Source organism: Girardinichthys multiradiatus, chromosome 11, assembly GCF_021462225.1.
Source record: "Girardinichthys multiradiatus isolate DD_20200921_A chromosome 11, DD_fGirMul_XY1, whole genome shotgun sequence".
In the NCBI taxonomy this organism is placed as follows: Eukaryota; Metazoa; Chordata; class Actinopteri; order Cyprinodontiformes; family Goodeidae; genus Girardinichthys; species Girardinichthys multiradiatus.
Window position 1 is genome coordinate 137,439 of NC_061804.1, and position 142,561 is coordinate 279,999.

Below are 142,561 nucleotides of genomic sequence, written 5' to 3' on the forward strand. Positions count from 1 at the left end.
ATTTGATGCAGGGTTTTATGGGGTAGTTGGGTCACTTTGTACACTCCACAGTATAGACAATAAATGGGAGGCTTAAATCAGGTTAGCCGAGCATTGGTAGAGAGACAAGGTGTTTTTTTAAGTGTCCCAAAATCTGCTTGGTATTGAGGGGCTCAGATGTACTTTGCCTCTCTCCATTTTAGAGCACTAAGTGGTTCAGTTAACTGAGAAAATCTTAGCGAAAAGCGATGGTACCATCCAGCAATTCCAAGAACCCGCTGTAGCTCTTTTATGTTCTGTGGAATCGGAAAGTCCCAAACAGCCTTTGTTTTTGGCATCCACTTCTATTCCAGCAGAGGAGACAGTGTGATCCAGAAACATCAGTGAGGTACAGAAGAATTAGCTCTTTTACATGTTTACTGCTAAGTTTAATGGCCACATATTATATTAAATGAGTCTCGACTACGGTGAGGTGACAGAACCCTCTTCCCCTTCCAACAAAGCACTTGGGATAATTTTCATATTACATATTTAAACGACAACACACAGGCATTCAATGCAAAGGTCATTGAGGACGTGCATTTTTTAACCCATTTACAGTCCAAGAACTGTATATTATTTCAAATAGTACAATTTCTGAAATAAATACTGGATACACACATTGACTTTACTTGTGATGCTTCACCTGAGCTGGTAGCTCCCTCCGGTCCAATGTCATCAGCCATCTTTGTAGCATGTAGCATTCATGGAATCACGGTTTGATTACTCGCCCCTGTGACGTCATTTCAAAAATGTCTACTTGCACCCACAAACTTGACTTCTTGGCCACAGCGGTGAAGACTTTGTAGTTATAGAAATTAGAGTTGTATTCACAAGACTTTGCACTCACAGCTTTTAGATTCATGCTTGCATAAAAACAACCCAGCACAGCAGACTTACATATATGAAAGCAGAATTAAGTGTCCAACATTTTTATTGATATACAAATAAGAATACAAATGGTTAGAATCATCCATACATCTTTTTGACAGTTCTGTCACTTCGTAGTTCTGTAGCCAGTTCCTCCACAGCAGATGGCTGAGCTCAACAGGATGGGGCCTGGATCAGTGGCACCACGGGCCTCGGTTGCAGAAGGACATCCATCCAGCCGGGTGCTCACCAATGTTGTGCTGCAGTCACAGATAGACATTGTCTACAACATGACGGATATTTGCACTGAATAACAGTGAACCAACTTCTTGAGTTACATCAGTGACTTCTTAAAGGCTGAAAAATAAAAAGTTTATTGGCTCATACCCCTTTTATTCTACAATGTTTACGTCAAATTCATATAGCAGTGTCTAGCTGCTACTTTGATCTCACTTATAGGTGCTTGTGGCTTATGGCGTGTCATTTGTAAAGTTACACAGTAGAACATTTAAATATCATTTAGCTTGTCATGAGAGAAAACAATGCGGGTTCATTTGTCAAAGCAATATTTTCACCGTGTTATTCATACATTTATAAATGTCACAGTTCCAAACTAAATATTTAACTTGAATAAAAATGCTGCTTCCTCAGCAGATGATGGCAGAAGAGATCACACTTGCAACAACAGACTTATAGAAGATATGCAGCATCTTGCTGCAAACACCAAAGGACCTAAGCTTCCTCAAGAAGTACAGTCTGCTCTGTCCCTTCTTGTAGATTGCTTCACAGTTGCATCTCCACTCTAGTCTGTTGTCCAGGTGAACACCGAGGTATTTACAGGTCCTTCTCAAAATATTAGCATATTGTGATAAAGTTCATTATTTTCCATAATGTAATGATGAAAATTTAACATTCATATATTTTAGATTCATTGCACACTAACTGAAATATTTCAGGTCTTTTATTGTCTTAATACGGATGATTTTGGCATACAGCTCATGAAAACCCAAAATTCCTATCTCACAAAATTAGCATATTTCATCTGACCAATAAAAGAAAAGTGTTTTTAATACAAAAAACGTCAACCTTCAAATAATCATGTACAGTTATGCACTCAATACTTGGTCGGGAATCCTTTTGCAGAAATGACTGCTTCAATGCGGCGTGGCATGGAGGCAATCAGCCTGTGGCACTGCTGAGTTCTTATGGAGGCCCAGGATGCTTCGATAGCGGCCTTTAGCTCATCCAGAGTGTTGGGTCTTGAGTCTCTCAACGTTCTCTTCACAATATCCCACAGATTCTCTATGGGGTTCAGGTCAGGAGAGTTGGCAGGCCAATTGAGCACAGTGATACCATGGTCAGTAAACCATTTACCAGTGGTTTTGGCACTGTGAGCAGGTGCCAGGTCGTGCTGAAAAATGAAATCTTCATCTCCATAAAGCTTTTCAGTAGATGGAAGCATGAAGTGCTCCAAAATCTCCTGATAGCTAGCTGCATTGACCCTGCCCTTGATAAAACACAGTGGACCAACACCAGCAGCTGACACGGCACACCAGACCATCACTGACTGTGGGTACTTGACACTGGACTTCTGGCATTTTGGCATTTCCTGATCCCCAGTCTTCCTCCAGACTCTGGCACCTTGATTTCCGAATGACATGCAGAATTTGCTTTCATCCGAAAAAAGTACTTTGGACCACTGAGCAACAGTCCAGTGCTGCTTCTCTGTAGCCCAGGTCAGGCGCTTCTGCCGCTGTTTCTGGTTCAAAAGTGGCTTGACCTGGGGAATGCAGCACCTGTAGCCCATTTCCTGCACACGCCTGTGCACGGTGGCTCTGGATGTTTCTACTTCAGACTCAGTCCACTGCTTCCGCAGGTCCCCCAAGGTCTGGAATCGGCCCTTCTCCACAATCTTCCTCAGGGTCCGGTCACCTCTTCTCGTTGTGCAGCGTTTTCTGCCACACTTTTTCCTTCCCACAGACTTCCCACTGAGGTGCCTTGATACAGCACCCTGGGAACAGCCTATTTGTTCAGAAATGTCTTTCTGTGTCTTACCCTCTTGCTTGAGGGTGTCAATAGTGGCCTTCTGGACAGCAGTCAGGTCGGCAGTCTTACCCATGATTGGGGTTTTGAGTGATGAACCAGGCTGGGAGTTTTAAAGGCCTCAGGAATCTTTTGCAGGTGTTTAGAGTTAACTCGTTGATTCAGATGATTAGGTTCATAGCTCGTTTAGAGACCCTTTTAATGATATGCTAATTTTGTGAGATAGGAATTTGGGGTTTTCATGAGCTGTATGCCAAAATCATCTGTATTAAGACAATAAAAGACCTGAAATATTTCAGTTAGTGTGCAATGAATCTAAAATATATGAATGTTAAATTTTCATCATGACATTATGGAAAATAATTAACTTTATCACAATATGCTAATATTTTGAGAAGGACCTGTATACTCCTGCACCACCTCCACTTCAAAAGTGGTCCACCACCTTCCTGTACTCAGCTTCTTCTCCATCTCTGATCCACCAACGACTGCAGAATCATCCGAGTATTTCTGCAGATGACAGGAGTCTGTCTGGTCCTGGAGGTCTGAGGTGTAGTGTGAAAAGGAATGGTGAGAGTACCGTCCCCTGTGGTGCTCCTGTGCTGCTGACTACCTGGTTAGACTCACAACCCTTCAGTCTCACAAACTGTGGTCTGTTTGTCAGGTAGTCTTTGATCCAGGAGATTGTTGAGGCCTCCACCTGAGTCTTCTGGAGTTTCCACAGCGATAAGCAAACTGAAGGAGGTCCTGATGGTTTATTGTTTGCTTACTCAGGTGGGCCAGCAGGAGTCTCTCTAGGACCTTCATGATGTGGGATGTCAGGGAAACAGGTCTACAGTCATTGAGGGCTGATGGTGAGTTTTCTTTGGTACCAGAACAAGACAGGAGGTCTTCCACAACACTGGAACCTTCTTCTGGGCCAGGCTAAGGTTGAAGAGGTACTGCAGAATCCCACAGAGCTGCTCTGCACAGACCTTCAGGACTCTAGGGCTGACATGATCTGGAGCTGCAGCCTTATTCTGATTCAGTCTCTCCAGTTGTCTCTTCACCTGACTTCTAGAGACACACAGGTGGAAGGAGGAAGCAAAGGAAGCATCAGCATCTTCTGATATGGTTGAAGGCAAACATGTAGAAGCAGAAGGGTCTAGGGCTGAGGTGGAAGATAAAAAATGTGAGGTGTTACTGGACAGCTGTGGGTCCTGTGGGTCAAAGGAAGGTGGAATGTCTGTTTGGCTGTGAGCAGGAGAGGAGGATGCTGATCATGTTTCTGAACTGAACCTATTGAAGAATGTGTTCAGTTCATTGGTTCTGTCCAGACCTCCATCGGTCTGATCTTCCTTCTGCTTGAAGCCTTTGATCTTCTTCATCCCTGTCCACACATCTCTGATATTGTTTTGCTGGAGCTGCTCTCCAGCTTCTTCTTGTACACCTCCTTGCTGTCTCTTATGTTGACTTTAAGTTGCTTCTGTAAACTCCTCAATAATTATCTGTCTCCCTCTCTGAAGGCTCTTTTTTTTCTTGTTAAGCAGGTCCTTCAGGTCACTGGTGATCCAAGGTTTGTTATTGGGGAAGCATCTCACGGTTCTGGTGGGGATGATGTTTTCCACACAGACGTTTATATAGTCGGTTACACACTCAGTCATGGCATTGATTCAATTCAGTTTCAATTCAATTTTATTTATATAGCACCAATTCACAACACATGTCGTCTCAAGGCTCTTCACAAAAGTCAGGTTCATTCATTCCAATTAATCCTAACTATCAAACAGTCAGATTCAGTTATTTATTCAAATTGGATAAAAAGTTTTTCTATCTAAGGAAACCCAGCAGATTGCATCCAGTCAGTGACTTGCAGCATTCATTCCTCCTGGATGAGCATGTAGAGACAGTGGACAGTCACTGGTGTTGACTTTGCAGCAATCCCTCATACTGAGCATGCATGTAGCGACAGTGGAGAGGAAAAACTCCCTTTTAACGGGAAGAAACCTCCAGCAGAACCAGCCTATAGCAGCATAACTACACAGATAGTTTCAGTTCAGATTATTTAGTTAAACGGCGTTTATTTACAACAATGTCGTCTCAAGGAACCCCACAAAGGTTCCCACTGATGGTCATTGTTATACTAAAAACCACAAGGATTGGGATACCTCTCTCTGTCAGACTGATTATAACCATTGGAAAAGAGAAGGGGTCATACAGGTAGCAGAAATGGAGGGTGTGTTTGCACCTCAACCATAACTGAGCCGGTTTAGGCTAAACCTGACTCCCCCTTACTCCATCCAACAGGGAGGGAAGAAGACGGAGGTAAAAAATAAGGAAGATAGATCAGGATAAACTAAACCACTCTAACTATAAGCTTTATCAAAAAGGAAAGTTTTAAGCCTAGCCTTAAAAGTAGACAGGTTGTCTGCCTCACGGACTAAAACTGGGAGCTGGTTCCACAGGAGAGGAGCCTGATAACTAAAGGATCTGCCTCCCATTCTACTTCTAGAGATTCTAGGAACCACCAGTAAACCTGCAGTCTGAGAACGAAGTGCTCTGTTAGGAACATATGGACCAATCAGATCTCTGATGTATGATGGAGCTAGATCATTAAGGGGTTTATATGTGAGGAGAAGAATTTTAAATTCCATTCTGGATTTAACAGGGAGCCAATGAAGGGAAGCTTCATGTCCTCTCCATGTGGCTGGCACAGTGCGTCCCAGTCTGTAGCCTCAAAGCAACCTTGCAGAGCTTCTTCAGCTTCCTGTGACCATTTTCTCACAGTCCTCTTTATTACAGGTTGCCTCTGAACAAGGGGCTTATATTTCGAGCAGAGAAAAACAAGATTGTGATCTGATTTGCCTAGAGGAGGTCTTGCTGTAGAGATGTACGAGTCCTTGACATTTGTATAAAACAAATCCAACGTTTTGTTTTCTCTGGTAGAGCAGCTGACAAACTGTTGAAATGTTGGAAGTGTAGCAGAGAGTGAGGCATGGTTAAACTCACCAGATATTGCCACAAACACAATGGGGTGTTGTGTTTGTAGCTTAGCAACAACAGAACTGATGACATCACATGTAGTGTCAGCAACACCTAAAGGTGGAACGTAAAGTGTTGCTAAAATAACACTGGTGAACTCTCTGGGTAAATAATATGGATGAAAACTTACTGCCAACAGTTCAATATCTGGACTGCAGAGATGACACTTCACAGTTACATGTCCTGGATTACACCATCTGTTGTTCACAAGTACTGCCAGTCCACCTCCTTTACATTTGCCGCTCCTCCTTAAATCTTTGTCTGCTCGTATGGTTAAAAAGACCGGCAGAAAGACGCTGGAGTCGGGGATATGATCCTGCAGCCATGTCTCAGTAAATCACATAATACTGCATGCTCGGTACTCTGGCTGGGTCCTTTGTAGGGCTTGGAGTTCATCCAACTTGTTTCCCAACGATCTCACATTGCCCATCATAATCGACGGAAGAGATGGTTTGAACTTCCTCCTTCTCTCTTTTCTCTTCGCTCCTGCTCTGCATCCACGGCGTCACCTTTTCAACTCATCAGGGATTTGGGGTTGTAGCTGAAGTACTATTTAAGCTTTTGAGATGGTGATCAGCTGCTCCCAGTTGTAAAAAAAAAAAATCAACCCGTTGCCATGGTGACACATCATAACAAATGTCCCAAAGCAAAAAAACACCAGCAAGAATCCCTACACCTGCACAGCATCCGAAACCGCAGAGGACAGTCGTCCAAAAATAAACAACCCTCTTCCACCACAAGAGGAATTTGATTTTGATTTCTTGTAATTAAATAATTAATGAGAATGAAAAGTAACAGAGCTACTCCAACCTGCGGCCAACTTGAGTGAGGCAATTTTAGAATGAAATATTTAGTTTGGAACATTTATAATTGTATGAAATGGCATGGTGAAAATGTGACTTTGAAAAATTAACCCCCATTTTTTTCTCTCTTATGTTTGCCTCAGTTAATGAAAATACTGCTGTTAATTTTTGACAGTGTAACTTTACAAATGGCACCCCATACTGGACGGGGTCCAGTTCCTCATTGTTGACATCCACAAACAGAGACACACCACAAAGGTTTGCTACATTGTGCAGCAGGCCACATGCTAGCACAATGCAACATGGGGTATGTGGGGTGTACAGCAGGCACCACCAGCAGCCTTTGAACTGCCTATTGGTATGTCCAATAACAAACGCAGGCATGTCTTATGGAAATGTTAGAAAGTAGCTTCTCTTTTATTGTTTGTATAAACTAAAAATGTATTCACTCTGTCAGCTCCAGGTGCAGAGACAGATTTATGTTATGCTCATTGTATTCCATTCTGCTAGGCCTTAAGGAGGGTTTCAGAGATGCCAGGAGGTACCACATACCATACTCAATACTACCATAGGTTCAAGGTCAAGGTTCAACCTTTGTTTCTTTCTAGTTACAATACTGCTCACCCTAGCCAGGCTGAAGTTTCCCAGGCCTCTGTTGAGATACTGTGATGTGACACTATTACAGATAACACTGGTATAAGGATAGTTAAAACAGACACTGAACTTGATGGCACATTCTGCATTTTGTTTTTCATTTAGTACGTAAACATTCCTAGTTGTTTTGTTAAAGTCATACCTCCTGCTGGTTCAGTCATGGCCTCATAAGTTGGGATAACAGAGCACATCAGCCCCTTTCACAGAACACTCTGCAGGCATCTTCTTCCTGGATCAGTGTAAAGTGTGAAGAGAAACTGTGGAGGTGGGCATTGATTCATCATCCCTGACCTGGCGTTATGGTCCCGCTGATGCAGCGTTTCAGATGGGTGTTCTCTGGTTCTGCGATGCTGGCTTTATTTGTGAGCTGCCTCTTTTCACCATGAATAATTCCACCAACACACATTTTGTTTGCAGATATGATGGACAGGAAACTGTCACACTGACATATACCTGAGGTAATCTTCCTCTGAATGTTTTTATTATTCGTTTTGTTATTAACATCTTAAAGTTATTTAATCTGATTTCTTTGTTTCTCTGGCAAAATAAGTCTGAGACCCTCTGGACAGCAGGTAGGAAACATCATCAATTTGTCCCTGGTCAATAACCCACCGACTCTGCAAACTGTATCACACATGCAGTATTTTTATTGCATTAACCATCTGTTTGTAAACAATACTAGAATAACAATCTTCTGTTTGCATCATTTTCAACTCGAACAAATAAAAATATCTGCAAGAAAAAAATCCAACCTTCAAAACATTCTCGTGTAACCAGATAAGGCCAGTTCATCCTCAGTTAACTGGTTCACAAAGGTTTAGACCAATTCTGACCACTTTAAGCTAAATCAAACCAGCTGAGACCCGTTCAAACTATATCAGACATTTTTTAACTACTTGAGACTGGTTCAGAACCAATTACACAAGGTCAAACCAGTATTGTCCAGTTGATGATCCTCATCCCAGTCCAATTCAAAATAGTTCACACAGGTTTTAACCATGTCAGACCTGTTTAAATGAGTTGACACTAGTTTAAGCCAGTTTAGAGTCGTTATGACCAGTGTGGACACATTCTGACAATGTCAGGCACATTTAAATTACTTCAGACCCGTTCAGAAGGTTAACAGGTTATGGCCCAATGAAACTAGGTGAAACCAGTTCCAACTTGCTTAAACTACCTCATACCAATTTTAACCAATTAAGACTAGTTTAAACTCATTCAAGCATATTTGAACAACTTAAATAAGTTTAAACTACATTATAGCAATTTAATCATATCGTAAATATTTAAATAAATTCAGACATAAAAACTACCTTGGACCAGTTAAGACCAAATCAAACCAGTTCTACCCAGCTGGCGATACTTCGGTTTAAACTAGTTTAAACCAGTTCAGATCAGTTTAAACTACATCAGAGCAGTTTTGATCACATCATGCATGCTTAAATAATTCAGACTTTAAAACCGCTTCAGACCCTTTTCCAACATCAAACCTGTTTTAATTACTTGTGACTGGCTCAGACCCATTTACACCAGTTATTCAAAGCAGTTCCTGCCTGAGCCATTTAGGCAAGTTTTTCATTTCAAGCTGTTCAGAGCCAGTTGATCTTGTTTAAAATATTAAAGCAGTCTAGCCAATGTGAACCCGTTTAAAAATGTATTCTGACTCCATTAAATCAATTAGTATCCACTGAAATAGTCTGGACTGTTCACTGAAACAGGAACTGAGCCCATCTGACTAGTGGTGAAAAATCAACTGGCAAATGATTATCTTTACATTTTCGAAGAAAGTTCCAGACCTGATAGGTTGCTCTGGAACCAGAACTTCAAAGGTACCATACTCTACATCATGAAATCCAAATTAATCTGTTTTTTTCACCAAGCTTTGAGTCAATGTTTGAAGTTGGAAGATAAGATAGAGAAGAATGACCCAGGGCTGGACTGGACCACACAACGTGGAGCGGGAACAGACATAACTGGACTGAAAGGACTTAGATCCAACCGTACCAGAAAAACTGAAGCAAACAAAGGAACCAGTATAAGAATAAAACGGAATGGAAAGCAACAATGGGAAGACAATAAGAGCGGTGAGATGAAGTGAGAGCAGACCAGAAAAGGGACGCAAAGGAACAAGAAATTCCATGGTCACATAATCTGAATTGTCCTATACATACTAAAACTAAGGAACACAGAAAAGAGGAGGGTGCAGACATGATTCTTCTGTTTCTTTCCTGAAACTCCAACACTAGGGGTTAGGTGGGCCAACCAAGCAGAGATATCTGACCATCAGTTGGTCCGTTAACTGTCCTACTGGGCGGAGGAGCCAAAACTCAACTGTTCCCTACCTTGGCAGCTGAAAGTCCTATTACAAGTGAATCCCTGACCTCACACCAAGGTGTATGCATGGGGGCGGGGCTTCGCCTGTCAGTCCTCTACCAATCTGACAGTGATCCCTTACCGCACACCTAGGTGTGGAACTAACATGAAAGTCATCTATCAGTCTGACTCCAGAAGCCGTTCTACTTTCCTGTAGCAGCTGTCTTCAGAGATTTCGGCTGTAAAAAAAGTTTTTATGCATTCGCTTCAGGCACTGCTGTTCTTATTTTAAACAGTAGGCGGTAGTGTAGTTAATATTTTTCTATATTCATCAACCAGTTGCAGAAGAAAGGTCTAGAAAGGACATGCATTGCTAATAAAACTGTAACTACAAAGTTGGCCTCATAAGAGTTACTTCAAGGCGCTTTCAAACATTTTGCAATATTTATTCTGTCCGTTTTACTAGTTGGCGAGCTCCACCTGCACTATGTTCTGAAAATGACAAAAATGGGGATATGCACAGCCGCTCAAATGGACAGAGTGTGATTTTGGGGGCGGAGCCTCCCCTGTCAGTCTACCTGACAGGGGTACAGACAAAAGACAATGTTTTCCGGTTAGCTGCAGGTCAACAGGTGAGTAAATTCTCCATAGAGATCAGCTTTGATTGATCACTGGTTGACTAATCAAATTTGTGATTGAAGGACGCAAGAAAGTATAATCTGAACCTGGTATCCATGGAAACACATCAATACAATCATTACATTTATTTCTCTTCATAAATATAAACTCTTCATTTAAATATTGATTATTGATGTCCATGTGATCTATCTCCACATGGTCAGACCCCACCAACTGCATCAAAACCAATCGTTGTGCAGGATTTCCAGCATCAGCAGCTCTTCAGTGGTGTGCTGCAGAGAGACAGAAAGTCCTGTTTACAATGCATCCACAGATCAATCAAATAATCAATAAATTAATTAAATATTCGATGGGTCATTTAGTCTGAACCAGGTGTGCTCCTGAAGCTTTCTTTTACCTGTGTTACTTTAAGGTAAAGCTGCTCTCTATCCTAAGTAAGACAGAAACTAAATAGCTGTTTCGATGGAATGACATCAACAACAGGTCAGGTAAGTTTCAACCGTTCAAACAATAAAGCTCCTCCCACACACACCTGCCTTCTCGTATACCGGTAAATATACATACACAATGCTGTCAAAAAGCATTTCCCTTTTTTTGCTGTTTTGTTCACTTAAATGTTTCAGATCATCAAACTAATTCTAATATCAGACACTAATAACCTGAGTAAAAACAAAAAGCTGTTTTCAAATGATTTTATTCATTAAGGATTAAACCCCTGGTTCTCCGTGAAAATATAGTTGCCCTATTTAAGAATGCATTCAATAATTGTGATTAACCACATTTTTTGGAAAAACGAGTTTTGTTTCACTATCCCCAGCCAGGCCTGCAAGACCTCTTGAACCAATATATCACTTAAACAGAACCTGTCTAAGAAAATGAAGTAGGCTAAAAGAAGAAGCACATCTTGCTCTTGCACTGATATTATGGACTGTAGATGATGATATCCCTAAATTCCTTCAATTGCACATTGAGAAACGTTGTTCTTAAACTGTTGGACTATTTGCTCACGCAGTTGTTCACAAAGTGGTGAACCTCACCCCATCCTTGCTTGTGAACTACTGAGCCTTTTATGGATGCTCATTTTATATCCAATTATGACCTTCACCTGTTGTCAATTAACCTGTTCACCTGTGGAATGATCCAAATAGGTGTTTTTGGATCATTCCTCAACATTCCCAGTCTTATGCTGCCACTGTCCCAGCTTAGCTGGAATGTGTTGCAAGCAAGTTTTTCGGTTTGAACATTAAATATCTCATATTTGTAGGGGATTCAGTTGCATTTAGGTCGAACAGGATTAGCATATCATTGGATTCTGTTTTTATTCAGGTTTTACAAAATGTCCAAACTTCATTGGGCCTGGTGTTGTAAAAACCAAAGGAGTGGTTCTTTATTTACATCAATAACAGCTGAAGTTTGTCTTAAGCCCTTGTTCACCTAACATTGAGCTTTTGACTGTAAACTGCAGACCATTCTATCTGCACAGGGAGCTTGCTGTAGTTTCCATTGCTGCTGTGAATGTGCCCCTGGTGCTAACACAAAGATGGTTATCAGTGTTCTCTACCAGACAATCAGTAGCCCATTTTATACCATAATTCTGCTAAAACATTACAGATCACTTTGACCTTTCATGCCATACAAGCTGATCTGCTGAGACCATGGGCTGTGAGCTTTGAGATCATACAGCCGGGGTTGTGGAACCAAAGGGACTTGGCCTACAACTTGCAGCATTCTTCTGGACACCATGTGGGAGACTTCCACTTGAGTAAACCCACTGCACTGCGCTGAGATCTCCAAATGCATTCGGTGCTTTAAATACAAGCAAAGCTTTGTGCCATTTTTCAAGATTCTGCAGATGAAAATATATTTCCGATCAGACGACACTGAAGGATGGTAGACTATCTACGTGTTGTGTGCATCCACAGAGTGAGCTGCTGTCATACTCAGTCCTGAATCCCATTTTATTTTATAATTCATGGAGGTTCCAGATTTAATGCTGTCTTCCGAGGAGGATCAGGGGTGTATTACTGGTAAGTTGACTTTAACTCCCCAATCAGTTTTAGGACCTTTCAGATGATCTTGAGGTATATTAAACATGAAGACTAGAAGGGTGCTGCAATCAAGTCATACTGAGGGCTTTGTGATAGATCCATGCCAACATGAAGACAGTTCTGCCATGTTTCCATCACCATAGTGTAAAGCGCTTTGAGTGGTTGGCATAACACTATACAAGTTCAGACCATTTATCTGCTGGCCTGGGTTCTAACAGACATTTTAACACTTTATTCAATCAAGTCAAAGTTCCCTCATGTTTTAAGACTGCCACATTCTTCCCAGGGCCCAAACGCTTCAATCACATCATTCAGTGACCGTCTGCTTGGAGCTTGGAGAGGCTGGTAAAGAGGCACATCACCTCCAGACTAGCTCCCATATTTGAGCCTTTCCAGTTTGCCTTAAGAAAAAAACTGGCTCCACTGAGGACACGATCTCCTCCATTGTTCATATAAGACTGCAGACCTTGAGAAGAACATTCATGTGTAGCTGTTGCTCCAGAACTTCAGCTTAGCGTTTAATACCATCAAACCACAGCATCTGGTAGACAAAGCGGGACCCCTGGGCTTCAGCGCCCTCTGTGCAACTACCTGCTGGACCTCCTCTTTGAGACACCAGAGTCAATGCAATTCGGTTTGAACTATGTTATAATCCTGAGCAGAGGCTCCTCTCAGGGTTGTGCCCTGTGCCTACTGGTGAGTTTGTGTAAACTTGATCCTTAATGTGGACCAAACCAAAGAGACCATTCAGGATCAAACCACATCCCACTTCTCATCAACAACACTGGTGTGTAGGTGGTCGGCCGCCCCAACATCCTGGGGGTCAACATACCAGACAGTCAAGACAGTCGTCTTTCACTGAAATCAAGAAATGTGCTTACGCAAAAAAGAATCCAGATGTCTGAAACTGTTCGAAGGCCATAGTCCAATCATATTTCCTTTGAACATTCCAATCAACGTAGGATTGATCAAAGATGCGCTCGCTTGACACGCCTCCAGTAACATCTGGATTTAGAGGTTAATAAAGACTGCAGGTGTAATTCTCCTGTCTTCACGCTCAGTTATCAGGTCTTCTCACAGGCTGGAGAGGAACTTAATTGGACGTGACTTGGAGATGTTCACAGATGAGGCATAAAATCAGACTCATCTGGTGATGTGCAACACTTACATAGATCACACAAACTGTGATTGTAAATTTTGCAGTAGTGAACTGAGAAGGGGGGTTGCTAGAAAGCTCTGAAACTGCAGTTTAACCAGCAAAACAAGAGATGATGACATGAAGACCAGATGATGTCCCGGCCTCCTGATGCCTAGAGTCTATGTAATATTGGGTCAATTAAATAAATGTACTCACCCAGACGCCACCAACCCCACATATCCCAGATTATAATCAGTCGAAACTATACTGTTACTTAGAATGAATCGATGAGTTGGGCCAGGACACTTCATCATCATGTTGGTCCATAACTTTACAAAATAAATTGAAGACAGATTAGATAAAAACACTCCCTGTTCAGGTGGATGGTTCTTTGCTGGCAACATATGTGTTTGATCCAATAAATTTCCTGGTTCAATCAGAATTGGTATTTAAACAGTCCTCCTCATCATGCTGTCCACATTCTGACATCATGAGACCAAGACGACACCCAACATCTGATCATCAGAATCTCACCATAAACAGGGTGTTCTCAGTGGCCACTGAGCTTAAAGTCACAGAGTGTCATCAGCAGGTTGTAACAGAGATCCAGAGACTGAAAGTCATAGAAGTGGACATCCTTTGAACACATTCTTCACTGATGACCTCTTCTTTGTGAATTGTGACCTGCAGAACCAGATGATGAATACCACATTTAAGGGAGGTGAGAGGACCCCACGTGTCACATCAGACCAGTAGAAACTGTTTACATCAGCGTGGTCCGCATGCTAGACAACCTGAAAGGGTACCTAATTTAGTGGTGTGACCCAATACTTTTGGCAATATAATGTGCATGAGAACATCTAAACCTTTGCAGGCCTCACTGCCTCAGTTGAGGTTAACCAATGCTGACCCAAACAAAGCCCAGAAAAATCACCAAGGCCCATCTTACAATTTACCGAAAAACATCTTGATGGTCCTGAAGGCGTTTGGGAAAATATTCTGTGGACTCATGAGACAGAAGATGACCTTTTTGGAAGGTGTGTGTCACATCTATGGAATATCTGGTGTAAAACCAGCACAGCATTTTGGAAACAGAACATACCTGCAGTCAGACATCATGGGGGCAATGTGATGGTCCGGGCACTCTTTGCTGCTTCAGAACCGGGATAACTTTTGTACTTGATGGAACCAAGAATTCTGCTCTCAAGCAGAAAATCCTGCAGGAGAATGTCTGACCATCAGTCGCTGACCTTAAACTTAAGCTCGCTTGGGTTCTACAGCAGGACAATGATTCAAAGCACAGCACCAAGTCCATCTCTGAATGGCTTAAAAAAATGAGGCTTACCTAGTGGCCTAGTCAATGTCTGATATTAAAGCAGATTGAGATGCTGCTGCATGGCCTTACACATTGGAGGTTTTTAAAGCACCAACCTGTTTCTGAATTAAATTAATTGTGCAAAGCAGAGTGGGTCCAACCTTTCCCCACAGTGTTGTTAAAGACTCAGTTACCACAAACACTAGAGGGCAGCTGTGGCTGCACAGGTTGAACAACTAGCTATTAGGTTCAAGGTGTAATTACTTTTTCACACGGGTCCAGGTGGATTTGGGTAGATTTTTTACTTTTGAAAACCACTTTTTTGTTTTTACTCAGGTTATCTTGGTCTGATATTAACATTTGATGATGATCTGAAACACCAACGAGAGAAATCTGTAAGGGGTGTAGATACTTTTTTACAGCACCAGACAGAATATGATGGCCCCACGATTTATCCAGTGCCTGCAGGTATTTTCCCACTCTGAAGGTCAGAAGCAGCTCTGCAGACCCATTTACCATACATCTGTTTGCAGGTGAGAAAGTCTGAGGGCTGCAGCCAGGCGTGCCGATGAGCAAGGCACTGGCAGCACTCCAACAGTCAAACAGCACAGAGAAAGAGTGAAAATGATGACGACCACGAGGATTCAAAGAGCAGCTTGACAGTTTATTAACAGATTTAAAACAGGAGAAAAACATGTACACTGGTTCAGAATCTCTGATCTGCAAACAGACGGTAAAAAGAGTCCGACAGTAACACAGCAGAGAGAGAAAATCCACCTTCATCACCCTCGTCTGTCTAACAGTCAGTGTGTCCTACCTGTCCTACGTGCCCCTCAGTCCATGAACTCAAGCTCAGGGCTTCCAAACACAGAGTGAGTGAGAGAGAGATCAGGCCATCATCTGCACAAAACATCTCTGAACTTCAACGTTATCAAAACAGGAAGAAATGTAAAGACCGTTGATCGTAGATAAATCATCTGTGGGATCAGCACACGACACCCTGCTTACAGAGGGCTGACCTGATTAATAAGAACCCGACTCTGTTTACAGAGACCAGGTCCAGTTTATGGATACCTGACCAGACTTACTGGGACCTGACCAATTAACTCAACTGATTTTTGAAGCCAATCAAAGAGCAGCTGTGATGGTGTATGGAACACCTAGGACAGGTATCTCCGTCTCTCAAACACGTTTTGGACACCCAGCCTCAGTTTGGACCACACTCATTTTCACAGTTAAATGTCTAAACAGAACTTCAAAAGAAAGTACAAATATTTTCAGTCAAAACCCAACAGGAAGCGATGTCAGCGTGCCAGCATTTCAAGCCACAGTTGACCCAACGAGCCTCCCTGAAGGGGGCGCCACAGCATCATCGAAAAATAAAGAAATTAAACTGTCAGCCATTTTGATCAATAACCTCAACATTATGGAGACAGATGAGTTATTAGTGTTTGTATCAGGAGGTCTGATAAAAGAGTGAGGTCATTATGATGTCAACTCTGTCGGCCTATCATCAATGAGAATCTCCTGAATTAGAGTTAGAATGCAACAGGTCAACGGAATGATGACATCAGTTTACAAAACGAAATGTGAAGCGAGCTGAAATGCTGCCACCTGACAGGTGGAAGATACAAGCACCGCCCCCTGCCATGTGAGGCTCCTCCCCTCCTCTCCACACAGGAAACAGTCTTTATCAGTCTGGGTTTGGCTCCTCCCACCTCATGTTAGGGGCGGGGGCCTGTGTAATAGGGGCGGGGCCTATGTTACGTCTCGAACTGCGTAAGCAGCGCGCGGACCTCGGGTGTAAGCTGTTTGGCGGCACTGGCGGCCTCTGCAATGGCGCGACGGTACGGCCCCTTCCTCTTCTTGTCAAAGCGTGACTGAAATGTCTCGAGGAATGGCGAGAGCTGAGCAAGCGGCAGAAAGGAGGTGGTCGGAGAGCCAAACCAGGAGACCCGCGCTTCCTGCCGCACTGCCAGTCCCGTGTCACCGCGACGTGCCACAGTGATACCCAGCACGCGCGCCGGCCACCAGGGGAAGCCGTAGATCTTGGCCCAGACGATGTCACCGACACACACAGTGCGGCCGTCTGGCAACAGACACTTGGATACTGATTTGGAGAAGACCGACGAAGAGGATGAAGACGAGGAGGAGGAGGACGTGGACAACTTCCTACGCCGCTTCATGTCACCTCCTTCCTCCTCGTCCTCACCTTCAGCTGTAGGTGGAGCAGGGGACAAAGATGGTTGGCAGCGAGGAACTAACTTGGTGGAGGAAGAAGGAGGTGTAGGTGTGGGGCCGGAGGAAGAGGAGGGCAGGCCTCCAGGAGGAGGGAGGTCATAGGTCTCTGTGGAGCTGCACTCTGAGTGGGAGGAGTCTAAGGAATAAGAGGAGGAGGAAGGTGGAGGGGGCTCCACCTCCTGCCAGCCAGCTCCTTCCTGCACCCCTTCGTTCTCATTCGTTTCTATAGTGACAGTGCCTGCACACGGGGGAGGAGGTGCTGTAGGAGGAGCTGTGACAGGAGATGGAGGTGTGTGGGTGGGGCTTGTGGCAGGCTTAGGTGATGACTCAGAGGTGGCGCATGGTGCTGGTTCTTCGGTACGGTACCTTTGAGGTTTGAGGCGCATTCTGGGCGGCAGTGGTGTGCTGATAGCAGTGCTGCTCAGGTGTTGCAGGCGACGGGTGAAGTGAACCTTCTGACTGTGGTTTTGCAGTGCAGCAGCCCGAGTCACTGCCTTGCTGTGGTCCTGGTTCTGGTCTTTGGGCCGGTGGTGTGGTGCCAGCTTCTGCAGAACCTTGCGGTTGTTGGGGAGGTCAGAGCCTTTGGTCAAGACCTTCTTAGAGTTTAACTTCAGGCGCATCTGGCTGGATGAAGCTGCTGAGGATGAAACCACACGGCGAGAAGAGGATGTCACTTGTATCCCTGACGAGCGTTTGTCAGCAGCGCTGCGTCCTGACTTGTCGTCAATCTTCAGACGTTTCAACTCAGAGGACATCGGAACGTCTGTGGGTCGCCGCCGTCGTGATGCCTCCTCGCTCCGCAGGTCCACCGAACCTCGCCGTGCCTCCCTGTGACTCCCTGACGCCACAACACCTTTACACTTGTCACACAGAACCTGCCGTGGGCGGAGCTTGATGGCGTTCATGATGGAAGTGGGCTCTTCACAGCGGTAGCGACGTTTTGGCCGTTTGATTTTGCGTGGTGGTGGCTGAGGTAAGGCCTGGTTGTAGGTGTCCCTGATGAACAGAGGAGGAGGGTATGGCGCCCCTTCCTGGAACAGTGGAGGTGGTTTGGAGCTCCATGGTTGGGGGTGGGAAGGGATGACAGAAACGACAGAAGCCTCTTCCTGGTTGGTGGACAGCTCGCTGCCAGCGGTAACTGTCTGCAGAGACACTAGAGGACGACCGCGGTCATTACGTCTGGGAAACATGGTGATGGGTATACCGTACGGTCCGAACCTGCAGACACATAGACAGACACTATATCAGTGGCTAAATCAATTATCTTGAGCATCATTACTATACTGGTCAGTGCACTGATCAATGCTAGTACTTTGTAACATAGTAAGTAAACAGTAAAAGTTTCTGATCAATAATTGACTGGATTAGAACCCTTAACAACAGAGTTCCCTCTGACAACTGACCAAGAAACAAACACCAAGGGAAACTTGCAGTGAAGGGACAGAAAGATTTGGAAAGTTTGGAACAGCATGCTTTTGTGGATCAAAACCAGAATTGTCCTGAACCCAACCAGGTAGACAGGCTACAGGAATGACTTAAGACATTAAAACCTGGATGACTTGTCACCTGTAAAACTTCTTAGTCTGACTATTACTCTGAGTGGCTCTACAACCTGTGCAACCTCTGTAGGGTCCAGGTATCCTCCTGTGACCTAAATCCAATAGAGCATCTGTGGGACATCACGTTTAGGTTCATCTGATGCCACCAGGTTGCACCTCAGACTGTCCAGAAGCTCAGTGATGACTTGGTCGGGATGTAGGGGATACTATAGGACACCATGTGTCATCTCTTACGGAGCATGGCCCATTGTTGGCGGTGGGGTGGGGGTTACCTTTCAGAGTCAATGCAATGACATTTCAGTTTACATTTCTCTGACTTATCAACCTCTGAGGGTTGATAGTTTTCATTTTCATTAAATGATCTGGCATCCTTTTGTTCTGAACGCATTATCCTTTCCAAATCAGAATGGATATCCAGCAGGACTGAGATCTGATATGTTTTCAAAGTTCCTTTAATTTTTGGAGCAGAGTATGAATCTACATGAAGCAACTAAACACATCAAGCTAAACTGTCTCATATACAGGTCCTTCTCAAAATATTAGCATATTGTGATAAAGTTCATTATTTTCCATAATGTCATGATGAAAATTTAACATTCATATATTTTAGATTCATTGCACACTAACTGAAATATTTCAGGTCTTTTATTGTCTTAATACGGATGATTTTGGCATACAGCTCATGAAAACCCAAAATTCCTATCTCACAAAATTAGCATATTTCATCCGACCAATAAAAGAAAAGTGTTTTTAACACAAAAAACGTCAACCTTCAAATAATCATGTACAGTTATGCACTCAATACTTGGTCGGGAATCCTTTTGCAGAAATGACTGCTTCAATGCGGCGTGGCATGGAGGCAATCAGCCTGTGGCACTGCTGAGGTCTTATGGAGGCCCAGGATGCTTCGATAGCGGCCTTTAGCTCATCCAGAGTGTTGGGTCTTGAGTCTCTCAACGTTCTCTTCACAATATCCCACAGATTCTCTATGGGGTTCAGGTCAGGAGAGTTGGCAGGCCAATTGAGCACAGTGATACCATGGTCAGTAAACCATTTACCAGTGGTTTTGGCACTGTGAGCAGGTGCCAGGTCGTGCTGAAAAATGAAATCTTCCTCTCCATAAAGCTTTTCAGCAGATGGAAGCATGAAGTGCTCCAAAATCTCCTGATAGCTAGCTGCATTGACCCTGCCCTTGATAAAACACAGTGGACCAACACCAGCAGCTGACACGGCACCCCAGACCATCACTGACTGTGGGTACTTGACACTGGACTTCTGGCATTTTGGCATTTCCTTCTCCCCAGTCTTCCTCCAGACTCTGGCACCTTGATTTCCGAATGACATGCAGAATTTCCTTTCATCTGAAAAAAGTACTTTGGACCACTGAGCAACAGTCCAGTGCTGCTTCTCTGTAGCCCAGGTCAGGCGCTTCTGCCGCTGTTTCTGGTTCAAAAGTGGCTTGACCTGGGGAATGCGGCACCTGTAGCCCATTTCCTGCACACGCCTGTGCACGGTGGCTCTGGATGTTTCTACTCCAGACTCAGTCCACTGCTTCCGCAGGTCCCCCAAGGTCTGGAATCGGCCCTTCTCCACAATCTTCCTCAGGGTCCGGTCACCTCTTCTCATTGTGCAGCGTTTTCTGCCACACTTTTTCCTTCCCACAGACTTCCCACTGAGGTACCTTGATACAGCACTCTGGGAACAGCCTATTCGTTCAGAAATGTCTTCTGTGTCTTACCCTCTTGCTTGAGGGTGTCAATAGTGGCCTTCTGGACAGCAGTCAGGTGGGCAGTCTTACCCATGATTGGGGTTTTGAGTGATGAACCAGGCTGGGAGTTTTAAAGGCCTCAGGAATCTTTTGCAGGTGTTTAGAGTTAACTCGTTGATTCAGATGATTAGGTTCATAGCTCGTTTAGAGACCCTTTTAATGATATGCTAATTTTGTGAGATAGGAATGTTGGGTTTTCATGAACTGTATGCCAACATCATCCGTATTAAGACAATAAAAGACCTGAAATATTTCAGTTAGTGTGCAATGAATCTAAAATATATGAATGTTAAATTTTCATCATGTCATTATGGAAAATAATGAACTTTATCACAATATGCTAATATTTTGAGAAGGACCTGTAGAAGGAGGATCCTTCCAATCAACGGTAAACAATTTTGACATGTCACTCATTTTTCATATTTGATCTCGATTTTCACAATAAAGCCCCATATGCAGAAATTAATACATAAACCTATAACTTCAGCCCAGTATAAAGTTTAAATGTCACTGAAAAAGGTCATAACCCTAACCCTAACCCAGCACCTCTAGATGTCACTCCATTCACATCTGATGTGGAAATTCAAAATTACAATCTCTGGAATCCACCAATATAATCTTAATTTATCTCTATAATCACACCCTAAGAGGAATTATGATGTCCTGTTCAGGTTGAGAGTAGACCATCTATGTCACTAAAAATGTCACCTTTATATTCCAATAATTCTTAGTATATTTATAACCCATTAAAATGAAAACATTTAGTTGTCACAGAATATCTCCAGACTTTAAAACAGCTCATCATGAGCTTAACTGACCACTTTTTAGCAGACTGCCAACATGTGACAAATAATCCTGAAGCTGAAAGGAACTGGGCTGTAGACCCTTTCCATAAACATGTCAAATTATGCTTATTCAACTACTAGTTTAGATCTCAGGAAACTTTCTGAAACAACCTTGGACTCATTTGCGAAAAGTCGTCATTTTCTTCCCTTCTTAATGGATGCAATCCTAACGGCCCCATTATTGTGGTTGTTCTGTTTATAAGAATGTTACCTACAACCATATTCAGAACTGAAGAAGCTTTTTGGATGAGATAAAACATCTTCAAGAAACAAGAGAAGAAGTCCACTTGATTCTACTGAAGCACTTAGGATGGTCATGTTCTGGATGACAGAGAGCCTACAGCAGCTTCATTAAACACAACATGGACCTTAAAGTTCATGAAGTTCCATGTTGGAACACTGAACATGTAAGCAACTGGTTTGTTAGGATTATCCAATGTAATCTGATCCTGATCCAGTTGTCTCTCCCTCAGAGCCCAGCATGGTCAGCATGTCAGAGGTCATGGGTCAGACAGGAGAGAAGACCAGAGGAGAGGCTCTGAGCAACAGCAGTCAGCTTTATCTGCCAAGTTTGTGACGCAAACCAGGTATTTGGCTTCGGTTCCACTTTGCTCTCAATTTTTTCAGAATTATAAAAGGGAAATAAAAATGTTTTTGTAAATATATAAAATGTTTTTTACAAATCTGGACTCTGACTGTGAGGTGTCAGAGAAACAGTCGGTCTCTGCTGACAGTGCTCTGTAGCGCCACCTGAAGGTAAAAGCCTAAACATCCTGTGTGCAGGGTGTGTGGGGTCTGCAGAGGTTATAGCTGCCTTTTTCCTGACCCTTGACCTGTATAAGTCCTGGATGGAAGGAAGGTCAGCCCTGATGATTCTCTCTGCAGACCTGATTGTTGGTTGCAGTCTGGACCTGTCCTGTTTTGTGGATGATCCAAACCAGATTGAGACGGATGAAGACAGGACAGACTGAATGATGGCAGTGGAGAACAGTAACAGTGATGTCATCTGCAAGCTTCAGGAGTTTCACAGAGGGGTCTGCTGAGGTGCAGCAGAAGCTGTTAAAAACAGAGGCCCTCAGCAACCTCAGGAGAAAGCCCAGAAGAAATGGTCAGGTCTGACATTCAGTTTGGATGTTTTTTTATTCTCAGGGCTGCCTTGCTTTGTTGGGCTGGACTAGTCAGAACTATTAGCTACATTTTATTTTCATACACCTGCAGCTGGACAGGAAGTCCAGCTCATTTATTCAAGATGGTTCTCCAGTTTGCCCTGGAGGAAGAACAGTGTGAGCCATGTTTGTTAGAGCACATCACGCTGGTACAGTTTTATCCAAAGGTGGATACGGTTCTGTCTTGCAACTTGACCAAGTGTATGTAAATGACCCCACCACCAGCCAACCACAGACAGGTCATTTTCATCCAATCAGAGAATTCCTTGCAAATGCTGCATTCGGTTGGTTGAAAACAGCCAAGAACAACAAACAACCAGCAAATCAAAATACTGCAGCAAGCAGCAGAAATGACAAAATGATAGGATTTAAGAAAACACGAGAGACCCTAATGAAGTAGGAATAATACATTTATATAACCCTTTTCAATAAGGTTAACCAAAGTGCTTCACTGTGAGTAAAATAAGACATAAGAAATAACGGTAGGATAAAAAAATAGAGAGGCAAAAAGTGTCACTACTGGCTATTAAAGCCATCTTTAATAGATGTGTCTTCAGTCTGGACTTAATGAGGCCCAGGTCAGAGGTCAGTCTTATTTCAGCCGGGAGTTTATTCCAAAGTCTAGGAGCTGCCACAGATAAGGCTCCGTCACCTCTGAGCTTATATTTAGACCATTGCTTCTCCAACAGGTGCTGATTTGAGGCCCTCAAGACAGACATGCCCACCAACAGTTAAAAGATCACACAAATACAACAGAGCCAAACTATTTAGAGCTTTAAAACAAGCATTCAACGTTTGAAACCAACCCTAAACTGGAAGGGGAGCCAGTGAAGAGATTTAAGTATTGGTGTGATGTGATCCTGTTTCCCAGTGCTTGTTAGGAGACGGCAGCAGCATCCTGGATGGTCTGGAGACAACTCAGCAGAGACTGGTTTACATCGAGTTACAAGAAATTACAATAGTCCAGACAAGTCATAAAAGCATGGACAGCCTTCTCAAAGTCATTAGAATATAAAGAGCTTCTGCCAGGAGGTCCTCACCACATTATTTGTTTGTCAAGGTTAAAATGTGAGTCAAAGAGCAGAGAGAGGAATCAAGGCCAGCTGCTGCTACTGTGTCCACATACATTCAGTTCTGTCCTCATTTAACATTAGATATGAAGCAGTTGCTGACTTGGAGATACAGACCCACAAAGAAGCTGCTTCGTCCTGTCACAATTTACTGGCAGATGTATTTCTATGTCATTGGCAAACTAAGATGTGAAAATATTAGCAGACAATAGAGAAAACATGTTTCTTCATGAGAATACGACAAGACTTTTACGTCACATCTAAAAGATGTCTTCCTCCAAAGATCTACTGTAAAAATATTATTCAATCGTCACTTAGTAGCTCAACAAATGCCAGAATATTGCCTCAAATATACAATAAAAGGAAGCACATGTGTTTGACTAATTATCACTAAATTCGACCGTTTTGTTCAACAGTTTCTGCTGATTTGCTGGTTATAATTGGCTGTTTTCATCCAACCGAATGCAGAATGAAAAAGACCCGTCTGTGATTGGCAGGTGGTGACATACACTTTGTCAAGTTGCAACAGAGACAGAACCGAGCCCAGAGACAGAACCGAGCAAAGAGCAGGTAGAGCAAGAGCATCAGAGCTGAGTGTGCACCAGAACACCTATAGAGCGAGTGTTTAGATTGAAATGCACACATCACAAATTGTTGTTTGTTCACATAGATACGTGACCTCATATGGGCCTCACTGTGCCCCTCATATGGGTCTGACTGTGCCCCTCAAATGGGTCTGACTGTGCCCCTCATATGGGTCTGACTGTGCCCCTCAAATGGGCCTCACTGTGCCCCTCATATGGGTCTGACTGTGCCCCTCATATGGGTCTGACTGTGCCCCTCATATGGGTCTGACTGTGCCCCTCATATGGGTCTGACTGTGCCCCTCATATGGGTCTGACTGTGCCCCTCATATGGGTCTGACTGTGCCCCTCATATGGGTCTCACTGTGCCCCTCATATGGGTCTGACAGTGCCCCTCATATGGGTCTGACTGTGCCCCTCAAATGGGCCTCACTGTGCCCCTCATATGGGTCTGACTGTGCCCCTCATATGGGTCTGACTGTGCCCCTCACATGGGTCTCACTGTGCCCCTCACATGGGTCTCACTGTGCCCCTCATATGGGTCTGACTGTGCCCCTCAAATGGGCCTCACTGTGCCCCTCACATGGGTCTCACTGTGCCCCTCATATGGGTCTGACTGTGCCCCTCACATGGGTCTCACTGTGCCCCTCATATGGGTCTGACTGTGCCCCTCATATGGGTCTGACTGTGCCCCTCATATGGGTCTCACTGTGCCCCTCATATGGGTCTGACTGTGCCCCTCATATGGGTCTGACTGTGCCCCTCACATGGGTCTCACTGTGCCCCTCATATGGGTCTGACTGTGCCCCTCATATGGGTCTGACTGTGCCCCTCACATGGGTCTCACTGTGCCCCTCATATGGGTCTCACTGTGCCCCTCATATGGGTCTGACTGTGCCCCTCACATGGGTCTCACTGTGCCCCTCATATGGGTCTGACTGTGCCCCTCAAATGGGCCTCACTGTGCCCCTCACATGGGTCTCACTGTGCCCCTCATATGGGTCTGACTGTGCCCCTCACATGGGTCTCACTGTGCCCCTCATATGGGTCTGACTGTGCCCCTCATATGGGTCTGACTGTGCCCCTCATATGGGTCTCACTGTGCCCCTCATATGGGTCTGACTGTGCCCCTCATATGGGTCTGACTGTGCCCCTCACATGGGTCTCACTGTGCCCCTCATATGGGTCTGACTGTGCCCCTCATATGGGTCTGACTGTGCCCCTCACATGGGTCTCACTGTGCCCCTCATATGGGTCTCACTGTGCCCCTCATATGGGTCTGACTGTGCCCCTCACATGGGTCTCACTGTGCCCCTCATATGGGTCTGACTGTGCCCCTCAAATGGGCCTCACTGTGCCCCTCACATGGGTCTCACTGTGCCCCTCATATGGGTCTGACTGTGCCCCTCACATGGGTCTCACTGTGCCCCTCATATGGGTCTGACTGTGCCCCTCACATGGGTCTGACTGTGCTCAGGTTGGAGGCCCAAATAAAAGCCCAACCCTGTTTCCGTTTCCAGATGCATGTTGAGATGGAAAAGAATCCAGATTCCAGGAAAGTCAAAACGAAAGACAGAAAAACAAAAACATGTTCAGAAATGATTATTTTTTTAAAGTCAACTTTTAAATATATGGGGATAAATATGAAAGAAATGAAAGAGCTTACTAAATTGGTCCTCCATACAGAGACAGAACCAAGAGAGCTGAAAGATACCGGAGCACAAGCCCAAACGGGTTCTGAGTGACTAAACAGCATCTGACCCAACTGCTCTGGTCCAATGATAAAAGCGGTTTTCTGGCATCAGAACCTGCTGGACCATTACATGTTGCTTTGTTGAATTCCTTACCGTTTCCCAAACCATTCCAAAGTTAAGAGACGGATATTTCTAACATTTCAAAACCACAAGTTTAGTTTTTCAAGAACCTGAGTTTAGCAGAAGATAGTCTGGATGTTCTTCCTCAGTTTCCCTCAGAAGGTTGGATCTTATGTCTGTTGTAAGGTAATCATGGTTCTGGTCACTGCTCCAAACAGTGACCAGAACCAATATGATCATGTCTATTTAATGGGTTCATACTATGATTTCATCATAAACTGCAGAGATAGACAAATCTGATGTCCAGAACATGCTGGTACCTCCTTCATCAGGCTGTGTGAGCTTTACTGAGACAGCCTTACAACGGTATCTTCAGGATATGAACAGCCTCAGCTGCTGTCTGGCTGCACTGGAGCCATGTGAAGAGGTTCAGCTTGGTGGCCATCACCTGTGACACCAAGTCCCAGCTAGATGCACTACCTCCGTCACTGTCCTGCAGATGAACCACATTACATCCAAACCGGACCTAAGCTGCTAACCCAGTTCTGTTAGGGTATCTGTAGACAGTCAGGAAGATACAGCCCTGTGTGATGATGTTCTGATGCAGAAATGTTGTTTCTCAGAGACTGAGCATGGAGACCACCTGGGGAACCTGAGTGCAGCTTAACTACTGCAAAAACACTAGAGAAGGAGTTCCTCCAACACTGTTGATGCCGGCAGAGGAACAACTGAGGAACCACTGATCCTCAGTTAACTTCACTCTTTTACTGGATGGGTGGATGAACAACATCAGGACCATCTGGACCATGCTCTGCTGACACTATGAAGCTCAGGTGATGCAGGTGAAATTCTAATAAAGCGGCTTGTTCCACAGAGAGACGGTTCCTGCCCCTCTTTCACAGTACTTCCTAAACTGGGAGCACTAGAACCAGCCAGAACTAATCAGAACGTCTGGTCTCCTTTGGATGTTCAGGTGTTGGTGGGTCTGTAGGTGAACCTGGAACCACCATCAGCTGATTGTCTCCAGCCTGGGATCGTGAAGCTATCAGGATTGTGATCTGGGTCTCCAGGCTGTTTCTCTGATGAACATTTAATAGATTACAGAACAACAGCATCCAGATGTTGCAAATGTACCTTTTTATTATATATGTGAATATTGTAAATATTTATATTCTGCAATACAAAAACAGAACCAGAGAGCAAAGTGGACCGGAGTCAAATTCCTTGTTTGTATGTACGAACTTGGCAATAAAGCTGATTCTGATTCTGATCAGAACCGATCTGAACCAATCAGAGTCGATCACTGACTGCATACTGGTGCGTCATGATAACAAAACCCAGCCTGACATAAACCCACCTGGCCTCAATGGTTCTGTTCTGACTCTGTTTGGGTTTAAATTAAAATAAAAACAATAATAAACCGGCAGCTCTCTTCCTGTCACATGAGCCAGTCAGAACCCATCTAAGACCTTTAGCAAATGCAAATATCCGGGACAGGAACCAGTAAAACCAGAGAAATTAGTAAAGGTTCTGTTTTGAGTGAAAAGATACCTTTTGGACACGTCCATCAGAACCCCTGAGAAGACCTGCTCCCCCAGCCGGAATGACACCACCAGCGCGTCATCGATCACGTGCTCCAGGCTGACCCGGACCTCTGTACCAGGACTTAGGTCCAGCAGGGACCTCGGTTCCGACCCGGAGCCATTCTCGTGTTTCGCTGAGCTCTTACGAAACCTGGTACCAGGTTGTGGATCCTCGTCCAAAACGGAATCCTCCGTAGGTCCAGACCCCAGCTCTTCTTGGTCCAAAATCGTATAGCACCGGTCCAGTTCCGTGGTCTCTGTAGGTTCTGCCGGTTCAGCCAGGGAAAGACCGGCCTCGGAGACCGAAGCGGGGTCCGGGACCGAGTGCAGAAACACTGCGGGGGGTTGCGGGTCCAGGGAGATGGTTCGATAGCTACTGGTACTCTCTGAGCTCAGCAATCCAGGAAAGACCCTATCAGACCCGCTGCGGTCCACAGGGAGGTCCGAAACGTCTTTGCTCGCGGTTTGGTCCAGGTGGGCGCCGCTCCGGTCCAGCAAATCGTCTGTGGACCCGCTCCGGTCCAGCAAATCGTCTGTGGACCCGCTCCGGTCCAGCAAATCCTCTGTGGTTTGGCTCCGGTCTAGTTGACCCTCTGTGGTTCTGTCTGTCCCGGGTAAAACCGGTCCCGCCCCGGGCTTCTGCTCTGGACCAACATGGCGGCCCTCCCCAGATTCTCCGTTCTCTGGATTCCCGCCTGGACTGGATTCTGGGGAATTGCTGGGCTCCGCCGGGACCTCATGGTCCCCCGGCCTCCCCGGTCCCGGTTCTGGCGGATCCTCTGACCGTGTTGTGCTCGGAACCACAGCTCCTGGCTCAGCAGCCACGGCCGCCATTTTGTTCCGTTGATCTACTGAGTGGCGATAAGGCCCCGCCTTCCTGCTCCGCGGACTCCTACCTGGAGCTTCTCTGATTGGTCCGAACTCCTGTCAATTAACTATATAGGGGCAGAGTGACGACTGTGATTGGTTAATTCAGCTCGAGTCTGTGACTCCGCATCGTTTCTCAGCCGGTGAAACAGACGCAGCGCCAAGTGGTCGGAGCTTCCCTCCATGAAACACTCCAGATCTCAGGCGGGAAGACCCGTTAGGATCCAGCAGCAGAGCGGATCACGTGACTGATGGGGCCATATCAGAGCTGTTCAGATGCTGAGACCCTAACATTTAAAATGTCTGAACAAAGTCACCACGATGAACTCTAGGCTGTGCATAATCCTGCAGCTTTATTAAGATATTCCACTTTAAATAGTTATTGACACAGTAAGATTGGACCTTTCTGGACTGTCTCCTCCCATCTCGCCCACTTTTCTCTTCTAGCTACTGCTACCTCCAACGATATTTGCTTCTTTATTCATCTCAGACATCTTCCTCCTGGCTCGGATCTGTTTAGGTGTGTTTCTCTCTTAGATGAAGCCACTAAAGGAGATACCATTCCCATCAACTCTACTTTTTCTTAAACATAAAAAGTACTCGTGGATCAGTACCTCTAAGTTTTTTTGTGTATCTGCTCTGTGTTTTCAAACCCCTTTGTAGCGGCAGAAGGCTGCTCAAAATAAGCAAGGTTCTGGTCTGGAAGAAGGTTTTATTACTTTTATAACGGAGTCATTCCTTTTCACTGCCGCCTTATGAATGCTCAAGCGGAGGGATTGCTGCAAAGTCAGTGGGTAGATGTAGTTGGCTGGGTTTTCTTAGGATGAAACTTTTTTTTATACATACAGTAATATTAAACTCAACTTGATTAAATGTTTAATAACTAGGATCAAATTAGAATTTAAATGTGTTCTATTAAATCGAAATGTCTGTATTTCTGTATAGAAGATGGGTCAGACTCTTGATATGACATTTGTTGTGAATTGGATCTCTAGAAAAAAAGAAATTGAATTGAATTCCTTTAGGAAGCAAGCTCCACCCACACCACTACGTATAATATCCAGCTGACCCATCAACCAGCTGACTGTTGAGGAACGAACCCTGACTGGATCAAAAGACAGATGACAACTGGACTGAATCTGGACCTGATCACTGCAGCCTAGTTGGAAACATAGCTGAGGGTTTATAGTCTTTATTCACATCTTACACAGTAACTAACTGTTCTAATCACATGGACCAGAATCTGACCAGTTATCAGATTTATTACTTCTGCTGATTGCTCTGTCAGTGTCACAAAGTGATCAAAAGGAAACAATGAAAAGATATGAGTGCCACGATGTAAACTATTTAACACAAAACAGCTTAAAGTCCAAATGTGCACAAAGAAAATGAAAACTAGAACAACCAATGGCAGAAACAAGATACAAACCTGAGGTATGAAACCAAAGCACAAAAACATGAAATAACATGGAGAAAGTGACGTGAAGTAAAACATTAAAACACCCACAAAATAACAAGAAATAACCTACTAGAGGTCCTCCAGCAGGAACTGGTGCAGCTTGCAGATAACCGTGAAGATTAGGACCTCCATGTCTCTCATCTGGAAAAGGCTGGAATGATACAGTACCTTTAATTTTCAACCTATGCAAGTAGGTTTCGGTATAGTAAGGACACCTTCCCAGGGAGATGTTTTGGACATGTGACACTGGAAGGAGGTCTATGGGCACAACTAGGACACCCTCCAAAGACTAAAGCCTCTTTCAGACCATCCTTTCAATCCGTTATCTGTAGATGGTCCTTACATCTCACCATCAGTAGAAAGGTCTGCACACTGAATGAGGCAATTGTCTCAGATCCACCTGGAAGGAACTCACAGAGTAGGAACAACTTTGTTGGGGTGAGATGGGACAAAGTGACAAAGCTAAGACAGCAGCGGCCATTCAGTCTGCAGAGACACTGGCTGGTCCTCCAGTGTGTATCTGGTCTGAGAAACACGTTGATGTGGTGGAGATAATAAGATGCTGATGATGGAGAACAATAGCTTTGATTGTTTTTGAAGTCTTGAATACATTTGGACAGACTGACAAACAGCTCACACAGATATTGGTGTTGGGGAAATGCCCTTCACACATTTTATTGTGTCAGGGATATAGGCCACGGCCCTTCAGATTCATGATCCTTGCTGCGTGTTCTGGAAGCACACATAGCCAGTGAACCATGTGTGCTAATCTGAGAAAAAAAAAGATCATCTCTCCAGTTTCTCAATACTTTTATTGGTGACTGGCAATAAGTGCTTCAAATAAGAATCGGTGATCGATAATCAATGTGTTACATTAATAACTAGACATTAAATGTCATTCATCATCTTTTTAGCTCATATTCTTCTGATCAACCTGAAATCAATCACCTGTTTATTTATGGCAGATGAAATTTTAATATTTAAATTCTGAATGTATCTGATTGGTTGATGTTGTGTTCTCACTGGTCCTGGCCCTGTTATGTAGTATCATCTGATTGGTTAGAGAGCATTGAGGCCACCCCTTCTTTATCTTTCAGTCCTTTTAAAGCTACACCTTCCTTCACGGCCACGCCCCAGTCATCAGGAGACACCATGCATTCCTTCAGTGACATGCCCTCTTTCAAGTGGGAGCCGGAGCTTCTTCCAGACCTTGACACACAGAGTAATTAATAGTACTGGTCAGGTTATTGACTGGAAGGCATAACTGATCGGTGAGGTGCATCATCTGTGATAATCTTAAATCAGCTTCAAGAACCCCAACAATTTAAATAAATGATAAGGCAGTAACATAATGTTTCTGATGTTCAATTGTCCTGTTGGTAATGTCTGCATACTTTCATCAGAACAAGCTGAGGTCACATTGTGTCTCTGTTGTTCAGTCAATAGCTGAAGAGTTCTGGAGCCACAGTGCTTCTGTGTGTCCCACTAAATAACCTCACATCAGGCAGTGATGAGGACAACATTACACATCTCACCTGTTTTCCTCCACATCTTCAATGGTGTCAGGCAGTGGCTTGTTGAGTGTCTCTGGCAGGAAACAGGCAAAGCCACTAGCCAGCAATGCTGCACCCCCATAGACCATACTGGGCAGTGCAGGAAACACCTGGGAAAGTCAAACACCACTCTGTGGATCAGTTGCTACGTTGATGATGTCATGGTGTACATACAAGCAGTAAGGTGAACAATTCAAACTAAATAAATCATGAAAATATCCTAAAACAGATAAAGCTGTTTTTCTTGAAGAAAGAAAAATCTCTTCTGAAGAACCATATAGGAGTGCAGCAGAGGGCTTGAATCTAGCTTCACCCCCTCATAAACTGGCTTTGTTGTTGATATTGTTACTAAAGTATATACCTCCATCCCAACCAATTTACACAAGCAAGTATTTCCTTTGATTAGGGACCCCATTGCAGATACAAGTAATATATGCATCCCACTGATATTAGGCATGCTTATCAATCACTTACTAATCAAATTCAGACCATTATCTAATGTTAAGATTATCGCCAAAATGTTATTGTACTAGATTAGAATTAGATGCAACTGGACTGTAACTGGCCTTAACTAAATGGCATTTGGACCCTGTGGATTGAGTTGGACTTGATGTAACTGCAGAAGAATCGGACCTGTTGAAGTTGTGCTGTATAAATACTAAAACTTGTTGAGGATTGTTTCTCAGCTGGGACCATCACCAATCTTCATCACAGTGTCCAAACCGACCAGCCACTTTTTAACAATAAATTGTACCAACATGTTCTGGTTTGGGTTCTGCTTATATCAGTGATCACCTCATCCAGGATAAGGACTGCTGGGGCTGCCATGCTGCCAATTCTCGACATTGTGGAGACAAATCCCATTCCCGTCTGCCTGAAAGTACAGTGTATGCGTTATATGTTCTGATCACCTCGTCGGAAGTTCTGATGAGGACACAATCAAGCCTATTCAGACTCACCTGATGACGGTGGGATAGAGCTCACCGGTGTACAGGTAGACGGTGGTGAAAGAGGCCGAGGTAAAGGCTTTACCCAAACAGGCCAGGGTGGTTCTGAGGCTCTGCATGTCTGCAAATGTTTGAACCAGACTAGGTCGGCATCAGGACAAAACTCAGGGCTCCACTCAGAACAGGATCAGATCAGAAACAGGCTCATAATACTGATTAGAGATCAGGCATGCAATTTGTGAAATAATTTGAAACATAAACAGGACCAGAATTTGGTCAGAATCACAACCACACAGTAAGAGATCACCAGTATACTACAATATATCAGGACCATAACCAGGGTCAAGTCAGTATTTAACACAAAATCTAAATAAAGATTAGAGATCAAATCTGGATTTAGCATAAGAGTCAGTATCGGAACAAGGACCTGAAATAGGTCTGGGTCAGAATCAGAAACATGCTACACAAAGCATTGGAATCACTGTCAGAACGAAGATCAGGATCAGAATCCAAATAAAGAAAAGGCTTAGAGATCAGATCTGAATTTAGGATCACATCAGGACCAGGACCAGAATCACAGTACCTGTGGGGACAAAGATGTTGGCAAAGATGATGACAGCCGACAGGAACAGACACGACACCTGAGACACCCGCCTCCCCAGGTAACTGAGCATGCCCAGAGCCAAGAATTTTGCAGGAATATCTACAGCTCCAAAGATGATCTGCATCAGGTAAATACTTACCTGGAACGACCCACAGCCAATCAGAACACAGTTCAGTACAGGACAGCCCATCAGATGCCAAAAACAAAGAATAAAACCACAGCAGAGGTAGACAGGTGAGAGGATAGCCTGGTGGGCAATAATCAGAGGACTCACCCCAAACTTCTGCAGATCCATTGCCAAACCATAGTAAGCAAAACTGGTGGAGAACCTGCAGACAGGTAGATATTTGAACACCTGCATAGGAGATACAACATGAACACTAACCACAACAGAAATAAATAACACTTGATTAAGGTAAGTTTCTGACCAGACAGCGATCAGACAGATGGAGATGCGTCTTAACTGGCTGGTCTTCAGCAGATTAAAGGCTGTAAACGACGAACGACTCGACTCGATCTCTTTACTCATGTGAGATTGAAGTACCTGTAGTCACATGGTGCCAAAGTGAGGTCTTGGTTGGTCAGAGTACACCTGTACATGTAATCAGAACCTACCTGTAAGGTCAGTTTGTTAATAATCTCCGGTTTCCGATTGATGCGAGCGACTCTATGGAGACTCTTTAAGGCCTCCTCAGACCGGCGGTTCAGCACCAACCAACGAGCTGACTCTGCATACCACCTGACCATTAGAGGAGAAACATGATACACCTGACCAATCAGAATGAGAGATGAAACAGCTGGCAAATCAGGGTGGAGGCATTAAACACCTGACCAATCAAAGAAAGGCATTGAGGCTTCACTGACCAGCTGTAGGCAAAGAATATGAACTGAGGAGCACAGGTGACCAGCTGAAGCTTCCTCCAGTCTCTCAGCCAATAGGCAAGGCCTGCCAGGATCATCTGACCAAAGGTGAAGAAGAAGGAGGTGAGTGTGCCCACTAGTGTCCTTGTTTTGGTAGGGATCCACTCTACCTCTGGAGGACAAACAGGAAGGCAGTGAGACACAAGTAGTTTAAAGGTAAACATTCAAGAGAAACAAAAATGTATGAATATACCTTATTCAACAATGAACAAGGAATGTTTTTGAACATTTTTGACAATAATCTGATTTTCTCAATAAGTTCTAACATTTTCAAAAAGGGCCAGTAGAGAACTGACTGGAGATTTGATTTAGAAAATGAAGAAAGAAGAGAATGGATGGAGTAAAGAACAATAAAACCACTTCAAAAGTGGTATTTAAATAAAACGTTTCCTAAATTGAATAGCAAGAAAATGTTTAAGTCATTTTGGATCAGTTTTGATATATAGAGTTGTGACAGTACTAGTGTGAGATTGCAGGTCTGTTTGGACTCCCATAGGTTTATGTCTGGCTGAGTGCTGCACGTAGCTGGATTTCCACTTTAGCTTATTTTTGTTCATATGTGACATTTCTATTTGACTTGATGTTGTTACAGGTCAGTCATTGAGTTCTGTGCAGATCGACCCATGTGTCTTATGGCTTTGGTTCAGTCCACGTTCTCCATTGACACTAGCTGAATGACATCTAATGATCACAACCAACAAACTTTAGTCCTCATGCAGACTTTGCTGTTGCTTTTTAAAGAAACACAAAACATAAAACTCCACACTAAATGCTCTGCATGGGTTCAGATTTTAAATGTACAGGTGTGTACCAAACTCAAAGGACTGTACTGAAACATTTTAGTGCAAACACGTGTATTGTTACACCCCTGGGATCTACATCTAAACAGACAGGTAAACATCTGTACTGAGAGAGACTCCATTGAGGATGATTCCAGACACGGCCATCCCGCTCAGAAACCTGAAGATGCAGTAAACGGTGTATGAAGGAGAGAGGGCGGAGCTGCATCCTAGCACTGCCAACTGTAGATACGACCATATAAGGACAGACTTCCTCCCAAACCTAACAGAAGGAGACTGTGAACTTGGAGATACCTGTAAGTAATAGAAAGGTATAAATGTGACACGGTGATACTTACCTGTCTGACAGGCCACCATAGATGATGGCTCCTGTTAAAACTCCACCCATATAGATGGTCTGGATCATCTGTTTGAGAGGACGCAGAGAACACACCAGGTCCCACTGAGAGAGATGGGTGTAGACAGAGTCAGTCATGTTGATGAAATCTCTAACAGCTCTTAATTTTAAAGCCATTTCATACTTTAAGTAAAAGAACCCTACAGAAACTCCGACTGATGGTGCATAACCTCCTGCACTGCACAAGCAGGCAGCCTGTTTCAGGAGCTCCCACTTTTTCATTAATTTTTCTTTTATAAATATCTTGTAAGACATGCTCTGCATTCCTGTTTTTTTCCACCTTGGTGTACACATTATGGAGATAGGGTAACCCTAACCCTTTTATTTTCTTTTTTCTCTGCATTTGTATTCAGAGAGCGCGTGAGCAGCCATGCTCCCAGTGTTTACACCAGCTGGTAGTTCTCGGTAGCTCAGCTGCACCACCTCCCACCGAGCAACCTGATATATTCAGCGAGCTGAGGAGGAAGAGATGTGGAAGAAAAAACAGGTATAGACCCATCATCACGGGAAATGTGAGATCCCTTCCCAACAAACTGGATGAATTGGCAGCACTAACCTGCCATCAGAGAGGCTACAGAGAGAGCAGCTTAATTATACTGACTAAGAAGTGGCTAACCATGCTAACTCTGGACACAATTACTGCAGGCCAAAAGAACTAAGGGGAGCTGTAAGAAGAGAGGAGGAGTTCCGGCTGTAACTCTAGACATTTAACTATCGAAGACATGGTTTTAGGTAAGGACATTGAGCTGCCAGCTGTTAGCATGAGGCCATATAATAAACCGTGGGAGTTTACACATTAACTGTGTGTGTTCCCCCCTCTGATAATGTGGCAGCTGCCTGTGAGGTCATCCACACTGTTACCAGCAGACTGCAAACATAGCATCCCCAGGTCCTTTTCCTGACCTCCAAGGATTTTAATCATGTCTCCCTGTCCTCCAGTCTCCGCACCTTCACCCTGTATGTTACTACCTGCACGAGAGACAATACAAATCTGGACTTATTGTATGCCAACACTAAGGAGGCATACAGCTCATAACCTCTCCCTCCCCTGGGAGGCTCAGATCACAAGCTGGTTCATCTCCAGCCTCTCTATTTAACCCCTTGTACACAAAGAACCAGATGTGACACACATAGTAAAGAGATGGTCTGGAGACTGAAGAAGTTCTGAGGGACCATTTCAGCTCCACTGCATGCGAAAAGCTCTGTGCTCCTCATTCGAAGGCGTTGACAGCATAACAGACTGCATCACGGACTACATTAACTTCTGCGTGGAAAACACTGTGCCCCTCATGAAGGATCGGGGATGGAGAGCTGTGCAGAAGAACGTGAGAAAGAAGATCAGGGATTGAAAAAAATATCTACAGAAAGAAGATGGAGGACCAGCTGCAGTAGAACAATAGCAGTGGGGTTTGGAAGAGCCTGAAAACAATTTCAGGTTAAAAGCCAAATTCTCAGGCTGTAGGAGATTTAGGGTGAATGATCCGAACAAGTTCTTTAACAGGTTTGATCAGACACTCCCCCCTCCGCCAGCCCAGTCGACCCTTGACACCTGCCTGCTTATCTTCCCAGACCTTCACACCTCTCAGTTATTACTCACCCACTCTAATCCAGAGAACTCCATCCCACAGCCCCCTCCTCCACCACCATACTGTCCCTTTCTACTCTTCAGGTGAGGAACAAGCTGTGAAAGATCAAGGTTGGAAAGACTGCAGGTCTGGGTGGCATCAGCTCCAGGCTCCTTAGGGGCTGTTCAGATCAAATGTGAGGCATCATGTTCAACATGAGTCTGAAGCTGGGGAAAGCACCACAGCTGTGGAAAACCTCTTCTGTGGTACCAATGTGGAAAATCACACTTTGATGAGGACCCTCCAGAGGTAGGTCCACAGCCATCTTTGCCACCTGGTAGGTCTTTGTTGGATCTGCTGCAGTTCGCCTACTACCCTGGCATCGGGGTGGTTGATGCCATCATCTCCCTCCTGCACTGAGCTCTGACCCACCTGGAGAAGCCTGGAAGCACTTAGAAGATCATGTTCTTTGATGTCTCCAGTGCTTTGTGTACCATCGAGCCTGGATTTCTAAGGGACAAGCTAGAGCGCTCAGGAGTGAACCACCATCTGTCCCTGTGACTACTGGACTACCTCACTGACTGCCCGCAGTATGTGAGAACATGGGACTGTGTGTCTGACATGCTGGCCTGCAGTACGCCCAGCAGGGAGCTGTTCAAGCATTGTTTTTGTTCACCTTCTACACTGCAGACTTCTCCATCAACTCCTCAGGCAACCATCTAAAAATGTTCTCTGACAACTGCTATTGTCAGCCTCATCGCAGGTGAGTACTACTCAGTGTACAGACAGTGGATACAGAACTTTGTGGACTGGTGCCAGCGGAACAACCTCCTGATCAACAAGGTAAAAAACAAGGAGCTAGTGGTGGATTGTTGCACCACACTGACGGTGGTGAACATCCAGGGAACTGACACTGAGATAGTTGACTGTGGGTGTTCACCTGAACAATAAACTGGACTGTGATCACAACACTGATGGTCTTACAAGAAGGGTCTGAGCAGACTGTACCTGCTAAAGAGGCTGAGGTATTTTGGAGTGCAGGGGTTGCTCAATAAGACCTTTCTTGACTCTGCGGTGGCGTCAGCCATCGTCTTTGGTGTAATATGTTTACAACAGAAACTTTATAACCATCACTGCTCCCAACAAGCAATAAGTGTTCACATCCTTTTTATAATCCGCAGTTTCTTCACTTCTAGTAAAGTCTGTTTTTATGCTCAAACTCACACACCTCCTAAGTTGCACATGCTATATTTAATAATTATTATTTTGTCTTGTAAGTTTACCCTTAATGTACATCCATTATTTTTATGTTTTTATATTTTTTACTTTTGTGTGAATCTGCCTGCTTCAATTTACCATTCGCTTTGCTGCTGGTGCACCTGAATTTTCCTACTAGGGACAATAAAATGATTTCTATTCTATTCTATTCTATCAGGCAACTTATTTATCTTTTATTTTAAAAGGAACTTGTTTTTCATGATTAATAAGAAATATAAGCATGACGGCTTTAATTGTAGCAGCACTGAGTGAAGCTAGATGTTTTACTGGAGATACTGGGAGCCGCTTCTTTCTGCTGCAGCTCTTTGGATCCCCAGGTATGGACCACAGCCTCTAAATAAGATCCTTGTTATACAGACAGTAGAATTTGAAATAATTAAACATTCACGGCTCTTTTTTCCATCAGCCAATGTTAACATGATCTCATGTTACCTCGGAGACAGTGGTGACTGAAAACTCTGATTGGTCGAATCTCCATCCATCCACACATCCTTCAGTCTGCAGCTCACTGACGTTCACAGAACTGTTTAGGTTCAACAGGTGCCACTGAGGCTCCGCATACCTGGGTTAACACAGGAAGTGATGTCAGAGATGTCACTGTCACACCCAGCAAGCATTGAGACTAGGAACTTGTGTACCTCCTGCAGCGGTCAAGTCTATTTCCTGAAGGATCAGGAGGAATGAAGACTTTCAGCAATTGCTGCTCATCCACCTAAAACAGCCAATCATAGCCAGCCATCACGGAAACTAACCAATCACAGACATAATCAGCCCTAAAGCTACTCACTGATAACCATCAGAAGTCAGACCAATCACAGACATTATCATACAAAACAGCCAATCACAAAAACATCCACAACCAACTACCTTATTCAAGGTATTCATTAACGTAGACAGCCAATCAGAGCCTCACATTAGAACATTCATTCCCAGCAATGGCTCAGTAGTCTAAACTGCATCAGGTCTGAGTTACTATCAGAGTGCAGGTTAATACAGAATAAAGGCTATAACCCAAGCAGGCGCACAGGTTACCTGGAGGGTGAGAACCAGGTCGGGCAGGCTCTGATTGGTCGCTGGGTTGCAGTGATGGGATGGGATTCCTGAAACAAAGTTGTTTAGCAGGTTCTGACTCGCCATCATCAGACCCGGTAAACTGATTAGGGTCACATGGATCCACTGGTACCTGCCAAAACCCCCCACCTCACCATGGCAACCAGACAACAGGAAAGTCATGTTACACACCTGCATGAATCCAGGTAATCAGATTACTGCAAAGAAAAGATGGTCTCACCTCCTCAAGCAGGTCTGTGAAACCCATCTTGGCGAGAAGATGAAGGACAGGAGTGGTCGGGAGAGTTCAGGATCGGAGCTTCAGCTCAATCATATCAAAACATGCAAGACAAAACTCAACCTTAACCTTAACCACTCAGTCCTTCTTTCCCCTTCAGAGACGGATCTGTCTGCAGCCGCTGAGGTGAGCTGTAAAACTGAAATATCCGAGCAGTCTGCTGGGAATTCCTGCAGGATTATAGAAGAAAACAAGCAGAAAAGAGGATTTTCTGGCTGTACTTACAGTCTGAAGGCTGCTGCACACATGGACAGAGGGACAGGGAGGACAGAAGGAAAGATGGATGGAGGAAGTGTGGGGATGTGGGGAGCAGCAGAGGACAGTTTGCAGCACATTAATGATTGAAAGAAGAAAACCAGGAGTTGGTCTGATGATTCAAAATTGAGCAGGTCTTGCTCGTGATCCTAACAGACTCCGGTCTGCTGGGATCAATGAGTCTCCTGAAAGTTAATCATCGGTCAAACACAACCAGCTTCAATTATCCATCTGCTGTTTTGAGCAGAAAAAACAAAAAAAGACTAGATTCTGTTTCAGAGAATGTACGAGTTAGAACCGGCCCTGTCCTGGTCTCCTTGGCCCTCCCTGACCCCCTTCGCCAACCCCACAGAGGGTCAGATTTATTTGTTTTCCCGACTTTGCTCCTCACTGAGTTTCTCTGTAGAGAGCTCATCCAGCAGTTTCAGACAACAAATATCTCAGCAAGTCTCCGACAGCTGGACCTCGTAGGATGTGTTCTGTCACATGGTTGTTCTAAACTGTTTAGTATCTAGAGATCCCTCAGCCAATCAGGAGGCAGCAGCTCAGGTACATGTAGAGAATGAAGCTGCTGGAGGATCACCTGGAGATTTCCTCAGATGTTCCTCAGAAAGAGTTACAGGACCGGTAACCTCTGGACATGGTGTTACGACCTGAAGCTACAGGTGTGTTGTTTCTCAGGTAAAACCTGCTATCATGTCACTTTGATGTCATGGATCTGGATCAATCAGGGACAGATTTTTTGAAGAAGTTCTAAAAACTCAAACTTAACCAAAGCTGATCTTGAAGCTGGTCCAACAGAGACTCCCACCCAGCTCCTCCTGCAGAGTCCCAATGTGTTTCCAGACCAGGAGTTCTAGGTCTGTCCTGGTGCCTCCCCCCACTGATACGTGTATAGGATACCTCCACAGGGTGGCATCCTGATCAGATGAACCACCTCAGTGGACTCACGAGTTCCCTGAATGGGTCAGACTGTGATCCATTCAAGATGACTCAGCAATGTCTGTGGATCTTTAACAAAGCGTAAGTGAAAGTTTAAACCCGGGTCAAGTACGGACCCACTTTCCTCTGCAGCTGCTTAGGTTATATCAGTGCTTCTCAGAATTTTCTGGCCTATTTCTCCCTGCTGATCCGTGCAAGGTCCAGCAGTCACTGGGCAAAAGACGGGGTCTACCCTAGACAGCCCACCGGTCCGTCACAGGGAACCACAGGACAGCAGGCGCACCGAGACCCAGACCCAAGGCCAAAGAAACAGTCTGCTAAAATAAATAGAATACCGTATTTTCCGCACTATAAGGCGCCCCGGATTATAAGGCGCACCTTCAATGAATGGCCTATTTTAGAACTGTTTTCATATATAGGGCGCACCGGATTATAAGGCGCATAGAATAGAAGCTACTGCAGTCAAACGTTTGACTGGGGTTGCGTTATGCATCCACTAGATGGAGCTGTGCTAAAGAGAATGTCAACAAAACAGTCAGATAAGTCAGTCAGTCAAACTTTATTAATACACTACAAACCAGCGTTCTGATAACTCCATTCACTCTCATGGTAAGGTCTCCTCTACATAGAATTATATTGAATAGAACCAACCGCACGTTAGGAATGCATTGGAGTCTATGAAGTTGAAGTTGAAATCAAACGTTAGTTAAAACGTGAAATTCAGTAAACACGTAAAAGAAACAGTTTGATGCACTAAATCAAACATTAGTACATTCACAATATAGTAGCGTTAACTGTTGAATTCTCTCGCTGCTGCTCTATTCCCATGTTCGACTGCGTAGCTGACAGCCTTGAGTTTGAACTCAGCATCGTAAGCATGTCTCTTGAAAGGTGCCATTTTGGGGTCGTTATACACACACAAGTGGTGTTGGACTAGGAGTAAGCACAGTACAGGTGTTTACCGCTATTACTTCGGCGACGCCCCTGACTACGGTAGCCGTAATGCTGCAAGCGGTGCGGCTTTGTAGTTTACCAGTCGTACTGAAACATTTTGACAGAGCGCCGTGTACAACCAGTATGGATCAACCAATTAACCAATTGATCCATATATAAGGTGCTCCGGATTACAAGGCGCACTGTCATTTTTTGAAAAAAATTAAAGGTTTTTGAGTGCGCCTTATAGTGCGGAAAATACGGTACATTGAATCTGCCAGGGGCTCAACTGTGTTATAACCTATGGGGGAAATATACAGCCAAAAATCAAGAGCACATATTTTCAATTTGAGAGCAAGATTTTATTGTGCTTGCATTCAAAACTTCTTTCAAATATACTCCGTTCTCTCTCAAATCTTTGTTTCTGCGCTCTGATCTAATGCTTCTTGCTTCTCCTTCATGCTCGCAAACTTTTTCTTTGCTCGGACCAAAACTGCGCTCTCAAGTTTCTTCCCTGCTCGGAAATCCTTTTTGCTCTCTCAGATTAAAGTTGTATCATCTCCTAGCAACCATGTCAGCCAATAGAACAACAACGTGCAGCTGCTAGGTCACATGCTTAGTTGGGGTGCGCTTGTTTCCTTCAACTGAGCCTACCTGTGTTGCTACAATTGATGGCTGAGAACATATTGCATTTGGCTCAGCAATTGCTCCAGAATCAGCAGTTTGCTAGAAAGTATGACATTATAGTTATTTATTGTGAAGCACTTCAATTATGGAAAATGAAGAATAAGCATTTATTTATAAAATGTATGATTGAGATATCATAAATAGCTCTTATAACATAGCTTTATTTTAATATTGTTTATGTTGATAGAATCAGATGTGCATATTAAACTGCTGAATGTTTAAAATCACTTACTTCAGGATAGTTTGTATTCAATTCAATTCAGTTTATTTATATAGCTTCAATTCACAACACATGTCGTCTCAAGGTTCTTCACAACAGTCAGGTTCATACATTCTAATTAACCGTAATCATTGAACAGTTCAGTCAGATTCAGTTATTTATTCAAATTGGATAAAAAGTTTTTCTATCTAAGGAAACCCAGCAGATTGCATCCAGTCAGTGACTTGCAGCATTCACTCCTCCTGGATGAGCATGTAGAGACAGTGGACAGTCACTGGCGTTGACTTTGCAGCAATCCCTCATACTGAGCATGCATGTAGTGACAGTGGAGAGGAAAAACTCCCTTTTAACAGGAAGAAACCTCCAGCAGAACCAGAACCAGGCTCAGTGTGAGCGGCCATCTGCCACGACCGACTGGAGGTTAGAGAATACATCCATTTAAGTATCCATTGTCATTGTACCTTGCAGAGTTGAGCTATCCATTGACCTATGTCAGGAAATTGCGATGCGCACCGGATGTATAGAAACACTTACTTCCAGATTTTGCCCAGTATGACTTGTGTCAGGGAAGTAGCAACACAGGTAGGCTCAGTAGAAGGAAACAAGCGCACCCCAACTAAGCCTGTGACCTAGCAGCTGCACACTGTTGTTCTATATACTGTCATTTAAAAAAAAATCTTTCATCACAGCAGCTTCATCTCATTACTGCCCCCTGTGGGCCTTCATAAACAGTTCATCCAAACAACAAATGGCTGTTTCAGGCCTGAGATCATGGGAACACAGTGGATGATGCAGCGACCCATTAAACCTGCTGGGTATGGTTGGGCTGCATCGGAACGAAACCACCGACTCTGTCATCCATGAGTTTTGGTCTCCCTCACAAACAGAAGCCATTCCAGTCAATCCATACTCCATCAAAGGCCAGGGAAAACAGCTGAGGTGGTTCTCTGCTCTGAGCGGTGCCAAAATCTTTTTACTTTGATCCCAGAACATCAGGGAGAAACTGGCTGGTGGACCGGGCCGTTATCGAAGGTGTGTGGATGTTGAGATTAGTCCATAGGATGGTGTGCTGGATTCAAAAGAAAGCTAGGTTCAGATCTAAAATCAGATCCAATAACAAGTGTGGTTGTTGAAACAGACACTTGGGACACACTTTGAGTCTGATTTCATTTATTTACAGAAACTAGGGAGTTTCCCTAAAGGCATCATGACAGGCTCCCTGTCATGATGCCTTTGTGAAAGAAACATGAACAGTTAAGGATGTTTAAGAGCTTATATAAAAAAGCACAAATACACACACGCATCCCTGTCTTTCTATCTTTATCAGGACGTCATTTCTATGGTCTGACCCCTGACCCCGACCTAAACTCAATTCACACATCCTAAACCTAACCCAAAATGAGCAGGTTTCAGGAAAATGCCCTGAAGAACACACACACACACACACACAGTTAAGACATTTTACCCTCCAACTATAAAAAACGGAAAAATTAAACTTTACAAAGTGATAAAAAAAAAGAGAGCTGTTGTCCAACTAGGAACTCTGGTGCTGATGTTCTGAGGTGTGAATGGAGGAGCTTCATAGTGGGGTGAGAAACTCTCTGACCTGCAGATTAAATAGAAGTCATGAGATCAGATTTTCAGAACAAGAGCTGCAGCAGATTTTCAGAATAAAACACACCTTGTCAACAATTTCTTCCTGTTTGATCCGATCGTTCTTAAAGTCTTCGTCAACATCCAGAACCAGAACAGGAAGTTCAGTGAGGTACTCAAAGTCCAGCCTGCAAACACCGACAGATGAATGACTTCACCCACTCACCCTAACCCAGCAGCAGACACCATCTGAGCATGTTCGGTTACCTGAGGTTCCTGTGGTAAAGCCACGCCTCATGTTTGAAGTGAAGCTGCTCCAGATACTCCAGAGGAATTCCCTGCTCCTCCTCCCGACCACGATGCAGCAGCCTCTGCATACAGCGCTGCAAAATACAGAGAAACCTGAAGGCACCATGAAAATATTCAGAGAGATGCAAAGGCAGGGATCTGGTGCAGCCGTGGATTTGGTATATCACAGCCATGGTCCAGATGTACAGAGGTTGGAGAATGAAAGTGAAACACCTGTCATTTTAGTGTGGGAGGTTTCATGGCTAAATTGGACCAGCCTGGTAGCCAGTCTTCATTGATTGCACATTGCACCAGTAAGAGCAGAGTGTGAAGGTTCAATTATCAGGGTAAGAGTACAGTTTGGCTCAAAATATTGAAATGCACACAACATTATGGGTGACATACCAGAGTTCAAAAGAGGACAAATTGTTGGTGCACGTCTTGCTGGCGCATCTGTGACCAAGACAGCAAGTCTTTGTGATGTATCAAGAGCCACGGTATCCAGGGTAATGTCAGCATACCACCAAGAAGGACGAACCACATCCAACAGGATTAACTGTGGACGCAAGAGGAAGCTGTCTGAAAGGGATGTTCGGGTGCTAACCTGGATTGTATCCAAAAAACATAAAACCACGGCTGCCCAAATCACGGCAGAATTAAATGTGCACCTCAACTCTCCTGTTTCCACCAGAACTGTCCATCAGGAGCTCCACAGGGTCAATATACACGGCCGGGCTGCTATAGCCAAACCTTTGGTCACTCATGCCAATGCCAAACGTTGGTTTCAATGGTGCAAGGAGCACAAATCTTGGGCTGTGGACAATATGAAACATGTATTGTTCTCTGATGAGTCCATCTTTACTGTTTTCCCCACATCCAGGAGAGTTACGGTGTGGAGAAGCCCCAAAGAAGCGTACCACCCAGACTGTTGCATGCCCAGAGTGAAGCATGGGGGTGGATCAGTGATGGTTTGGGCTGCCATATCATGGCATTCCCTTGGCCCAATACTTGTGCTAGATGGGCGCGTCACTGCCAAGGACTACAAAAGGCTGCAAAAGGAGGTCCTACACCATACTGATAAATTATTGTGGTCTAAAACCAGGTGTTTCAGTTTCATTGTCCAACCCCTGTAGATGGCAGGTACAGTTCAACTGGGCTGCTGAGGGGTTCAAGGTTTCCAGATATCTTCATGACTACTTCTGGACCTCTCCAAACAGTTATTAATCTCAGCTGCAGGCAGTCAATCAGATCTGATGAAATGTTTCTCAAGCGGTTTTCTGAGAAGTTTCACAGAACCTGGTTTATCACCTGAGGAACACATTGATGCTGCTCCACATGAACCATGGAGTCCATCCAATTGTACAAAGATTCCCAGACTGTGGGGTCTCATTCATTACCTGTGGGGGGGCTCTCAGGTAGATGATGCCGTCCAGAGCAATATCCGTTTCAAACTGGTTCAGTAACCAGGTGTGCCAGTCCTGATAAACGCTCCATTCTGTCTCCATCAGGTCACCGCTCTCAAACAGGTTGGATGCGAACACATACCTGAGACATGCAGAGACAGACAGGTAAGCTCCAGGTTAACACACCTGTTGTAACATCAACACACAAACTCCTTTTGGGTTTAATCACATTTTCAAACTCAATCCACAGAACCTAAGAACCCGATAGAATGCCACCTGCCAGGTGTCACCTTATCAATGACCTTTCACACTTGGCTACACTTCATTTCTCAAGCAAACAAGTTCTTCATTTTGATGTGTCATGTTCTGTTTGACACCTGCTGGTTCCGGCTGTTAGTTACCTGTCTGAGTAGACGGAGCGTTCATAGAACTGAACGGGATTTTCTGCCTGCTGCAGTTTGGCCGATGGAGTCTGAAGCTGAGCTCGAACTCTGCTGAGGCACGCATAACTCTGCACACAGGTGAGACCCACACAGGTGAAAAAGCTTGCTCAGCAGCTTGACCTGAGGAGGCGGAGTCAGGAGTAGTTACCTGGAAGGTGTAGGCCCAGCGGCTGGGTTTATCGTACAACATCTGCAGGAGGTTTCCTCCACTTTTCTGGGAGGAGCTCAGCTCCTACACACATAGGACGACATGGAAACAGACAGGTGAACAGAGGTCAGAGCGAGTCAGCCGCTGTGTGTCCTCTGCAGTAGGAAATGTTCCCCCTTCAGATCCAGCTGGAATGATGCAGAAGTTACCTGCTGACAAATGTGACTCACCTGCACTGCACCTACTTATCAGCGTGCAACATGTCAGCTTCATAAACATCTACCTGGACACACGAGTTCCTTCTGCTCTGCATGCTGATGGCATGTTAATTGTTTCAAGAAGCTGTTTCCAGGTAAGTTTCTGTCCAGTAGAACAAATATTTGACATCATCACATCCTGGTACCCTGCAAATCTAATTGGGTTGTCTTTACTGGTTTGCTTGGACAGCAAAGGTTCTAAATCCAGTTGCATTTTTCCCAATAATCTCGACCCCCATAAACCCAAACCCAGCTCGTTGTCAAGAGAACATCATCCTCACTCTGATCCTCTGCAGTGATGCCTTCAGGTGTTCTTTGCTCACCTGGTAAATATCATCGCCGTCGTTCTGGACGTTGCACCATTTCCCGATCGGTTCTGGGATCACCTCCCAGTCCTCGGAGGAGGCCTGGAGGAGACGGACGAAGGTGGATTTACCTGCAGCTACGCGCGCGTACACACACACACACACACACACACACACACACACACATTAACTCGCCTGATTAGCACTTCTCCATCAGTTACTGAAGCTCTGAGGTACTGATCCTCGACCAGCAGCTGATCAACTGTTCCCGCCACCTGGGACTAATTTGGCGGGGCGGTCCCTTACTGAGTTCTGACCAGGTTCTGATTGTCTCAGGATAAATTCTTATGTTCAGATGATGTATGTCAGCAGCAGAACTAACCGATATTTCCCTCGATGGAGATCTTTCTGTTTCTGCGGGAGCCGCTGCTGCTGAGCGGGGAGCCGCTCTGAGACCCGCGGAGCCGCTTCGGAGGGGTCGCCATGTCTGACCAGTAATCACGGAAGGCCGTGGTCGTTTACCTGCTCAGGTGGTCCTTCTCTGAACGCGCGGGGAGCTAGACTGAAAAAACGCGCGAGCGCCTTTGCAGATTAAACTCCGCGCTCAGAGTTCCGCTTCCGGGGCGGAGCTTTATATCCTGTTTATTTGTATCTTAGCAACCAATTTAGTGGCGCGTTACCGCCACCAAGGGGTTTGGAGGGTGAACTGTAACTCTACTACTAATAAATCAACAAAATGCGTCTATTGGTTGACTGTTTCAGGTAGTCAGATAAAATCTAGAGAGTGCCTCAGTCTAAATGCTTTTTATGTTTCAACAGGATAATTTCCTATTAGTTATTGATGAATAATTATGCTGCCTTATTGACATTTTTCTAACAGTGGACCAGAGCGAGTTCCACTGTTTCATGTTGTCTGCAGTGATCATACTACCCTCTCTTGTGTGTTCCTAAAATGTTTAAAGTCCAAGTCTTATTTGATTTGTTCTGGTTGCACTTCTCCCTATTCTAACTGTCCCCTTCCTTATCTGTGGGTTCTGTTGTTGGTTTCTGTGGGTTTCATGCTCTCTAAAGTCTGGGAATCAAGCTGCTGATGTTCTAATGTAAGCTGCAAAAACCTGTATTCCATATGGGAAAGCTGAGTATCCGAGAAATTCAAGAACATGAAAAGCAATAATAGCTGAGAAAAAATAAAATAAAATTTTTGTTCCCACATCCAGACACTAATAAAGAAAACAGTGAGATTTCCAAGAACGTTTAAAGGTTTAGTTCTTCAGAGCAGGTTAAGGTGGGCTGATTTAAACTGATTTGAAGACTGGTTCTGACAGAGCAGCAGGTAAAAAACAGATGGTGGAGTTTCTGGGTGTTCTGTTAGATTTCTGCTTGGTCATCATGAGACCCAGAATATTATCATAAAGACACCTTTTCAGCATCTGTGCGCCTCAGACGTATCTCGTTTGTTCACCTCTGGGGGGCAGTATTGCACCCAGAAGTGCCAATCCTGCTGCAAACTAACAAGAAGAAAAGGCGCATGGTCATAGTGTTTCGGTAAAGATGGCAGCCCCCGTTGACCTGGAGCTGAAGAAGGTAGTACCAAAGTTCTGTTTGTGGTTCATACTGAACGGTATTTCGTGTGTGTTCTTACCTGTGGGTCACATGTTCTCGGCCTGTTTATACAGACCGTTAGCGGCTAACGGTTAGCCGCTAACCGTTAGCCGCTAACGTGAACGGTTAGCGGCTAACGGTTAACATACAGAGACACATAGATCAGTTGGGACACTTCAGATTAAAGATCCCCGGTTCTGTTATTTCGGCTTTGTACCTCCCTCCTCTGCAATCAAAATCTAGTCAAATCTGCTCTGCATACCCAGAACCAGAACCAAACGTGGAGAAGCAGCTTTTAGTTCTTATGCTCCACTAATCTGGAAAAAACTCCTAGAAAACTGTAAAAGCGCTGAAACCCTAAATTGCTCAAGATAAAAAACGTATTTGTATTGAGCGGCCTTTGACTATGCCATCTAAACATTAGTAGTTAAGATTTCAGTCCAACTTTCCTTTCATTTTATCATTAATTTTAAACATTTTAATTTTTTTATTGTCATCTTATCATTTTAATAAATTTTTATTCTCTTGATTATTTGTGTTTGTTAATTATTTAATTACCTTATGTCTCTCTCTCTTTTTTCATGTACAGCACTTTGAATGGTCTTGCTACTGAAATATGCTAGAAATAAACTTCTGGACAGAACCGTCCAGAACCATCAGTTTGGAAACATGACCTTTTGATACTTAATCCTCACAGAGATATTTGCTTTTCTGATATTCCTGAATTTCCTCAGTGAGAGACAATAAAGCATATTTCTATTTTTACTCTAGTTTCTATAGCAGACCTCCTCAGGCTGCAGTTGGTTTGTTCTCTATGTAAGAAAATTCCCCTGGAGCTTCTCATGTACCTGCAACATCCCTAGACCTAAGATCCCACAATGCAGCAGCATGTGATTTCTGCAGGATCAGACACACACCTGTCATTAAATCAGTCGGTCACACTTCAGGAGACGGATTAAACTACCAGAAATATGCTATTTATTAGCTTCTATGGCTAACGGTAAAGAGACTGGTCACTGAACACAGCATTCATCTATTCCCACTGGTTTCCTGACTGTAGCTAGAACATGGTTCAGTGGCATATTAAGCATACGTCCTGCTTCTGCAGGTGTTCTGTAAGCGCTCTAAGGGTGTATTATTACTGAAGTATGTGTGGTAAATGCTATTATGCCTTTAGACCTTCTTGAAGCTGCCGATGAAGATGACTTACACCTACAGACCCCGCAGCTGTTTCTGATCAAATTGATATCTTTTGTCTCTACAGTATTATTTTCTGTAATAGAGTAACAATTCCTGTCTCTTCAGCTGTGTTTTCTGATCAGAGTGATGCCTCCTGTCTCCTCAGGCCTTCTCGGAGCTGCAGGTTAAGATGATTGACACGCAGCAGAAGGTGAAGATTGCCGACCTGCAGATCGATCAGCTCGGCAGAGTTCAGAAACACAACAAGCTGACGCAGGCCGAGATTTCCACCTTGCCCAACAACACACGGCTCTACGAGGGTGTCGGCCGCATGTGAGTCAGCCCTCCTGAACTGTGAGACCACCAGCAGGTGACATCAGGTGGTTAGTGATGTGTCTGCCGTTTCAGGTTCATCCTGCAGTCGAAGGAGGAGATCAACAACCTGTTGTTGGACAAACAGAAGACAGCTGACAACAAGATTAAAGAGCTGGAGGTAAAGAACAAAAGTTACGATTGAAACTACAGTTCTATGAATCCTGGATGACTGGCAGAGGCGGTGCTTCAAGCATTGAATAATAATTTTTGCACGTGCGCAGGTTGATAATTTAATAACAACAAAGACACATGTAACCTCCTGGTGACTCACGTGAGTCTATATAGTCACGTGCCACCAGAGGCTCAGTCCCAACAATCTTCTCGCGTGCACACTGAGACTGACGGACCGAGCGCACTGGCAGTCATCCGGGATTCATAGAACCGTAGTTACAGTCGTAACTGTCGTTCTATTTCATCCCTACTGACTGCCAGAGCCGGTGCTTCAAGCACTGGATGATTTATACCAACAAGGTCCTCAGGGGTCCAACAGAAACCCACGGGAACACAGAACCAACCTCAGCAGGATGTAGAAGGTGGTTGCTCCAGTATGCCCTGCGGGGGATGGGGTGGGGTGACGGTGCGTCGCTGCCCAGAGGACTGGCACTGTCCGTCAGGGGGAACCAGAGGGGACAGTGAACCGCGTCCCTGGAGGCAAACAGATCCACCCCTGCCCTGCCAAAGGTCGCCCAAATGCGATCCACCACTTTAGGGTGAAGCCGCCATTCCCCCGGAAGTGGCGCCTCCTGAGACAGAAAGTACGCAGGCACGTTCTGCGGACCCGGAATATAGGCCGCCCTGAGACTGGCAAGGTGTGGAGCCGCCAAGACCAGGAGCCGGCGGGTCAGGGACAGCAGTCTCAGAGACCTGGATGCCCCTTGATGATTTATGACAACTGTGGTGTCCTACTGAACCAACACATGCCTCCCCAGCAACCCTGGAAGGAAAGAACGGAGCACCAGGAACACATCAGCTCCAGAATAGGGCTGAACGATTTTGTAAAATAATCTCATTGCGTTTTTTTTACTTAAATATTGTGATTTTATATGCGATTATTTTTTTGCAATGTCTTCTTCTCATGTATGTTTCAACAAACAGAAGAAATAAATCAATCTGTACATAATAAACAATATCAGATTTATTTAAAGTGGAGATTTCAACATTAAGGAAACAAATTTGTGGGTTTACCCCTTCAACATTTCTAACTTTTTACCCTTCATGAAACATGTTGTAGATTGCACTTCTTAAACACTGTCTGAACTTAACAGGACAGTTTATAAATAAATAAAAGAAACGGATATAAAAAAAAGTCAGTCAGTCAGTCATTTTCTATCGCTTATTCCATAGTGGGTCACGGGGAAGCTGGTGCTTATCTCCAGCAGTCTATGGGTGAAAGGCAGGGTACAAAAAAAAATTAAGTTTACTGATTTCCAGCCAGTTACATCAAGCATACTGGAGTGCAGGAAAAGTAAGGAGAACAAATACCTGCTTTAACCAACTGTACATTTTTTAAGTAAGTCAAACTCTCAATGAACACAAAACAAACTGGTGTATGTTATTAAATCTTAAGGAAAAACGTTTTCAACACCAATGGAAATATTAGTTTCACTTAACAACAGCAGCACACAACATACTAAAGTGCAAAATGAGTATGGCAGTCAGCCAGAATGATTCTTCTTTATAGTTCTCAGGAGTTCAGATTTTATGCAAGTAAAACCAGCATGTCAACGTTTGCTGGTTTTAAAGTCGAACGAGCTCAAGTCACTATTTTCCCTCCAGCACTGAAAAGACGCTCAGAAGGAGCACTTGTGGCATAGACCCAGAGATATTTGCGGGCCATTTTGCACAGTCGTGGAAAGCTTGTCTTGTGCACCTTCCACCAGGCCAAGGGGTCACCTTATTCATCAATGGGAGGGGTCATGAGGTAACTGTTTAACTCTGCCTCAGCAACATCTTCAGGTTGCAAGGGAGAAGTAGAAGAGACCACAGCAGTTTTGAAGAAGCTGCCAAGAGACGTCTCCACCTTTTCACCAGAGGGCTGTGCACTTTGAGGCCTCGGAGTGGTTTCAGTACGAGACCTTTTCTCCTACCACATGGAAAAAAACAGAAATTAGTATTGAAGTTGGATTAGAAATAAATAAATATAAAGGGTGTTTGTGATACCATAGATACATAATTATTACTAACCCGGTTACGTGCACGCCTTGCTGATTCCAGCATTTCGGTTTTGAGTCGGGTCTTAATGTTAGTTATATTGTCTGCGGTGATGTACTGGGTTTTAAACCTGGAGTCCAGGAAGGATGCAACATCCAAAAGTTTCTGGATGCTGGGATCATTGTACTTATCATTGAGGTATGTCAGGATCTTGGTTTTGATTGACCTAGTCAGGTCAGTGTCCTCTTGGTCTTCAGCAAGGACTGATGTGGCCAGAAGGTGAAGAACTGGTTTGAGGTAGGAGATGGTCACATTCTCTTCTCCAGAGAGAGCATCTGTAAAGTCCAGGAGAAGATGCAGCGCCTTGTGAACAGACTCCAACACCTGAATATCCTGCCAGGTTGGGATGAGGGAGCGAGCATATCGGTCACCTGACAATACCTGAGAAATGGCTTTAAGCTGCTCTAGCACCCTGGCAATCATCATTTCGTTGGATCCCCATCGTGTGGGGCATTCAGTGATGAGGCTGTGCTCAGGACGTTTGTGCTCCCTCTGTGCTTCATTCGTTGCTGCCTTCTTCCAAACGTGGGAGAAGTGCTCCGCCACCTTCTTGCCCAGGTCTATAGCTCTTGACACTCTTTTAGTGCACGTCCTGTAATACAACATAATATAAGAACAGTGTAATTTATTCAGTTTTATTCATGTAATGCAAGGTTACACTGTAATAACCGGTCTAAAAATAAGTAAAACTTTTATGATATAAGTGTATCTGCCCTTAATTCGAGCAGGTAAGTAAGATTATCTGCCAATGGAATGAGAGTTTTGACCCCCAAAATAAGATAATTAGATAGTCTGTCTGTCTGAAGGCAGCGAGCTTTGAGATTAAGGTCTTCATTAATGTAATGCACAGACTGGTATGGCTCCACTGTACGGCTTGACCACAGATCAGTCATTGCAAAAAACTCCACTTTTTTCAGCTCCACTGAAACTCTTTCTGCATTTTTTGTATAGCTCAGGTATGGCAACTTGGCTAAAATGTGTTCGTGAGGGCATTCTGTAGCACTTATCCATTGTACTTACCAAAGCCATAAATGCTATGCTAATGGACGTCATGTTGATAAGTATTCGTAGTATTACCTCATCAGGTAGCAGTAGTACCAAGGCAGGTTGCGCGGCATCTTCTTTTTTATAGCTGAAGTAATTCCACACAACTGACGTGCTGCCCCTGTTTGGTACCAAACTTTCAGCTGTCAGCTTCTGTCAAGCCTCAGGCCATTGTGCAACAGTTTAAAGCTCAGTGTTGACTTCTCCTCCCCCTGCTCTGCTCCCTTGCGAGTCACGTCACCAGCTGACGTTACCAGTAAAATTGTAACCTTTGCAGTTAGAAAATCTAATTTTTTAAAATATTTTGATATTATTGCAAATAATCGTTCAGCCCTACTCCTGGACGTTGATATGTACCCTGCACTGCCGCGAGGACCACAACCCCTGCGCCGCACGGCCTTGCCACGTCGCTCCCCAGACCTTGGAGGAAGCATCCGCATGGACGACATCCTTCCGACACGTAAGGGGGCCGAGTGGAACACCCACTACGATGTAGGACCAGTTCCACCAAACAACAAAGACTTTTAGTGATCTAAGAGTGTTTGAAGCAGAGAAGATGGAGGAAAGACAGAGAGAAAGGAGAGATCTTCTCTTCCAATGAACAACAGTGAATGAATCAAACGCTACCAGCTCCATGGTGCAGAATCCACCTCCTAAACAGTCGAGTCAATGAGAACAGAAACTTCTAGAACAATCATATAATTATTAATATAGAGATAAGATTCACTTTATCATCCCTCTAGGGGGAAATTAAATAGTTTCAGCAGCAGGACAGGTTAAAGGTCAACCTCTAGTAAGGTGATATTAGGAAGGATCAATAAATACTAGAAACAATCATTAATAACCATGAATGAAAAGTGATCAAAGTTACAAACAATATAGTACATAATTATTTAAATATTTACAGACTGTAAAATGTTACCAAAAATACATTTGGAAAAAATTGAAAAAACTCAAATGTGTATATATAAACATATACAGTACTGTGCAAAAGTTTTAGGCAGGTGTGAAAAAATGCTATAAACAAAGAATACTTTCAGAAATATAAATGATTGTTTATTTTTATCAATTAATAAAATGCTAAGTGAGTGAACCCAAACATAAAGCCAAAGTCATGAAGAACTATCTTCAGTGTAAAGAAGAACAAGAGTTACTGGAAGTGATGGTCTGGCCCCACAGAGCCCTGATCTCAATATCATGGAGTGTTTCTGGGATAAGAAAACCTCCATCCACAGAAGATCTGTGGTTAGTTCTCCAAGATGTTTGGAACAACCTACCAGCTGAGTTCCTTCAAAAACTGTGTGCAAGTCTACCTAGAAGAATGGAGGCTGTTTAGAAAACAAATGGTCACACCAAATATTGATTGGATTTAGATTTCTTTTCATTCACTGCATTTTTTTGATTGATGAAAATAAATGATTAAAACTTCAATTTTTAAAAGCATTCTTTGTTTACAGCATTTTTTCACACCTGCCAAAAACTTTACACAGTACTATATATATAAATACAAACTCTAGTTAACGTTACAATCTAAGCACTATATACAGTTGGGAGAACAAGTATTTGATACGCTGCTGATTTAGCAGGTTTTCCAACCTCCAAAGCTTGTATAAATCTTTAATTTTTATCATAGGTTCTCTTCAACTGTGAGTGATGGGATCTAAAAACAAAAATCCAGAAAATCACATTGTGTGATTTTTAAATAATTAATTTTATTTCATGACATCAGTATTTGATACATCAGAAAAATAAAACTTAATATTTGGTGCAGAAACCTTTGTTTGCAGTTCCAGATATCAGACGTTTCCTGTAGTTCTTGATGAGGTTTGCAGACACTGCAGCAGGGATTTTGGACCAGTCCTCCATAGAGATCTTCTCCAGGTCCTTCAGCTTTCAGGGCTGTCGTTGGGCAATATGGACTTTCAGCTCCCTCCAAAGATTGTCGATTGGGTTCAGGTTTGGAGACTGGCTAGGCCCCTCTAGGAGCTTGAGATGCTTCTTATGGAACCACTCCTTAGTAGCCCTGGCTGTGTGCTTCGGGTCGTTGTCCTGCTGGAAGATCCAGCTACGACCCATCTTCAATGCTCTTACTGAGGGAAGGAGGTTGTTGGCTAAGATCTCCTGAGACATGGACCCATCCATCCTCCCCTCAGGACGGTGCAGTCGTCCTGTCCGCTTTGCAGAAAGCATCTCCAAAGAATGATGTTTCCACCTCCATGCTTCATGGTAGGGATGATGTTCTTGGGGTTGTCCTCATCCTTCTTCCAAACACGGCGAGTGGAGTTTAGACCAAAAAGCTCTATTTTGGTCCCATCAGACCATATGACCTTCTCCCATTTCTCCTCTGGATCATCCAGATGGTCCTTGGTTAACTTCAGACGGTCCGGGACATGCGCTGGTTTAAGCAGGGGGACCTAGCGTGCGCTGCAGGATATTCTAAAGCAGGGTCATAGTTTAACACTCCTCTCTGCAGCTTCTATACTGCTACCCACCCATTACCCTATTAAGACAGTGTCTCGCCCACAACCAAAATTGAATAGATTAAAAAATAATCTAAAAGGAGGAAATCAGGAAAATCTAATAAAAATAAACACAACTCAGACTAAAAAGAAAAATAAAACAATTAAATGTGGCTTACTGAACATAAGATCTCTCTCTTCAAAGACATTGCTAGTTAGTGACCTGATTTGTGACAATCAGATTGATTTATTTAGCCTCACAGAAACCTGGCTGCAGCAAGAGGATTATGTTACTATAAATGAGTCAACTCCTACTAATTATTTAAATTTTCACATTCCTCAAATTACTGGGCGAGGAGGAGGAGTAGCAACCATCTTTCAGTCCGATTTATTGATTAGTCCCAGACCAATCAATAGCTACAACTCTTTTGAATATTTAATCCTTAGTTTTCCTCATCCAAATTGCAAAGCACTAAAACCACTTCTGTTTGTTGTTTTGTACCGTCCACCAGGCCCTTACTCTCAATTTTTAGATCAGTTTTCAGACCTTTTATCTGATTTAGTGTTAAATACAGATAAAGTTATTATAGTGGGGGATTTTAACATTCATGTAGACGCTGAAAGTCATAGCCTAAATATAGCGTTTAATGCTATCTTAGACTCAATTGGCTTTGATCAAAACATTAACAAACCTACCCACCTTTGTCTTCATTCTCTGGACCTTGTGCTGACATATGGCATTGAGTGTAAAGACATAACAATATTTTCTCATAACCCTGTCCTGTCTGACCATTTCTTAATAACCTTTGAGTTTAATTTAACCGAGTACTCCACACCTGAAAGAAAATGTCATTATAGTAGATCATTATCAGACAATGCTGTGACAACCTTTAAAGAATCTGTTCCACTTTTAATTTCCTCATTATCACAGAAAAACACAGTGGAGGGCAATAATTTTGTTTCTGCCCCTTCACAAATTGATTCTTTTGTTCATAGTGTTTCTTCATCATTGCGTGATGCATTAGACAATGCAGCCCCCTTGAAAAACAAGGTAATTATTCATAGGAGGCTCCTTGGTTTAATTCAGAGCTGCGTACTTTAAAGCACAATGTTAGAACATTGGAGAGAAAATGGTGGTCTACACACCTAGAGGATTCCTACTTAATCTGGAAAAATAGCCTACTGTTGTATAAAAAGTCACTTCACCAAGCTAGAACAGCTTATTTCTCATCATTAATAGAAGAGAACAAGAATAATCCAGGTTTCTCTTTAGTACAGTTGCTAAACTTACACAGAGTCATAGCTCTGTTGAACCATCCATTCCCTTAACTCTCATCAGTCATGACTTTATGGGATTCTTCTTAAATAAAATTGATTCTATTAAAAATAAAATCTTTGACATACTCCTGAAGATGATTACTTCATCCTCAGCAAGTGAGACAACATCGGAAATAACTGTAGAACCTGATTTGTGTTTGGACTGTTCTGATCCTGTGGAGCTTCCTGAGTTATCAGAAATATTAGCTTCATCTAAACCTTCAACTTGTATGTTAGACCCAATCCCAACCAAATTATTTAAGGAAATGTTCCCTCTGATTACCAGCCCCATTTTAGATATGATTAATCTATCCTTAGTAAATGGATCAGAACCACAAGCTTTTAAGGTAGCTGCAATTAAACCTTTACTTAAGAAACCTTCACTTGATCGAGATGATTTAATAAATTACAGACCTATATCCAATCTTCCATTCTTATCTAAAATTATTGAGAAAATAGTTGCTAATAAAATGTGTGAACATTTATACAGCAATGACCTGTTTGAAGAGTTTCAGTCAGGTTTCAGAGCTCATCATAGCACTGAAACAGCTCTGCTGAAAGTCACTAATGATATTCTTATGGCCTCAGATAATGGACTTGTGTCTGTTCTGGTTCTGTTAGATCTCAGTGCTGCATTTGATCCAGTCGACCATAATATTCTCTTAAAAAGGCTGGAATATGCTGTAGGGATCAGGGGAACAGCGCTAGGCTGGTTTAAATCTTATCTGTCTGACAGATTCCAGTTTGTTCATGTAAATAATAAATCATCTTTAAACTCCAGGGTTAATTGTGGAGTACCACAGGGTTCAGTACTTGGGCCAATTCTCTTTACTATATATATGCTTCCAATAGGTCAAATTATCAGGCAGCATAGGATAACTTTTCACTGTTACGCGGATGATACTCAGCTTTACTTATCCATAAATCCTGATGAACCCAACCAGTTAGATAGACTACAAGCATGTCTTGAAGATATAAAAACTTGGATGACTTTAAATTTTCTGCTTCTAAATTCAGACAAGACAGAAGTTGTCGTCTTTGGACCGGAGTCTTTAAAAAAGAAACTGCTTAGTCAATCACTTAACCTGGATGGCATTAAATTGAACTCCAGTAATAAAGTAAAAAACCTTGGTGTTAACTTTGACTAGGACATGTAATTTAAATCCCATATTAAACAGGTTTCTAGGATTTCCTTCTTTCACCTCTAGAACATTGCCAAAATTAGAAATATCCTGTCCAGGAGTGACGCTGAAAAACTAGTCCAAGCATTGAGATATCTCTGACAGAGAGAGGTATCCCAATCCTTGTGGTTTTTAGTATAATAATGACCATCAGTGGGACCCTTTGTGGGGTTCCTTGAGACGACATTGTTGTAAATAAGCGCCGTTTAACTAAATAATCTGAACTGAAACTATCTCTGTAGTTATGCTGCTATAGGCTTAGGCTGCTGGAGGACATAACGACCACTTTCACCTCTTCGCTACATTCTCACACTACTCTCCAATTTTGCATTATTTGCTGTTATTTCAGCTTCTAACTTCATGTTCTCTCTTTTCTCTTCCTAGAAGCTACACCTGGCCTGGCTCTGTGTCTACCTGTGACACCTTTCTGGAGAGGGGCATCGTCCAAGCTTCTGCTGGCAACAACTTAATGCTCACCTTCTACAGATGATCCACATAGCCCTGTCTTTCAGTGTTTAACCCTTTCTCTCTCCTAGACATGGCTACTGACTGAGCTTCTACTGTGACTAACTCTATGTTCTCTCTTTCAGACTCTAACCTTGAAAACTGGATCAGAGTTTATCTGTTCTTTCTTTCTAGATGAAACGACTAAAGGAGCTACATCCATTAACATTTACTTTTCCTTCCCATAGAAAGTACTCCTGGATCAGTGCTTCTTTGTTCTCTTTGTGTCTCTGCTCTGTTCTCTCAAACCCCCAGTCGGTCGTGGCAGATGGCCGCTCACACTGAGCCTGGTTCTGGTTCTGCTGGAGGTTTCTTCCTGTTAAAAGGGAGTTTTTCCTCTCCACTGTCGCTACATGCATGCTCAGTATGAGGGATTGCTGCAAAGTCAACACCAGTGACTGTCCACTGTCTCTACATGCTCATCCAGGAGGAGTGAATGCTGCAAGTCACTGACTGGATGTAATCTGCTGGTTTCCTTAGATAGAAAAACTTTTTATCCAATTTGAATAAATAACTGAATCTGACTGAACTGTTCAATGGTTACGATTAACTGGAATGTATGAACCTGACTGTTGTGAAGAACCTTGAGACGACGTGTTGTGAATTGGCGCTATAGAAATAAACTGAATTGAATTAAAGGGCCTAAAACTGGAACTGTTTAGCCTGGTTTAAAGTATTCAGTCCATTTCTACTCTGGATGGTAACTTTTAGCTGTGTTTATCTGCTGGATGTCTTTTGAGGTTGCTGCTTTAGTTAAATATGTGACTCACGCAGATGTTTGGTAAGTTCATGACCACTGTGTTATGTGTTTTTCAGCAGAAGAAGGTGTACCTGGAGCGTAGCGTCAAAGAAGCTGAAGATAACATCAGAGAGATGTTGCTGTCCAGGAGAGCTCACTAACTTCCTGTTTCTGTCTCACCTGTTTATAATAAACTGATTAAGCTCCGCCCTGTTTCTTGTTTGTTTGTTTGTGATGAAATCAAAGAAATGTGCACAGATTATTTCCTGTTTCCTTTATTAACAGCTGATACAGCAGATTATGTAATCAGTAAACAAGCTCCTGATTGGTTTAGTCTGTAAATGCTAGGTAATGATACAATGCCCTGCTGTACATGCATGTATGCAGTTCATATCTGATCAATAACCAGTCAAGGACCAGTCCAGGAGCAGCCACCTCAACCATACTTTTGATAATCTGTTGCAGTGACATGACATCATCCGGTGTGGTTGTTGTTGGGGTTCTGGACGAAGTTGATTGAGTAGGATCCACTGGTGGGGTCCTGGTTGAGCTGGAAATTGTTGGTGGAGAGTCCAAATGGCCTCAGGATCAGGTTTCCCAGGTCCTTCAGTTTATCTGTTCAGGTGAAACAGGACAGGTGACATGTTCAGGGACCAGGGGTCTCATTTCTAAACGTGTACGCACAAAACAGCCTGAAACTGGCATACGTCACTTTCCATGCAAAGGTTGTGATCTATAAGAACCAAAGAAGCGGAGAAAGTGCGGTCCCTCACATGAGCTCTGACCCATGGGTCTGCTCGTTTTGGAGACCGGGGAAACAGGCGGCGCAGATGGAGAGGAGGGAACTGAAGGTAGACTGCTTCATGATTCCTGTCAGACATTAATTTTTTCTCCACATGAAACTTTAATCATAGATCGACGTCATCATAAGCTTTCAGAACCACAGTGTCATTTCTGCCAGAACTACAGGGGTTGGACAATGAAAGTGAAACACCTGGTTTTAGACCACAATAATTTATTAGTATGGTGTAGGGCCTCCTTTTACGGCCAATACAGCGTCAATTTGTCTTGGGAATGACATATACAAGTCCTGCACAGTGGTCAGAGGGATTTTAAGCCATTCTTCTTGCAGGATAGTGGCCAGGTCACTACGTGATACTGGTGGAGGAAAATGTTTCCTGACTCGCTCCTCCAAAACACCCCAAAGTGGCTCAATAATATTTAGATCTGGTGACTGTGCAGGCCATGGGAGATGTTCAACTTCACTTTCATGTTCATCAAACCAATCTTTCACCAGTCTTGCTGTGTGTATTGGTGCATTGTCATCCTGATACACGGCACCGCCTTCAGGATACAATGTTTGAACCATTGGATGCACATGGTCCTCAAGAATGGTTCGGTAGTCCTTGGCAGTGACGCGCCCATCTAGCACAAGTATTGGGCCAAGGGAATGCCATGATATGGCAGCCCAAACCATCACTGATCCACCCCCATGCTTCACTCTGGGCATGCAACAGTCTGAGTGGTACGCTTCTTTGGGGCTTCTCCACACCGTAACTCTCCCGGATGTGGGGAAAAGAGTAAAGGTGGACTCATCAGAGAACAATACATGTTTCACATTGTCCACAGCCCAAGATTTGCGCTCCTTGCACCATTGAAACCACCGTTTGGCATTGGCATGAGTGACCAAAGGTTTGGCTATAGCAGCCCGGCCGTGTATATTGACCCTGTGGAGCTCCTGATGGACAGTTCTGGTGGAAACAGGAGAGTTGAGGTGCACATTTAATTCTGCCGTGATTTGGGCAGCCGTGGTTTTATGTTTTTTGGATGCAATCCAGGTTAGCACCTGAACATCCCTTTCAGACAGCTTCCTCTTGCGTCCACAGTTAATCCTGTTGGATGTGGTTCGTCCTTCTTGGTGGTATGCTGACATTACCCTGGATACCGTGGCTCTTGATACATCACAAAGACTTGCTGTCTTGGTCACAGATGTGCCAGCAAGACGTGTACCAACAATTTGTCCTCTTTTGAACTCTGGTATGTCACCCATAATGTTGTGTGCATTTCAATATTTTGAGCAAAACTGTGCTCTTACCCTGGTAATTGAACCTTCACACTCTGCTCTTACTGGTGCAATGTGCAATCAATGAAGACTGGCTACCAGGCTGGTCCAGTTTAGCCATGAAACCTCCCACACTAAAATGACAGGTGTTTCAGTTTCATTGTCCAACCTCTGTACATCTGGACTTTTCACATAGATTAATAAAGGCCTAAAAGCCAACTTCAATCTGAAATCCAAGTCCTCACAAACATCTCATTCCTTCCCTGATGATCTCCAGGGTGATGTGGACCACAGATTACCACAGAAGGTGTGAGGCAGCTGACTGCTGGGAACATCTAAACACCGTGGAGACGCTCAGCGTAAAGCTGCATGATGGATGCATCGGAGCTGCTGGGGTCACCGAGGTCTCCTGACCCATGATGATGACTGGCTAATATGCAGATTTATGTTCTGAGTATTGGAGAGACCGACCCGCCGGAACCACATCGTCCCTGTCCAGTTCCAGGTGTGAACCAGTCTGGGGTTCCTGGTAACCGGCTCTTGCCAGCATTAATTAGCTGACAGGTTTGTGTTTAACATCAACAGTTAATGAAGTCTCAGCCTGAAGACACTTTTAGGAACCTCGTGATTCTGTGAAATGATCCAGAGGTCCGGGATATCTCATCCAGCGCTGAGCGCAGTAATACCTGCCGTCCTGGATGGCCTGACCTGTCATCAGATGTTCTCCACCTCACTCACCAACACCTCCATTTCTGCCTCTTTTCTCCTGGTTGCCATTGGTAACCATGAAATAACACTGATCAGCCGGCTCATTAAAAACACATCGACCTTCTATGGTTGGATGTGGGCGTGTAGAAGCCAGAACACGAGGAGGAACCTGGTAGCAAACGTTGAGGAGCAGCTGTGGTTTAGAGGAGAAGCTGCTTGATGGTTGCGTGACCATGGTTTTATGAGGCTGGATTTACTTTGGCGTACGCCATTTTCAGCTTTTGGGCATACATAGACTTAAAGTATTGATCTTATACAACCCCAGGTCTTTCAGGTTAATAACAGTGAGATGTGGTGTGTTCTGGTGCAGTACGTACCGATCATCTCCTCTTTTAACTTCTCGTTTCGCTCCTGAATCTGCTGAGGCAGCCTCTGGGGGAGAGACAGATGAGAGAGACATTAAATCATACAACTATGAGACAAAGTTTTAATGATCATTTGGATGGAATACAGTTCAGTACAAAGAATCTAAAACATGTTCTGAACTAATAAAGACATTTCTTTTCATACTAACCTCAGAGCAGAAGGTAAGTTGTCCCCCATCCACATGTACACACACATACACATCAGTAGACACTTTGGGGTTCAGTGTTTTATCCAAGGACAAGTCAACATGTGTCTACCTGAAGGGCACCTTGTCCGAAGACTAGAAGTCCAACATGTTTCCAACATCAAGTCAGAACCATCTACCACAGACAGACTTCAGCGCTGGTTGCTCCCAGCAGTCATTAAACTCACCATGCAGGCCCGCCTGGCTCCACTGTTGTTCGGATCTCGCTCTAGAACTTGTTTGTAGTCCTCCAGAGCTTCATCCAGTTTTTCAGTTTTCTCATAAAGTTCTGCCCTCCTCAGCAATGCCCGCAGATACTCTGGATCCAAATCTATCGCTATGGTAACCACACAGTCAGTCAGCGAGTGTGCTAATTAGTTAATAAAGTAAATAAGTAAACAGGTGATAAAATGATGTGATGACTCACCTCTGCTGCAGTCTGATATGGCCTCATCCTTCAGCTCCTGCAAAGACACAAAGCTGTTAGTATTGTATGGCTAAACGTGTCAACACTGGTGATAAATGTTCTAGCATTCAGTTGACAATAATTAATAAATCTACTAGCATTCTTGTAGTAAACATTCTTAACATCACCTCATGTTACCATGTACAAGTTACTTTTTAACATGTTAGCTTTTTGTAAACCGATTAGCCTGCTTTCATTAACATTTTAAGGGGTGCAGTCTGTTTTGAACCTGTTAGCATTGTATTAGCCTGTGAGCATGAAGTTAATCTCTTAGCAGGATCTCATCCTAACAGCCCTTCTTTGCTGTTATCTTTTTGTTTTTTGTTTTACTTTTGGACAGTTTTTTGATGCATAACCATAGCAAAAAGGTGTTTTTTATTAAACCCAGGACCAGCTGACCAACTTTTGAATAAATCTCAAAGTTTCAAATTATACCTAAACTACCACCCAAAATCTCAGATGTGTTATGAAGGAGATGTGGATGCAAAGCAGGAGCAAGGTGGTGAAAAAGAGGGAGGAATTCTCTTCCATCGATCATAATAAGGAATATGAAGGAAACAAAATGGATGAACCTAATGTGCTGACAGACCCAGCTAGAGTATTAGGAGTATTATGTGTTTTACTGAGACATGGCTGCAGGACCATTTTGCAGTCTCCAAAATCTCTCAGCCGGGCTTTCTGACTACACGTGCAGAGAGTTTTTAAAAAGGAGCAGCAAAAGCAAAGGAAGTGGATTAGCAATGATTGTGAAAAATAAACGGTGTATCCCAGAACATGCTCATCCGGGAGGAGGGATTGCTGCAAGTCACTGACTGGATGCAATCTGCTGGGTTTCCTTAGATAGAAAAACTTTTTATCCAATTTGAATAAAAAGCTAACTCCGACTGCACTGTTCAATTGTTAGGATTAATTGGAATGTATGTACCTGACTGTTGTGAAGGGCCTTGAGACAACATGTGTTGTGAATTGGCGCTATATAAATAAAACTGAATTGAATTGAATTACTGTGAAGTGTAATTTCTCCAGCCCTGACAGTGAACTGTTTTTTGTAAGTTCATATTCTTTACCAAGAGTGACTGACAGTGTAATCAGCCAGTCAATCAATCAATCAATCAATCAATCAAAGTGTATTTGTATAGCACTTTACAACAAGCTAACTGGTGCTTTACATGTTGGGACGTTGGGAGGGCTTAGACAAGAAAGAATAAAAGTACAAAAACACGATAAAATACATTCCAATTTAATGTAAAAGGATTAAAAAATATATAAAATACTTTTTTATATATATATATATATATATATAAAAACTAAAGAAAATATATAAAAACTAAAAAAGAAATTGTCTGGATGGACACATCTGGGTAGGTGAACGGCCTGCACTTGTACAGCTCTTTATCAAGACCAAGGACTCCAAAGCGCTTTACGCTACAATCAGTCATCCACCCATTCATACACTGCCATACAATCAGCACCACCACCGAGCTCAGGAGCAAAAACGGCAAACCAGCAAAACCCCTACTTTTATTTTTGTCCTGGGGACTTGTAGAATCATATGTTCAGATGAGCGCAAAGCCCTGGTGTGGTGGCAAACCTCTTAAGTCCAACCCCCAAGTACAGGGGGCAGAATTTAACTTTTGCTTTCTTCTACTTTCCTTACTGCAAGTTCCTTTAGTTAAACATAAACATGTGGTATCCACAGAAACAATAGAATTTTGGTTAAAACTGATATAAACCATTTATACAAACACCAAAAACAGTTAAAACTAAAGGCAGTTGAATCTGAAAATAAACTCCACAAAATGACGTTACCGCAAAACTCGGTCAGCTGTTCACCACACGGCTTCTACACACACAACCAGTGTGTCTGCTGTAAGCAGAGAGCTCACAGATTCCAAAAGATACATTTTGTCGCAATCCACCCAGGTTTTACCCAACCAGCAGCAAAGGAAGGCCAAAATTATCACTTCCATTTGAAAAAAATTATTCTTAACATTATGATTGTTTAGATAGAGTATGTCAATTCTCAGAAAAATTCTGTTAGACTTGAGCATATTATTTTGAGCTCAGACTTCACAAAACCCCTTTGGGCTTAAAAGGTTAAAAGCTCAGGTAGGCTGGAGCAAGGCCATTAATGATAGTGAAAACAAAAAGCAGGACCTTATAGTCTATCCTGAAATCTACTGGAAGCAACTAGAGAGAAGACAATATGGAGCAATATGAGCACGTCAGGCTGCTACATGTTGTACCAGTTGAAGCTTGTGGAGGATGGACTGACTGATTCCCATATACAGGGAGTTACAATAGTGAAGTCTTGGGGTAACAAAGGCATGGATAGCCATTTAAAGATTAGTCCAAGATAGAAAAGGAAAGGGACACTGCATGTGACGTCATCAGCTGAGTTGTTGCTAAGCTACAGACACAAAACCCCAATCTGCTGATTTTGATCACACCTCACTCTCTGTTAACTTCCAATGCTTCAACAGTTTTTCAGCTGCTCCACAAGGAAAGAAAGCCAAAACGTTGGATTTGTTTTATGGAAATGTCAAGGACTCATAGGTCTCTAAAGCAAGACCTCCTCTAGGCAAATCACATCACAATCTCTGTTTTCTCTAATCCTAATATAAACCCCTTGTTCAGAGGCTAAATGTCATAAAGAGAACTATGAGAAGATGGTCACTATATAAACTGCTGTGTGGACAACACCATCCCCACCAGAACAGTGAGATGCTTCACCAATAAACCCTGGATCACCAGTGACCTGAAGCAACTGCTAAACAAGAAGAAAAGAGTATTCTGGGTGGGAGATAGGGAGTTATTGAGGACTATGATGAAGCAACATTAAAGTCAGCAAATACAGGGGTAGGACAATAAAACTGAAACACCTGTCATTTTAGTGTGGGAGGTTTCATGGCTAAATTGGACCAGCCTGGTAGCCAGTCTTCATTGATTGCACATTGCACCAGTAAGAGCAGAGTGTGGAGGTTCAATTAGCAGGGTAAGAGCAAAGTTTTGATCAAAATATTGAAATGCACACAACATTATGGGTGACATACCAGAGTTCAAAAGAGGACAAATTGTTGGTGCACGTCTTGCTGGCGCATCTGTGACCAAGACAGCAAGTCTTTGTGATGTATCAAGAGCCACGGTATCCAGGGTAATGTCAGCATACCACCAAGAAGGACGAACCACATCCAACAGGATTAACTGTGGACGCAAGAGGAAGCTGTCTGAAAGGGATGTTTGGGTGCTAACCTGGATTGTATCCAAAAAACATCAAACCACGGCTGCCCAAATCACGGCAGAATTAAATGTGCACCTCAACTCTCCTGTTTCCACCAGAACTGTCCATCAGGAGCTCCACAGGGTCAATATACACGGCCGGGCTGCTATAGCCAAACCTTTGGTCACTCATGCCAATGCCAAACGTTGGTTTCAATGGTGCAAGGAGCACAAATCTTGGGCTGTGGACAATGTGAAACATGTATTGTTCTCTGATGAGTCCACCTTTACTGTTTTCCCCACATCCGGGAGAGTTACGGTGTGGAGAAGCCCCAAAGAAGCGTACCACCCAGACTGTTGCATGCCCAGAGTGAAGCATGGGAGTAGATTAGTGATGGTTTGGGCTGCCATATCATGGCATTCCTTGGCCCAATACTTGTGCTAGATGGGCGCGTCACTGCCAAGGACTACCGAACCATTCTTGAGGACCATGTGCATCCAATGGTTCAAACATTGGATCCTGAAGGCGGTGCCGTGTATCAGGATGACAATGCACCAATACACACAGCAAGACTGGTGAAAGATTGGTTTGATGAACATGAAAGTGAAGTTGAACATCTCCCATGGCCTGCACAGTCACCAGATCTAAATATTATTGAGCCACTTTGGGGTGTTTTGGAGGAGCGAGTCAGGAAACGTTTTCCTCCACCAGTATCACGTAGTGACCTGGCCACTATCCTGCAAGAAGAATGGCTTAAAATCCCTCTGACCACTGTGCAGGACTTGTATATGTCATTCCCAAGAAGAATTGATGCTGTATTGGCTGCAAAAGGAGGCCCTACACCATACTAATAAATTATTGTGGTCTAAAACCAGGTGTTTCACATTCATTGTCCAACCCCTGTAGGTGTACAAGAAGAAGCTGGAGAGCAGCTCCAGCAAAACAATATTAGAGAAGTTAGGTCAGGGATGAAGAAGATCACAGGCTTCAAGGAGGAGAATTGGACAGATGGAGGTCTGGACAGAGCCAATGAACTGAACACATTCTTCAATAGGTTGTGTTCCAGACCAACCTCAGCATCCTCCTCTCTTGCCAGCAGCCAAACAGACATTCCATCCTCCTTTGACCCACAGTTTGCCTGTCCCACCTCAGATATTTTATTTTCCACCTCAGCCATGGACCCTTCTGCTTCTACAGGTTGAAGCTGGTGCCCTCTTTGAAGATGCCATCAAACACCTGCTTCAACAAACCCACTGTCATCTGGACAAAGCCAGCAGCACTGTGAGGATCATGTTCTTTGATTTCTTCAGAACATTTAATACAATCCAACCTGATTTACTTTGTCAGAAACTCCAGAAGACTCAGGTGGAGGCCTCAACAATCTCCTGGATCAAAGACTACCTGACAAACAGACCACAGTTTGTGAGACTGAAGGGTTGTGAGTCTAACCAGGTAGTCAGCAGCACAGGAGCACCACAGGGGACGGTACTCTCACCATTCCTCTTCACTCTGTACACCTCAGACCTCCAGGACCAGACAGACTCCTGTCATCTGCAGAAATACTCGGATGATTCTACAGTTGTTGGTGGATCAGAGATGGAGAAGAAGCTGAGTACAGGAAGGTAGTGGACCACTTTGTGGCATGGTGTGGAAACAATCATCTCATTTTGAACGTGACTAAAACAAAGGAGATGATTGTAGATTTTAAGAGAAACAGGAATAAGTCAAAAACTATTTCTATCATGGGAGAAGAAGTGGAGGTGGTGGAGGAGTATAAATTCCTCAGTGTTCACCTGGACAACAGACTAGAGTGGAGATGCAACTAAAGCAGTCTACAAGAAGGGACAGAGCAGACTGTACTTCTTGAGGAAGCTTTGGACCTTCAGTGTTTGCAGCAAGATGCTGCATATCTTCTATAAGTCTGTTGTGGAGAGTGTGATCTCTTCTACCATCATCTGCTGGGGAAGCAGCATCAGAACCAGGGTCTTAAAAAAGCTCATCAAGCTGATAAAAAAGGCTGGCTCTGTTCTGGGGACTCCCCTGGAACCTCTGGAGATCATTGTGCAAAGAAGGATTCTTCATAAAATGAAGAACATTATGGAGAACCCTGAACATCCTCTTCATCAGACTGTCCTACAACAACAGAGTGTCTTCAGTCAGAGGCTTCTTCAGATCTGCTGTAAGACGGAGCTACAGGAGATCCTTCCTGCCCACAGCCATCAGCATCTACAACGACTCTTTGAGGAAACCTTCATAATATGAGCTACAACAACATTTAATTTCCCTTTGGGATTAATAAAGTATTTTTGAGTTGAACTGAATTTATTCTGTTAGCATAATGTTAGCATCATATTAGTCAATTAGCCCTACCAGATGCAGTCTTGCAGCAGCTCGGTTGGAGAACAGCACGGCCCTCTCTCTGCTAAAACAAACAGGACATAAAGCCAGTGCCTCTGTGTAGCTTCGCTCTGCCTCCTTCCAGTCTGCAGAAACACAAACAGGCTTAAACTGAGGAGTTGTTCTGTGGGTTCAGGGTTGCAGTGGGTTCATATGCATTATAATAATGACTGTTTTCAGAAAACAGGCTATAAATAAACCAAACTGACCTCTAAGAAGTTAATCCTGAATAAGTTCAACATATCTGGGCTTTCTTGTGTACTTTGGCCCAAACAAACTGGACCTTTCTGTCAGTAACCAATTTTAGACCGTAATTCAGCAATAAAGATCCAACTTAACCCCCATGATGGATCACTGCGGATCTATCCATTGATCACTTTTACATTATACAGGCTGATCTGCAGAGACCATGTGTGGGTGTAGTTTACAGCATCAACCTTGGCAATATTCTTTATCCGTTCCACCTTCATGAGACTGAACAAGGTGAGTGAGATGTTACTTTAGAGTCTGGTCCTGTGGTCTGAAGACCATCAGGGTCCAAATAACACAGTAAAACTGATCAGTAATAGAATGTTCCTACTGTGTTCTCTGCTGAGGTTCTGGATCAGCTCAGTTTTGGCAGAAACATAATCCTAGTTCTGATTAACAGTGGCTTGTAAAAGTATTCATACCCCTTGAACATTTCCACATATTGTCACATTACAACCACAAACAAAAATTTACTTTATTGGAAAAAAGGATTCTTCATAAAATGAAGAACATTATGGAGAACCCTGAGAATCCTCTTCATCAGACTGTCCTACAACAACAGTGTCTTCAGTCAGAGGCTTCTTCAGATCTGCTGTAAGACGGAGCTACAGGAGATCCTTCCTGCCCACAGCCATCAGCATCTACAACGTCTCTTTGAAGAAACCTTCATAATATGAGCTATAACAACATTTAATTTCTCTTTGGGATTAATAAAGTATTTTTGAATTGAATTGAATTTCATTTCAAAAACCAACACAAAGTGGTATAGAAGTGTGAAGTGTAACAAAAATTATACGATTTCTATTTTTTTACAAATAAAAAACTGAAAAGGGCATTGTGCAAAAGTATTCAGCCCCCCTGAGTCAATACTTTGTAGAACCACCTTTTGCTGCAGTTACAGCTGCACGTCTTTAAGGGTACGTCTCCACCAGCTTTTCACGTCTAGTGACTAAAATCTTTGCCCATTCTTCTCTGCAAACCAGCTCCAGCTCAGTCAGATTAGATGAAGAATGCTGGTGAACAGCAGGTTTCAGATCTTGCCACAGATTCTTGATTGGGTTTAGGTCTGGACTTTGACTGGGCCATTCTAACACATGAATATTTTTTGTCTAAACCATTCCATTGTAGCCATGGCTTCATGTTCAGGGTCGTTGTCCTGCTGGAAGGTCAACCTCCACCCCAGTCTCAAGTCTTCTGCAGACTCCAACAGGTTTTCTTCTAAGATTGCCCTGTATTTGGCTCCATCCATCTTCCATCAACTCTGACCACCTTCTCTGTACCTGCTGAAGAGAAGCAGCCCCAGAGCATGATGCTGCCACCACCATATGTGACAGTGGGGATGGTGTGTTCAGAGTGATGTACAGTGTTAGTTCTCCATCACACAGAGCGTTTTGCATTTGGCCAAAAAGTTCAATTTTGGTCTCGTCTGACCAAAGCAGCTTCTTCCATGTTTGCTGGGTCTCCAACGTGGCTTCTGGCAAACTGCAAACAGGATTTCTTATGGTTTTCTTTTAACAATGGCTTTCTTCTTGACACTCTTCCATAAAGACCACATTTATTCATTGCACCACTAATAGTTGTCCTGTGGACAGATTCCCCCACCTGAGCTGCAGATCTCTGCAGTTCATCCACAGTCACCATGGGCCTCTTGGCTGCATCTCTGACCAGTGCTCTCCTTGTTGGGCCTGTAAGTTTAGGTAGACGGCCTTGTCTTGGTAGGTTTCCAGTTGTGCCAAACTCTTTCCATTTCCAGATGATGGATTGAACAGAGCTCCATGAGATGTTCAAAGCTTGGAAATATTTTAATAGCCTGATTGTTGGAATAATTGAATAAAGATTTGTCTTATAGTTTCTCCTATTTTTTAAGTTAACTATTTGATCTTATAATCATTCATGCTGTTTGTGTGAGTAAATGATCTGATGAGTTTGTCTGCAGTATAATAAATAGGAGCTGAACTAGCAGAGAAGGAAGCAGTCCAGTTGAGGAGGTCATAAAGATGAAGGCTGATTACACTCAACAAAAGGCACAACTGACCCTGGAAGCTGAAAGAGGACTGTGGAAATGTGTTGTTAATGTATAAATCTGTTTATGACTTGTTTACGATGCAGCTGTTGTTTTCCCATCCTTTAGAGATTAATGTTCTTTGTAAAATAGGGACCCCCGAAAGATAATAAAAGAAAGGTGCGGACAGATGCTGTTCAGAGCGGTGCGAGATCTGTAACTGAGCAAATCTTGACCGTTTCTCCTCGCAGCGAGTAAAATAACTTATACTTTGTCTCTCTTTTCTTTTTGTGATGTTATAAATATTGTTAGGTTGGTTTAAACCTGACATTAATTTGGTCCTTTCGAGCTGGATTCCAACTACGCCTGATGACTCCAGCGGGTCGGTAGACTCCAGGAAAAGACCGTGCGCACGGCTGTCTTCATCAGGAAGACACACAGACCCTTTGAGGGACTGGATTTCGGCCCGCCCGCTGGAGTCTGACGGCTGACAGAACTCTAAGAGAGAGGAGAGGACAAAGTGGTGAGTTGAATCTAAATTTAAAACAAAAGTGTGACGAATGACTGGGGGTCATTGCGTGAAGTAAAACCCTGTGAATCCTAGGCCCTAACAGGTAACAGCAGTGCGCCGGAGTCCTGCTTAAAGTATTAGTAAAAATACTGAAAATTCCGAGGTTATAGGGGACGACAGAGTCCTCTTAAGTATTAAGAAAGTAATACTAAAATTCCGTGTTTCCAGAACGGCGGAGTCTGTGTTTAAGTATTTTAAACAACAAAAAAATACTAAGAAAAATCTGCGTTTAAATGTGTGTATGTGAGAAATAAATGGAGGATTTAAACCACTAGGTTTTACCTCATACCAAAGCAGTAGGATTGTTAGTGACTAACTTTTGTGGAAGCAAAGGCAAGATTTCTCCACTCGAAAGAGTTGAATTGAGAATTACCACAAAAGGAGATTTTTCTGTCACCCTACTGAGCAGAATAATCCAGTATTTAGAATACCCTAGGTATTTATATACTGGACCAAATTTAAATAAAAAAATGGGAAAAGGGTGATTTAAATACACTAAAATTAATAATAATGTAAAGATTGGAAATTTATGGAAGCACAGGATCAAATTAAAATATTAAAATGAAAATATTTAGATAAATGGATAACCACATATCATTATGATGGTCGTTTAAACTCTAAAAAATTAGTTAATCTATAGGATGCAATAATTAAAAGTACATTAAAAGTAAACGTGATTTAAGAAAAATGGACAAAGAAGGTTATGAGGATGCAGATTATTGGTTAAAAATAACTAAAAAGAGAGAGATGTGATGCAGGAGATAAGAATGGACGTTTTTGTGGAAAGCAGAAAAGGTCAGAGGGCTAAGAAGTAATTTTTGATGAACTTGTAAAGTAGAACAGCAGGACAGAAGAAAGGGAGTAAAAAGAGTAGGTGGAAAGTTTTTGTTTTGTACCAAAGATCTGATGAGGTTTGACAGGATAAGATGGACTAAAATGAGTCCCTTTGGTGAATAAATCCATCCCCACCATGGCTGTACCTCATCTATGTTTTATTTGTGTTTATTTTTTATTATTATTTGAGATGCTGAAGGCTGTTGATACAGTTTATCACGGAGGTTCATGGCATGACACGGGTTTTTTCTGTGTAACCTTAGAAAATATTTTACTCTTTTTAATAGCCAGAGTGAAACAAAAAGACAAATAACCTTTTGAAGAATATGGGATTAGACTGACAAAAATGTTTAAAATACATAGTGGTCTACAAGAAGATGAAGCAAGGAGCTTATTAACAGCAGTTTAAAAAAAATGCACTACATGCTGGTTAAAGGGATGCAATTAATACCTGGGTAAGGAGATATTTTATAGGGTTCCCCACAGCAAATCTAGAAGACTATGTAAATCATGCCCTCCATGCAGAAAAAGTTATGAAGGAGATAAAAAAAAAAAAGGAAATAAATAAATAAATAAACAATTAAATAGGCAACACCTTTTTTTAGCAAGAAGAAGAAGAGCAGATTTATTATTAAAACAACAGAGGAAGAGAAAAATTTAGAGGCAGAGAACAAAACCGCAGGGGTCAGAGAAGGAGTGAGCAGAGGAGATTACAGACAAATACACATCAGGGTGTTGATGTTAAAAAAGGAGTAGGACCACCTTATTACCACTATTAACTGGATGTTCTGAATAAACCATCCCTAAACGTAGGGACAGCTTTACTAACAGAAGGAAGAAATGTCATTACTCAACTACAAGATCAGATGACACCAGATGATCTACATATTACCATGTGGTATAAAAATACTCCTGGACAAGATAAAACTTATGAAGAAGTATTAAATAAAGTAACCCCTATAAAAGTCATGGTAACTTAATGAATACAGAACCTAGTGCATCCACAGGATTAACTAGAAAATTATTATTTTGGACAGTGACAGTGCAGGAAGAGATACATTTACATACAAAACAACAATGAGAAATATTCCTTACTGAACAGGAGGAACAGTTTTTTGAATAGATTAGAGCAAAAACAGAATACAGGCCCAGAGTAAAATAAAACCCTATGAAATATGATGCTCGTGAAGGAATAAAACCAGTAATAAAGGATTTAATAACTGCAGGGGTGATAATAAAATGTGAGGATTCACCATTTAACACCCCCATTTTCCCAGTTAATAAACAAGCTCCATCAACAGGAAAGATAGACAGTTCTGGTTTGCATTCACCTTTGAGGGACAAAGATATACTTATACCAGACTACCTCAAGGTTACTATGAAAGTCCAACTATATACTTTCAGGTAATGAGTGCAAGTATGGCCAAGTTTGACCCTCCAGGAGGTAGTCAGGTTTTACTATATGTTGATGATGTGCTATTAGCCTCTCCTGATGAGGAGACTTGTAAAAATGATACAATAGCATTATTAAAACATTTAGCAGAAGAAGGACACAAAGTCAGTAAAAAGAAACTTCAATTGTGTAAAAATGAGGTTAAATACTTAGGTCATAATTTTAGCGCAGGGGGACACACAATTGTAGAAGAAAGAAAGACTGCAATATTACAAGTTCTAAAACCAGTAACAAAAAAGCAAATGATGTCCTTCCTTGGACTAACTAATTATTGTAGAAACTGGGTGCCAAATTATACAGAAATAGTAGCTCCATTAAACCAACTAATGTATGAGGAAGAGCTGAAAATGACGTCTGAACTGAAATGGAGTGAAGCCAGTACTGCTTTAGCATTACCAGATTATAGTAAACCGTTTGTTCAGATGGTAGATTGCAAGGGACATTTTATGACTTCAGTTCTGGTTCAACAACATGGAGATAAAATGAAAATAATAGCCTATTTCTTTTCAAAACTAGATAGTGTTGCGTGTGCGCAACTATATTATGTGAGAGCTGTAATTGCTGCAATAGTGTTGTTTCACCTTTTAACCTTAAGAGTTTCCCATGCAGTTTCAGCATTAATACTGCAGAATTAGTAGAAAAAGAAATAAATAAATTAGAAGTGATTTGCAGGATCATGAAATAGTTTATGTGAATGATTTCTCTAAAAAGATGAGAGGGAGAAGACACAAACAGGATATTCATTGGTGACAATGGATATAGTGTTAGAAAAGATGCAACAACAAAGCTCACTACAGGAGATAGAAATGTGGAAAAAACATGGAGCTGCATTAAAAGATGAAATCTATATATGACCAGATAATAAACCTGTCCTACCAAAGAACCTATAAATGGAAGCAATATTGAGCCATCGTGTTTCATAATGTCTCAACAGGGGGGAATAGTAGGACAGATATATTAATATTATATAACATATGGATTAAATTCTAAAAATACTTATTAAAAAAGTTTTGTAAAACATGTTTAGCATGTGTAAAACATTATCTACAAGGGAAGTTAAGACAACGAAGGGGACAATTTGCAAAACTAAGAAACCCTTTTCAAACAATTCATATGGATTTTATTGAGTTAAATCAGAGTGAAGGGAAAAAGTTTTGTTTAGTCGTTATAGATGCATTTTCTAAATGGATAGAACTATTTCCAACTAAACATTACAACTACCTCAGGGTTAACACCCTATGAAACGTTATGTGGAAGACCATACAGATTACCACAGTTAAAAAATAAGTGGGAGTTAGATGAAGAAGCTAACCTAGTTGATTATATGAGGAGTATGTTAGAAACCAACAGAAATAAATTTAAACTAATGAGGAATGTTCTATTTCCCAGCAGGAAAACTAACTAGTGAAACCAGGAGATTGGGTGTTAATAAGGAGTGTAAAGAAGAAGCATTGGTATTTCACCTAAGTGGGAGGATCCATATTAGTTATTATTAACCACTGCAAGGGCAGTAAAATAACTGAGAGATCAACCTGGATTCACCTTACACATTGTAAAAAGATCATTTTGGTTGAAAGCTCCGTCAGGGGAAGTGATTTATAGACTGATAATAGGGTGGACCCAGACATTTAGAGTCTGGAGAGATCCGAAAGTCAGTGAAGACAATTAAGACACTGGAACCATTTAGAGGAGTGAAAATTTCAGCCAAAATGATTTCTAGATGGATGAACAATGCTTTCCGATGCTGGGTGGTTATATATATTTTTTCCTCATATTGATTTTTATTTTTCTGGGAACCAGTCAAGATAAATTAGAATGTAACAACACCTGCTATGAGTCATATGAAACAAGTAGCGCTAAATCAAGGTAGGTAAGATAACCTAACTATGTGTACTAAACAAACTTCTTATACTTATGGTATTCAAGTGTGCGTGAAATCTAAAACCATAGCTGTGGTGCTGATCCACTCATTAGCTTGACTAAATGAGGAAGGAAAGGACAGGATTATAGAAGTTATAAATGGTACTTAACTAATGATAGAAGAGACACCTCATGGTCCATGATGGTAGCTGATGAAGGAAATAATTGGACACCAGAGTGGTGCACCACTGCTTATGCTAGTTATTAAAAGAAGTTGTTTAAGTTCCATAAAGCTGATAATGTAATCCAGGTAACAAAGCGAAGAGAGTAAAAATTATGTTAGGAAACTTAACCACAGATGACTAAGTTCCAGGTTATTACAGGAGTATCAGGAACAAATAATAACTGGTTATTGATGGTAGAACAAGCGGCTAACATGACTAAAAGAGATTGTGTTGTGTGTTTGGGTTCAAGGCTTTTATTATAAATAATTCCAGCTGTGATACCACAACTCTGTGTGATGGAAGAAATAAATCAAACTAATCCTAATGAAATGTGTAGCACAAGGATTCTGTTTTTCCTGTAATTAGAGCAGATAAGGATAAATCAGTTTTCCATAAGCGAGTCACCACTGGAAACTATACATGTATAAATATGACAGAGAGAGGTAATAAATTGGGAAATGTCATTGCAGTATGGTGTATTACAATTGTAAAATTAAATAAGTGTTTTAAACTAGTCTCTAGAGGAGATATTTGGTGGTGGTTGTTTGATTGATCACCTTCAAAAGTAACAGGACTCTGTGCTTAATTACTTTATAGTTATATCCTATGTTAGTAGATGAAGTAACAGATGGACTATTTAGTGTTAAATCCACATGATTGGTGTGATAGGAAGTGCAGAGAAGTAGCTTGGCAGACTGAGGGAGACTCTACATACATTGATGCTATAGATGAAGATAAATTAACTGATCAAGTAGCTGCAAGATTTGAATCAAGTATCTGTTGGTGGTGTACGTTGAACAGAAACGTAGACAGGATCAACTATATTCACTACAATGTACAAAAAACTAAGAAATTGGACACAAAGCGGGTTTGAAACTGTCCATGACTAATTGGCTTCAACTTCCCTGATGACATTCCAGAATAGAATTGCTTTGGACATGTTGTTAGCTGAAAAAGGAGAAGTTTGTGCTATTTTTGGAGAAAAATGTTGCACATTCATACCTAACAACACTGCTGGCTGATGGCAGCCTCACTAAAGCCATAGAAGGTTTGAGATCTTTAAAAGGCAAAATGAAGGAGCATTCTGGAGTAGATACCTCAATGTGGGACTCCTGGCTGGATGTGTTTGGGAAGTATAACATTTTAGTATCATCAGTAATAATTTCCTTTGCAGTGTTTGCTGAAATTTTGACATTGTGTGGATGTTGTTGTATTCCCTGCCTTCGTTCTCTGCTTAACCGTCTCATCACAACAGCTATTTCTCCTATGGAAAGCAGAGTTACACAACTCTATCTGTTACTTAAACATCAGGATGATGAAGATGATGAGGATGGGACTGACCACTTTTCTGACCTGTACTCAGATCCATTTCTATATGATTCTGTGATTTAAATGTCAGTAAGTACCTCTAAGTATAATTGTCTTTGTACTCATGAAAATAATCTTACAGTTAAAAAATATCTGACAGAAGTGGCTGTTTATGTGATATGAGAAAATGAGCAGATATTAGATAAACAGGGGGAAATGTTGGAATATTGAATATAGATTTATCTTATATTTTCTCCTATTCTTTAACTTGACTATTTGATTTTATAACCTTTCATGATGTTTGTGTGAGTAACGGATGTGTGAGTTTTGTTTGCAGGCAAGGATCATAAATGGAGCAGAGAAGGAAGCAGTCCAGTTGAGGAGGTCATAAAGATGAAGGCTGATTACACTCAACAAAAGGCACAACTGACCCTGGAAGCTGAAAGAGGACTGTGGAAATGTGTTGTTAATGTATAAAGCTGTTTATGACTTGTTTACGATGCAGCTGTTGTTTTCCCATCCTTTAGAGATTAATGTTCTTTGTAAAATAGGGACCCCCGAAAGATAATAAAAGAAAGGTGCGGACAGATGCTGTTCAGAGCGGTGCGAGATCTGTAACTGAGCAAATCTTGACCGTTTCTCCTCGCAGCGAGTAAAATAACTTATACTTTGTCTCTCTTTTCTTTTTGTGATGTTATAAGTATTGTTAGGTTGGTTTAAACCTGACAGTGATCCTGCTTTAAACTTCTCCAGAACTTTATCCCTGACCTGTCTGGTTGTTCCTTGGACTTCATGATGCTGTTTGCTCCCAATGTTCTCCTAACCAACCTCTGAGGACGTCACAGAGCAGCTGTATTTGTACTGAGATTCGATGACACACAGGTGGACTCTACTTAGTCAATAGCAATCATCAAGCAACTTCTGAAGGCAATTAGTTGCACTCAGAGTAAAGGGAGCTAAATACTATTGTACACCAGACTTTTCTGTTTTTTATTTGTAAAACAAAATAGAAATCATGTATAATTTTTGTTCCACTTCACAACTCTATTCCACTTTGTGTTGGTTTTTCACATTAAATTCCAATAAAATATATTTATTTGTGGTTGAAATGTGACAATATGTGGAAACGTTCAAACAAGTCTGTCTATAAAAGTCCACAGAGAGACAGCATGATCTGGTCTGTAAACCACTAACTACTAAATTGGTTTGTACTCACCTCCAGCTTTAAAGAGGCTGTTTCCCGCTTCCTTCAGTTTTACACTCTGCTGCCGACGACTCTGAAACAGAAACAATTAGAGCCCAGGTTTACTACAGAAAAGTTGACACCTGAACGCTTTTGTCCAGCAGGTAAAGGCGTGGACAGGTGTAAACACATGCAGTGATCAAAATCTCTAGAAACTAGATCAAGATGCATCAGTTGGTCATTGCTGCCCCATATCCAACAAAACCTGTTTGGAAAGATTATTAAAAGCCAGTTTATCCACAAAAGGACATTTCTCAAGATGTGAAGAGAATGGTGCCGCCTTTTTCTCATCTGTGTTTCCGGTTCGTGTTCATATCTGCACCACTGAGTCAACTGGAAACATAACTTTCCAGTTAAGGTTCTTGTCAAAAATGAAACCTTTTCTAGCTTTGGCAGATTTTGAAAAGGCTATTCTTGACTTCATTAGCTCCAGGCTGGACTACAATAATGCCCTGTATACTGAAATCAGTCAGTCCATCCTCCACAAGCTTCAACTGGTGCAAAATGCAGCTCTCTTTTCTCCAAGGCTTCTAGTACACTTTAGGATGGACTTTAAAGATGGACTGTGGGCACTGATGCATTTATGGGTGAGCAGAAGAATTTTATATTGGACTTGAAATGGGACTGGGGGCCAGTGGAGGCAGCAAAGGATGGGTGTGATATGCTCGTACTTGCATGAGGACTATTGTGGCACATGTTTTTGGAGGAGATCCCAGAAAAAAGTCAATTCCTGTAATCCAGTTTGGAGAAAACAAAGGCAGAGAGACAATATATAAAAAATGGAGGGATTGTTTGTCTGGTGTTTTTGCTCCTTAGCTCTGGAACTCCTTGCAAACAGAGCTACAACTCATCCCTGAGCTGGGATATTTTAGATCACAGCTCAAATATCTGTTTGGATGGCATTTGACACATCATTATTGTTTTGGGTGTGATTAATGTTCATATCCTGGACTCCTCCCTCGGGAGGTGATCCAGTGACGTCCCACCAGGAGGAGGCCCAGGACACGCTGGAGGGACTATGTCTCTCGGCTGGCCTGGGAACGCCTTGGGCTCCCCCCGGAGGAGCTGGAGGAGGTGTCTGGAGAGAGGGACGTCTGGGCGTCTCTGCTGAGTCTGCTGCCCCCGCGACCCGGTCCCGGATAAAGCGGAAGACGACGAGTACGAGTGATGTTCATATGTCATTTATCTGGATGTTTTCACCAAGATAATACTTTTCATATCTTTCTATATTTTTTACATGTCTTAAAAAATCTTTTATATCTTTTTAAATATGTTATTACTGTTACTTTGTGTTGTATTTTCTCTGTTTCAATTTAAACATTTTTATATTCCCAACATGTAAAGCACTATGATTGATTAATTCATTGATATTTACTCCCTTTTGATTGAAAAACTCAACTGAGACTAAGTGGACCTCGGCACGGAGACCGCGTTAGTAAAAATACGTCACATGACACAGACATGGCACGAACGCCCTTCCTGGATTCAAACCTGGGACGCCGATTCAAAGACGCAGACTTAGCTTGCAGCATCACCACAGAGGGACACTGAGACTCCATCAGTAAAGGCTTTAAATAACTTAGATAATTTATAATTGAATGTCAGCGGTGATCTATGGGGCGCCACCAGGAACATGAACCAGAATTAGCCAACATTCACACTTAGGAGATTAAACCCTTTCACATACGAAGCTGAAAAACACAACAGTGAAAAACTCTTATATAAACTAGTGAAATATTTAAGAACAGTTACATTTATAAATAGAACATTTTCCAAATAGGATCAAGAAAGTTAAAATGAAAGAATGAATTCTGGTCAATTCTTTTTAAATGAAGAATAAAAATAACATATTTCCATTGTAATTTAATATTATGCCACAAACTAGTTCAAATTAATTTTCAGTTTCAGTCCAAGTCATGTAACATAAATGCAAAAAGAAAAAAGACGTGAAATTGTTTTGATAACTGTTCTTAAGATTTGTCACTCATAGGAAAAATATCTGCAATTAAAATGATAATTCTCCCTAAAATAAACTACATCTTCTCTTAGTCCCAGTTAAACCACCCAGACTTGGTTCAAAAGCTTAGACTCTATAATCTCAGCATGTTCACGAGCATCTAAACCTCCACACATGAGCTTGAAAACTTTACAAAAGGCTAAACATTTAGGAGGATTGGAACTTTTCTCAATATTACCTGGCTCATAGATCACAGTACCGTATTTTCCGCACTATAAGGCGCACTTAAAAACCTTTAATTTTTTTTTAAAATGACAGTGCACCTTGTAATCCGGAGCGCCTTATATATGGATTAATTGGTTAATTGGTTGATCCATACTGGTTGTACACGGCGCTCTGTCAAAATGTTTCAGTACGACTGATAAACTACAAAGCCGCACCGCTTGCAGCATTACGGCTACCGTAGTCAGGGGCGTCGCCGAAGTAATAGCGGTAAACACCTGTACTGTGCTTACTCCTAGTCCAACACCACTTGTGTGTGTATAACGTTTGAATGTACTGTTGCAGGAATTGCCTGAACTATATGTGATTAGAAGCTCAGTGTGTGGGGTGTATGTTTCGTGTGTGTGTATGGAAGATGTTGACATTACTCCTCCGGACAGAGGTGGCGCTGTGTGCTGCCGTAGCTGAGAATCAAGAGTGAAGGAGTGACGTCGGTATTATTGTGTGTTTGGGGTGGGTAGAGACGGCGGCCGGAGCAGCGGTGTATGAGTCTGTAAGCCCTGTGTTTTTACGTGCTGCAAAGTCATTAAAAAGAACCCCGAATCTCGTCAACAACTCAGTGTTTTGATGCTGTTTCTTCATGCTCAACTCAGCAATGTATGAGTGAGGGAGTTAACCCCGAGGAAACTAGTAACTTCGGCCCTGGAGAAAGCGTCTCCCCTGTGTCATCAGACTACGGTCAGGGGACAGAAACAGGAAAGGTTAACAGTACTAACGTTTGATTTAGTGCATCAAACTGTTTCTTTTACGTGTTTACTGAATTTCACGTTTTAACTAACGTTTAATTTCAACTTCAACTTCATAGACTCCAATGCATTCCTAACGTGCGGTTGGCTCTATTCAATAGAATTCTATGTAGAGGAGACCTTACCATGAGAGTGAATGGAGTTATCAGAACGCTGGTTTGTAGTGTATTAATAAAGTTTGACTGACTGACTTTGTTGACATTCTCTTTAGCTCCATCTAGTGGATGCATAACGCAACCCCAGTCAAACGTTTGACTGCAGTAGCTTCTATTCTATGTGCCTTATAATCCGGTGCGCCTTATAGTGCGGAAAATACGGTATATTAAAGTAGATTTGGAAAAATCCATCAGCCAGTCTCTGGATGAACAAAAGTTATGTAAGGAAATCTGTATCTCAGATATTCAATTTATTAGGCCTTTGATCAAGCAGCTGTTTTAAAAGCATCAATATCAGAACGTCTCAGACAGCCTGGTGGGAATATCTCAACATGAACAGATCTTCAGTTCTCCCAGACATCAACCCAAATAAAAGGTTGTTAACGTTTCCACCTGGAACAGTAAAGCAATAAGTCATTTAGAGACATATCTGATGAAAAAGATTTCCTACACTTTAATGTTTTACAAGAATAATATGGTATTGATAAAAGTCAATTCTTTGAATATCACCAACTAAAATCTATTATCCAGTCCAAATTTAAGAATAACCAAATGAACATAGAACTTCCTCTAGTAATAACTAGCTTCTTTAAACTTCAATCTCCAAGTTTCAGTGTCCTGCATGTTGCTCTGTGCCTTTTTGGCCTGGGGGTTGCTGCTTCTGTGCCTTGCTGGCAACCTATTTCTGGGTTGGGCTGGGACTCCTGTGGGCTTCTGGAGACGGGTCTACCTGCCTGTCTCTCAGTTGCTGTGGATTCCAGGCCCTCTACTGTTCTCACCACACTTAAAAATGTACACTTCCAGGTGACAAAGTCACGCTCAAACACACACAAACCCACTTTTTGCAGCACATATGCCCACCTACTATCACAAACTCACAATTACTCAAAATGGTCGAAGGTCATACAAACACAGGTTACTATAACATCCATGTGGCCTGCCTACTCTGATGCTGGACTGAATCTGGATATAAAAACGTTAATCACGCAGTTAGAATTTTGTTGTGAAATATCCTTTTTGGAAAGCAAAACTGCCCTGGCACATGTAGGCAACCATCTGCTCCATATAATGAGCCTGAAATGCTGCGACAGGACTCATTATAACAAAAAGGCTAGAAAATTACTTTTCAAACAGAATTGAGCTGAAACACCTTTCTTTCAATTGATACAATATCTGATAATATTTTACTGGTTTATATGAGAGCTTTTCACTAGTGTGTGAATTGTTTTCAGCATCATATTTGAAAGAGTTTAATTTTATACATGTATATGTAAGCTAATTCTGAGTTATGTCCCTAGTGGCGCCCAATAGTGATCTATCAAAGTCTTAATGGATCTTGGCGCTGCTTCTGACAAAGTTATCACAACTCAAAAAGTGGGTGGGGCTGTATGGTACTTTGCTAAACTGATCTTACTCGGTACACCAGGAATACTTTGTCTCAGTTAGCAATTATAAATCTGAGTAAACAAAAATTACATGTGGGGTACCTCAAGGCTCTATTCTGAGGCCACTTTAATTCAACATCTATATGATCCCACTAGGTCAGATTATGGAAAATATCTCTCTGTTAACTAGAGTCAGCAACCAGCTGCTGGATGGGTTGGAATTTCCTCCATCTTAATACAATTATTGTTTTTAGTCCCAAAGGCTCCTGGTGGGAAATCAGGATTCAACTAAACTCAGCGACACTAAAGCCTACAGGGGTTGGACAATGAAACTGAAACACCTGTCATTTTAGTGTGGGAGGTTTTATGGCTAAATTGGACCAGCCTGGTAGCCAGTCTTCATTGATTACACATTGCACCAGTAAGAGCAGAGTGTGAAGGTTCAATTAGCAGGGTAAGAGCACAGTTTGGCTCAAAATATTGAAATGCACACAACATTATGGGTGACATACCAGAGTTCAAAAGAGGACAAATTGTTGGTGCACGTCCTGCTGGCGCATCTGTGACCAAGACAGCAAGTCTTTGTGATGTATCAAGAGCCACGGTATCCAGGGTAATGTCAGCATACCACCAAGAAGGACGAACCACATCCAACAGGATTAACTGTGGACGCAAGAGGAAGCTGTCTGAAAGGGATCTTCGGGTGCTAACCCGGATTGTATCCAAAAAACATAAAACCACGGCAGCCCAAATTACAGCAGAATTAAATGTGCACCTCAACTCTCCTGTTTTCACCAGAACTGTCCGTCAGGAGCTCCACAGGGTCAATATACACGGCCGGGCTGCTATAGCCAAACCTTTGGTCACTCATGCCAATGCCAAACGTTGGTTTCAATGGTGCAAGGAGCACAAATCTTGGGCTGTGGACAATGTGAAACATGTATTGTTCTCTGATGAGTCCACCTTTACTGTTTTCCCCACATCCAGGAGAGTTACGGTGTGGAGAAGCCCCAAAGAAGCGTACCACCCAAACTGTTGCATGCCCAGAGTGAAGCATGGGAGTGGATCAGTGATGGTTTGGGCTGCCATATCATGGCATTCCCTTGGCCCAATACTTGTGCTAGATGGGCGGGTCACTGCCAAGGACTACCGAACCATTCTTGAGGACCATGTGCATCCAATGGTTCAAACATTGTATCCTGAAGGCGGTGCCGTGTATCAGGATGACAATGCACCAATACACACAGCAAGACTGGTGAAAGATTGGTTTGATGAACATGAAAGTGAAGTTGAACATCTCCCATGGCCTGCACAGTCACCAGATCTAAATATTATTGAGCCACTTTGGGGTGTTTTGGAGGAGCGGGTCAGGAAATGTTTTCCTCCACCAGTATCACGTAGTGACCTGGCCACTATCCTGCAAGAAGAATGGCTTAAAATCCCTCTGACCACTGTGCAGGACTTGTAGATGTCATTCCCAAGAAGAATTGATGCTGTATCGGCTGCAAAAGGAGGCCCTACACCATACTAATAAATTATTGTGGTCTAAAACCAGGTGTTTCACTTTCATTGTCCAACCCCTATAGATGTCATTATGGACTCAGCTAAAGTCTGTTTCCCATGTACAAATCAAGTTTTAGCATTGTAATTTGATCCTCTGTTATTAATCTTACGGTTTCTTTATTTTCCTGTAATGTTTAAATTTTAAGCATTACAGGAAAATAAAGAAACAGTAACATTTAAGGCTTAATTGTTACTGTTTCTTCTTTTGATGTATTGCTTGTCTTTTATATCTGTGTTCCTCTCTTGCTCTCGGTGGAAAACATACACATTTTCTCTCTCTCCCTCCCTGCTGATCCCTGCTTCTGCTTTTTGTCTGTATTTTTCTCAGAGCCTCGCTTTGCATATCCTCCAAACTGGTAAATTATGGATTTGATCAGCTGGACTCTCAACGTAATTGATCAAATTTCTTTTCAACAGGAAGACAGGGTAAAGGAGAACCTCTTGTCCAGACGGGACGTTCTTCTCTGGAAACACAATGGATTCTTGGCAGCAGTGGAAGATTGTGTTCCTGACTACGATGTCGGTCGAGGACGTAGAAAATGTGTACATATTTGGACTTTTGATAACAGGATTTCTGCTTTCTGGAGTTGGTGGTTACCTGGCTTATCGAGTGATTTGCAGAACGTGGGCGGCTGTTCAAAGCTTTCTAAAGCTGCCTGCGATGTTAGATGGAGTCTGTAGAGCGATCAACACTCAGACTGAAATGTTAAGAGAACAGAATCGCAAGCTGGACACGATTCTTAAACAGAATCACAGCCTGGCAGCGGTTGGACTCAGAGGTTAAAGGATATAATCTTGGAGAAGTTGTACGTTCCAGATCTGCAGAAAGTACCAGAAATTTGGCTATTTGGATTCACAATTGAGACACACCAGTAAAACTCTTAAGTTGGTTGGAAATTCACAACTGCCTGAACCACAACATTTATTGTTTTTCTAAATCTGGCGTCCCAACGTGGCCATGGCAACTTCTGCTAACTGGCTATTGACAAAATATCTCTTTAATGTTATATAAACACGACGCTCTTCCCCAGCACTCCCCTACCAGCTGTGTGCTGATAGGACAATGATTGATAAAACTTCCACCTCTCTTCTCAAGGACAATGATGCTTCTATCAGTGTTGACAGACTAATTCTTGCAAACACACTCAGACTTATATATTCACACCGTCAAGTTTCCACCGTACCCTTGCTGAATCTTTAGTTATGTGTGTGTTGCTTACCCCTGCTGAGTTTTTTTGTACTATTTCACTCTATTCTGCTAAGAATAGAGTCTGAAATATGATTTTTTTTCCAACTTACTTTACCTAAATGTCTGATTTCATTACTTTTCATAGATCTTCAGATTTCTCAGAAGGATTACCATCAAAAGGCAAATATTATTAATATTTAATTAGTTTTTCATTGATTTTTAGTTTTATCAGAAGGATTACCAGCGAAAACCAAATATTATTAGTAATTTGAAAACAACTGCCTCATACCAGCGACCTCAAGGATTAATATTGTAATTTTTCTTCTAGCACCAGATGAATTCCTTACCACAGAGGACTTAATGAGCTAATTACTTCTATTAGAAAGATTGGAGTAGAACCAGCTCTTACCAAGGATTATTAATGTCATTTGATTTGTTTGTCTGTGTTTGATTTTCTGTATCATTGTAATGTTTTTCCTCATGTACATCACTTTGAGTGCCTTGTTGCTGAAAAGCGCTTTATAAATAAACTTGACTTCCGTTAATTATCTGTGAAATATTTCCAGTCAGTTTGTGTATAGCTGGTGCCTTACGAATACAGGTACGCACTAATTTTAATTCAGTTCAATTCAGTTTGATATATATAGCACCAATTGACAACACGTCGTCTCAAGGCTCTTCACAAAAAGTTAGGAATGGTGCGGGTTGTTGGGGAGGTCAGATTAAACTACTGAGTGTTAGAGTTTTGGCATTTTACAGAGGGATATGTGTAGGGGTACTAAGTAAAATAAACTGATACATTTTGTCCACGTAGAGCCCACAGATGGTCATTGTTATACTAAAAACCACAATGACTGGGATACCTCTCTCTGTCAGAATGATTATAACCATTGGAAAAGAGAAGGGGTCATACAGGTAGCAGAAATAGAGGGTGTGTTTAAACAGGTTTCAACTGGTATAAACAGGGTTAAACTAGCTGGTTTAAATGGGTATAAACATGTATGCAGAGGTGTGAACGGATATAAATTCATGTACAGAAGTATAAAATGTGTTACCTCCTTTTCCTCCTCTGTCAGCTTCTTCTCCACCTCCCTCAGGTAGTCATCATCAAACTCCACTCCTCTGGATGCCTCCTCGTCTTTCAGCTCAGAGTATGAATCGTCCTGCAGGACATCAACCTGGTCCTGATGCTCTTTCTCCTCTTGCTCCTTTTCACCATGTTGCTGGTCCTTCTCCTTCTGCCCTCCCCCCCTCGTCTCCCTCTCTGTGTCTACGCTGTCAGATATTCTGTCTGGTATTTTTGGGGGAAACTCATCTGAACCTGAAGCGTCCTTTTGGCTCTCTTCCCTCTTGTCTCCACCATCCTCTTTCCTCTCCTCCTGTTCATCCTCTGTGGTGTTTGAAGTCTCGATGCTCTCCTGGCAGTCAAAGAAGTCCTCTTCATCCTCCTCAGGTCCTCCTGGTTGTTGAGCTGCTCCGGCACCTCCCTGCTCTCCTCCTCGGCTGCTCATCCTGAAGCTGAAATGAAACCTTCACTCACACCGACACCACCAGCTGAAGGTCAGATAAACATCAGAGCAGAGGCAGACTAGACCTGTCTCCAAGCCAGTAATCAGCTGATTGTTCTGACCAGTGCTTCCTGTTTCTCTGCAGCTCTCTTCTGATTGGCTGAAGCGTGAAACCGGTAATTTCAGGCGTTTTTCTTTCAAAACCAAACTCTGTTCACACCATGTCTGACCCGTTTAAACCATTAACCCTTCATCATCTTTATTAATGAAGCAGCAGGTCCTCTGATGACGTGGTACAGAAGGTTTTATGCCTGTTTTGATCAGCATCAACCTCTGACTGACAGAAGCTACATGCTAACAGCTAACTACAGCTGATGTACGACACCGTGACGTCAGCGACCTGGATTAGACTGATGTCGTCGTCGTGACGTGTCTCAGCCGGTTAAACTGATTAAACAACTGAAAAGTACTGATTTTATTCTGTCTCACCTGAAAACAGCTCACAGCCAACCAGACAAACACGTGACTTCCGGGTTAAGGCTCTTCTTCAAAGAGCCTTGACTGTAGGCAGAGTCGCTAGCGCCTCCTACTGGAAACCAAGTGACCTTTTTTATAAACGCCATAAAGTATGCATATGTTTTAAATTTACAAATTTACAAAGAACAAAAAAAAAAAGGAAGATAATACTCAGCTGGGCATATGTTAGACACAGCATAATAAATTAAAATACACGTTTCCAAAAAGGAGATAAACTTAAATGCACTTTTAGACTTCACAAAAGTAAGGACTTATGAAACATATTTAGCTCATTCTTCCAGTGTATTGAATTTGAGCTGGTTTTAAAGACCTGACATTTATGTATGTAATGTTTGACTAATCAAAATTTTTTATTTATACCTGTAGTGGCAATTCCATTGTTTATTAAATCAAATATTCAACACCAAAGATCAACAAGCGACTACAGCACTGTGGGTGTATTTCATACGCATGCAAAAAAGTTCAAAACTTTTAGAGGTTGCTTCTTACGGCTCATTTATAACTCCCATAAATAACACAAGAAATAAATACAAAATAACCACCATTAACTTTAGCTATACTCAAAATAATAAAGACTAAGTAGCTCCAACACTCTGGCCCCTAATTGTGCATAAAATCCCAATAACTTTAAAGTTCTTTCAAAGAGGAGCTATTCCTTCAAAAATTGTCCTTTACTCAGTTTAATAACGTCACTCTTTCATTATGATGCTTCCAGCAGTAAAATAAGTTTTGTCACTGGTCTTTCCAAATCACTAGTCTTCGTTTGTAGTCGCACAGAATGCCCTAAACCCTTTGCATTCTGGGTAACACTTAAGACTTTTGCCATCATCCACAATCCTTTTAGTCTTTGTCCATTTTTGTCTTTGTTCCATCAGGGATAACTACTCAGAAAGCCATCTTTTCCAGAAAACCTCTGCCATGTACTGAACCTGTTTACACCTTTTCCTAACATGAAGATCCCCTTGGTCAAACAGTCCTGGTGGCAAAACTGGTTTGTTTGTATAGCTTCCACTTCACAGAAAATTGTTTGAAGTCCTTCATCATCCAAAACTTGTTCTTTAAGGACTGAGACTAAAATACACCTTATGGAACGAATCAGATGCTCCCAGACACCACCATGGTGAGAAGCAGCCCCGGTGATGTTAACGTTCCATTTGGTGCCATCCTGAACAAAGGCATTTTAAATTTTAGCATGATTCAGTTCAGCCAAGCTCTCTTTCAACTCTCGATTTGCACCCACAACATTTGTGGCATTATCGGATCTAATGGATTAAACAGGGCCTCATGTACAGATGAACCACTGGGTTGCATTTATACAGGAATCTGTATGAAACGTGTATGCAACTTCCACATGTACTGCACAACTGGTCAAACAAGTACAAAGAAATCCATACCTTTTAAGGAGACTTCTTCTCTTTTTAAAACTTATGGGCCCAAAACAGTCCACTCCTACTTTTGTGAAAGGAGCGGTGTCTGGCAGGACTTTCTATTCTGGCAGATCTGCCATCTTTTGTCCAACAAGTCTTCCTCTGTAGCATCCAACACTGAGTCAAGTTTGTAAAGAGAACTTCCTTTAGAGACTGCTTTGAGACCATTGCTATTTCAGTTCCAAAAGGCTGTTGTTGTACATAATGAATAATAGCTTGCCCTGCTTTGGCCAAGTCTTCTGGAGCAAGATGTTCTCCTTTCAGAGTGCTTTTAAATCTTTCCATTCTCCTTTCCTTATTTCTTTCTTTTGATTTTCCAGATTATTGTTATCCAGGTCTGTGACAGCAAACTTTTTCTATTTTGTACCAAACACACCAGAGTCTCCTTTAACCGCGAAACAGAGGTTTAAGCTTTGGCCACGATGAGAAGTAATGAATCACATAGTCAGGAGCATTTTGAGATTCCTTCACAATAACACTCACTGTTGGATCTTTATTGACCTCTGGGTCATCTGCAGATATTTCAGGCTGATCCACACCAGTTAAGGCCATTCCTCCTCTGACTTGAAGAGAAATCCTGGTCCATTTATCCACCTCCTGCATTTGTGGAACTCTTCAGCTCTCATACCTCTGGACGCATCATCATCTGCAGGGTTCTCCTTGGAGGAGACATGTCTCCACTGATTTATATCTGTCGCTTCTCGAATGACAGAGATTATGTTTGCAACAAAGGTATTAAACCTTCTGGTTTCATTGGAGATATATTTCAGTACTGTCATACTATCAGTCCAGAAAACAACCAATTAAAGCACTGCTTGGAAAGAGAGTGGGGGATCGCTTCATCTCACTTCAAATGTTTTCGAGAAAGTTCTTCTAACAACAGTTTAACTGGCGTACTGAAGGGAACCACCATTCCCAAAGGATCATACAGTGAACTAACAACAGATGAAATGCCCCTACTGGTCTGTGGACAATCCTGCACAGAGGTTCTGAACTTGAACTTATCAGTTTCAATGCTCCACTGAAAACCCAGTGCTATTTCCATTTCGAGTTGATCTGTATCCATATCCAGATTGTTGATTTCCTTTGCTCTCCTTTCCTTGGGACTGACATAAGCACTATGTGACTGTTGCTGGTCAATAGTGAAAGCTTGAATCCTCCTTTAGTGCAGATATCAGTCAGCCTCTTCACCATGTGCACTGCATCTTCTTCTGAAGCAAGCGGTTTTAAACAGTCATCCACATAAAAGTTACCTTTGATTGTTTCAACCACTTCAGCTGGAAATTGCTGAGCATGATCATCTGCTGTTCACTGCAGGACAATGAGTTTGTAAGATCAGGTCCTGTAGAAACTGGTTGTTCAATCATGCTCTTTTATCTGTTGTTCCACAATCAAATACGACTCTCAACTTGCCTTTGGTGGGATGATGCACTCCACAATGAGGAATGTACCACACCTTTCCATCACTTTTCTCATCGCCCCATCTGCAGGCGTAATTTTGGCATATCCTTGTTCTAGCATGTTGTTCACGCATGCAGTGTATTCCTCCTTGTAGTGACCATCCTTTTCAAATCTCCTTCTGAGGCTCTGGAGGAGCAGCTCTGCAACACAAACGTTATTAGGCAAGCAGGGATTTCTTGTCTTGAAAGGTAAGTCAATGTGATAATGATTTGGTCTGGTTGAGCTCTTAACAATGTCCATGAAAGGCAGATTGTCTCTGGACATTTCCACCTGCTCCTCTGATAGTCATTAATTAAGGTCATGATTTCACGGTTTGACCAGCATTTCTTTAAGATGTTCAACAAAGATCCTATTGGCTGTTACAGCAGTACAGTTGTTTTTGTTTCTGCTGTTACTTCCAATGTGCAAGGGACCATTTATGACCCAGCCAACTTTGGTCTTCACAGCATAAGGTCCTCCATCCACACCGTTTATCAACTCCCATGGCTCTAGAACATTCCTATCATTAGTTCCACATCAGCATCAATATTGTAGAGCTTCACAGATTTAAGATGAGGCCACTGATCAACATCTACTTGTTGAGGAAGAAGACTGGTGAAAATGGCATGGTCTTTTGATTCAAAACATCAGGATACTCCAGGAAGTCATTTACATCCAGACCAGAAACTTCCAACAAACTTATTTGTGCACTGACAATCTTATTTTAACTCATTGTCCTTCACATAATATTTGTCCTTCCCCCTTAGGTTTAATCTTTTAGCCAAGGTTTCTTTACAGAATGTACCTGAACATCCAGGTGCCAGAAATGCATGTGTTTGCACCATTTTATTATTCTTTTGGTTCTTAACTTGAACTGCAACAATAGAAAAGACTGAATCATTATCATGACCGGCACCAATATGTCTGAGTGGTAGCAGTTCAGAGAGGTTAACATGAGAGCTTGTTGTTTGTTGGGTTGGTTCTGAGAATACGCCTTGTTCATTTTTTCCTATGTGAAGAACCTGGTGTGCCTTTGCTGACACACATTGTAATCTAGATGACTCTTACAGTCTTTGCTTGTTTGACAAACCTCAGAGAACCAAAACAATCCCCCCTTCCTTGATGAAAGTCAGCTTATCCTGGTGCCTTTTAGTTTTGAACAGCAAACAATTATCCAGTAAATGATTATTTTGGAAACAAAATAAGCAGCTAAGGCGAACAGCAGGTCTGGTCTTGTTTTCCGTTGTTTGAGATTTGACTCTGGAATTGTGCTGACATTAGCACCAAGACTGTTTCCCCTTTTCCTTTGCTTGGTGGGATTGGAAACTTTAAAGCTGCTCCCAACTTTGAGTCTTGAATGTTAAACACTGGATCTGATCAGGGCCGTAGCCAGACTTTAAAAAATACTGAGGTCCACCACTCATTATCTGCCTGCACATCAGTTACAATGAAGACCAAAACTTAACTAAAATGGCAGCATTTATTTAAAACGTGAGTGACTTGAATGTGACATGTATTTGTGTGCGTGAATCCATGGGGAGCTCATCATCTGAAGCAACAGAGACTCTGCACAACCATTATGACTCACTGAAATGACATGAGTTAGTTCATATGAATGTTCACACTGCAGAAACACATTCAAAACACAAGACTGCTCTTTGACCATTTTGCTCTTGCAGCTCATAAGCAACAACTTTCCATTTTTGTCTAATTTATCTGTAAGTTTCAAAACAATCATTTTCATGTTTTAGGGCAAATCCAACTCCTTCATGTAAAGAACTTGTGTTAGATTTGAACATCCTTGAAGAAAAAGAGAGAATGATTGAAGCCTTGTGCCATCTTCCCCTTTAATAGGTCTCCAGCTCATAATCTTCTGCATATAAGCAGAGGCAACCTTGTATTCATTTCCAAATTGTTCTTCAAGAAGATGTTTGGATATGGAATAACCCTGCTCAAGAGGCAAGCGCTTACAACCATGCACCGAGTCTCTATGCTGCCCCCTAGTGAACTGCTCTAAAAATGTGAACAGTCGCTCCAGTTATCAATTTTTGCCTCAACTGCATTTTCAAAGGCATTCATAAACGACCTGTACTGTAGGGAGCCTCCATCAAACAAGTATATTTCTGGCAGGGAGGACAAAGTGTAGGTTTTGTTTCACAGGTATGGTAGTGATGTCATTTTGTCCTTGCATGATGTTAAAATAATTTTTGACAGTTCTCAGTCAAAGGAGGAGCTTAAAGCTGCTTTTGTTATGTTGCTTGAACTGAAGCATCAACCTTTATCATCATCTCATCCATCTGAGGCTGCTTCTGTCTTAATTTGGGCCTGACAACGTGTAGGTCTGGTGCAGAACTTTGTTGAAACACCCCCCTCAAGGGGTGTTCTGCGTGTTCGTTTATTCACCGTAAGCTGAAAGAATTCACAAGACATTAGAATAAATCACACGGAGACAGCTGTATGTTATTCAAGAACCTGGCCAGGGGAAGCTCTCTGTCATGTGATCTGACCACACACCGAGACGACTTTGGAGCTTCTCACTGGGCACATGGTTTTTATTAAAACACATGAAAATGAACAGCCCCTGTTTACAGTTTTTTCACACATATGGTTAACTAAACACATTTTCCTGCCTACCATATTAGGACATGTTCCTCTCTCCCAGCACCTGCACTCTGCTTTTCTGCTGATATGAGAAGGGAGTGCTTGGCCAGTTAATCTTTTTCATATCCTCTCCCTATCCCTACAGTTCTTCAGTATTTTTCTGCTTCACCACACTCAAGGCCAAGTTTGTGCAACAACACTTCTGCAGGCCACAATGTCTTCTACTAACACAGGTTATACATTTTATTTTCCACACTGGTTATGAACATAATAATAATTAATGCACACACATAATATATCTCCACAATTTCCCCCTTTTGAAGTCACCTATGTGACTTCACCACTACTTGGAGATGCTAAATAAAAGATTTTAACAATCATTACAACCTGTGGAGCAGAAGGAAATGTTCGTCATCATGCTTTTTGACCTTGCCTCCAATGCCACACCATGTGCACAGGGACTATTGCCTGTCGGGTCTTTGTAGTCCCAAGGATGCTTACAACCTTCTAAGTCTTGACAGGGAGTATTGACCCCTCTAACTGGAGGGTGTCTATCCGTGCTTTATTCCATAGTCTGTCCAAATATGCCAGTATAATATTCTACCATCCTTCTGTTCCCTAGACAGTAATCATTTAGTACCCTACAAAAAGTATTCACACTGTCAAAAGTTTTCACACCCTACAAAAGTTTTTGCACCCTAGACAGTAATACATGTCAGACAAGTTTTAGCACACAAAAACGTATTAGCACTCAGAAAGTATTATCACTCAAAAAGTATTAGGACTCAAAAAGTATTAGCCCTGTGACTTACTCTTACGTGTTACTCTTCGTCCTCCTCCTCATTAGCATCAACCGCAAGCAAAGGCATCATATGGGAAGGAGGAGGTGTGGTTTTCCCTTCAATGGTTGTAGTAATAAAGCGAACAATCAAAGATCTTATACATGGTACACAGCAACATCCACAGGTAACCATAATAGCTACAAAAACAGCAATGGATATAAACAATGACATAATCAACCCTTTCCAGTGTTCAAACATGCCCGTCATCCAGTCTTCGAACGGATTGTCTATTCCTGAGTGCTCATGCATCGTGGCCGAAAGTGTTTTTAACCCTTCTAAAGCTTTTGAGACGGAACCATCAGGGGCGGTATTATTGGGTATGAAAGTACAACGCATGTCTCCAAACATAGCACATACGCCCCCTTTTTCAGCTAACACCATGTCCAGTGTCATCCTATTTTGTACTGCCATAAGGGATGTGGGGCCAGTTTGTTCAGCTAGGCCCTCCACAGCATCTCTAGTGAGGTTGGCCATTCGAAGAACATTGTAATGTATGTAATTTATGCGGTCCACATTTTTATTGGGAGTTACCGGAAAAAAGGCTCCAATAATGGGAAGGTTTTCAAAGCCTGCTGAGACTTGGTCAGCCAATTTATACTCATTGGGTACGCCTCGGGGGACTCCAATTGCATCAATGTAGGAGCCTACGGTCAGGTCAAATGCTTTTGTGCTCCGCTTCATGACATGTCTATGCCGTCGCCTAGTGAGAGCCGTGCTTTGTGCATGTTTCGAGGGAAGATACTTAAAGTCTTTACCTAACATAAGGAGAGGTGCCTGCAACCTAACCATGGCACACATTCCAATAGTATTATTTTGAATCCTAGTTAATAGCCGATGTCCTTCACAATAATAGTAGAGTCCTGATCTTGCTCAGGGACGTATCACTGAGCCTGGCACCGTGATGTTACACCAATCGCGAGGAATTTGCCCTACATTTGCCTTTGGTGTTGTGGAAGTGAAGGTAAAGCAAGTGTATGTGCCATTTCTTCGTTGAGGGGTGAAAGGGCCTGCTCTGGTATTATTGGCAATGGGTGGGAACAGACTGGCCAAAGTGGTACAGTTTGTAGGAGTAGCCACTGTAGTCAGCTGTAGCATACAGCTATAACCCCACTGGTCCTCTGGATACAGAGGAGCAGGATCAGTTGTCAAATGTGGTCTGCCTGATGCACAGGCCACACAGTCAGATTTAGATTGTTCTTTAGCTGTTTGAGCTATCCATTTAAGCCATAAGTTATCATCTGAATATCCCGTAGCCATCTGAATAATATCTAAAGGTTGTAGGGTGGAATAATCTATTTTGATGGTTTTACCGTGGTCAGTGGTGGTGTTTTTATTGAAATTAGTGACAAATTTAAGACAGAAACCCGTTTTCTGGTTCTTATTAAGCTTAACATAACACTTCTCTCCCCAGGTGGTGATCCGACGGCGGCCACTGTTCTACACCGTGAATCTGCTGCTGCCCAGCATCTTCCTGATGGTGATGGACATTGTTGGTTTCTATCTGCCACCGGACAGCGGAGAGAGAGTTTCCTTTAAGATCACTTTGCTGCTCGGCTACTCTGTTTTCCTCATCATTGTATCCGACACTCTGCCTGCCACGGCCATTGGAACGCCACTGATATAACTTTAATCAGTCCCTGAGGATCATACCCCATATACCATCCTGTGTTGAAGTGAATACCTAGAGCCAGATATACTACTTCGTTCCATTGATGGGATTCTTCCAACAAACCCCGTTGTAGACCCTTTATGGTCAGTAATAAGGGGATCTTAACATCTTCGCCTTTCCCTGGGAGCACTCCACGGGTCAGAAAGAATTTTTCAGAGTGAGCTTTTTGTTGTGTGTTCAAGGAAGATTTGGTGGGGATCCAGGTGCGTCCTCTCCATGTTATAACCGCTCCCCACGTCCCTCCGCATAGAGGTGGATTACCAGACTTTGTTACCCTATTGGTGGTGTTATCCAGGCAATAAACTGAGGTCTGTTCGTTGGCACATAAGTAAAAGTCTACTTTTGTGAAATGAGTGAACTCGTCGCCACAATTTATGACGTTGCAGAGGTCAATTTGGAAGGTGGTTGTCGATCCTAGGATGTAATTTAACTCAATTTCGCCAAAATCTCCAAGGCACTTGTCTGTGGGAGGAGGGGAGACGCTCCGCCTGGATATTTTATTTTGATGATGACTGGTACATGTTCTGAAAGGCAGTTCACAATGCAAACCTAGAATCAATGTAACAATGAAAAATGCCAAAACACCTATACCTACCATGACCCAACCCTTAAGGGGTCTGGGTCCTAGATTTTGACCTCCCATACTTTTCAAAGGTACCTGCAAAGGAAGATAAGGATTAACAATATGGTGAAACACAAAATACCTTTTTATTATTATTTCTTTAAAAGTTCAGAGTGTTCAGTTCAGTTCTTGGTGGGAGTGCAGCTACGACCACCAGTGAAAGAGAGGAAAACTCAGTCACATCCGCCTCTTCTGTGTGATGTCCTGGTCTTCACTCACAAGTGTAGACTGACCTGGAGCTAAGTGGTCTCATCAGGGGATTATTCTACCCCTATTTGGTGGGACCACTGATTTAACGGTGCACCTAAGGTGTAGACTAACCTTTAGGTGCAAATGAACGTTTTCTCACCCTAGGGGATTATTCTGCCCCTTGAATTGGGTGAGAAAGATCTTCTGGTGTGCTGGTGTTGTCCATCAGGTTCTGCTGGACCTCTGGCAGCGATCTCTGTGGTGCCTCTGCTGCTGCACACTGGCTCCAATGATACCACGTGTCTCCTTTGCCCTTGACCTCACCGCATGTGAGGTTCTCTCTGTGACCTGGAATGGACTCGTCCACCTGGGCTCTGACCACTTCCGTTTGATGACTTTCAGAAAGATCCACTCCGCGTCTGAGGTGGTGGCTCGAGCCTCGGATGGTTGGGTGGCCACCTGTTTTGAGAATGCTGCGACCAAGCTGTGGAGAGATCTATAGTAATCACGGTGAAACATAGATTGTTCACATTCAGTCAAAAAAGATAACCTGGTATGTGGGCCTGGAAAAGGTCTTCCAGTCTGTAGTTCATGGGGTGTCAACCCATGTCTCTGGCTCACTGAGCTTCTTACTGACATCAAAGCTAAAGGCAATGCTGTGACCCAAATCATTTTGGTCTGTGCACAGATTTTAGCCAATTTGGTTTTGATTGTCTGGTTCATTCTTTCCACCTTCCCCTGAGATTGGGGGTGGTACACTGTTCCAAAGGAATGTCTCAGTCCCAGGAACTTTTCAACCTCTCTAAGTTCTTCATTTTTGAAATGTGTGCCATTGTCTGACCTGATTTTTGCAGGAAAACCGTGCCTGGGGATGTAGTGATTAATCAGACACTTCACCACTGTTTTGCTGTCTTCCTTTTTTGCTGGCCAGGCTTCTGGCCAACCGGTGAACGCATCCACACACACCAAAAGATATCTGAACCCATTCACTCTCTCAGTCATTTCTGTGTAGTCTATGATGATTTCCTAACCTGCTACCGGGTCCACAGGGAACTTACCTGGTGCAGGCTTCAGAGTGGGTCTCACATTGAATTGTTGGCAGGTGCTACACGAGCTTATCCAATGACCTACCGTCTGTTTCAGGTATGGATGCCACCAGTGCTCAAGACTCTTCATCATTTGTGCAGTTCCTGCATGTCCCGGTCCATGTGCTTCTTCCAGCGCTGCTGTGGTCAACCCTGGGGGTAGGATGGGACGTCCGTCTGGACTTCTCCATAGTTCATCCTGGTCTTTTCTTCCCCCTCTTGCCTTCCAGACTGATTTCTCTTCCAGTGAGGCCCCCTTTTGCAGTCTACTCACCTCCTCCAGAGTCGGTTCTGGTGTCCATTCAACTTCAGAGTTCATCAAGATGTGTATGGGCAGATATCCAGCTTTGGTTTTGGCTGCTTGGTCTGCAGCTTGATTTCCTTGAGTCACCCTAGTGTAACTGTTATCATGTCCTTTGCATTTTATGACCGCTACTTCTTGGGGAAGTAGTAGGGCCTCAGCTAATCTTCTCATTTCTTGCTCATGTTTAATGGGTTTCTGTCCTGCTGTTCTAAACCCTGTTCTCATCCACTGCTTCAGTTCCACGTGCGCTGCTCCAGTGACATAAGCTGAGCCTGTGTAGATGTTCACTTTTTGTCCTTCCCCTAGTTCTAGGGCTGCTATTACTGCTAGCACCTCTGCTCTCTGTGCTGATTGGGTGTCTGTCAGCCCTTCTGCCTTAAGAGTCACAAAGTTCGTCCCTGTGTCTTCCACCACCGCATCGGCTGCTTTCAGACCCTCTGTGTCATGTCTAAAACAACAGCCATCTGTGTACAGGTTTCTTGCCTCTGTCAGTGGTTCTCCTTGTAGGTCTGATCTGATTTTCTCACTTACCTCAACTTTTTCGGTGCATACGTGGGGCTCTCCTTCTGTCATTCTGTCTGCCATGTTGATCCCTTCATGGCTGTAGATGATATTTGGCGCCTCCAGCACCTTACTCAATCTCTGTTGTCTCAATGGTGAGAGTGTGAAAGTTTTGGAATTGACAAATGCCACTACCCCATGTGATGTTAAAATATGTAGTGGATGTCCCATCACCACATGGGCTGTTTTTTGAATTATTTTTGTCAACCCTGCTGCATGTCTGGTACATTCATGGTGTCTTTGTTCCGTGTTGTCAAGCATCACGCTAATATACATTAGCACTGTTCTTACTCCCCCTTTTTTCTGGAACAGCACACCGTTTACGGTGTGCTGTTACAGAAACATCCAGGTGAAAGGGCAATGTGTAGTCTGGATGTGCCAAGTGAGCAGCTTGGGAAAGGCTGGTTTTAAGAGCAATAAATGCTTCCTCTGCTTCTGTTGTCCATTCTAGAGGCACTGTCAAATGGCGCAAGCCTTGTTTCTTCACTAAGTCACGGAGTGGGCCAGTCAGGTCAGTGTATCCTGGAATAAATGACCTGCTGTATCCGGTGAGTCCCAAGAAAGAAAGCATGTCCTTCACCCGCACCGGTTTTGGATGAGAAAGGACAGCAGATTGATGTGAAGGGGATATTCCTGTCCCGGGCTGAGAGATTACCCTGCCCAAGAAATCCACCTGTTTCCGGCAAATTTGTAGTTTGGCTTTGCTGACCTTGTACCCAGCTTTAGCTAGGTGTGAGAGTACCACAGCCGTGGCCTCCAAGCATTCAGAAACAGTGGGTGTTGCCAAAAGAATGTCATCCACGTATTGAATCAATGTGGTGTTCGGTGGGAGGGGACAGTCTTGGAGGGATTCCTTAAGGACCTGATTAAATATTCCTGGTGACAGAGCAAAACCCTGCGGCAAACGAGTGTAGCGGTACCTGTTTGACTTATATGTGAATGCAAAAATATCTCTGCACTCCTCAGCTAGAGGCAGGCAGAAGAAAGCGTTGGCCAGATCGATGCAGGTGAACCATGCATGTTCGGGGTTTAGATTGGTAAGAGCAACATAAGGATTGGGCACTGGAACTGTAGGAGTGGAAAGTGCTGCATTTACAGCTCTCATGTCATGGGCCATTCTCCATTTCCCAGTGCCCTTCTTTTCTATTGGTAAGATGGGTGTGTTCCAAGAAGAGCCGTCAGCTGGTTCCAGCACCCCAGCGTTCCACAGGCCTTCTATGGTGTCAGAAATTCCACTTTCGGCTGCTGGTTTGTGAGGGTACTGGGATTTCCAAATGGGTCGGTCAGTGTTAAGCTGGAAAGTGATAAGAGAGCAGTGAATGAGTCCCACATCCGTGGGGCCCTCAGCCCAAAGTGAAGATGGCATGCTCTGAACTACAGCTGCAGCCATTGGATGATCTGTTTTTTCTCTGCCATGATGTCTTTCAAGTTGCACATGTTCCAAGGTGCCAACGTCTGTGGACATGTTCGTAATGCGGTAGGTGTTACATGAGGGCTAGGGAGCGTTTTAACACTCCTCCCAGCTCGCGAGCTTCGTGAGCAGGGTGGAGCGCTAGTGAAACATGGGGTACACCATCAGACCACATTTTAAACCAGTACTCCTGTTCTGTAGACAGCTGCACGGAGGCTACGACACCTTCAGGGGCTACATAAATGTCTGCGGTGGTGATCTCCCAGGAAGTCCCCTCCAGCTCCTCAGCAAAGCTTTCCTGATAACACTCACAGTTATTCCTGTCATAGAAGAGGGTGACATGTGGCGGGTCAGGGGGAGAGACGTAGGGCGCCAGGGTCGAGATCCAGGATTTCCACCGAAGGAAGGACGAGAGGATGCCTCCGCCCGCTGTGGTTTCTGGATGTAGGAGGGCCCAATATATGTCAGCCATAGGGTCAGCCAGGGGTTGTATGAGATACTGTCCACGAGAGAGGCGGGAATTGTTGCCACAGGCTAGTTGAGTTCCATTGGGCAGATGCACAGACAGTCCATCAGGTCCACATAAAATTTTAATCAACATGTCTCTGCCCAATAAGTTGACAGGGGTGTCCGCTGACACCAAATAGCTGTGGTTCAAAGTCTGTCCCCCTATCTCGGTTTTTAGGGGTGTGGTGTAAGGTAGGACCTCTTTAGCCCCAGAAAACCCCATGACAGTGGTAGTCCTTGTGGAGAGGGTGGTAGGAGGGGCTCGTTGAATAGTTGAGCATGTGGCCCCAGTGTCCACCAAAAAAGGAAGAGTTTGTCCATACACTGTCATGGACAGTAAGGGGTCCTCAGTCCCTTTGTCCGGGGGGTTCTGTAGGGGCCCTCAGTAGTGGTCTGGCCCAAAGCTGGGTTCATCCCAGGCTGGCAGCTGAAGTGAAGGTTGCTGCTGTTGACCTCCACGTGGTGGACCACCCCGTCCTCGATACGGGCGTCGCCCTGGGCCTCCTCTGGGTCCATACCAACGCTCATATGCCTCTAGGTTGTACGGACATTCTCGGCTCCAATGACCCTGCTCCTCACAGTAGTAGCAAGCGTCAGCACCCCCCCATCGCCTTGGTGGTCCTCCATGGAATCCACGGCCCCTTGGCTCGCCCCTGCCCCTGAACCGGCCTGGTTGGGCATGATAAGGACCAGAGGTTGCAGACCTCGGTGCAATCGTGTCCTGATGGCTAGGAAAGGGAGGAGTCTGGGGGCCCTGAGAAACCACACCTTCATACATTATTTTGGGAGTTTTGTTGTCTTTCTTCTTTTCTCCTGCTTTCTGCTTTGCTTCGGCTAACTGCATTTTTAGCAATTGGGTCTGCAGGGTCTTAAGTTCCTCCTCATCTTTCTTATGGTCCTCTCTTATTTTGGACAGGTGATGGATCAGATGGCGATCCCAAGTTCCAGTGTCCGCTCCAAGCATGTCAGGATTGTCGTCCATACTGGCCTTCACCTGTTGGGGCAGTCCTTTAAGGACAGCATCTCTGAACCAGTCTCGCTGTGCCCCCTCATTAGCTGGGTTAGTTCCTGTCTGAGTTTGCCACATGGATTTACACTGGTCCAGGTATTCCCTGGGGTTAATTTTAGGGTCCCATTCAAACTTAGGGATGGTTCGCCCCCTGGTTACAGGGTATGCTTGTCTCAATGCATCACCTAGCCAGTGGACATGCTGGGTGAAGAGGTCAGAATCCGGGGCTCCTGAGGTAAAAGCAGCAGTCTCAATCTCTCTACATGTGTGGTGTGGTATGCAACGTGCTGCCACTGCTCTATAATCTCCCAATGCTAGTGTGGTGCCTGCCGTCAGGGTGTCTAAAGTCTGGAGCCACACTGCTGCTCCTTCAGTTATGGGGGGCAGTGTGTCACAGAGAGCCGTAATGTCGCCCAGAGAGAAAGGTTTATATCTAGGGGGGGCTCCAGAGCCTTGTTGCTGTAAAAGGGGGTAATTGGTTTTTGGGGCATAACTAAAGCCTTCTGGTTTAGCTGCAGCTTTGAGGGGTAAATGTTCCCTTAACTGTACAACTGTCTGACTGCGTATTGGGGATCCGTCCTCAGGATGGTTTTGCTGCTGATCTGCTCTGTCTTCTCCATCTTCCTGTGGTATGCTGTGCCTGCTTACCTGCAGCTCTACAGCTGGGGTAGAGGTGTAACAAGGTGTGGGTGTGAGAAAAGAATTGGGACACAAAACCCTATCTGGCCTCCAGGATCCACTTAGCATTAAAGCCACTGAACCCACCGGATCAGTCCCTGCTCCTTGTAAGCCAGAGCCTGGGCGTGGCCCCCGTGCCCCAGCCTCTGAAATTAGAGAAGGTGGTTGGGAGGATTGTTGTGGGGGTGAGCGAAAGGGATTTGTTTTGCTCAGGCTTCTTTGTTGTTGTTCTTGTCTTTCTCTTACCTCTCTGTCCTGAAATGTTGCTTTTTCCACATCCTGAAATGACCCGTCAGATGCTGACATAGATAATCCGGAGCTTCCACTGACAGATCCAGCCCCCCCTTTCTGGAATCTCTAATCCATGCACTACAAGTGTGCCATTCTCTACTTCCAATATGGGGTACAATCCACCAGGGGGCGGTGTGGGTGCACCAGTGAGGGAGGTGCTTGGGGAGGAGGGTCTATATGGGGGCGGTCCGTCTGTGCTCGTCCCCTGAGCTGATTTTGACCCCTCCTTCTTATCTCCTCCTCTGGGTTCTTTCTGCTTCATGGTGTGTTTTCCTCCTTGATGAGTTAAAATCATGTCTCCCCAGAAGTGCTCTTCTTTTTCACATTTTTCTTTGTTTGTGTTGTACTTACCTTTGGACCACACAGTAGCTTCATTCAACTTACTTTGTGCTTCCTGTCTGTTTTTCTTAGCTGTGTTCATTTTCTTTCTAAACCAATCACCTAAATTCCACTTGTCCATCAAATTAAGTCCATCTTTTTCATTGGTTGTCTTACCTGTTCTTCGATTTTCTTTTTCAGTTTTTCACTTTCCTCCTTACCTCTCATTTGGAGAACCAGTGCTTGCATGTTAGTCAATTGTGTGTTTAGATCTCCGGAAATTCCTCTTCCATGTTGTTTAAAATCCTGTGAAATTAATGTTCAATTAATGCTTCACAATATGCATATAAAATCCGCTTATCTCTGTATTGTCGTTAACAACACAGTGCTTTTACTCAACCGCAATGGTGAGCCTGCTCTCTGCTGGCTTCACCCAGTCCCACACACACACACACACACAGTCAGCGCTTGTCACAGTCACTCCCGTTTAATATCAGCAAAAACACTTAATATTCACAATCTGCACTGCAGATGCATATATTCAATAAATGCTTTTTTATTTTCCCTCAAATAATCAAAAATCCCACCGCATTTTTAATTCAGAATGAATGTCCAATGATTTAACATCGACTGCACTACCAGTCGCTTGTGTAATTCCTCCGTGTGTCCACTAGATGGGCCTCTAACCCTTCGTGAGATTTCTGAATGAACCTGTCACCCGTTAAAAATATTCAGATGAAGTTCTCTGAGGACTTTAACTTCTTTTAATCCTTTGTGGTTTGCCAATTCACGGGCCTTTAACCTAGCTATATCTTATTGATTCGTCAATCAATAAGTTGAGACGCCACTCCCAGCAATATCACCTTTTTTTTCAGCTTTAAATGAGGCCTCTAACCTTCAAGCTTTTGTCTTTTTCTGACACTGTCAGCAATCTATATCTGACTCCATTTTAACACGTCCAGTTAACGCACACTCTTTTACAGTTTTGCAGAGTAAAATGACATTCAGAACCAACTGAGACCTGGTTAATTTAGCCTACATATAAATTAAATCGGAGAGTTTAATAAAATAGGCTCTGCCTCACCTTTTGAAGATTTATGGGCGCCCTGGTTTCAGAAGGTTCCGTCTGTCACACTTTGTTTTTGTCCGCGTCCACCAAATTGTTGGAGTATCCCTTTACCGGGGCCTTCTGCGCGTTCGTTTATTCACCGTAACCTGGAGGAATTCACAACACATTAGAATAAATCACACGGAGACAGCTGTATGTCATTCAAATACCTGGGCCCAGGGAGAAGAGAGAGCTCATGTGGTCAGGACACACCGAGATTTCTTCTGGCTCTCACTGGGCTGACTTCTTTTATTAAAACAAACACGAAAAATGGGCAGCGCCCTTGTTTACAATATTTTCTACACATAGTACACGTACACACTTTTCCGGCTGACCATATTTAGAAAGGCATTGTCCCACAGCTGCATCCCGTATCTGCTGATATAAGCAGGAAGTAACTCAGTCAGTTGTACTTATCACTAATTTTCACACACTCCTGCAGTTCTCAGTAATTTTCCACTTCACCATACCCCTGTGAGAAATACTTCTGCAGACCACACAATACACAATGTCTTATACTAACACATGTTACACATTTTATTTCCCACACTGGTTATGAACATAGTAATAATAATGATGCACACACATAATATATCTCCACAAGTTCCATGCTGGAGGTTCCTCTCTCACTATGTTCTTCTTGTTGTTCCTTGTACTGGTCCATATGTAAAGAAAACATCACTTCAGCAACTCCAGTAATATCACAAAGATCTGCGTGCCTACTGATCCAACAAAGTCCAGTAAAGGTTTCCCACTTTCCATCAGTTCATCTGCTCATCCTACAGATCTCCAGCTCAGGATCTGCAAGTATTGTGGAAAATTCTTTTACTGTTCTGAACGTTTCTTTACCTCTCCTCTCTGACTTCTGTGTTTTGGTTACTTAAGAGCAGATGGGCTCTAAATTCATTATCAGGAGTTTTATTGTTAACACTCCCTGAAGGGTTATATCCCAAGGGATGGTGGATGGGTGCCCTCATAAACAACTTTGTTACCTCTGACTTGGGGAGGGTCTAGGGGCGATGAAACTAAACTATTTTAAGTTGAGATAACACCCTCATTCTGGTATAAATACTGTTTGTGACTTCTGTTCGTTGCTCTGCTTCTCTGACTAAACTCAGTGAAAGAGTCTTCAAACGCTGAAATGCCTTTGAATAAATTTATAAAGACAAAGTCCGGTCTTTCTCTTGTTAATGAGTTAATTTCTCTCCCACTTTGATAAGAAAATCCATAACAATTTGGCATCACGAACAGGATCTAACGTGCCAGAGGAATCCGCAGGAGGGAATACAGATGCCTGGCCAGCCTAAAGACTAAGTTGTCCTCAGTCCACCTCCATTTAACAGAGGGGAGTCCTCATGCCCGCCTGTGGCTTCTGGCAGATTGGACTATAGATCTGCAAATATATCTGGGTGAGAAGTTGCTCTGAATGATAATATATATTATTTTTATTACACATTAACCATAATCTCCTAACTAATTGATTAGGTTCCAGAGTTGGGAGAGGGAGAACATCAGCTGAGGGCCAGGTCACCCTGTAGAAATACAAGGAGGTTCTTATTGGTAGCAATAAGATAAAGCAAAACAAAGGGTTTTGTGGGTGGTTTTTACAATTTTCCACACCTTATTAAGGAGAAAAGCCAGACGGTAGACGTTCCGCTGAACGGGTAAAAAATGGGTTCCGGAACCTCAAAGGCATCAGAGGTGGGTCCTTCTCCAGACTGTGATTTATAAAATAATTAAGAAAAAGGTGGGGATGATTGTGTTAAATGTGCTTTAATTTGGGAAGATAAGACAAGTTTTTTTTCCTGCAGGAAGTTTCGTTTGTCTTAAATACAGCAATCAGTCGGAAAAGAAGGTAAAAGCGAAAAGGGACATTAGAGAGGCAGGTGGACAAACTGACTGACTGACTGCTAATATTTCTGTGTGCAAAATCTGAACCTATACTAAACTTTTCATCTGCCTCTCTCTCACTCACACACACACACACACACACACACACACACACACACACACACACACACACACATACACATACACACACACACACACACACATATATGGGATTTGAGTTCAACATCTGTGTTTTTGAGTCTGGACCTTAGAAACCTGCCCTTCTCCATGGCTACTCCACCAGAGATGCTTCTTCATCACGGCCTGAAAGGGAGAGGATCTGCCTGCTTGCTGTAAATCACAGTGTGAGTTTCTACCAGAACGAAACTCAGAAGAAGTCTGGACCCACTGAGATGGACAAAGATCCATGCTGTTTGCAAGAGCCAGAAGAGTGATACACTGGATTTATATTGAAAGCATCTTATGCGGGCAGAAGAGAAACAGGAGCAAAGTTTCTTCTTTCTCCCTCCTGGAGAAGTTAAAGTGGACAAAGAATGATTGAATGTCTCACCAACAGACCTGAAGGGCCTGGTTGTTTTTTGGACTGATAGAGAACTGTGTGCCTGACAGTCTGACTCTGGAGCGATTTAGAAACTGATGGAGGTAACGTACAAACACACACACATTTGCATAAATCTTTTCCTATTTTCTGCAACAAAGAACGCTTATTAACCGCTGCTCATGTGACGCTTGCTTGACGTTGACAGATATAGCGGGTTAAAATATTATTTTAGGGTTAGAAAAGTATCTTTAAAAGGGTGATAACTAAACTCATTTGATACTTTCCAGTTAATTCTTTTAGAGAAACAAGTTCTCTTTTGTCGTGGAAAAAATTGGGTTATTTTTGAAGGTAAGAAAGAATCTGATTGGACAGTGGTACCACACAAAAATTAAACTAATCTCATGGTTCCTAAAAGACTCTGCATGAAAAGGTCTTCAGAACCGTGGAGTTATTTTCCACCACAGTAACAAGTTTTTTAAGCATGTTTTTTCTTTATTTTAAAACAGATCTGGTTTTTGTTTTTGTTTTTTTAACATAATGTTTGTCTGAAGCTTCTTATGAACTGTGTTAGAAGCAAATATGATCTGAGGTAAATTAGGAGCTGTGAACTAATAATTTTAAATCTGATTATTGTCCAAGCAGAAATAATATATTTAGCCAATCCTTCAATCTCTGCAGAAAGTTAACACCATTGTTCAATGCAGTAGTACTCAACTTGTGGTTCCTGGACTCCTGAAGCCTGTAAGCCATAGATTTTGGGTCCATAAAATTATAATATGTAATTAAAGGTAGATCGATTACTTATTAAAATAGATCTAAGCCAATGATGAGTTCCAGTCATTTGGTGGCTTTGAAATGCAATAATACTCAACATTTCTACTCTGGGGAACACAGATTGGGGTTGAAGAGTTTAGTTTTGGAACCAAGGTTAGGATTTTTATAACAGAATCAAGACAAGTAAAATCCTTCATTTTAGGAAAAGAAAATAAATAAAAGCTTTCTTAACAGTAAGAGGATGGTCGGCTCAAACTCAAGTCTCCTTGTTTGATTTCTTAGGGTTTAAAGATTAAAAGAATACATAGGAGTACAAAGATACACAAGGTGATTTCAGATTACTAAGAGATAAAATATTGGAACATTTATCAGCATTTAGATTATTAAAGAGGGGTTCTAGTAATAATTATCTCCCCAACTCTCAAAATTTAAATAGCCCAAATTAAAGAAAATGATGTTTGTTCTTTTTGAAACATTATGTGGGGAAAAGTCCAGTTTGGAGACAAGTTTCTTATCTTAATTTCTGATTAAATCAAACACTGCAGTTGTGTTTAGTTTGGATATACCATAAAAATGTCATCGCCGGTTTAAAATACTTCTTTACATTTAACCTGAGCAGAGAAATTCTTGAATGCAGTTGCTATTAAATTGAGCCAAACAAAAAGAGAATTATAACAATAACTCTCAGGATTGTAGTTATTATTATTATAGAGTTACATTACAAAGAATTAGCAAAAGGTTTCAGCATCAGTAAATTTGGATTAATTTAAGAGAAAACTGTTGCTGTGCTTCTAAATAGTTTGTGCACTCATTTTTAAAAAGGATCCTGAAGATTGTCATAACAAAATTGATCAATTATAGCATTAAAAGATATGGTTGAGAAAACATATTCTGAAAAGAAATTGTTAAAAATTTCTTTTAATTCTTGAAGCTTCAAATTTGGCCATTTGTTTGTCTTTGATGTTTTGTTTGTTTTGTTGGAATTAATGTTTGTTTATATGTTGCATGAAACAATAATCCATGTTTAGAATAATATTTCTAAATCCCAGATTGATTAAAACTTTGAGTTTTCAGGAGAGTTAAGAAGCAGCTTGTTTCTGAGGTAGGTTCATGGTAAGGCTAGGCTTAAAACTTTCCTTTTTGATAAAGCTTATAGTTAGAGTGGTTTAGTTTATCCTGATCTATCTTCCTTATTTTTTACCTCCGTCTTCCTCCCTCCCTGTTGGATGGAGTAAGGGGGAGTCAGGTTTAGCCTAAACCGGCTCAGTTATGGTTGAGGTGCAAACACACCCTCCATTTCTGCTACCTGTATGACCCCTTCTCTTTTCCAATGGTTATAATCAGTCTGACAGAGGGAGGTATCCCAATCCTTGTGGTTTTTAGTATAACAATGACCATCAGTGGGACCCTTTGTGAGGTTCCTTGAGACGACATTGTTGTAAATAAGCGCCGTTTAACTAATCTGAACTGAAACTATCTCTGTAGTTATGCTGCTATAGGCTTAGGCTGCTGGAGGACATAATGACCACTTTCACCCTCTTCGCTACATTCTCATACTACTCTCCAATTTTGCATTATTTGCTGTTATTTCAGCTTTTAACTTTGTTCTCTCTTTTCTCTTCCTAGAAGCTACACCTGGCCTGACTCTGTGTCTACCTGGGACACCTTTCTGGAGAGGGGAATCGTCCGAGCTTCTGCTGGCAACAACTTAATGCTCACCTTCTACAGATGATCCACATGACCCTGTCTTTCAGTGTTTAACCCTTTCTCTCTCCTAGACATGGCTACTGACTGAGCTTCTACTGTAACTAACTCTATGTTCTCTCTTTCAGACTCTAACCTTGAAAACTGGATCAGAGTTTATCTGTTCTTTCTTTCTAGATGAAACCACTAAAGGAGCTACATCCATTAACATTTACTTTTCCTTCCCATAGAAAGTACTCCTGGATCAGTGCTTCTTTGTTCTCTTTGTGTCTCTGCTCTGTTCTCTCAAACCTCCAGTGGGTCGTGGCAGATGGCCGCTCACACTGAGCCTGGTTCTGGTTCTGCTGGAGGTTTCTTCCTGTTAAAAGGGAGTTTTTCCTCTCCACTGTCGCTACATGCATGCTCAGTATGAGGGATTGCTGCAAAGTCAACACCAGTGAGTGTCCACTGTCTCTACATGCTCATCCAGGAGGAGTGAATGCTGCAAGTCACTGACTGGATGCAATCTGCTGGGTTTCCTTAGATAGAAAAACTTTTTATCCAGTTTGAATAAATAACTGAATCTGACTGAACTGTTCAATGATTAGGATTAATTGGAATGTATGAACCTGACTGTTGTAAAGTGCCTCGAGACAACATGTGTTGTGAATTGGCGTTATATAAATAAAACTGAATTGAATTGAATTAACAGTTTTGCAGTTTAAGGTTCACTAAGATGGGTTTGAATGTAGAAACTATGGGTCCCGCCCATAGGCTGTCAATCAGAGGTTAGTTCAGCCTGACTCCGCCCACCAACCAGGTTGGTTCATGCCTTTGCTTTCATGGTAACGCTCAGCACCTCCCTTCCTGAGTTTTAACACTGTTTATGAGACAATATGTCACGGAGTGACATTTTGGACTTTGTTTTATGGTTTCTTGTGATGATTTATTTTGTCTAGATGTTTCTATTAAGTTTATTAGTTTGTTTGCTCCCTCTACTGCCTCCTGGTGTTTTGTTGTTCTCCTCCCTCATTAAGTTTCCTTATGGTTGTTTCCTTATTACTTTGTATGGTTCTATTATTGATTTGTCTCTGTATTAGGGTTCTTTGTTCTCCTGGATTCGTTAGCTCCTCTTTTAGTATCTCTGTGTTTATTTATGGTTTGGTATTCTTTTTCACCTTGCACACTTATTGTTTTTCTAGTCTATGTTTTCTGTTCCTCCCAGTTCCTCTGTTTCCTTTACCTCTTGGTTGTTCTAGATTTCTTATGTTTTGGTTATTTTATCTTAGTCTATTGTTCTGCTTAGGTCTTGGTTTCTCTTTATTGTTTATTTGTTTCACCTGTTCCTTCTGCTCCCCTGCCTCCTTGTCGCACCTGTTCTCAGTTCCCTTGATTACCTGCCTTTGTCTTTCCCAGTATATTAGTTGGTTTGATGTCTCTGTTCGTTGCTGGTTCCTTGTGTTTGTCATACCCCGTTCTCAACCCACGTATTTGTGCTGAGTTCTTTCATGTTCCCTAACCCTAACCCTGCAGAACCTATCTTGTAAGTTTTTGGATCTGTACTTTTGTTTGTATCTGCAGTGCCTTGTTTGGTTTCTTTGAAAACCTCTGGAAATAAAGCTGAAAACCTTTTACAACATGTTGCTGCCCAGCTCTTGTCTGCACTTTGGTCTGCCCGTAAACCACATTATGACAGAAGGAACCAGCCGACAATAGGACCAAGCAGACAATGAGATGATAACTTTGTTTGAGTACTTCTGACGTGTCGCGGAGAAGAGCGCACGTCAGGCTCAGGAGGAGAAGGAGCAGCGGTCTTCATTTTGGAGCACAAAACTGGCTAGGCCCTTTCCTGGCACCAGTCCGCTGCGCTACTATACTTCTCCTCCATTTCACAGACGGCCACCACCTCCAGAAGCCACTACCTCCCAGCGCCGCAGTTCGGAGCCTGAGTTCGGCGCTGCGCGCTTCCTCTGCCCGGTGCGAGACAGCTCTCTGCCTCCGTTGCACTCTCCCTGCGCAGATCCAGCTAAAACTCGCCGAAGACAACGCTGTCGCCGAGATGTTTCTCCCCCTTTTCCTCAGGGTTGTGCCGACGCCTCCTCTTCTCTCCCGGAGGGTTGGACCACCGCCTCTTGCCTTTCCCCGGCATCTCCGGCGTTCCTCCCGGCTTCTATCTTACAGTCTGGTCTGGTGCAGCGGTCATCAGCTCCGGCATCCCAAGCCAAAGGTCCGACTCGGCTTTTCAACGATCCTTTGCTATCCCCTTGTGGCTTCCGGTGGAAGCACAAGGTATCCTCAGTTTCTGCCCTCTCTGAGGAATCTGCTGATGGCCCAGCTTCAGTTTCCGCTGGGGTTCAGCCTGACGCCCCAGCATTGGTCTTTGCTGGAGGTCACCTGAACGCCCAAGCACCTGTAGTTGCTGGAGATTGTCCGGATGTCTCAGACCCACAGCATGCAGCCAATCCTCTGGACTCACAGCATGCAGCCAAGCTACAAGAGCCACAGCCGGCCTCTTCAGGTTCTTCAGAGCCACAGCTGGCCTATTCAGGGTCGTCTGAACCTCGCCTGATTCCGGAGGAGCCCGTGGGTGGACTGCCTCCACTTCCTCGCCTAGTTCTGTTGAGCCCGTGGTCAGGCTGCCTCCACTTCCTCGCCTAGTTCCGGTGGAGCCCGTGGTCGGGCTGCATCCACGACCTGGTCCAGAGCACCCGCTTAGTTTCCTCTGGGGGGTGCTACTGGAAATACGGACTGACTCTTTGACGTTGACTGACTATGCACCAGACCTTATGCCTGACTATGTGGCAATTGACACACCAGAGCCTGACACACACCATGACACACCAGAGCCTGACACACACCATGACACACCAGAGCCTGACTCCAGTTCCCCAGGGGCCCTGCCTGGGTCCAAGCCTCTGCCGCAGTCTCTCGCCACACAGCAGACCACCTAGGACCTCGCTTCATGGGTTCCTCTGGCCTCATCGCCAGCCTCCTAGACGCCCGCATCTTGGCCGCAGATCTCTGAGGCACCCGCATCCTCGCCGCTGGCTATTTCGCAGCAGGCCTCCTGATCGCCCGCATCTCTGCCGCTGACTACGTCGCAGCAGGCCTCCTGATCGCCTGCATCTCCGCCGCTGGCTAGCTGGCTAACAAAACACTGATGAACACTGGCTTAACCTGGGAGACATGAAAAGTGGGGTGGATGCAAAGACTAGGAGGCAGCCGGAGATGGACTGCAGTGGGACTGACAATGGAGTCAATCACACAGGGTCCAATAAAACAAGGAGAAAGTTTCTTAGAAATAGATTTAAGAGGAATGTCTCGGGAGGATAACCAGACTCGTTGCCCCAGGCGGTAAACAGGGGCCGGCCGGCGTCTTCGGTCAGCAAACCGTTTGTTGAGCTCAGCAGTCCGCTGAAGGGCCCGGACAGTGGAATTCCAGATGGCCTTGCAACGGCGTATATGATGTCGAACAGAGGAGACAGAAACTTCACTTTGGTCAGCAGAAAAAATGGGAGGCTGGTAGCCAACTGAAACCTCAAAAGGAGAAAAGCCAGTAGCAGAGGACTTGTGAGCATTAATAGCATACTCAACCCAAGGTAAGTGTTTACACCAGTCAGCAGGGTTGGAGGACGAAAGGCAACGGAGAGTGGATTCGAGTTGTTGGTTCATTCGTTCCACCTGGCCATTGGACTGGGGATGAAATCCAGAAGTCAAGGAAACTTTAGCTCCAAGGGCTAAGGCAAACCGTTTCCAAACTTGGGAAGTGAACTGAGGACCTTGATCGGACAGAATGTCCTGAGGAATGCCATGGAGCCGGAAGACATGTTTGATCAACAGCTGGGTGGTCTGAAAAGCAGTAGGCAATTTCTTCAGTGGGATCAGATGGCAGGCTTTGGAAAATCGGTCCACAATAGTCAAAATGGTAGTCATTCCTTGAGAGGTAGGGAGGCCAGTAACAAAGTCTAAGGCAAGATGAGACCAAGGACGACCAGGGATGCTTAGGAGCTGTAAAAGACTATGGTTACTATGTTTATTTTGAGCGCAGACAATACAGGCGTGAACGTATTCCTTCACATCCTTGTGGACAGTAGGCCACCAGAATCTTCTAGAAATAAGGGCCACAGTTCTACTAGTACCAGGATGGGCAGAAAATTTAGCAGAATGGTGCCAATGATTAACACGAGAACAGGCAATGGTGGGAACAAAAATCTTGTCTCTTGGATCTGTGCCTGGGTCTGGTTCCTCCCGCTGAGTGCGGGTAACAAAGTCCTCAATCTCCCACCTAAGAGAACCCACCGTCCAACTAGGAGGCAGAATGGAGACAGGTTTCTGTTCAGCTTCATCAGCAGAAAACTGATGGGACAGAGCGTCAGGTTTAGTATTCTTAGAACCGGGGCGATAGGAAATGGCCAGATTGAAGTGGGAGAAGAATAAGGACCAGCGGGACTGGCGGAAATTTAGTCTCTTAGCAGATTGTAAGTAGGCTAGATTTTTATGATCAGTCCACACAATGACAGGAAGACAGGCTCCCTCAAGCCAATGACGCCACTCCTCCAGAGCCAACTTAATGGCTAGGAGTTCCTTGTCTCCTACATCATAATTGTGCTCCGCATCATTTAGTCTATGGGAAAAATAAGGGCAAGGATGTAATTTTCCATCAGATGCAGAGGTCTGGGACAGAACTGCTCCAACCCCTAAATCAGAAGCATCAACCTCTATGGTAAACTGTCTGATTGTGTCAGGGTAGATAAGGATTGGTCCCTGGGAAAACGTCAACTTTAGAGCCTGAAAAGCTGAATATGCCTCCGGGGTCCAGGTGTAGTGCAATTTAGTGGAGGTTAGAGCAGTCAGAGGTGCTGCGGTTTGACTGTAATTCCGTATAAACCTCCTGTGAAAATTAGCAAATCCCAGGAAGCGTTGTAGTTGTTTTCTTGTCCCGGGAATCGGCCACTCAAGGACTGCCTTGATCTTATCAAGATCAGAATGAACCTGTCCACCCTCTAAGATGAGGCCCAGGAAGGTAACAGAGGACTGGTGAAACTCACACTTCTCAGCCTTAATGAATAATCGGTTCTCCAGCAGCCGCTGAAGGACTAGTCGAACGTGATGATGGTGTTCTTCAAGGTTTCTGGAGTAGATCAGAATATCGTCGAGGTACACAAAAACAAAGATGTTTAAAAAGTCTCTTAAAACATCATTAATCAGAGACTGGAAGACTGCTGGGGCAAAGTCCAAAAGGCATGACTAAATACTCAAAATGACCCAGAGGAGTCTGAAAGGCTGTCTTCCACTCGTCCCCCTGGCGGATTCTAACTAAATGATAAGCACTCCTAAGGTCAAGCTTGGTAAAGACAGTAGAACCCTGAACTGGTTCGAAGGCAGAGGAAAGTAAAGGAAGAGGGTTCCTATTCTTAACTGTAATTTGGTTCAAACCCCGATAATCAATACAAGGACGAAGGGAACCATCCTTACCAACAAAAAAGAAAAAACCAGCGCCCACAGGGGAGGAAGAGGGACGAATAATACCTGCAGCTAGGGAGTCATTAATGTAATCCTCCATGGCCTGTCGTTCAGGTCCAGAAATGGGATACAACCTACTGGTGGGGAGTGGAGCCCCAGGAAGGAGGTATATGGCCCATTCATAGGGCCTATGGGGGGGGCAGAGTGAGAGCCCTACTCTTGCTAGTCTTAAGGCTAGTCTTAAATCATGGTACACTGCGGGAACCCTGGAAAAGGTTGGGAATGTCATCACTAAGATGACTAGACTCAGAGGAGTTCCTAACAGGTAGAGCCGACTGAAGGCAATTGGAGTGACAGTAATTAGACCAGGCTTCAATGCGGAGCTCGGACCAGTTTAAATGAGGGTTGTGTTTTTGCAGCCAAGGAAAACCAAGAACTAAAGAAGTTTGAGAAACCGGAAATACATAAAAAGAAATCATCTCCCTATGATTTCCGGAGAGAACCTGTTCAATAGGTATAGTCTTGTGAGTAATCCTATGCAACCTCCGTCCATCTAAGGCTGAAACTAATCGTGGCGTAGCCAGAGACTCAATCTCAATCTGGGCCTGTTCTACCAACTTGCGATCGATTAAGTTCTGCTCACTGCCGGAATCAATGAATGCTAATAAGTTCTGAGTCTGCTGACTACCAACTAAGGTGGCTGGTAAGGTAAATCTAGGGGCTACACAATCATTAAACTGGTCCGTTAGCTCCCCCGAATAAACTAACAGACCCTGTCTTTTGGCCGGGTGGGACAGGTTGGACAAGCAGCAATAAGGTGATTAGATGAGCCACAGTAAAAACACTGGTTACCCTGTCTACGCCGTTGTCTCTCCTCAGGGGTCAGGTGAGTGCGGTCTGCCTGCATGGGTTCAGGTTCAGGCAGAACTACTTGAGGAAGAGATCTAGCATTGGGTTGTGTGTTTACAGGAAGAGAAGAACGAGCCATGAAACGCTCAGAACGAGCTCTCCTTCTCTCACGCATGCGACGGTCAATCCGTGTAGCTAACATAATAAGCCCATTAAGGGTCTTAGGCACATCAATCAAGGCTAATTCATCCTTCAGAGGCTCCTCTAAGGACTGAAAAAATGATGTTCTAAGGGCACTATCATTCCAGCCAGAGGCAGCTGCAAGAGTACGAAACTCTAAGGCTAATTCAGAGACAGGTCTGTTCCTCTGGTTCAAAGCCCATAACTGGCGAGAGACGCTAGTCTGGTCAGTCTCAGAGGAGAAAGTCAGCTTAAACTCAAGGATGAAGTCATCAAAAGAGCAACCAAACTGATTACAATTAGAAAAACGAGCCTCTGCCCAACGTAAGGCCTTTCCAGTAAGTAACCCAAGTATATAAGAAATCTTAGCATCATCATGGGGAAAACTATCAGGAGAACAATTAAAGACGAGTGTACATTGCAACAAAAAACCCTTACAGTGATCTATGTCACCGGATAATTTCTCCGGAGTAGGGGAAGTGACGTCACGAGAGTGTGGAAGACGTTGAGAATTAGGAGCTGCTACAGCGCCCTCAGTGGAATCGGAGGTCTGAAGATTTAAAGAATGCTGGAGCAAAGAAGCAATATGACTCAGTTGCTGATTATTCTGTTGGATTTGTTCAGAAAGTGAGCGAAGAGCTGAATCGTGTGAGTGAATCTGGTGAGAATGTTCAGACAAAGTTCTACTGAGACTTATGGCTGGGTCTGTTTGGCCTGAGTGTTCTGACATCATTTTTGACACTGATCTGACCCACATACAGAAAGAATCGCAGCAGAGAATCTCACGGTGAAAAATGAAGTTTATTTTCTCCTTAATTCCTACAGGGAAGTAACAGGAGTCTGGTCTCTCCAACTGTGTGAGGGAAAAGGGCAGATAAGAAACAGTGACGGTAATATATCAGAAATAATGGTTATTGTTCTTGCTAGAGGGAGATGGGATCCGCCAGGGGAGACGGACTTAAGGAAACTGGGAGCAGAGTTCACAGCATTCGTACTTTCCATGAGGAGTGAGAGGAAGATGAAGCTGAAGTTGAGTTGGAGGGTGGACAGGTTTGCAGGAGGAGAAAGCTTGTAATTGAGTTGTATAGGTCCATTGAAAAATTAAAGATTCCTTGGTCCTGGAGAGCACGCAGAATCCAGACAGAGAATTATAAAGCTCCAAGCGCTAGACGAGTGATCGGAGGATTGTCGCACACACTGGAACAGATACCTGAGGCAAAAACGCATGTGTCAGAGAAACCGAAAACAGATCGATCAAAATACCAGAATAAGCTGGCTTGAGCTGGTTACCACGTAGGCTCAACACTCAGGCGAAGAGTTGCTGGCAGCCACGGCTTAAGTAGCGTTCCCAGCAATCAGAAGATGGAAAACACCTGTCCAGATTCCTCCTGTAGCTCCGACACCCTCTGCTGGATGAATAAGGTTAGCAGCAAGCAAAAACAGACACACTCCCAGATCCCGACAGCCAAGGGTTGTGAAGACTCTGCTTATTGTTTTCACTTACGATTGAGACTTTTGAAGTGCTGTTTGACAGGTCTCCTAGTTTGGGCATGGGGCTATTGCTAAGATCTCTGCCTTCCACATCTTTGTGTGAAGAGAGGATGTTGTTTCACTGTCAAAACCTGTCCACTGTGCTTTTTCAAGTTTCACAGACTGTGAAGGCTGCATTACTGGAAACAGCCACTTCCAAACTCCACTCCTTGGTTCCAGGAGAACACAGTTGAAGTCCAGATGCTGGAATGGCCCATATCAGATCCTACACCGCTGTCAAGGTAGCAGAGCATGTTACCTGGGTCTATGCTACACTGGGAGGTGTTCATGGGAACACCACCTGAGCAGCATCCTGGTTCTGAACCTCCTAACTAGAGGAGCTTCCTACGACCGCCCACCTGTACCAGACTGGTAACAGGGCAGCTTGAAGCCACTCAGGAGAGACAGCAGGATTTTTAAGTTTTGTTTATGATTTGTTTTCAGTACCAGAAGAAAGGACATTCCTCTTCAAGGTCACGATGCAGTTAAATGGAAGATGGTCTGTTCTGATGCTAATGATTGGTACTGCAAGTATTTTTATAACTCGTGTTCATTTTGGAAAAGGTACAGCAAAGATAATGTAAGGCTAATCTGAGTAATTATGCTAATAATACTCATCAGCTGATTCAAAGAGAGATTCATTACTTTTCTGACTACTATGATCATGATGATAATATCTGGTAGCAACTGATGCATCAAACTGTGAGGAAGATAAGAAATGATAGTTGCTATGTTTGTTGTTTGATTCCACGTGTTATTAATAATCAACCATTTTTAGTTCCTGTTCCTATTGATACTACTTTCTTTCCAGATAGGCAACATAACCAGCTGGTGGAGGTTATTTTTCCTTGGGTGAGGAATTATACTGTAAGGCAAAGCAGAAATGTTAGTAGATTTTCTAGTGAGACTAATTTAATATTTGCTACTACAGGAACTCTTTATAGATTTTGGGGTAATAGGAATCAATAAGATATCCAGATATAGGTACAGATATTTGTATCGAACAGGAGGAAAACACACCTTATTTCCTTGGAAAGACAGAAGGTTGCAAAACTATTATATCTGTTTCATGTGCTTTAATCAACAGACATAAATTTGAGTCGTGTCCTATCAGAACTGATCCTTATACTATTTCAGGATCTTTGGCTTCAGATCCCTTTGTGTTAACTTTTAATCTTACAGCCGTACTGAATGGAAGTAAATTGTATGACCAGGCAGGTAAATTAACCAGGGTTCTTGTTACTTTTCCTAAATAAAATGGTTTTGGATTGAGAGGGGTGGTGTTTGTCATTTAATTGGGGAACAATGCTGCAATTTTATTCCTGATGTGTCTAATAACATGACAAGTATCCATGATAAATTAGAGGAGTTGCTGATGACTCAACAGAAAGAAAATATGGTTTCCTCTTGGAATCCTTGGTCCTGGTTTATTACTTTTGGATGGACATCCTGGTTAATAAAGATTGGAGTAATTATTTTATTTTTATTTTTGATTTTGATGTTTCTTTCATGTTGCATTATTCCAATGGTTAAAGGAACGGTAATGAAACTGATTAATGTTTCCATGCTGAAAGCTGATATGGATGTAGACTTAATTTCTGTTTGTAATGACTATGGTGATTCTGCATTTGAGACAACAGATGGTATGGATAACGATGGATTTTATATTGCTTAAGATGCTATAATGATGTAATAACTGTAAACTGTTTGGGGAGCTAATACTGATGTTCAGCATTCTAGTGGTATAAATAGAGCTTTGGAGATCTATTCTTTTAAAGTGTTGTATATTCTTTTTTGTTGGTTTTACTTTGATTAATTCTGGGTGATGGTTTTGTAGAATGTTCCTTTATTTGTGATTATCTTGTAATCAGAAGAGAGGAGTGTTGTGGAAAATTCTTTTAGTGTTCTGAACGTTTCTTTACCTCTCCTCTCTGACTTCTGTGTTTTGGTTACTTAAGAGCAGATGGGCTCTAAATTCATTATCAGGAGTTTATGGTTAACACTCCCTGAAGGGTTATATCCCAAGGGATGGTGAATGGGTGCCCTCATAAACAACTTTGTTACCTCTGACCCAGGGAGGGTCTAGGGGCCATGAAACTAAACTCTTTGAAGTTGAGATAACACCCTCATTCTGGTATAAATACTGTTTGTGACTTCTGTTCGTTGCTCTGCTTCACTAAACTAAAACTCAGTGACAGAGTCTTACGCTGAAATGCCTTTGAATAAACGTATAAAGACAAAGTCCAGTCTTTCTCTTGTTAATGAGTTAATTTCTCTCCCACTTTGATAAGAAAATCCATAACACAAGTCAATGCAGGACAGTTGAAACGTTCTCTCTCAGGATAATCTTCTCTGAACATCAGCTCAGGTAGCTTCATGCAGGAGCTGCAAGTCAGAAACAGCCCTTTGGTCGATGGAGCAGCAGCGCCACCTGCTGGATAAACACCTGCAGTCACACCTGGTTCACGTCTTTCAAAGTGTTCTTCTACAAACAGATGTTTTATTATCTAAACTAACTGTACTTCATGTTTTAGACATGTCCCTGCTCCTCAGGATGTCCTCAGGTTCTGCAGAGTTCATAATGAACCCTTCATTCGATTCAGGAGAATGGAACAAGCTGCACATCTAGAACATGCAAAACACCGCCTGTTGAGGACTGGAGTTGGACACCCCTGCTCTACATGGACCGGCCCAGCATGATTAAGATTGGTGAACAAATAAAACATTTTTATTGAAAATGTGTATCTATAATCTGATTTCATATCCATCTTCTGTGAGGTCAAATCAAAGAACAAGCTCAGAACATCGTCTGATCAGAACCAGAAACAGATCTGGATCAGGTTATCAGAACATAGCTGAGGTGAATCAGAGGATGATGGTGAGCTGAAAAAGATCAGGAAACGGGTGAGTTAATGGAGGTCAAACCACACTTCCCTGAACATTCACCAGGAAAACCTCTGCCCAGTGGATTCTGACAGGTGCACAAAAGGTTGATAATCATCACCAAACAGCACCTGTTCACCAACCAGTCAGTTCCTGTACTAACCAGGTAGTTTCATCTGAGACAGGTGATGCTAACCAACACTCAGCTGACTCGTTCTTCCTGCTGTCCTACAGCTTTTCACCATGAAGATAGTAAACTGCCGGCCGGATTCATGCATTAAATCAATGAGGCCAACATGAGGTAAATCTCATCATCTTCTCTGCTTCACAAGGTTCCTCTGGTTTCATGTTCATATAATGGTCTGCACAACCACTCAGAAACCCACAGATAGTCTGTTTCAATCAGAACACATGAAGCTAAACCTGCTGGTCCTCTGATCAGGTTGAGTTTGTTCAGGTTTTTTTCTCCAAACAGTGAGCAGTGTTTTGGGCCGGCTCAGCAATCAGTACAACGTGGGCGGCTGTTTAAAGCTTTCCAAAGCTGCCTGCGATGTTGGATGGAGTCTGTAGAGCGATCAACACTCAGACTGAAACGTTAAGAGAACAGAATCACAAGCTGGACACGATTCTTGAACAGAATTGCAGCCTGGCAGCAATCAGTACAGAGAATTCCAGGATTTACACATTTTATTTCTTAAAAATTACATTTTTCAGGTTTAGTAGAATCAACAAACGTTTATAGCTGTGATCAACATCTCATCCATCAGCAGAGAGTTCCAGGTCCAGTTATTAAGTTGATCTGAGTTCTTAAGGATATGAAGAGGAGGAGAAGGAACGTCTGGTCTGAGCAATCCAGGAGACGAAGGCTGAGACTCGGGCGTAGCCTCCAGGTTTTTGAGGACGTCCACAGCCCACCCCGAACGAGGTCACTCCTGTCAGGAACCAATCAGAGAGCAGGTCAGTCAGGGCTCACCATGTGTATGTGTGTGAGTGTGTGTGTATATGTGTGTGTGTGTGTGTGTGAGAGAGAGAGAGAGACTAACCAATCAATGTCCAGCGTCTGTCCTCCTCACACATCAGAGGACCTCCAGAGTCTCCCTGCAAACAGGTGCCACATTATTAGAGAAAAAAACACCTACGTTTCCTGCATAGGTCCCTGACCAATCAGCTCTCAGCTCTGACCAGCTTCAGGTGAACAATCAGTCTATAGATGTTAGATCAACTGAATATTTTCGGGTTATTCTGGACTGACTCTAGAATTCACATAAAACCAGGTGAGTAGACCTGGTTTTATCTTACTTGACAGCTATCGACTCCACCCTCAGGGTATCCTGCACACAGCATGCCAGAGGTGATGGTGTACTCGGGTAGGAGGTGCTGACACTGATCCTGGTCAAGCAGAGGAAGCTGAGCCTCCTGGAGAACATCAGGAAGAGAACCTGAAAGAGAGAGACAGGTGAGACTGCTGAGGAACAAACACACTGGGGTCAGTCAGGTGAAAAGCAGTGAGAGACAAATTGCGGGTATTATTGGGTGGTAGATGGAGAACTTTGAGGTTTTCCATTACTACAGTGACCAAGTCCTTCTCGTTCAAGCAGGAAGCAGAGTCTGATAGAAGGTGAGTCCATCACCATGGCAGAGGTAGCTATGGTATTTTTAAAGCTCCCTGTTCTCAGAGAGCACTGGGAGATGATTGGATTCACACACAGATCTAAAGCCAAAGGCAGAGCCTTGGTAGGCTGCTGCAAGCATCGATATACAGTACAGATCAAACGTTTGGACACATCTTCTCATTCAAAGAGTTGTCTTCATTTTCATGACTATGAATATTGTAGCTTCACACTGAAGGCATCAAAACTATGAATGAACACATGTGGAATTATATACTGAACAAAAAAGTGTGAAACAACTGAAAATATGTCTTATATTCAAGGTTCTTCAAAGTAGCCACCTTTTGCTTTGATTACTGCTCCACACACTCTTGGTATTCTGTTGATGAGCTTCAAGAGGTAGTCACCTGAAATGGTTTTCCAACAGTCTTGAAGGAGTTCCCAGAGATGCTTAGCACTTGTTGGCCCTTTTGCCTTCACTCTGCGGTCCAGCTCACCCCAAACCATCTCGATTGGGTTCAGGTCCGGTGACTGTGGAGGCCAGGTCATCTGGCGCAGCACCCCATCACTCTCCTTCTTGGTCAAATAGCTCTTACACAGCCTGGAGTTGTGTTTGGGGTCATTGTCCTGTTGAAAAATAAATGATGGTCCAACTAAACGTAAACCGGATGGAATAGCATGCCGCTGTAAGATGCTGTGGTAGACATGCTGGTTCAGTATGCCTTCAATTTTGAATAAATCCCCAACAGTGTCACCAGCAAAGCACCCCCACACCATCACACCTCCTCCTCCATGCTTCACGGTGGGAACCAGGCATGTAGAGTCCATCCGTTCAACTCTTCTGCGCCGCACAAAGACACGGTGGTTGGAACCAAAGATCTCAAACTTGGACTCATCAGACCAAAGCACAGATTTCCACTGGTCTAATGTCCATTCCTTGTGTTCTTTAGCCCAAACAAGTCTCTTCTGCTTGTTGCCTGTCCTCAGCAGTGGTTTCCTAGCAGCTATTTTACCATGAAGGCCTGATTCACACAGTCTCCTCTTAACAGTTGTTCTAGAGATGTATCTGCTGCTAGAACTCTGTGTGGCATTGACCTGTTCTCTAATCTGAGCTGCTGTTAACCTGCGATTTCTGAGGCTGGTGACTCGGATGAACTTATCGTCCACAGCAGAGGTGACTCTTGGTCTTCCTTTCCTGGGGCGGTCTTCATGTGAGCCAGTTTCTTTGTAGCACTTGATGGTTTTTGCGACTGCACTTGGGGACACTTTCAAAGTTTTCCCAATTGTTCAGACTGACTGACCTTCATTTCTTAAAGTAATGATGACCACTTGTTTTTCTTTACTTAGCTGCTTTTTTCTTGCCATAATACTAATTCTAACAGTCTATTCAGTAGGACTATCAGCTGTGAACTGTATCCACCTCCTGCACAACACAACTGATGGTCCCAACCCCATTTATAAGACTTGAAATCCCACTTATTAAACCTGACAGGGCACACCTGTGAAGTGAAAACCATTTCAGGTGACTACCTCTTGAAGCTCATCAACAGAATACCAAGAGTGTGTGGAGCAGTAATCAAAGCAACAGGTGGCTACTTTGAAGAACCTAGAATATAAGACATATTTTCAGTTGTTTCACACTTTTTTGTTCAGTATATAATTCCACATGTGTTCATTCATAGTTTTGATGCCTTCAGTGTGAAGCTACAATATTCATAGTCATGAAAATAAAGAAAACTCTTTGAATGAGAAGGTGTGTCCAAACGTTTGGTCTGTACTGTATATATTACTGGACTGGACATGGCCTCTTGGCCGCTATAGGTGGTGACCCTGCACACAGGCGCCATTGCTATGCATTGAGTCAACAGGACCATTCTGACTTGATGCATCTGTCACTAAAACGGTCGTAACTCCTTATTTTTTATCTGATTTTTATAAAATATGACTCACATTATAGCTGAGAAAATTGCTGATGTTATGATACATAGAAATATGTCCTCTCCCTAAACATAAATCTTTCATTGTGTAAACTGAGCATTATAGTGCTGACAGGTCTACCTACTGGGGTACAAAGATCTCCATGCCATCAGCTGGTTTTTATCAGCTCAGCTGCATAGTTGTGACTATTGTTGGTTTCTGACAGCTTATTTTCAACATATGACAGAAGTCTTTCTGCTGCATGTTTTACTTATTCTGTTCAGCAGCAGATAGCTCTGATCCACAGCTATCCTGGACAGGTGGACTGAGGACATATTGGACACGTCTGTCCATGTTTACAGTGCCCTTAAAACAGTCAAACCCTAAACATTTCAAAGCATTTATAGAGACAGAAAACCATGTGAACTGTAGCTTCACATGTTTAGGTTTTCATTTTAATACAATTTTGTCAAATGTTTGACTTGTTTAAAAGAAGAATATCAACAGTTTCTATTAATAAAACTATCATAGGTCACGTTTATTTATTTTCTTTATCTTATTTATCTATCATACAGACTTGTGTTGGTAAAAGCTTTATGGCAGACTGCAGACCTCAAGTCTGAGCCTGTAGTTCTCAACCACATAAAGGTGGATAAATGGAGCTGCTCTTCCTCTGAATTCAAAGAAATCAACTGAAGTGGTTCATCTGATCAGGGTGCTGGTGGTTGCCTCCCTTTTGAAGTTTACTAGGCACTTTCCACTCCACAGACACCTCAAGGCAGAACCCAGAACTTGATGCAGGGACATCGTTCTAGTCTGGGATCTTAGATAAATGTGTAGCTTATGGGAGGAATGTCTGGGCTTCACACCTAGACGCGTTCCCCTATCACCTGAATTTTGATATGTGGAAGATGTTTGGCTGAATGACCCACCTTATAGACGAGAGACACACAATGAACAAACACATCCACTTGTATTCAGGTACATGAGTGGATATTAAAAAAAGGGCAGAGCAGTGACATAGAGTCTCAATCGTCATCATGGCAGTGTGTGATCCTGCTTAGATGTTTCAATGCTGGCGTCTGATGTGTGTGTGATGTAGTGTTATTGTGTCTAACCTCCTTCTGCTTCTCGTCCCCAGCCTGCAATGAAACATTTCCTTCCTGCAGTGAAACTCTGGCCTTGGGCAGGTAAACACACCGGTTGCACCCACTCTGCAACACAAGGAAGGTTTCTCAGCTCACTTAGCAGTCATCATCGACCTGACAGACAACATTCAGGGCTCAATCAGAAGGGTTTACATTCTGCAGGTTTTATAAGGCCATTTTCAGGTGTCAGGTAAACGTTCCTGCATTAAAGCAGGGGCTGCCTTAAACCTGACAGACAAAACTAAGGGCACAATAACCTTCCATTTTTCAATTGTTCTGCTAGATTTACAGAAAAAACTTTAGATTTAGCTTTCAGATGAAAGTTTCTGAGTTTTAAGGGTTCATCAACAACCTAACAGACTCTCAGGTGTTACTGACGGGTGAAGTTGATTGGCTGCTGCAGATGCATCATAGCGATGTCGCCATGTTTGGATAGTCTGTTGTATTCTCTGTGGATGACGATCTGATCGACTCGTCTGGTCTGAACATCCTCAGAGTTTGTGTTGGACTGAACGTGAAGGCCGAGGACAGCTGACCAGTAGTTCAGGTGGACGTTCTTCCTGTTGGACAAAGGGGGAAATATACAGGAGATAGCCCCACCTGCAGGCTGGATTTAATGTGTTCTCGTAATGTCAGCTTAATGATGCTCCTCTCACCCATAGACACAGTGCGCAGCTGTCAGCAGCCAATCACTGCCGATCAACGAGGCACCACAGACATGGCGTCCCCTCCAAAATAAAGACACCATCCAAGGCCATGCCCCCCTCACCGCATTGCCTCCGCCCACAACTCTTCCCTCACCTGACAAAGACAAACTGCTGTCAGACCATGCCCAACAGGGTCCTGTATAGCTTAAACCTAGAACAGATTCCAGGTTCTTACCATCTACATGTTCACTGTCCTCTGATTGGTCCAAATCTCTTGTCACATTGCTGACCAGACGCAGTCCACAGGCTGTGGACACAAGCAGGGATATTAAAACTACTAAAGTTAAATATTTCGTTTCCTTCTCACACAGATTTACTCACGTTTGTTGGTGCAGTTCAGAGAAATAACCTCCCCATTGCTGCAGGTTTCACTGTGGAAACAAGTTACATCATCAGACTGTGGGTTCTTCTGGACAGGGTCTAGTTCTGTTTCTACACATCAAGAGTCCAGCAGAGATTTTGGAGCATCAGCTTCTGCCTTTAAGACTTCAAGACATATTTTCTGGGGACATCTATGCATTTTTCACCAAGACGAAGGAAAACCATCTTCTAAAGGCCTGGCTGATGAACAGGAGGGTACAGCTGCTAAAAATATATTGAGCTCATGTGGACCAAAAGGAAATACAATACAGACCAAATTAAATCACTGAAGGAAAGAGAAGTTTAATATCTGTCCTCAAGGAGTCCTCCAAATTTTAGATGTGTTTCTGCTCCAGCACAGCTAATACAAATGGCTGAATTACCCCTTCTGTAATGGCCCAGTAATGACTGGACCATTAGATTCTGGTGGAAAATAAACTTTGATAGATTGGTTGGTGTGTTGAACCATGAAAACATTTTAACCATACAGGAAACTGGTCCCCGAGGACTGACTTTACCTTGACCCAATCATTAGATGCAGATGTGTTCAAGCAGGGAAATATCTAAACCAGGGGTCTCTAACTCCAGTCCTCGAGAGCTACTATCTTGCAGCTTTTAGATGCATACCTGCTCACCATGCCATCAAGTTTGATAAAGGCCTGGGAACAAGCTATTCAGTTGATTCAGGTGTGTTGGAGCAGGGATGCATCTAAAAGCTGCAGGATAATAGTTCTCATGGACTGGAGTTGGAGACCCCTTATCAAAGCCATGTAGGAGACCTGCCCATTGCTGCTGCAGTGTTGCAAATCAGTGATTCTAGTTCTTATTTATGGTCTTGTCCTGGTTCTGATTTTCCTGACCTCACACTTGTATTCATTGTTCCATTACTGGTGACTGTGATGGTTACAAATGGTGAGTCCTGAGGCAGAACTGGTAGCAGAGACGCTTCTCCAGACCTGCAGACAGTCAACATCAATGTTCAGAACAAGTTCTGATTCTACTGGAACTGTCTGCAGCTCCCTGTCCCCTGACAGGTTATGCATACCTGTGTCCTAGGTACTGACAGGTAAAGTCAGACAGCTGACGGTTCCAGTTGTCAGAACACACGGTGTGCAGAGTGGAGACGACCTGAAACTGGAGGCGACTGGACCTGTTTACCTGCAAAATAACTGATAAACAAACAGGTAAGGAGTTGTTGCCTGAGATTGATAAGTGTTGAGTCCGATACAAACTGATAGTCAGACTATCACATATTAACTGAGAGATCAGCTGAGAGTCAGGTAGGAGCACAGACAGGTTATCAGTGATGTCTCTGATTTATGAACGCCACCTTAATTGAGCATGAGGAAGGAGCCTGAAAGGGGTAACATAAAGGAGTTGAGTTATGATGACCTGAAGGAGCAGCTGCTCATGTTTACAGGCGCTGTGGTCAGACTCTCATTTTTTCAATATCTAGTGGCCATCAGTGGTATTACACGCCAGGATACCTGTCAGCAGGTGAGACATGGTGATGACTGCAGCTTTTCCTCCATCAGTTTGTGGGCTGTGATGCTCTGTGTTTCCATGGTAACAGGATACCTAATAGGACTGTTTACCCGTTTCAGTGTCCTGTTACCGTCCAACTGAAGAACAGACAGATCAGAATTAATTACAGCAACTGGGACAGAACTAGCTTTCATTTTCTCTTGTTCTGTTAGACACCTGATCAGACCTCTGGTGGGTCAAGCTGTTCTGGTGAAGTTGTGGCTGTTGTAGGTTAAAAATGACAGAACCTAAATTCTGCAGATTTAGGAACTCAGGTGGAGACCAGTTAGCTCTCCACTTGTCTGTGGACTGGTGGGACTCACTGGGTGTCGGGTTCTGGGAGCTTGTCTGTTTTCTGCTTGCTGCTAACCTTATTCGTCCAGCAGAGGGTGTCGAGCTACAGGAGGAATGTGGACAGGTGTTTCCCATCTTCTGATCGCCGTGTATGCTACTTAAGCCGTGGCTGCCTGCTACTCGTCGCCTGAGTGTTGAGCCTATGTGGTAATCATCTCGAGCCAGTTTTTGGGTTTTGATCTGCTCTGTTCCTTTCTGACATTTGTGTTTTTGCCTTAGGTATCAGTAACCTTGATGTCCATCGATCCCTTAACTATTCCTCGAGCGCTTGGAGCCTTTTGGATTACCTGTCTGGAATTCTACGTACACTCCTGGACTGAGCAATCTTCACCTTTTACTGGATCTGTGCTACATTACGACAAGCGTACTTCTCCTGCAGACCTGTCCACCCTCCTATGTAACTCCTGCTTCACCTTCCGCTCGCTTTCCACAGAAAGCACGTTTCGCTGTGAGCTCTACTTCAGTTCTCCTAAACCCTGTCTCCCCTGGCGGATTCTGTTCACTCTCTAGTAAGAGCATTTATTTATATTCATGATATTTATATTTATATATTTATATATACATTGCCGTCCTGTTTTCTTATCAGTTCTTTTTTCTCGCACAGTTGGAGAGACCAGATCCCTGTCATCCCTGTGTAGAATTTAGAAATAATAAACTTCTTTTCACCGTTTGATGCTCTCTACTTGTGTTCTTTCTGCATGTGGGTCAGATCAGTGTCAAAAATGATCTCACTGGGACTGGGTTGGTATAAATTAACACCAATAAAAATCAGTTGCTGAAACCAGGAGAGACTGGTTCTGGTTCTGTTTGAGTTCTACTACTGGTAAAGGATTCTGTATTCTGCTTCGGAAGCAGTGAACACTGATTGAACCAGGATAAGTTTATGATGTAAAACCGTCCAGTGCTGGGAATTAACCAATTTTACCTTGTCTACATTGGTTCTTTGTTACATCACATATTCTCACATATAAACCCCTTTCATGATCAAGCGCCATCATACATCAGAAAGCAGATTGGTCCATATGTTCCTAACAAAACCCTCCACTCTCAGACTGGTGGTTTACTGGTGGTTCCTCTCAGAGAGCTTCTATCTTAGCCTAAACATTCCTGCCAAGGACTCCCAGCTTCAGACTGATTCAGATCTCTGCTGAGAGCGACTACAGATTCCTCTTAGTGAGGAGGTGTGGTTGACCTTTAACCTGTCCTGCTGCTGAAACTATTTAATTTCCTCCTAGAGGGATGATAAAGTTAATCTTATCTCTATATTAATAATTGTATGATTGTTCTAGAAGTTTCTGTTCTCATTGACTCGACTGTTTAGGGGGTGGATCTCTGCACCATGGAGCTGGTAGCGTTTTATTCATTCACTGTTGTTCATTGGAGGAGAAGATCTCTCCTAATGCTTTCTCTCTTGCTCTCGGTGGAAAACATACACATTTTCTCTCCCTCCCTCCCTGCTGATCCCTGCTTCTGCTTTTTGTCTGTGTTTTTCTCAGAGCCTCGCTTTGCATATCCTCCAAACTTGTAAATTATGGATTTGATCAGCTGGTCTCTCAATGTAATTGATCAAATTTCTTTTCAACGGGAAGACAGGGTAAAGGAGAACCTCTTGTCCAGACGGGACGTTCTTCTCTGGAAACACAATGGATTCTTGGCAGCAGTGGAAGATTGTGTTCCTGACTACGATGTCGGTCGAGGACGTAGAAAATGTGTACATATTTGGACTTTTGATAACAGGATTTCTGCTTTCTGGAGTTGGTGGTTACCTGGCTTATCGAGTGATTCGCAAAACTTGGGCGGCTGTTCAAAGCTTTCTAAAGCTGCCTGCGATGTTAGATGGAGTCTGTAGAGCGATCAACACTCAGACTGAAATGTTAAGAGAACAGAATCGCAAGCTGGACACGATTCTTGAACAGAATCACAGCCTGGCAGCGGTTGGACTCAGAGGTTAAAGGATATAATCTTGGAGAAGTTGTACGTTCCAGATCTGCAGAAAGTACCAGAAATTTGGCTATTTGGATTCACAATTGAGACACACCAGTAAAACTCTTCAGTTGGTTGGAAATTCACAACTGCCTGAACCACAACATTTATTGTTTTTCTAAATCTGGCGTCCCAATGTGGCCAGACTCCACACCCTCCAACAAATGGCGTACTGGCCTCCAACGTCTCACGACACTCAGGTCTACATCCAAAGATGCTTAACCTGCTGCCAGTTTCAGCCATACCAGCCAATCAGTCAACCTCCGCTTCAGCGAAGGGGGGTTACATTACCTTGGTTCCACCTTCAGACCAACTGGGTCGAACAAGCTCCAAAATTAGCAGGAGGTAACAAATTCCTCCTAACTGTGACATGCAGCTTCATTAAGTCGGTTGGGCGCTTGTCAGAAAAGATTGACACTGTCATCCCAGCTGCTGCTCTTTAGCTGAACCAGATGAAGTCCTACATCGAACTCTCCTCCCCAACAACAGAGCTTGTCTCCATGTCCGGGAAAGGAGAGACCAGTGCATAGGACCAGTTTAAATAGGTGCATGTTTCATAAACTCACACTAACATGCTGTAACCAGTAACAACTTTCTTCAACAGAAACAGTTAAACCTATAACTACCTTCTAGGACACAGTGTTAAACTGTAAATTGGCACAATAATTTCTCATTAACACTCTGCATGCACAGCAGACCCTCACAGAAGTGATTAAGAATGATGTAATGGACACACACGTTGCCAGAGATTTAATGCAAAATCTTATTAATAGAGGTTGGTTCATCTGTAGAGAGTCCCATCAAGGCACAGATATCTACTGGCCTAGTTCTGCTGAACTTAGTGGAGAAAATCCTAAGTCCACCACAGCAGACACCTTGCAACCTCCACAAACACACCTGGCTTATAGCCTAAGTAGTGCAGTTCAATTATTCTTTTCTCCCTCTTTTCACATCTAGATAGTTTAGAGACAGGAGTCATATTAAACCCCATAATCTTTTGGAAGAGCTAATGGTTTAAGCCTAAACCTGTTTTAAACGTTGGTTTTGTTAAAGATTACACACCACATACAGGCAGGTCAACCGTTTACAGGCCAAGATTGATTCCCTCACATTCATTTCCCCACAGTTCATAGCACCACCTTTGCCAATGACACAGGCAGGTTCCAGTGCCTAATAGAAGTTGGACAAATAAGCTATGAACCATGATTTGATTTTGTTTTTATATATATATATATATATATACATATACATGTACTGTATCTTTTTATTGTAGTTTCACTTTGTCTCAGGGTTACCAAAGCTGATGACCAAAAGAATGTAATGATGATATGAATGTATTGTCCTGTATTTTCTCATTGAACAACATAGAAAGGTATGAGTCAGAGTTTAGCCCTGCCCAGGCTAACCTCTATCCTGCCCAATCATAGGCTTTTGAGGAACGAACTGAGTGGTGAACCTCCATTCCTGCCAACAGGAACACAGAGACAGTTTGTTTTGCTTTACTTCACCACAGATCACTGATTGTTCAACTAAGGACAGAATGGTCTCAGTAGCTTCAAAGACTGCGATTCATCTCACTCTTTGAACCTAGGGGGGAATGTTGGACCATGTTTTGCTTAATATTGGACCATTTGTAAGTTCCTGGACGCTACCAGGCCGTCTGGCATCATCGGCCATTTTGTATCCCAGGATAGTCCGCTGCTTCAAATCCCAGCGGGCACCGTGGCTGATATGATGGGGCCGTTCCAGTTCTGACGTCACAATGGGCTATTTAACAAAGTGAGCCCTTTAAGGAGGTGCTTTCAGCTTGGGACCGAGACGCGATTACCACGCAACTGGAGCATCACTTTGGACAAGAAATCCCACGTGGCCTTTATACTAAACGAATTAAGCTTACAGGAATAAGAAGGCTTGTAAGTTTTCAACTTTACCAATCGAAGACGTGGGTTTAACATGTAACCAAAAAAAACACAGAGTTTTCAAGGAGACGCAATTTTTCCCCCTTGTTTTTTTTTGTTCCAGTCAACTAGTGACGGTCTGTCATATTTTTCACCTTTCTGCCAAGAAGGCCACAAGGACGATAAACGGACTGCTTTGCTGAGTATCCGCAGACGCGTGGAACTCTTCAACCCCTTTCTCTCTCTCCCTATGCTCAGAGGAGACATCAAAATCCATCCTTTCCTTTTATTTTTTTTATTAGAAATAGCTTGGGCAGGGTAGAGTAGGGATTTAGTGTGATTTAGAATCGCCACTTTTAGTCTAATGTGTTCTGAATTGTATGTGCATGCCATTGTTTTTTGAAACTTGATTGCTGTTGAATTTTGGAGGCCGCCGAGTCTCACAAGTTGTGTTTTTACTGTCTGGATACCTGAACGCAAGTGCGCTGTGAAACTGGACTGCTATAATAACCGTATGGTGAAAATCAACCATTTTCTTTGTCTTCAACTTCGTGCTGTACTAGCTTGCTGGCAAACGTTTTATTATCCTTTGTCCTCTGGGTTTACAACTTTGCTTGGGGAAGTTTTATGACTGCCTGTGTCACAGTGAGCTACACTTGGAGGAGGGGGGGCGCTCCCATATTATCACTTGTTACCATAACTGGTGGTTGGATTTTCATACACGCTCCATGTAGTTTTGTTCTGTTTTGTTTTATTCAGTTTAGTTTGATATTTTACCCTTTTTAGTAGAACTTTGCTTGCTTGATTAGGTGAAAATTATTGTATCGGAAGAGCGAATTGGATCAGGGCTGTTGATTTAATAAATATAAACGTAGATAAAGAGAAAGCGTTTGTGTTTATTTTGTGCAAGAGTGATTTGTCAGTCAAAATAAGGCTTAAGTTCTCCACGTTTTGGCAGAAACGGTTGACTAAACAATGACATCTAGTAATAGTTATAAACTATTACTGAGAATTTAATAATTGTAATTATCAAAAGCTTTGAGCCACAATTACAACACCAGAGGACATCTCTGGTTTCGATTCATAAATAAGGATTTTTGGTTAAGAAATTAATTTTCTCAAATTATGATTTTTAATTATAATTCTTGATAAATATTAATTAATCAATAATCATAATCCCAACAGTTATCATCATGTCTCCGTTCTGGAAACCTTTCAACACAAACAGAAACAAAATCCTGACTGTTTGCTGACCCGGTGGACTGATTACCAACCAGTGACGTACCACAGTCAGCTTCATCAGAACCATCAGGACAGTTGACCACGCCGTCACATTGACCGTTACCATGGATGCAAGCTCCCATCTGACATTGGAACTGAGCAGCTGCACATGGAGCTGTTCATAAATAGACCATCATCAGCAACAATCAGAACATCCAGTCTGAGAGGACCAAGAGTCTCTGAGGTGTGATGTGATCTCACCTGGAGACCCCAGGTCCACCCCACTGGTGAAGTTGGCTCTGAATCCTCGACCATAGCCCCCGCTGTCCGTAAAGAACCATACTGTCACCTGATTGGATGTCGAGAACAAGTCATGGGCGGGTCCTGTGCTGCCAGTGAGGACAGCTTGAAGAAAAACAGCAACATGCAAGTGAAAACAAAGTCACCTGTCAACTCGAAGAGGACAGGTAAAATACAAACGTACCCATTAAGGTGGAGTTTAGCTCCGCCCCATCTCGCACCTCCACCATGTCATAGGTTGCCTCCACATCAAAGTCCAGGAAGTGGAGCTGAATGTTCTGACCCTGTAGAGCATGTAGAGTCCACAGACCTGCAAAACATAATCATGGTTTTATCAGACACGAAGAGACACTCAGTCAGACACATTAGTTGATTCACAAAGTCACAGGGAGGAGTCAGACTGTGAGAACAGGTGGAGACAGAGGTGGAGTCAGAACAGATGTACTCACACTTTGCCATATTTCCATAGGAATGTGGGTAGTTTGGAGAGCTAAAGGTAGAATTTGGCTCCCAGAGGTCCAAAGGTCCTCCACAGTCAGCTGAACCACTCAGAGCAAAGGGGGCAGTGTTACAGGATGCAGGTTACAGTTGTGAACATGGCTTTCCTCAGTACAGTGTTAAGATTGATAGGAAGACAACAACATTATACAGTACTGAATAAGAAAGGATTATTTACTGGTTGAAAACAAGTACTCCACCCAAAGGGGGCGTGGCCTGAGATTTACCTTGTATGGGGGTGTGATCAGATATGCCACTTTGCCCTGTAACATTTAATCTGGCCTGTGACCCACCTGGTATGGGTGGCATAGTGGTTGGAGGTGGGACGTTGGTTGGCTCTGGGGGGGCATTGCCACAGGGATCAGAGCTCAGTGTGATGTCATCCAGAGCTATGTCGTTCCACGTGCCTCCCTTCTTCAGAGCTTCAAACTCCACCTGCAGAGGTCACATGATGACTCAGGTGGCCAGTGAGACTGGTTGATGTATGGACCTTCTGGGTGATGTCACTGACCATGGCCTCCGACGTTAGGTTTAGGGTCACCTGGCCGTAGTTCCAGGTGTTGCCATAGTTACCATCTTTCTGGAACAGCACGATGACATCAGCATATGGCTGTGATGAAAGTGGACTGAGGAAGACTCTGAGACGGTGGACGTCCTCACCAAACATATGATACCTGCAGACACGTTTACCTGTTAACTCAGAGAAACTCCCCGTTTGCTCACTGGATTCACACCAGAGAGCAGAGCGGCATGCAGGGTAGATGCCGCTCATGTGCTCTAAGAGATCTCTTCAGAACTCTTAGAGCAGATCTAAGCATGTAGCCCCTTCAGATCTCTTAGAGCATTATTGTCAATCTGAAAGCCCGCGGGCCACATCCAGCCCGGGAATGAATTATTCTTGGCCCGCATGGTAGTTTTTAATTACTATTAGAGCTGGCCCGCTGGTATTGTACCCACCATCATAATACTACAAGTCCCACAATGCACTGCCCATTGGGCGCGTACAAGTCCCTGGCTCCCTCCTTAATCAGCAGCTTTATGCAGCTATATGTTCGTGCATGTTCGGGCAAAGCTGTATCTCTTCTTTGCACAGACAGTGTGGCTGTGATGAAAGAAAACAATATAAGACGACACTAAGAAACGTGACACCATGACCGATACAAGACTCTGGACATGAAACAAAGGTTTCAGAACTTAGAAGAATTGAAAAAATCACCCCAAAGGTTTAAATCACCGCCAGTCTAAGTCTTTTCTGGAGGTGTTAAATTCAGAATATGGTCACTTGCCCTATCACACAAAAACTCTGTAAACCTGGTGCTGACTTCAGCAGACATTTTTGCGACCCAGTTAGTATCTGCATTTAAAACGTGCTAAATCTTGATGCAAAAACAGCCCTGCAATCTATTTTTAGTTTTGATAAGTCGTGTTGCAGGTGGTAAAATCCCCCTCCCATGTCCTTCTATGTAATGTAATATCCTCCTCCCATAATTTTGGGTCTTTTGGTCATTATCCTTTATTTTGTTGTTGCTGTTCAGCACATTTTACAAACACATGACTTGCACCTGGTTTGTAGATCAGCTTTGCGGATGCAACCCAGTTTGTACACGGTTTTGTTCACAAAAACCTTTTGAAGATCAGGCCCCAAGTATCTGGTTCATACAAGCGAGCATCACTGACCTGCAAACTGAGCTTCAACAGATTTTCAGTATATAATGCAGTTTCATTTTGAGTATTTTGTTCTCTTGCTACTACAGGACTACATTTGATTTTTCTTTGAATTCTGAATGAGGTATGAATGTTTGAAGATGTTATGATTTGGGGTTGTTTGGTTTTTGGTTTCTGGGTTTTTGTTGGTCTTATTCACAGTTCAAGTTTTGAATCATGTTTCTGTTTATTTTCCTGGTCATGCTTTAGTTTTGTCGTCTTGTTCATGTTTTGTCAAGTTTGGTTTTCGGATCTGGTTATGCTTTTGCTTCATGTTTTTCTAGTTTCTGTTAGTTTGTGTTCAAGAGTCTCTGTTTTGCTCCAGCCACGTTTTGTTCTGTTAATTCGGATCACCTGCACCTATTAATCTGTCTTCTTGTTTCACCTGGTCACACTACATAAATACACACCTGTTCTGTCATTCATTGCGGAAACATTTCTCATATCATGTCTTGTTCTCAAATCATGCTCTTGTCTTGCTTTGTGGATCATGCCAAGCCCGTCCTGCCTGTCTGTTTATTGTTTTGTTCCTGCCTCTTCTGAGAGTGAGTTTTTGTTTTATATTAAATCGTTTTTGCACTTACCATCACGCTGCCTGCTCGTCTGCATTCTGGGGTCCTATCTCGCAAGCCATAACACAAGAAAAATGTGTTTACTTGAATTTACTCTGGAATAATTACAGATGGAGCCATAGGCAATGAATGCAACTGATTTTATTTATTTTTGACATGTTACTATTTGAAAGCAGTGATGAGTATCTTTCAGACATCACCCACATACTTCTCAACCTAACAAGTTCTGAAATAACATGTCAGGCTTTTGAGTCTTTGTTGTTTTATATCACCCCATGGTTGTAATGGGCTTTGTGGTAGGTCCAGGTTCAGCATGTGCAATAAGGTCATTTTGACAAGTTTTTAATAAACATTGTACTGGTTCAGCCCTCGACTTGTGTTATTTTGAAACGTTTGGCCGTCTGTGTATTTGAGTGTGACACCCCTGTCCTAGAAAAAGCAGCAGCAGAGTGTTACCATGAATTATAATTCATGGCACATGGCACATAGTTGATAATGTTAGCTGACGCACACAGGTGGCAAGAAAAACATGTATTGTCTACATGGCAAATACTAGGTCTGTCTTTAGCTACGGTATCACTTGCTGCTTTGGTACCCTGACTTTAAAGGCAAAAGCCCAGATTCATAATCTGGTAAAGACTATGGACTATGGACACCCCATTACTTCAACCTTCCAAGATCTGTTTGAACATACCATCCTAAGACATACTCTTCTCCATGGATGTATGACGTCAAGGGGGGAGTCCCGCGGTTCCTTTATATGAAAATGAGGTTTTTAGGATTAAAAACCAAATTTTCTTCATTTGAAGATTAGCAAATAGGTTTGCGTGTCATTTTATACACGCAAACCTGTTTGCTAATCTACAAACGAAGTGCTAATCGATTTGCGTGTGTAAAATCAGTGAAACAGCGGTTGCAAACTTTTTTGTGTATTTCCCTTACGAATATGCAGAACATATGAAAATTACCCAAATGCGCAAACATATGGGAGGGGGAAATGTAAATGTAATCCCTTATCACCTGCAACGGATTGCAGTGCTGCTTCTGCGTCTAGATTTAACACATTTAAAATGCAGGTACTAACTGAGATGCAAAAATGTCTGCTGTCACTGTGGCCAGAAGGAGGCATGGATAGAATGACATGACAGAGAGAGAGAAACGTCTGTTCACGTGTCAACAGATTTACATTGTCAAAAATAAAAATAATAGAAATAGATGAAAAAAGAGGATTCTACGTAGGACTATCTAAGGTCTGATTTGGAACCAATCACAAACAGAAGCAATGACATGTCCTATGATAAAACTCCATTGAACATTGTTGGGACCCACAGCCATGGATACAACATGAAAGATGCGGTACAAACTTTTCTGTAACTTTGAAAATAATTGCATTTAACCAACTTCCAGCCCAACTTAGGAGGGGGGGTAGCAGCGGACTTCCCATGATGCCACTGGCTGTATATAAGCACTGGCTGTACACAGCGCGCTAATGTCTCTTTGCTGGCAAACAGACATAAACTCTTCAAACTGCATCCAAGGGTGTCATACGCGATCATATGCACAAAGTTAAGTACGAATGAATCACTGTTTGTGTACCCGGTATTCATTCATGAAAGCTACAGAAAGCAAACTGTTTCCAGAGAATTCCCTGCAGAGACCCTGTCTCTACGACACCTAGTGGAGCGGTTTCCCGGTCTCAAGGAGGACAACAGAGACCGCATCACCGTGGTAACGTGCAGTTTGGTCGGCCGAACAGAACGAGCCACCAGCCACAGCTCCGGAGGTTAGCTGTAGCTAACCTTTTGTTCACAGAGTTTCTTCAAACTTCGCCGTCGCGCAGACAACTTTCCCTCAGCACGGTTCATGAGAGGTTAGGGTTTGAGCAGAGTGATAGAAGTGATTTAGGATGAAATGGTCTAAACATTTTTTCGTTTTATGAAGTTTTGTTTTGTTTGTGAAACTCAGCTATCTTGGTGCTAGCAGGATATCTGCAGCACACATGCTCAGTTTTGTGTTCTGTGTTTGTTGGTGTGTGTTTTTCAAAGTTAAGACAAACTTTATTAAAGGGTGATTTGAAACACAGAAGATTGATCATAACGCACCGTCCGTGCTCATGCATTTTAACCCTTTTATTGACGGTATTTTTAAACATGTGTTTGATTCTGGTAAGAAGCTATCAGCTTCTTTTCTTAGCTCTAACTGCTAACAGGTAAGAACACGTGCATACGTAAGCCCATTTCTCCAGAAAGATTTGGCTCTTTTTCCAAAATATTCCCTTAAATATTTTACCATTTCCTTTAATAATGTTTCTTCAAATATTATTTTAATAAATAAAGAAAGCTAATGAGAGACCGTTGAGAATTAGTCATCCAGAAGGTTGGTTTTATTCAGCAGATAATTATTTAAAACATTATTTTATTAAAATAATGTTTTATCTGATATTGCATTGTGAATGGTTGTCTAAACGTTTGCTGATTATTGCCTAAGTTAGTTCCAAGACTAACTTAACTTCATTTCTGGATTTTTCAAGATTAGTCTTCATTATTCTTTAATTCTGCTTGGTAGTTTAGTTGAATTGTTTTAGCAAAGTAAAGAGTTTGTTGATTGAAATATGTTTGACTTTGAGTTGACTTATTTTTGTTAATAAATTCTTGTATTTTAAGAAATTGTGTGAATTTATTCCATATATGTGCAGAGTTTATGCTGTTCAATAATGTCAGAGCTCATCTCACACCTTTCTATTTTGTCCTAATACCATCGCCTTAATGGGCTGGTATTCACAGGACAACCCTTAACAGACCGGAATATTATTTGATACAATATTAAAGTAGGGCTGCACGGTGGTGCAGTTGGTAGCAATGTTGCCTTGCAGCAAGAAGGTCCTGGGTTCAATTCCTGACCGGGGGTCTTTCTGCATGGAGTTTGCATGTTCTCCCCGTGCATGCGTGGGTTCTCACCGGGTACTCCGGCTTCCTCCCACAGTCCAAAGACATGCCTGTTAGGTTAATTGGTCTCTAAATTTCCCTCAGGTGTATGAATGAGTGTGTGCTTGGTTGTTTGTTTGTTGCCCTGTGATGGACTGGTGACCTGTTCAGGGTGAACCCCGCCTCTCACCCATAGACTGCTGGAGATAGGCACCAGCTCCCCCGCAATCCAGTATGGAAGAAGTGGTAGAAAATGACTGACTGACTGATATTAAAGTATTGATATTAAATAATATATTCAGATTCATAGTCACAACAACATACAATCCTTGATAATCACATGCAACATGCCCACTTATTGAACAAGCAATTTGGGGCCCCCTATTAGGAGCCTTTGAATATCAGGGCCTAAGTTTTACTACACATCTATATGTATGGCAATTAATATTTTTATACCATTTGGTCTTCTCATATCCCCAGTCGTTCGTGGCAGATAGCCGCTCACACTGAGCCTGGTTCTGGTTCTGCTGGAGGTTACTTCCTGTTAAAAGGGAGTTTTTCCTCTCCACTGTCGCTACATGAATGCTCAGTATGAGGGATTGCTGCAAAGTCAACACCAGTGACTGTCCACTGTCTCTACATGCTCATCCAGGAGGAGTGAATGCTGCAAGTCACTGACTGGATGCAATCTGCTGGGTTTCCTTAGATAGAAAAAACTTTTAACCAGTTTGAATAATAAACGGAATTTAACTGCACACTTTGATTACTAGGATCATCTGGCATGGATGTACTTTTAATTTGTCTGTATGATTGAAGTGGACTACTATACTGCTGTATATTTTAGCATAGAAATGCGTCTGATAGGGTTGTTCTTTTGTAAAGTGCCCGGAGACGACGTTTGTTGTGACTTGGACCTGTATCAAAAAACTTTAGCAAAACTGAACTGGTCTTTGGCCACAGATGATCCCCTGGTATCACTACTTCATCCTTAATAATAACCTTATTTCACAGTACAACACTCTTCACACAACATGATGGATCCGTTAGTTGTATTTGCTGATACCCCAAAAAGAAACAGTAACTACGGGGATGATGACATGCAGCTCTCCAGCTTATATCAAGCACTTCACATCGATATTCTATTTTTCCGTTGTTTACATGTTTGTTTGTTGTTGTTTACCAGAAGCTCAGGCACATGGGCTGTGTGGGCAGAGTAAGAGGGAGGCTCTGGATCCTGAAGCTCTTCTGCCATTGGCCAGGACTCAGAGGAGTGACGATGTAGAAACCTATCAGAGATCAGATATGTTTCTGTATAGAATCATCCTTTAATGACAGAAACATGACAGGTCATGACCTCCTGTTCTAACCTACCTGAACTATTCCCTAGAGTATGATCAGCACTTGGGCCTGTTGACGGAGGATAGGTGGAACCACTAGCTCTGATCCAGTCACCTTCATCATCCTGCTGCTGCCTCCAGAAACACACACCATCCTCAAAGCTGCAGCTGAGCTTCTCCTGGTCTAAAAACACAAAAACATCACTAAAAATATTCAACAAGGTTAGGGTTCTGTGTATAGAAAACATTTGGTTCTGTTTATAAGAACGGGGTTAAGATTTGATTTATAGACCAGTGTTAAGGTTCAATTTATAGAACAGGATTGGTTCTGTTTATAAAACAGGGTTGGATTTGTTTATAGAACGGGGTTGGTTCTGTTTATAGAATGGGGTTGGTTCTGTTTATAGAACGGGGTTGGTTCTGTTTATAGAATGGGGTTGGTTCTGTTTATAGAACGGGGTTGGTTCTGTTTATAGAACGGGGTTGGTTCTGTTTATAGAACAGGGTTGGTTCTGCTTATAAAACAGGGTTGGATTTGTTTATAGAGAAGACGGCACCAAGTAGTTCTGTTCTTGTTTTATTTTTGTTAGTACAATAGAAATACGATAAAGTAGGATTTTAGAGCAATTTAGAATCGCCACTTATTATAGTTCAGTGTGTTCTTTGCAATGTCTTACTAAAGCTTTGACTGCTGTTGGACTCTGAAAGTGTGCTTTGAAGCTGTGTGTGTGTCTCAATGTGTTTTGAACACCTGAGCGTGGACTCAGGTGAACTTAAAAGTTGGGCTGTTAGAGGTTCTCAGAAGCCCTGCAGCTGCAGCTAGAACCTCATGGTGGAACACTCACTGTCTTCACTGTTTTTTCATTGGTTGCCGCCTAAACATTTTACGACCCATTGGGTTTCACTAAGCTCCCACTTTGGGGGTTTTATGACTGCGGGTTGGTGGAGGCCATTACAAAAGGGGCTGCCAATGTGAACATATTGCTGTCTACTGGTTACATGACCCACATTCCAAGTAAACCCAAGGCTTTGTTCCATTACCATTTTTGCCCATAATCTGCTGGTTTGACTTTCATAGATACTCAATGTTGTTTTATTTTTGTTTGGTTAGTCATTCTACCCCTTTTTGTGTAGAATTTGGCATGCTTGATTAGGAGAAGATTATTAAATCAGTGTATCAGGGCTGTTGATTTAATAAATGTTCATGTAGATAAAGAGAAAGCGTTTGTGTTTATTTTGAGCAAGAGTGATTTATCTGTCAAAGTAAGATCAAAGTTCCGCCATCTTAGGTGAAGCAGTTGATTAAACAGTGACATTTAGCGTGGTTTTGTTTAATAATGATCAATTATTAATGATAATTTATTAATTGTACTTATTAAGGGCTTTGAGCCCATAATCACAACACCAGAGGACATCTCTGACTTCTATTCGTAAGCAAGAAATCATTTTTCTGAATTATGATTTTTAATTAGGGCTGCATGGTGGCGCAGTTGGTAGCACTGTTGCCTTGCAGTTCGACTCTCGGCCGGGGGTCTTTCCGCATGGAGTTTGCATGCGTGGGTCCTCCCACAGTACAAAGACATGCCTGTTAGGTTAATTGGTCTTTAAATTGCCCTTAGGTGTATGAATGAGTGTGTGCATGGTTGTTTGTGTGTTGCCCTGTGATGGACTGGCGACCTGTCCAGGGTGAACCCCGCCTCTCACCCATAGACTGCTGGAGATAGGCACCAGCTTCCCCGCAACCCACTATGGAATAAGCGGTAGAAAATGACTGACTGACTAATCCTTACATAGAAAAGGGTTGGTTCTGTTTATAGAACAGGATTAGGGTTCTGTTTATAGAGCAGGGTTGGTTGGAACAGGTTTAGTTTTGTCTGCAGCTGCAGTCATGTCTTACTTGACAGTTCTGAGGTGTCGGCTGCTCTGTAGGTAGCTTTGAACCCTGATAGACTGTTGAAATCATCAGATGTAAACTCCACAGTTGATTGGTCGGTCAGCAGCCACACAGTACCAGGAGGGGCGGAGCCTGAGAGTTCAGCTGCCAATCAAATCAACAGGTGAGTCATCTGGTTTTGCAGCTGCAGGAGTCAGCAGTTCGTCATGTTTCAGAGAAACACTGAGAGGTGTTATTGGTTCACTGGATCCCGAGACCATTCTCCTGCTGAGATGAACACAGAATAAACAGATCTGTTCTCATGTTGTGACCTCCTACCTCTTAGAACTCTGTTTTGTCCAACTCCTTCATACAGCCTCAGGGCATCAACATTCGCTTCAGTCTCAAACTGATGGAAGTTAAGCTTAACGGAAAGTCCCCTGTTGACCCTGAACACATCATGACAGAAGAAAATACAACATTCCACCTTAAGAGGAAACCCTTGTCAGAAAAGACCTTCAGAACGGTGTGTTCTAGTTGGTGTGTGGGACCTGATAATCCAGCGGCAGAAGATGCTGCTGTTGTAGGTCTCGGACTCTGATGATGTAAAAGATCCATTTGATCCCTCCAGCACAAATTGTCCATCGCATGCTGTTCCTAGGGAGTGACAGGATACAGGAAGTGACATCAGCACCTGAACCTGCAACAGTCCTGCTGTCAGCTTCAATGATCAAAACATCAGCTAAAGATCTTTGGTTAACAGAAAGCTTAACTGACCGCAGGAAAAGGAAGCTTCATCAGAGGAGTCCGAACAGTGGGAGACTCCATCACAGAGCCAAGCAGTCGGAACACACATTGACCCATCAGAACAGGTTGTCTGACCAGGAGGACAAGTAACTGCAAAAGAATAGATCCATTGGAGACTGAACAGATCTGCTGGATACTAAACTGGACCATTAGAGGCTGACAG

The 142,561-nt window shown here is 43.0% G+C and overlaps 7 protein-coding genes and 1 long non-coding RNA gene across 14 annotated transcripts in view; 2 read left to right on the forward strand and 6 right to left on the reverse strand.

The window, feature by feature from the left end:
• Window positions 1-15,505: 15,505 nt before the first annotated feature.
• On the reverse strand, window positions 15,506-29,385 carry pwwp2a (PWWP domain containing 2A). The gene is made up of 2 exons (XM_047378873.1): window positions 27,461-29,385; window positions 15,506-18,321 (listed from the first exon to the last, which is right to left on the reverse strand). The coding sequence occupies exons 1-2, from the start codon at window positions 28,324-28,326 to the stop codon at window positions 16,626-16,628; spliced, it is 2,562 nt and encodes an 853-aa protein (XP_047234829.1). The 5' UTR covers window positions 28,327-29,385; the 3' UTR covers window positions 15,506-16,625.
• Window positions 29,386-30,611: 1,226 nt separating this feature from the next.
• Window positions 30,612-39,740, reverse strand: oatx (organic anion transporter X). 3 transcript variants are annotated; one of them, XM_047378875.1, is made up of 16 exons: window positions 39,457-39,736; window positions 39,175-39,258; window positions 38,916-39,083; window positions 38,522-38,595; window positions 38,316-38,445; window positions 34,982-35,085; window positions 34,751-34,905; window positions 33,787-33,955; window positions 33,538-33,661; window positions 33,351-33,466; window positions 33,197-33,251; window positions 32,902-33,061; window positions 32,331-32,439; window positions 32,167-32,245; window positions 31,354-31,481; window positions 30,612-31,027 (listed from the first exon to the last, which is right to left on the reverse strand). In XM_047378875.1, exons 2-16 carry the CDS (start codon window positions 39,199-39,201, stop codon window positions 30,856-30,858), a joined length of 1,770 nt encoding a protein of 589 aa, XP_047234831.1. In that variant the 5' UTR covers window positions 39,202-39,258; window positions 39,457-39,736; the 3' UTR covers window positions 30,612-30,855. The 3 variants fall into 3 exon arrangements, with proteins under 3 accessions (XP_047234831.1, XP_047234830.1, XP_047234832.1); XM_047378874.1 differs by having other exon boundaries at window positions 39,175-39,370; XM_047378876.1 differs by having other exon boundaries at window positions 30,858-31,027; window positions 32,167-32,241; window positions 39,175-39,370; window positions 39,457-39,740.
• Window positions 39,741-43,421: 3,681 nt separating this feature from the next.
• zgc:110540 (deoxynucleoside kinase) lies at window positions 43,422-47,332 on the reverse strand. Its single transcript, XM_047378881.1, has 8 exons — window positions 47,088-47,332; window positions 46,724-46,842; window positions 46,144-46,227; window positions 45,954-46,063; window positions 45,547-45,694; window positions 44,129-44,244; window positions 43,950-44,049; window positions 43,422-43,874 (listed from the first exon to the last, which is right to left on the reverse strand). The coding sequence occupies exons 1-8, from the start codon at window positions 47,188-47,190 to the stop codon at window positions 43,848-43,850; spliced, it is 807 nt and encodes a 268-aa protein (XP_047234837.1). The 5' UTR covers window positions 47,191-47,332; the 3' UTR covers window positions 43,422-43,847.
• Window positions 47,333-48,009: 677 nt separating this feature from the next.
• Window positions 48,010-59,523, forward strand: pfdn1 (prefoldin subunit 1). 2 transcript variants are annotated; one of them, XM_047378884.1, is made up of 4 exons: window positions 48,010-48,289; window positions 49,653-49,819; window positions 49,895-49,979; window positions 59,397-59,523. In XM_047378884.1, exons 1-4 carry the CDS (start codon window positions 48,257-48,259, stop codon window positions 59,475-59,477), a joined length of 366 nt encoding a protein of 121 aa, XP_047234840.1. In that variant the 5' UTR covers window positions 48,010-48,256; the 3' UTR covers window positions 59,478-59,523. The 2 variants fall into 2 exon arrangements, with proteins under 2 accessions (XP_047234840.1, XP_047234839.1); XM_047378883.1 differs by having other exon boundaries at window positions 48,022-48,289; window positions 59,394-59,523.
• Window positions 50,975-53,781, reverse strand: LOC124876258 (zinc finger BED domain-containing protein 4-like). Of its 2 annotated transcripts, none has more exons than XM_047378879.1 (3): window positions 53,474-53,781; window positions 52,046-52,664; window positions 50,975-51,944 (listed from the first exon to the last, which is right to left on the reverse strand). In XM_047378879.1, the coding sequence occupies exons 1-3, from the start codon at window positions 53,563-53,565 to the stop codon at window positions 51,756-51,758; spliced, it is 900 nt and encodes a 299-aa protein (XP_047234835.1). In that variant the 5' UTR covers window positions 53,566-53,781; the 3' UTR covers window positions 50,975-51,755. The 2 variants fall into 2 exon arrangements, with proteins under 2 accessions (XP_047234835.1, XP_047234836.1); XM_047378880.1 differs by lacking the exon at window positions 53,474-53,781 and adding an exon at window positions 53,150-53,331.
• Window positions 59,524-59,575: 52 nt separating the features above from the next.
• On the reverse strand, window positions 59,576-87,886 carry ttc1 (tetratricopeptide repeat domain 1). 3 transcript variants are annotated; one of them, XM_047378877.1, is made up of 8 exons: window positions 87,798-87,886; window positions 86,856-87,318; window positions 78,497-78,557; window positions 68,753-68,865; window positions 63,124-63,160; window positions 62,885-63,033; window positions 62,464-62,518; window positions 59,576-59,931 (listed from the first exon to the last, which is right to left on the reverse strand). In XM_047378877.1, the coding sequence occupies exons 2-8, from the start codon at window positions 87,309-87,311 to the stop codon at window positions 59,792-59,794; spliced, it is 1,011 nt and encodes a 336-aa protein (XP_047234833.1). In that variant the 5' UTR covers window positions 87,312-87,318; window positions 87,798-87,886; the 3' UTR covers window positions 59,576-59,791. The 3 variants fall into 3 exon arrangements, 2 of the variants coding, with proteins under 2 accessions (XP_047234833.1, XP_047234834.1); XM_047378878.1 differs by lacking the exon at window positions 87,798-87,886 and adding an exon at window positions 60,090-60,186 and having other exon boundaries at window positions 59,796-59,931; window positions 86,856-87,791; XR_007040253.1 differs by lacking the exon at window positions 87,798-87,886 and adding an exon at window positions 60,033-60,186 and having other exon boundaries at window positions 59,806-59,931; window positions 86,856-87,791.
• A 32,444-nt stretch (window positions 87,887-120,330) lies between these two features.
• The window catches only part of tmprss15 (transmembrane serine protease 15), a 30,992-nt gene continuing 8,761 nt past the window's right edge, over window positions 120,331-142,561 (reverse strand). Inside the window, exons 7-28 of the mRNA XM_047378396.1 lie at window positions 142,369-142,488; window positions 142,143-142,248; window positions 141,931-142,040; window positions 141,616-141,756; window positions 139,753-139,902; window positions 139,562-139,667; window positions 133,693-133,855; window positions 133,475-133,616; window positions 133,133-133,222; window positions 132,868-132,993; window positions 132,645-132,788; window positions 132,448-132,558; window positions 126,449-126,572; window positions 126,264-126,359; window positions 125,365-125,414; window positions 125,219-125,290; window positions 124,993-125,137; window positions 124,715-124,896; window positions 124,307-124,402; window positions 120,961-121,100; window positions 120,705-120,759; window positions 120,331-120,593 (exon numbers count right to left, since the gene is read on the reverse strand). Of these exons, the coding sequence (XP_047234352.1) occupies window positions 120,469-120,593; window positions 120,705-120,759; window positions 120,961-121,100; window positions 124,307-124,402; window positions 124,715-124,896; window positions 124,993-125,137; window positions 125,219-125,290; window positions 125,365-125,414; window positions 126,264-126,359; window positions 126,449-126,572; window positions 132,448-132,558; window positions 132,645-132,788; window positions 132,868-132,993; window positions 133,133-133,222; window positions 133,475-133,616; window positions 133,693-133,855; window positions 139,562-139,667; window positions 139,753-139,902; window positions 141,616-141,756; window positions 141,931-142,040; window positions 142,143-142,248; window positions 142,369-142,488 (2,594 nt within the window). The 3' untranslated portion in view covers window positions 120,331-120,468. The remainder of the gene's footprint in view (window positions 120,594-120,704; window positions 120,760-120,960; window positions 121,101-124,306; window positions 124,403-124,714; window positions 124,897-124,992; window positions 125,138-125,218; window positions 125,291-125,364; window positions 125,415-126,263; window positions 126,360-126,448; window positions 126,573-132,447; window positions 132,559-132,644; window positions 132,789-132,867; window positions 132,994-133,132; window positions 133,223-133,474; window positions 133,617-133,692; window positions 133,856-139,561; window positions 139,668-139,752; window positions 139,903-141,615; window positions 141,757-141,930; window positions 142,041-142,142; window positions 142,249-142,368; window positions 142,489-142,561) is intronic.
• LOC124875955 lies at window positions 126,925-127,951 on the forward strand. Its single transcript, XR_007040172.1, has 2 exons — window positions 126,925-127,790; window positions 127,886-127,951. It is a non-coding gene; the product is annotated as an uncharacterized LOC124875955 (long non-coding RNA).

Coding starts and splice junctions, on each gene's coding strand:
- LOC124876258 (XM_047378879.1), bottom strand. CDS start 53,565: ATGTCGTCCATGCGGATGCTTCCTCCAAGGTCTGGGGAGCGACGTGGC. Junction 52,665..53,473: donor GGTCCTCGCGGCAGTGCAGG/GTACATATCAAC, acceptor GTTGTATTACAG/GACGTGCACTAAAAGAGTGT. Junction 51,945..52,045: donor CAAGGCGTGCACGTAACCGG/GTTAGTAATAAT, acceptor TCCATGTGGTAG/GAGAAAAGGTCTCGTACTGA.
- zgc:110540 (XM_047378881.1), bottom strand. CDS start 47,190: ATGGCGACCCCTCCGAAGCGGCTCCGCGGGTCTCAGAGCGGCTCCCCG. Junction 46,064..46,143: donor GCTGGGCCTACACCTTCCAG/GTAACTACTCCT, acceptor ACCTGTGTGCAG/AGTTATGCGTGCCTCAGCAG. Junction 43,875..43,949: donor AGGAAGAAATTGTTGACAAG/GTGTGTTTTATT, acceptor TTTAATCTGCAG/GTCAGAGAGTTTCTCACCCC.
- pwwp2a (XM_047378873.1), bottom strand. CDS start 28,326: ATGGCGGCCGTGGCTGCTGAGCCAGGAGCTGTGGTTCCGAGCACAACA. Junction 18,322..27,460: donor CTGATGGACGTGTCCAAAAG/GTATCTTTTCAC, acceptor ATGTGTCTGCAG/GTTCGGACCGTACGGTATAC.
- ttc1 (XM_047378877.1), bottom strand. CDS start 87,311: ATGAGCAGCCGAGGAGGAGAGCAGGGAGGTGCCGGAGCAGCTCAACAA. Junction 68,866..78,496: donor CAGCCTCTTTAAAGCTGGAG/GTGAGTACAAAC, acceptor GTGTTTCTGCAG/ACTGGAAGGAGGCAGAGCGA. Junction 62,519..62,884: donor GAGCCAGGCGGGCCTGCATG/GTGAGTTTAATG, acceptor TCTCTCCCCCAG/AGGCTGCCTCAGCAGATTCA.
- oatx (XM_047378875.1), bottom strand. CDS start 39,201: ATGGGTTTCACAGACCTGCTTGAGGAG. Junction 35,086..38,315: donor CAGTCACCACTGTCTCCGAG/GTAACATGAGAT, acceptor CATCTCTCTCAG/TGGGACCTGGTGTGTTCTCT. Junction 33,062..33,196: donor TGGATCTGCAGAAGTTTGGG/GTGAGTCCTCTG, acceptor GGGTCGTTCCAG/GTAAGTATTTACCTGATGCA.
- pfdn1 (XM_047378883.1), top strand. CDS start 48,257: ATGGCAGCCCCCGTTGACCTGGAGCTGAAGAAG. Junction 48,290..49,652: donor TTGACCTGGAGCTGAAGAAG/GTAGTACCAAAG, acceptor CTGTCTCCTCAG/GCCTTCTCGGAGCTGCAGGT. Junction 49,980..59,393: donor ACAAGATTAAAGAGCTGGAG/GTAAAGAACAAA, acceptor TGTGTTTTTCAG/CAGAAGAAGGTGTACCTGGA.